Source organism: Ascidiella aspersa, chromosome 7 (assembly GCF_963924565.1).
Source record: "Ascidiella aspersa chromosome 7, kaAscAspe10.2, whole genome shotgun sequence".
Lineage (NCBI taxonomy): Eukaryota > Metazoa > Chordata > Ascidiacea > Phlebobranchia > Ascidiidae > Ascidiella > Ascidiella aspersa.
This window is the reverse complement of record NC_139453.1, coordinates 2,119,307-2,260,379: the sequence shown is the minus strand read 5'-3', so window position 1 is coordinate 2,260,379 and position 141,073 is coordinate 2,119,307. Positions and strand designations below refer to the sequence as shown.

At 35.4% G+C, this 141,073-nt stretch overlaps 6 protein-coding genes across 6 annotated transcripts; 1 reads left to right on the top strand and 5 right to left on the bottom strand.

The window, feature by feature from the left end:
- Nucleotides 1–22,908: 22,908 nt before the first annotated feature.
- On the bottom strand, nucleotides 22,909–40,309 carry LOC146137252 (fas-binding factor 1 homolog). Its single transcript, XM_083393795.1, has 24 exons — nucleotides 40,304–40,309; nucleotides 39,431–39,496; nucleotides 39,262–39,327; nucleotides 38,817–38,898; nucleotides 38,396–38,554; nucleotides 37,330–37,456; nucleotides 36,782–36,894; nucleotides 36,323–36,449; nucleotides 35,991–36,055; nucleotides 35,575–35,707; nucleotides 34,619–34,673; nucleotides 33,986–34,128; nucleotides 33,174–33,382; nucleotides 31,311–31,474; nucleotides 30,336–30,499; nucleotides 29,750–29,875; nucleotides 29,037–29,176; nucleotides 28,551–28,626; nucleotides 27,684–27,744; nucleotides 27,123–27,227; nucleotides 25,167–25,529; nucleotides 24,694–24,831; nucleotides 23,295–23,495; nucleotides 22,909–23,092 (listed from the first exon to the last, which is right to left on the bottom strand). The coding sequence occupies exons 1-24, from the start codon at nucleotides 40,307–40,309 to the stop codon at nucleotides 23,015–23,017; spliced, it is 2,967 nt and encodes a 988-aa protein (XP_083249921.1). The 3' UTR covers nucleotides 22,909–23,014.
- A 905-nt stretch (nucleotides 40,310–41,214) lies between these two features.
- Nucleotides 41,215–61,231, top strand: LOC146137251 (uncharacterized). The gene is made up of 31 exons (XM_083393794.1): nucleotides 41,215–41,341; nucleotides 41,914–42,032; nucleotides 42,122–42,199; nucleotides 42,314–42,364; nucleotides 42,544–42,618; nucleotides 43,635–43,731; nucleotides 44,278–44,449; nucleotides 44,970–45,112; nucleotides 46,063–46,184; nucleotides 46,695–46,852; nucleotides 47,264–47,453; nucleotides 47,841–47,921; nucleotides 48,196–48,335; nucleotides 48,823–48,975; nucleotides 49,682–50,019; nucleotides 50,480–50,958; nucleotides 51,376–51,669; nucleotides 52,268–52,436; nucleotides 53,181–53,277; nucleotides 53,808–53,897; nucleotides 54,716–54,901; nucleotides 55,817–56,012; nucleotides 56,512–56,655; nucleotides 57,460–57,603; nucleotides 58,106–58,178; nucleotides 58,303–58,434; nucleotides 58,896–58,960; nucleotides 58,997–59,118; nucleotides 59,618–59,760; nucleotides 60,226–60,332; nucleotides 61,079–61,231. The coding sequence occupies exons 1-31, from the start codon at nucleotides 41,215–41,217 to the stop codon at nucleotides 61,229–61,231; spliced, it is 4,638 nt and encodes a 1,545-aa protein (XP_083249920.1).
- Nucleotides 61,232–63,261: 2,030 nt separating this feature from the next.
- LOC146137250 (protein phosphatase 1A-like) lies at nucleotides 63,262–75,021 on the bottom strand. The gene is made up of 5 exons (XM_083393192.1): nucleotides 73,797–75,021; nucleotides 72,562–72,679; nucleotides 71,236–71,359; nucleotides 68,352–68,466; nucleotides 63,262–66,564 (listed from the first exon to the last, which is right to left on the bottom strand). Exons 1-5 carry the CDS (start codon nucleotides 74,637–74,639, stop codon nucleotides 66,544–66,546), a joined length of 1,221 nt encoding a protein of 406 aa, XP_083249318.1. The 5' UTR covers nucleotides 74,640–75,021; the 3' UTR covers nucleotides 63,262–66,543.
- Nucleotides 75,022–79,336: 4,315 nt separating this feature from the next.
- On the bottom strand, nucleotides 79,337–83,550 carry LOC146137249 (protein lin-7 homolog C-like). The gene is made up of 4 exons (XM_083393347.1): nucleotides 83,425–83,550; nucleotides 82,382–82,534; nucleotides 81,395–81,604; nucleotides 79,337–80,791 (listed from the first exon to the last, which is right to left on the bottom strand). Exons 1-4 carry the CDS (start codon nucleotides 83,497–83,499, stop codon nucleotides 80,627–80,629), a joined length of 603 nt encoding a protein of 200 aa, XP_083249473.1. The 5' UTR covers nucleotides 83,500–83,550; the 3' UTR covers nucleotides 79,337–80,626.
- Nucleotides 83,551–84,146: 596 nt separating this feature from the next.
- Nucleotides 84,147–133,378, bottom strand: LOC146137248 (activating signal cointegrator 1 complex subunit 3-like). Its single transcript, XM_083394289.1, has 45 exons — nucleotides 133,216–133,378; nucleotides 132,233–132,368; nucleotides 130,518–130,623; nucleotides 130,056–130,209; nucleotides 129,433–129,650; nucleotides 128,611–128,692; nucleotides 128,275–128,392; nucleotides 127,965–128,020; nucleotides 127,375–127,502; nucleotides 126,475–126,616; nucleotides 125,684–125,806; nucleotides 118,346–118,546; nucleotides 117,399–117,539; nucleotides 116,561–116,725; nucleotides 116,031–116,122; nucleotides 115,366–115,522; nucleotides 114,641–114,775; nucleotides 113,150–113,407; nucleotides 112,704–112,862; nucleotides 111,945–112,064; nucleotides 111,228–111,324; nucleotides 110,352–110,506; nucleotides 109,651–109,827; nucleotides 108,650–108,878; nucleotides 108,291–108,445; nucleotides 107,844–107,942; nucleotides 106,781–106,949; nucleotides 106,383–106,523; nucleotides 105,317–105,482; nucleotides 97,290–97,456; nucleotides 96,562–96,707; nucleotides 96,054–96,174; nucleotides 94,675–94,817; nucleotides 93,371–93,629; nucleotides 92,437–92,579; nucleotides 91,795–91,933; nucleotides 91,276–91,441; nucleotides 90,436–90,552; nucleotides 89,305–89,473; nucleotides 88,784–88,935; nucleotides 88,182–88,305; nucleotides 87,293–87,404; nucleotides 86,251–86,357; nucleotides 85,128–85,306; nucleotides 84,147–84,568 (listed from the first exon to the last, which is right to left on the bottom strand). The coding sequence occupies exons 1-45, from the start codon at nucleotides 133,309–133,311 to the stop codon at nucleotides 84,424–84,426; spliced, it is 6,564 nt and encodes a 2,187-aa protein (XP_083250415.1). The 5' UTR covers nucleotides 133,312–133,378; the 3' UTR covers nucleotides 84,147–84,423.
- A 2,030-nt stretch (nucleotides 133,379–135,408) lies between these two features.
- LOC146137247 (aflatoxin B1 aldehyde reductase member 2-like) lies at nucleotides 135,409–140,841 on the bottom strand. The gene is made up of 7 exons (XM_083393914.1): nucleotides 140,691–140,841; nucleotides 139,774–139,966; nucleotides 138,890–139,036; nucleotides 138,496–138,547; nucleotides 137,954–138,155; nucleotides 136,876–136,977; nucleotides 135,409–136,066 (listed from the first exon to the last, which is right to left on the bottom strand). Exons 1-7 carry the CDS (start codon nucleotides 140,771–140,773, stop codon nucleotides 135,877–135,879), a joined length of 969 nt encoding a protein of 322 aa, XP_083250040.1. The 5' UTR covers nucleotides 140,774–140,841; the 3' UTR covers nucleotides 135,409–135,876.
- Between the last annotated feature and the right edge of the window lie 232 nt (nucleotides 140,842–141,073).

The window sequence follows — 141,073 nt, the reverse complement described above, 5'->3', positions numbered from 1 at the left end:
GTAGGGGAATATATTTGGCAAAATTCAAATAACGTGGTCATTTTTTTTGACTATTTTTAGAATTGTTGACCAAGCCATTTAGCGTAAGCAACAGACCCTTTACATCGGAAGCGACAATTTATAGGCGACCCGAAAGGTTGAGGGGTTCGCTGACAGACACGTGGCACCACTTGACGCCGTCTGTCCCCCCTGCACCCCCTGGCCCCACCACCGTGTCACAACAAAAGCATTGTGACGCAACAGTTACAGACGCCACGGCTCCCAGGGGCTCCTGGATAATAGAGGGACGTGTTTACGCTCGATTCCTTTGTAAAGCGACGCGATTTTGGAGCGAGGCACGATTTGAGTTTGTGTGGGTCGCGTCGATTGATTTGAGCGTGATTTTTATTTCGCGCTTGATGGATGGCCCAGGGAGTGTGGGGGGGGGGGTGAATAATTTGTCGGAATGAAAACCTGATTTATTTTCACTCCGTGTGGAAAAAGCTGGTCTTTCCGGAGTTTAAAAATCAACAAAATATTCGAGAATGTTAGTTGTTGATGTTTTTTTTTTAAAGAATTTCAAACATCTAACGAATTCAGCCTTATACACACATGTGATGTTTTTGTTAATATTTTATAAGTAATTTCTTGTTCATTGCTGTACCCTAGCTGAATTTGAATTGTACAGGAACTAATGATACCACTAAGGAGAAATACGTATTTCCTTTAAAACAACCGACTGAACCTGCCGTTTATACCAGCTTTTAATCCTAAGTTTTACTTGTGAAACATGTGTGACTGTGTGTATTTATAATTAGGATTAGCAACTTTGTAATTGCAACAATAATTTGTAAAGGCCAAATTTATGAAGTTCATATTATTTAAATTCAAACTTATTTAAGCTATTTGTCTGTTGTTTTGTTTACTTACAAAATGTTTAGTGAAGAGCATTTGAGCGAAAGCTTTGCCGTTAAACATGCGCTTAGTATTTATTTATCGCGAAAAAAAGGTTGTGAAAGAGTGATTTAAAACGGATTCAGAGCTATTATGAGTAGGTCAAAAAAACTGAGTGAAAAAACAACTAAATATTCTAAACAAAGAAAGAATTTGACACAACAGCACATTATTGTTTAGTACACGTTTATAATTCGCATCTAACTAGCCACTTAGGAAAAATCAGATTTGAAAATTTTGAACATTTTTAAAACACACCTGTGTTATTAATACCCAAGTAAGTCACTGAATAAAGGCATCTTGAATTTGATTTTAAAACGTTTCCCAAACTATACTAAACAAGTTTTACCCACATCAATTCGTTGCCACCCTTTCACGCATGACAGTTCCCCAATTAGAGCAATTTCGCCCTTGCAACCCTTGCCAATGTTTACAGCTAATCCCCACAAAAATGTCACTGACGTTTCCGCTATTTTTGGCCCTTAACCAGTTTTGTGATGCACTGATACAGTGAAGTTATTAGGAGCGAAGTTTTTCGATTCCCCAATTAGTTTCTAGTGAGAAAAGCTGACAATAATTGAGTGATTTTTTAGTTTAAACCAGAATTTTGTCAAACTATTTACCTACTGCTTTTTTTATTTTTTTTAATGGCAAATCTATAACTGCAAATAGATGATTTTATAACACTTGATACGGAGTGTAAAGTGGAAAAAATGCATTTCAATTAATAATAATTGATGTAGGTGTAAAAGGTAAAGTTTTTTTTTTCTTTTTTTTCTGCACTTTTCTACTGTAGGTCCAAAAATTTTAACAATGCGTCGTTTACCTTAAAAAAATCAGAAAAATAACACTTTTTACCAAAGATACAATCGACAATCATTTGCAATTATGTTCACATGTAAACCTCAGTTTTCGCGAATTTTACATTACGTTTGCTATGTTCGCTACAGTATGCAGTCATAGGTCAACCAAGACAGTTACCAAAGCGCATGCACCTTATCTTTAACAAGTGTTTGTATGTGGACAAACTGACTGGAAATCAGTCGTACGTTACCCGTTCCTAAACCAGTTGGTTGGTCTGCTGCTGTCTGTTATGTTTTATTAATAGCTACGTAAAGCGTGCGCTGGGCAATTTCTTGGCTGTAACGAATTGCAGTCAAGAGCTAAACTCCCCTTTTTCTGGCCATTTTGGCGTCGTAGGCCCCGTGCCCTGTAATTGTTTGATGTATTAACCTGTCTATCATTTCTCACGGTCACCCGCGTATCAAGTTGCTTTCATATTACCGTCTGCTGCGACAGGCAGCCTATAAACAAGCAAACAGTTCAAAACCGAACTTTGTTTATGTCGTCACACGATCCATTATGATGTGACAGTCGCGTGGGCACGTCACAGTCCATTTTCGAATTAATACAATCGCAGTCGTTTGTTGCCGAAACAAAGCTGTTAATTGCACAACGACCCTTCAAAAATGCAGATTTGTTTGGCAAAATTAGGCGAAACAAATTGAGGCAAAATGGTTGTTGCTGTTTAACTTTTGAGAAATAATTATAAGGGTAATTTTAGCATCAAAAAGTTTTTTTCTTGAAAAAAACAGGTTTCAGCAAAAAAAGTAGTTTTTACGAAACAGCCAGGTTAAATTTTCTGTAAAAAATCAAAGGTAATTCAACTGGAAATTTAAGATGAGTTTTACATAAATGTTATTTTAGGATAAAAACAATCGTCTTGGAAGTGAATAACAAATCACGAATGACAAATAAAGTTTAATTTAAAACTATCAGTTGAATTTTTTTACGTTTTTCTTTCTACGTCCTTGCGTTAAAAATTCCCGGGAGTAAAAAAAAGAGGAATAGATGAAAATAACCGCAACGAGCCGGTTAAATAAGCCAGCAGCCGTCGCCATAATTGCTTCTTGAAATCGGAGCGCGTTTTCCCGCGGTCAAAACGACAGGCGTTAAGGGAGGCTAGTGCTGGTTCTGACCCAGCCATCAAGATAACGGAAAAACGTCGAAAAAATGTTCACTTCACAAGCCCAGAGCGTCTTGTGAGCCATGATGGGCACAGAAAGGTCTCCGGGATGTTTACGCTACGCTACACGCAGATAACATCGCACTATTACAATCGTTTGAAGAAAGTTGCGGCAAAATCAAAGTTTTCGCACCTCCTTGCGTTTGATATACACTTTGAAACTTGCGCCAGGGGGAATTTTTAAGTTTGAATTTGAACTTCTGTCCTGTTTAATAATTTATTATAAGCTTTTTAACTATGTACAAAAGACACAATAAAGCGTGCCGGTTTGTACTTTATTTTACGACATAAATGTTAATCAATTAAGCTAAAAAGTTGAACGTCGGGTTTAAAAATTGATTATACGTCTTACTGAAAACAATCAGGTATTGCGTTAACTTTCTCATTTTTTGGGGGGGAATAAATATTTTTCGGTGTGTAATTACTTGATTCCTATTTGAAGACAATGGTGAAAACATTTTAAAGTGTATTGCGGTGACAATGCATCGGAACGACATGCCCATATATATACTTTTCTTTGACGCCAAGATCTTTTTATCTTATTAAAATATATGTGACGTAAACAGTGTTGACGTCACACTTATAATTTCAGTCAAACAATTTAAGTGCTTGTTCTATAACACACCTGGTACTGTTTAATTTTTTTTAGCAATGTTGGAGCAATTCTTGAATCTAGTTGAATAATATTGAAAAATTATCTTCTATTTAATAATGTTCATTAGCCAAAAGATGCAAAACCTACCACATAGGATAGGTAAAAGGATCTAAAGCAACTTTTGTGAAACACAGAACAGTACAGTTACGCCAAAATCGGCATCTTCTCATGACACACTTCGGACAATAATTTCGATATTTATCCTGTCCGAAAAAACCTAATTGCTCTTGCAGGCTCAGGCCGGCAGTTTGGTTTCAGACTTTTGAGATGTTCAAATGCACAAAACTACAAGGCCTGGCGCCAGTGAATTGAGATAGAAGTCAGATAAACAATGCTCGATCTCAATGCTCTTGTGATTTGCCTTTCAAAGGCCAATTTCTTATCGCCTTTTTCCTAATGAAGTTGGATTCGTGTTAGAAGTTGCTGAAAAGTTATCTCAAAACTAGTTTGGGGGAATTAGCTTGTACGGATCGATAAACGTGCATATCATATTTTCAGATATGACACCGCAAATAGGACAGAGTTATGAATGAATTTTAACGCCAGAAAGGTCGTAAATCCACATCGAACGTTTAAATCAAGATGATGTCGATCTACCCGACCTTTTTGGTTTTTCAATTAATTTTAAGCTACGTTACAGATCCGTGCATAGCGTACCTAAGACAGGGATTTTCTCCAGTGTCCAAAGCGACCAACGTTTTTCGAATTCCAACGGGAAAAGTTCTTGTTAAAAGAGCTCCTGCGTTGGATTGTATAACGGTCGTTACGCCAGGCGTCCAAGCTATTAAATTTACTTGCCAGGCGTCTCTCATTAAATCTCGCTTCGTGACTCAACTTTTCGACAAGTTTTGCTCCCTCCACGCCTTACGTTGTCAGCTGTGCGCCCGCCACTCCGGACGTACGGCTGCGAATCGTGAAGAGGCGTCTTTTATGTCGCGGTTTTGTTCCGGAATAGGAATACGATTAGTAATGCGAAAAAATGAGTTGTGTAACAGAAAAAGAACGTAAAAGCGTTTGCATGCATACCAAGTCCGATAAAAATGAAAAATGTTATTGTATCACAGTATTTAGACAACACATTTTAGTATTTTTTAGAGTTTTATGCACAAAGGGTGAAAACGTAAGCACCAATGGGTTGCGTAACAGAAAAAGGCGCGAAAGAGTTTACATCCTTATTAAGTAAGAATAAACATACCAAAATATTAGTGTACCCTCATTTTACAATTCCCCAGAACCTAAAAACATAACATATAATAATTAAAGTTTAATTTGTGCAGAAAACGACTAAAAATTTACATCCCGATGGGTTGTGTAACACAAAAAGACGCGAAAGAGTTTGCATGCTTACTAAGTTAGAAAAAGCAACAAAATATTGGTGTATCCCAGTGTTTCAAAACTTTTAAACAACCTCATTTTACCTCAAAACTTGAAAAAAATAATATTTAAAAATCAAAGTTTAATGTGAGTAGAAAAAAGGTAAAAATGCACGTTCAAATGGGTTGTGTAACAGAAAAAAGCGTGAAAGAGTTTGCATCCTTGCTAAGTAAGAATAAACATACCAAAATATTAGTGTACCCTCACTTTACAATTCCCCAGACCTTAACAGCATAATATATAATAATTAAAGTTTAATTTGTGCAGAAAACGACTAAAAATTTACATCCCGATGGGTTGTGTAACACATAAAGACGCGAAAGAGTTTCCAAGCTTATTAAGTAAGAAAAAAACATACCAAAATATTGGTGTACCCTCATTTTACGATTCCTCCGAACTTGAAAACATGATACATAATAATTAAAGTTTAATGTGAGCAGAACACGGGCTAAAAATGTATTTCCGGATGCGTTGTGTAACAGAAAAAAGCGAAAAGAGTTTGCAAGCTCGCCAGTAGTCTGTGGAATTTACTCCCAAGCATTTGATGGAAGCCATGAATCCCGAAACCTTCTTCTCCGATTTTGAAGCTCCGAACCGCAGCAGACCATTTTAACAGTTGCCAATCTTGAGCGGGACGCTTATTTGTTTTTGCTTTTTCGCTTGCAACCGATCTTTTGATCAAGAGGTCGCATGTTTTGACGATTAGCAGATTGAAACTTGTAACCTTTGTAAATTCGGCCAGAAAGAACGGTTACACTTTTGACTTGGTAAAACATTTCGTTTACCAAGGGTCAGATTTTATGATAATTTAAGTGTGGCTAAATTGTTTTTAATTTTTGAAAAATAAAAATTATCTCACAAAGCACTGTTTTTGCTTTTTTCATTGTTATTGATTTTAAAATTTTACCTTTCTTTTTATTATTGTACAGAACTAAAACTAAACACTAAGTCATTTCTGTCATATATGTGTTTCAATGTTATTTCTACCTTATTTTTTCTTGTGATGTTTCCAGAATAACTTGAGAGTCACAATACATGAAATTATCTAAATATTTGATTTTTTGTTCGACAAAAAAATTCTGATTTAAATGGTTTATGTTTGCCTGCAAATAATATTATCATCCAAATGTTGATTGATTTAAAAATTACGATTACTAAGAGCTTGACAAAGTTCTGTTTTTTTTAAAAAGAGAACATTTTGCAGTTTCATTGGCTACAAAAAATTTATGTTATTTTTATGTGAACCGTAATTAAAGTTCACACATGGACGACCTTGCTTTAAATAAGTTGGGCTACAAATAATTTTCGAAAATATATATATATTTTTTTGTTCTTTTAGTTTTATATGCTCGTAACCATTATTTTCAACTTTTTTGTGTGTTATCGTTATATCAAAACAATAAAGGCACAATCTAAATTACTAGATTCATTTTTAACGAATACATATTTTTCACAAAATAATATTCAATGTTATCAGATTAAAGATAATCTGGCAACACCTTCGATTTATTACTTCCATCGGCCGTTACCTGGAAAACAAGTTAGAATCTGGAAGCTGACAATTGCGTCAAATCGTACAAGGCATCTTGAGTGAGCCCTAATTGTTGTGAGTTCGTCATAGGAACGTAACAGCTTTTGGCAAGATGTGTTACGAGTTACTCCCTAAAACTCCACGCTTTTCACGATAACGTACAACTTTTTCTTGGAAAGCGTTTGAAAAGAGTTGTGCGTGGTTTGGCTTTTTTTTCCAAAACAAATTTTCTGTTTTAAACTTTCAACAATTTGGTTCCACTATGTAAATTTAGCACAATATAAAAATCCACTGTTTTAAATAGAGTTGATTTTTTAACCCTTTTTTATTTTGAAACAATAAATCATTATCACTTTTAAACAGTGTTTAAACTTTTGATTGAATAATACGTTGATTAAATAGGAAACTACACATATTAACCCCTGAAATGATTTAGATTAAAATACTTTGTTGCTTTTACGTTTTCTTAATATGGTAAAGTTCGAGATTCTTGTTATTAAACGTCCAGACATTATGCGTGGTTCAAATCAGATATAAAGAACAAACCGGGTGATTCATCGCGCTTGTTACGTCACAGATCAAGACAAACGATGTCGAGCGTCGATAGCGGTCGGCGGATGAATATTTCGCAATATCGCTTTTATCGTGTCACAGAAGTGCAAATTATGCGACTAAATGCGGTTCTTTGAATGCTCTTAAAAATATCGAAAGAGCGGTTTTCAAAGCATTACATTTATCTTCAGCTTTTTTACAGTTCCGAATAAAACTGACATAAATTATTGATTTTTTTAGACTTTTAAATATTGTAGAAGACAACGTATTATACTTTCTCTCTAGAAAAGCTAGTGTAGAAATAGATTGCACTATTAAAAATTACAAACAATTTTAAATTTAAATAAAAAAAATAAATAAAATCGCTAAATCGATGATCTGAGTTAAATAAAAACAACATATTTATAATAAGATAAACTGTTTGCTTGAGTTGAAATAAAAACTATTTGTTACAATTTTTGTAAAGAAACTAACTGGTCGCGTGAATATTGTAATAAACTGTAAAAAAACTGTAATTAAACACAGCATTTGGTAAGGTTTGAAAGGCACTTTACCATGAGCAACATATCTTTTAGCCTGAAAAAGTATTTTTAGATTTTCTATCAAATTCATTCATTATAAAAAAAAAAAGAGTCGATTTTTGGACGTGACATTATAAGGATGTGTCAAAAGTTAAATGTCAAGCAGGGAAAGTGTCATTTTTTCCTCAAAACTGTCAGCTTTTTCAAACAAAGTGTCAAAATTATGGGATCCTCGGGTCAAGGTCACCCTGAGCATTCCAATTAACACGAACTTCAAAACGACCACATTTCGAAGAACTATGCAGAAAAGCTGAGAAAATCACGTTGAGAAGAACCACAAATCGGATGCAGTTTGCCGCCTGAGTAAGTGGGTCGTCAATTTGCGGGCAATTATTCGACACTGTAACAGCTGCTGTGTATTACGCTCGACGTCATCGCGCAAAAACTATGCGAGTGAGGATCAGGGTTGTACAGAGGTCGAAATTACACTTGGGAGCTAGTCGTATTTTTGCAGGTTTAATTTGTTGCCGAACATTTAAGATTCAAATTAATATGTGCACCTTTGCAAACTTTGAAAAAATATAGCATAAAGAATAACAACGACAGCGAAAGGACCTTATGGTCGTCGAGCTGCCCATCAAACCTTAAGGAACAATTTGAAATCTTAACCATTTTTCAAAATGCAAAGAGAAGGAATGTCAAAACCCATATATAGGTAGCATTTCGAACATTTCGAATATTTTTTTTCTTATTTTTAACATCAAGATGTTACCTACTTCTGTATGGGATGTGATGTTCCTGCCATGTACAACTAAAACCTCCATCAATTATCTTAAGATTTATGCGAATCGTTCAACATGCTACCTACTTTTGTATGGGCTTTGATATTCATTCTACGTCTAACTATAACCATGATGCAAAACGCAAAAAAATCATGCATTTCGACCACTGAGGTATTTCAAAAAACCGACAGCAAACTTGTTAAACGTGAGCTCCAGGGTAAATAAACGGGAGAGTCCAATTAGGGCAGTTAACCGATTCCTCGGGCGCTGTCAGCAGTTTGAACTTGCCAACTGTGACTTTAAATGTCGCCAAAGATAAGGTCGTGTCGCGTGCCGCGTCACTCCAACAGCACGCGACAATTTTCTCGACAAAATGTCGCGCTAAATGTGGCAATGGCTGGTAATTGACTTGTCCACTAAAAGGGCTCCAAAAACCGAAAAAGGCGTGACTCATAAAAAAATTTAATAGCAATTTTGGAATTTTAACGTCACTATTTTTCTCATATCTGTTGTGATAACTTTCCCGCCATTTGCAACAGTTTTTGTATTGCTCCGAATTGCGTGTTTTCTCAAAGCTGTGTTCGTCAATTTGCGGCAACATGAGACCACTTAAAAGCGTTGTATAATTTAAACTCGCCAACCAACTATAAATTGCGTTTAAATGTTTAAAAATGGGTCGCGCTGAAATTCCAAAGCCCAAGAAACAAATTTCTCATCAAATGATATGCGCCATCATAAAACCGTATAAAAACTTTGCAGTATTTATACCAACCGTAACCTGGAAATTGCGATTAAATGAAAAAAACTGCCGAAAAAATTCAAAAACCTACGAAATAAAAGACCAATTTTTAAACAATTGGCAACAATTATAAGATCAAATAGAAATGCCGCAAAATTTCAACTATCTCAATACAAAACTCGCAATCCAAAAAAATGAGGTCTTAAAGACAAAATTGCAAGCCGACAAAATAAAAAAATCCCCTTCAGAAACCACCGCTCGAGCGCTCTCTTTTATGACGTCACAAATCGGGCAGCAGCTTCGGAGGTACAAGGTATTATCAAGATTAGATTGAGCCGGGGAACATGTGTACCAAAACAAGCGGCACACTTTGCTGGGCTCGCTAAAACAACAATCTGCAGCGCCCGGGTCTAGCATTTGTTTGTATAGCGGCCGGCACCGCTTCCTAGAAAGCTTCAGTTCATCAACTTGCACCAAATGAACTTGCACAGATAAACTTGCTTCTATAAACTTGATGAACTTGTACAGATGAACTTGTACAGATGAACTTGTACAGATGAACTTGTACAGATGAACTTGTACAGATGAACTTGTACAGATGAACTTGTACAGATGAACTTGTACAGATGAACTTGTACAGATGAACTTGTACAGATGAACTTGTACAGATGAACTTGTACAGATGAACTTGTACAGATGAACTTGTACAGATGAACTTGTACAGATGAACTTGTACAGATGAACTTGTACGTATGAACTTACACAAATAAACTTGTACAGATGAAATGTACAGATGAACTTGTACAAATGAACTTGTACAGATGAACTTGCTTGTAAGCAACTTGCGATACTTTTCGAGACAGACAACATAGATAAATCTATTTTTCTAATTCAAAGAATCGGGCAAAATTCGACAATTCTAATTCTAGTTTAATTTGTGAATTGCTTGTGTGCTCTAATTCTAGTTCTAATCCAATTTGCATTTAACAAAAATACAACTTTGTCCAACGGCATTTTAATTTTTTGATCAGAACAAAATAATTAGGTATTACTTTTGGGTAGAAACAGATTGTAGGTGAGTTTTACGGCCTAAAAAAACCTATAGGCTCTGCTAAAACGTGTGAAAATTAGCAGCGGAATATTTGCTATTCACATTCTTATGAGAATAAATAGCAATTTAAACTAAATTAACCATAAAAAGTTTAATGTCATTTTAGTTCAAGGTTATATCCTGGTTTTCAAAAACTCGGTAATTTAATTTTAATTTAATTTTAAAAATCTAGAATAAATCTAGTTGTCCGAGTCTGCTTTGAGAAACTTTTAAACAGTTGGGAATTCAGTCTGTTTGTTGTTTGTCACCTTTACTTGCAAGTATTCTTTAGATAGATATTTCCAGTGTTTTTATTAAGGTGGTTTTGTTAAATAAAGTATGATAAAAAATATGTTTTTCTATTTAGAAATTTTTTTGGCTTTTCCCGTGCTGAAGAAGCGGTGTTTTAAAGAAATATAAAATTTCTCAGCTATGACCTTTGGACCTTGATATAACCGCAACTCAAACTGCCTTTCCTTACTTTTAACCATAAGGTGCCACATGTTTATAATAAACAAACGCAAATAGCATCTCTTTCCACTCTACAAACCCACGCCCCGGTTGAAAACAACTTCCAAGCATCGTGACGTCATTTGCGTGTTATTGCAGCAAAAGCGGAAACGACCACCTGGGGGCGCAAAGTTGATTTTATTCTATCTGGGGAGCGGATTTGTTTTCGTTCTATTCTCGGGGTTCGAGCCAGGGTTAAGACCTGCTGCTTGTTTTTGTGCTTAGGTGTGATATGGAGGTCACAAAAATAAGGAAGGGATGTTATAGGTCTTAGGTGTTTAGGCTAAGGTGGGTTTTCTTTACATAGCTATGAATATAGAATTTTCCTTGGTATGTGATGTTACAGCTTGTTGTCTTTCACGCGGAATGGAGCTAAAATTGGCAGCAATGGAAATCTTAAATTGCAAATTGATCACTTGAAAAAGTTTATGGAAAACTAATTCGACAACCATTTTGAATATTATCTTGTCGTGCTCTGGGTTGGAAATGCCTCTCCACTTTTAAAGGAATCGGGTGGACAGCTTATTTCCCGCCACATGTTTCGACACAAAAACCGTTTTAAAATTTAGTTAAATATCTAAGCGATGACTCGTAGTATTTTTTATTAAAACTTAGGGGTAAGTTTTAAAAAGTTTGGCACAAAAAATGCAAAAATGTGAAGCTTAAAAGTCTTAAAATGTTGGAAATACATTTTGCATTAAAACCAATTTTAGTTAAACAAGTAACGTAATATTGCCCCGAAACGTTATAGACACAATTAGTTAAAAAAATGAGTCGTAAGGTTTAAGTTGCTCATAGAATGATGAAACACACATAGTATATAAGCAACAAAGTATATTAATATACTTGGGTACACTACGCACGGATCTGTAATGTAGCTTAATAATAAATTTCAAAGCCAAAAAGGTCGAGTAGATCGACATCATCTTGATTAAGACGTTTCGATACGAACTTGTATCATCTTCAGTTAGTGTGACTTTTTGGCTTTGAAATTTATTATTAAGCTATATTAATTTAAGACAACTACAACCGATGATTCATAATATTTGCCAAAACATACTGTAGTTATACATCTTAAAACGTTGTTTCGCAATAAAAAGTTTAAAACATGTTTCGCAAGTATTAAAAGTCCTATAGATAGTATATTAAACCAATTTTAGAAAGACAGCTATAACCTATGATTCGTATCATTTACCCCTAAAGGTTGTTATACGTCGCAAGATGTTGTTTGGCAAAAATAGTTAAAATTATTATCAAAGTAACCGGTGATTCGTAATATTTACCCCAAAACGTACACGTCTCGGCACTAACTTAAAAAAAACGTAAAACTAGTCATAAAAAGGTCCCAAAAAAGTCGCCTGAAGAAACGGGTTCCAAATATAGGGCGTTTAAAACTCATATTGTGTCGCTTAAATCGTCTTTAATTCGGCACCTCGCTTCCAGCTATGGCAGCAGCAGTTAGCCATAGACGTGGGGAGATAGCATCTAAATGACCACTTGCCCCAGCCGTGTGTGTCGGGCTGTCGTCTCACAGTTATCAGCTATGACTCGTGCCCAGTATCAAGTTACTCAACCGCCCAAAGCAGTAAGAATGTGCTGGCGCGTTTCTTGTTCTTTACGTTTTTGCGTGCGTTTTCTGATGACAGCTGGGCGTTTTGGCGTATTGCTAAATACGGGCATGGTTTTATACAAGACTGGGTATCAAGAAAAAATACAAGTTCGAAAATTGCGATGTTCCATTTGCAGAGTTAAGGGACTTTATAATTTCAACAAAGACAAGAAATATAGATTTTTTGCCTAAATTCGCAAGACTAATGACCTAAGTGCCTTTCGTTTCGGTTTTCAGAGTATTTTTGCGTATTAATAAACTCTGGCATGGTTTTATACAAGACTGGGACACACAGCGACGTTCAACTTCGAATTCTTGCCAATTTTTTTTTATTTTGTGAAGTGCACGGAATATTTTACAATTTAAAAACTCAACATTTAAAAAAAGAACTTTTTGATACGAACCACAAGGTCCGTATGATCAAAAGGCGATTAAGGCACATAAAGAAAGACATTAAAAGTTTAAATTCCTGCCGCTTTGTGTGTTGAGATTTTTGTTCCATTTTTTAGTTTGATCAACAGACCCCTTTTAAAAAACGATGTTCCTTTTGCAAAGTGAAAACTTTTATCACACTACATTCGCAAAGCTAATGACATTTTACAGTTTTCAGAGTATTTTGGCGTATTACGAAATACGGGCATGGTTTTACTAGACTGAGATGCACAGTGATATTCAAGTTCTAATTATTGCCGCTTTGGATTTTTAGCCGACTTTTTCTTTAACCGTGAAGTGCATGAATTATTTTACCAATAAAAAAATCAATATTTGAGAAAGAACTTCTTGACACGAACGACACATAAGGGTTTCGAAGGTTAAGACCTAATTATTTATACATTTTTTCCTTTGCAAACACACATTTCAGTAAAAACTTAGACAAGATTTTTGTTGCAATTACTTCGCAACACAGATGTTATTGCCTAAACTTGTTCGTCACGTTTTTGCAATTTTAATTTTCAAACAGTTAAGAAGAGATGAGTCCTTTGCAATAAATATACCATTAACGCTTTTTGAATTCGAAGAAATTTGACAAATGATGGGCGATGTTGGTATGCAAAAAAGATAGTTAGTAAATGTGAAAACGATTCCAAAACACTACTTTAACTTAGATGTAATTTTGTGTGAAATCAATAAGTTTGGAGGCTGTACTGAAGTAGAAAATATTGTATCTGCGTTTCTCAGAAACTTTCAATTATTTTCATTACTGATTCAAGGCCTTAATTCCCCTCCCCCCATGTTTTGAAGGTTTCAAACATTTTCCTGTCAACTTCTCCCAAATCCAAGACGCCAACTTACAGCGAAAGATTGGCATCAATTCTCGTCCAATTTTCTGCTTCAAAATAATCCCTAATAAACCCTTTTTCGCCAAATTACAAATCGGCGCCGAAAAATATCGCCAGACGATTAAACCCCGTGTCGTATTATTACGTCACAACGGCCCCTGTCATCCGACAACAACGTTTGTCAATTAGTCAGCTTTTAAGTCACGTGCTGTCTCAGTGGTGGGACGATAAGCGGTCGGCCAATCAGCGCACGCTATTTTCGCGCCCGAAAGATGACAATCGGTTGAAGCGTCACAGGGAAATCACAAAGCTCATTATGGCGTCATAAAAGCTTTTAGGATGGCCCAAAGATCGAGCAAAGCAGATTTTTGACTTGTTTTTTGCCTTAGGGCTGCGAGGTACAGATAGCGCAAGCTAAGCGCCGAAATGTCCTTCATTAATAAATGCTTACAGATTTGAAACCTTATCGTTTCAAAGTTAAATCACTTCCAAAAGAGCACGGCTTTAAATGACACTTTAAATGCTATATATTACGATTAAATTAATGCAAAAACTTCGGAGCATATAATAGCTTGAAGTTGTAGTTAGACATAGAATGAATATCGAGCTCATTTTATGAAACGTATCAAATAATTCTTACAAGAAAATTTTGAAAATTAATTAGGATTTATTCGAAACGTTAGCAAAATGCATTCTCATTCTGTGTGGGCTTTTATATTTATTTCACGTCTCACAGCCTCCAGCTATTATAACTTGAGATTTATTCGAAATCAAAACATTAAAAAAATGCTACGTACTTCTGTATGGGCTTTGATATTTAATTGCAATACTATTTATACTAACGAACAATCTAATTAACTAAGAGGAAAGCGTCTGTCTGTTACTTCCATGTAATTGCCTTGAAGCTTAAATTAGGAAATACACGCTGCTTTTGTGATTTCAGATAAGATGACGTTCTTTAACGTTTAGAAAGTTAGGGGCTTTCCCCGCTTTAACTATGCAAAATGTATCAACTATCCTTAGAACTGAATACAGAAAACCAAAATTCGCCATCCTAAAGGCTATATATATTTACTTTGGGAAAGTTCGTGGAAAAGTAACTTGATTACCATCTCCAAGTTTTTTTCGTTGATCCTTTTGCTGCTTGTGTTTGTTATAAAAAAAAGTGTAAAATTGTTCTTTCGGCAAATATTTTTTTAACTTAGCAAGTTTAGATACTTTATAGAAAAAATCCTCTTTAGGGAATGGTATTGCAGCTCGGCGACAAAAGTAATTTGGCCCAAAAAAATTCAGCTTTGTCCAAAGCCTTACACGATCTGGAAAGGCGCGTTGTCGTGGGTGATATGTCAGTAAGCAACAGCAGCAGACAGGTTAAATTCAGCACACATCAAACATGAGGATTTCTACCCTAATAATAAATGACTTCGATCACCGAGTAAATGGGTTGTACTTTTAGAGAGCCGGGTCTAGTTCGGAATTCCCCTCGATTCGTTGCCATTACTTGTTTAAATTACCCTTCGATGAAATGAGTCAGATGCTGAACTTGTCAATCAAGAAATCATCAAATATTGAGAACGCATGAATTGTCACGTATCCTGGTGGGATCTACGGCCTTGAAAGTTTTTTTTTATTTCGGGATCGTTTAACTTGTACCAAGGATTCAAGAATATTTTCATATATAACATGCTTATACAACTGGGGTTGTCGAATGCTTCGTGTTTCAATTTTACACCAGAAGCCTATATTTCGCCATTATAGTTAAATTTATAAAACGTTTCATTAAAAAAGTCAAATAAACAATGAAGTAGTTAAATACCTTAAGACTTGCAAAACATTTTGTTTGAGACTATTGTTTTTTAAAATAACCTAAAAAAACGAAAAAACTTCTGACAAAAAACTAAAGGTCGCTAGGTTTGCTAAATTACACAAACTAGATTGCAGCCGATACAACCCTAGTATCGGACGAGTACCGATATTAACACGGGTATCGGACGAGTACCGATATTAACACGGGTATCGGACGAGTACCGATATTAACACGGGTATCGGACGATATTATCGATATTATCGGACATCCCTAGTTACAATCAAAACCATCGAATACTGCTGAGTAAAAAAACACGCCATTCTTACGTTTTTTGCCATAAATTACACAATTTTTTAGCAAGGCTGAAAAAATATTTGGTCTACATAACAAAAATTATGGCAAAATATTGCTTTAAATTTTTTAATATATTTGCTTTAAAATAAATATTGCTTGAAAAGCAATTAAAAAATTGCCGATTTTCAAAAAGATAAATTTAGTTAAACACATAAATGCAACAATTAGGGACGACAGGTCGTTAGTTCTCACGGGTTCATCATTAAACTTACTTTCTCCGCGCGGCGCGCGACAGTGTACCTTAATGTGACGTCATAATGGCTTAGCGGAGTATCTGTTTCGTATGAATGGGGGTCGAGTTACCCGGGGTGACATACGATCACCCTGTTAGACGGCGTCTTACCCCGAAATCGCGGATCTACTGTGAGAAAATTTAACGCACGATTCTCGACAATTTGAAAGTCTTTAGTAAAATGGGAACAAAATGCGGGTACAATAATGAAAATGTTTTTTACAATTCTTGTTGGAATTTTAAAGCCCATATAGAAGTAGATCACATTTTAAACGTTTCAAATATCTCTTTATTCATTTTCAAAATTAACATTTTCAAATAAAATGAACAAAGACATATTCGGAACGTTTAATATTATATCAACTACCACTGTATACGGGGTTTGAAATTGTAACTAAAACCGGTTTCGACTTGAGTCTTAAAAAATACTTTGGTCTTAGAAAAAAGTTTTTGACTTTAGTCTTAAAAAAATGTGTGTTTTTACATTTTTTTATCACCATACCCTTATGCAATGCTTGTATACAAATACCCCTTTTAACCGATTGAAATGGTTTGCTTTTGTCGCTTTAAACGCTTGGAACGCCCCTGCCTCCTGAATCGAGCCTTAAGGTTGGTTCACACTAGACGCGTCTGATATCAACGTGCAAGGTTTTTTGAAAAACGCTTTTGGTTTCTGAAAGTTGAAATATTTCAACTTTGACGCTTTCGGTTAGGAGCGAGGAAATTTGCCGTTAACGCTGGCAACGCGTTTGTGTGCGAACTGGACGACGCTAGCGTTTTGCGCCAGACTTTAACGCCAGAAGCAAAACGCGTCTAGTGTGAAGCAACCTTTAGGGCTGGAATTGCTGGCAGCAGCTCGCAAATAGGCTCCATACAATTTGGGCGGCTCTGTTGAGCAATTACCGTAACGCGAGACGATTTATCGGTCTGATTGCGAGCCGCACACCAGTTGCTCATGTTCACAATAAGCCAATAAAAAATGTACTTCTATAGCTAAACTATCGATGGAAAAGCTAAACTAACCGGTTATTTTTTGTAGAAGTTAAACCTTTTTTTTTAATTTAATGTGAATTATCCGTTTTAAAGCAATTATTTTTTTGCCTAATCAAGTGAGGTTGAAAATTGTTACGTGTTTTGGTGATTGGTTAGATCTAACCAGTGTTGTAATGACCCTTAAATCAAGGTTCTCTTTTTTACCACGGACCCCTAAAAATATTTTTTGTTAGGGAGAACCAGGTTCGGCATGAAGTTGTTTCAGAAGTGACTTCATAAATTGACGTCATACAACAAGTATCTAAGAAACCAGCTGTTTTGGCCAAAAAATGAAAAAATTGTTTAAAGCTTAAATACTTAAAATAAATGTTAAATGCAAACTATGAAAAAAATGCTAAAAGTTTAGAAACTTGGTTAGGGACAAGCGATTCGTCGGGCAACAAACTTTGCGAATGGCTTGTCAGTATTTCAAAGGGCCTAAAAAATCGGACAGGTAACGGACATTACTGTCAACGAGTCGAGCTGGCCACAAGTTCTAAACAAAGACAGCTGAATCAGTCAATTGAGTGTTAAAATTACTGAAACGAAAAAAAAACGGCATTTCCAGTGAAAAAAGCGGTATTTTTAATTTCTATTAACTTGGGCAAGGAAAAACCAAATCCAGATGATTTTCCGGCACTGATTTAATACAGTCGATGGTACTTGTTTAATTGTACAGCATCAGTAGAAGCAAGTTCCCAATGTATTTATCAATAGCTTTCCTGACATTCCCGTCCTTGTTGGATCCACTGGAATAAGGGGCAACCCAATCCCTAGCACCCCTCCCCCTGCTTACACCATTACCCCCTAAACCTTGTCCGCCCCGCCCTCGTCACAATGCGCCGTATGACGTCACAAAGCGCCCTGTGTGATGTAAAGACGCCGCGACAAAAGGCGTCGTTGTTTTCGGCAAACAGCCGAGTGGAAATTAAGTCGCATGCCGCTAATTCGTTTCAGCGGCAAATTGAGTTTGTGGCGGAAAATAAAACTTGACGAGGACCGACTCTGTAGCGCCGTTGCGCGGATAATAAATAATCGATTTTTAATTCAAGTGCGTACTTGCGAGCATGTGCCTGTGGATATGTTGGACTACATTATTATTATCGCCTTTTACTCGCGCTTGTGGTTTCACTTCTTGCATTTTAATTGTTTGCATTTCTACTTTGACCTGATGAAGCACGGTTGTGCGAAAGCTTGTCGAGAATTTAATACAATTTGTCTCTATATAGTGCCAACTAATTACTCTATTTAGAATTAGACAAATACGGTGATTTACGAAAATCATAAAAATAGTGGACAACGAACACCAAATCATAATCTTTTAATACACGAATTTAAAGTTCTAAGTTCCAAGTCATAACAGATAGAATAAAAATTTGAGATGTCTTCAGGATAAAACATTTACATTTTAGTTAAAACAATATGCACATTCGTTTTTGACTGATTATATAATTTAAAATCACTTTTCTACAAACTATTTAATGGATGTTTAGTTAATATTGTCAGCCGGTTTTAACAATGGATTTCCATCAATCTAAATCGAAAAAAAAAATTTTTTTTTAGTTAGGTATAGACCGCGATTCAGTAATACTGAAAATAAAAACAAATGAATTTCAGCGAAGTGGGCTATTTGAATCAAAAGTTCGAAAAAAACTCAGTCCGCTTTATGCTTTATCAAGTTACAAGTGAATGAGTGACATTTCTCAGAAAAGGAAATCGTTTTTGCGCGGTTTCCGAGGTCGTTCCGCTTCGCTGGCACGGCTTCACGCTTTATTGATCACGACAAACCTCGACTAAATGTTGACGTTCGGTCTGCTGCCATCCAGCGGTTAGGAATGCGTGGGAAACAAAAGAACGGAAAAGGCCTGGTAAACCCGGAAGCAAATATTGACCTTGTGTGAAATGATTATGAAAGGGCAAACCGTAACTTTCACTAATCCTTAAAAATCACAAGTCGAGTAATAAAGGCAGCGTTAAAACTTAAATTAATTTCTACTACGCAAGAATATAAATTTTAACCGCATATAGATTAAAAAAAACATGCCTAACAAAACTCCCAAAAGCTGCAAAGTAAATTGATTTGACCAGCACAAGTTGGAATTTTGTTACATGTTCTACGCTTTGATCCGTTAAGGTGATACTTATTTTAGAAAAGCATATTCAATAAATTTTGCGTAAAGTTTGGCTGCTGGCGAGAAAATTGGCCCAATAATCACCATTGCGTTTAAAAATAATCAGAATTTAAAGTGGCATTGATTTACAAAGGTAAGTGTGATTCAATTACCTTCTAAAACAGAAAAAATACGAGCTTTGTCAGCACGTAGCATAACTTGTATAACATCTGCTTAGAAGATTTACTCACAATTAGCATTTTTGGTTTACAAGTAATAAGAATTATAACTGGCATTAATTTATAAAGTTAAGTGTGATACTTAACTCGTAAATCAGAAAAACTACAGATTTTCACGCAGCGTAAATCATCTGCTGCTGAAAGAAAAATAATCCCTCCAATCACTTTTTCCATCAACGTCTTATTGGCGCCAGATGATTCCTTTCACCACAGATTTACAAAACGAGAAACTTTATGCGGCCCCAGGGCGCCGGCGATAAACACCCCGCCCCCCAAATCACCCCCTAACCCCCCGTGGGTCATCCGGCCCCCGATTAATATCAACCCGCCGTAACGCCGACGTCGTCGCTACTCCATTGACGCGCAATAAAAGCGATTGTCCTGTCATAAGCGTGCCAGACCGGAACCGGGACCACTCAGGCTCAATTGGCGCCACGCGACCCAATCTGGGGGTCCTTGGGGTGAAATGGGGCGTATCGGGCGCGGTTTGGGTCCTTAGGGGCGGAAAGGGGGTCAGGCGTGATGGTGACGACACAATGCTTGTTGACGTTAATATAAAGCGCTGGCAATCTGTCAACAAATGATAAATGGCCGACTGCATGGGATGTTGATATTATTCGGAGCTGTGCTTTGAATGAAACAGAAATAAACTCCTACAGCCTTTTTTATCTGTTTTACGAATAAAAGTGATGTTCGTTGGTTAACGGGCGTCAACTGCGGACCGCGGCATATTTCACAAAGAAATATAGTCAGTTATTTCAGTTATCCGGTCCATTTCGGTGACGACTTAATAATACATGACCATTTTATATTAAAACGACAACTGTTTATGATGTTTGTATCACGTTTTTGGTCACTTTAAGTAATTTTTTTAATTCGAACACCGCGTGCGTATTTCTTCAAGTTATTAACCTGCGATAAATTAGGCACAAATGTCTGTTTGCATCGGTAATAATCGTACGAATTCATTGCAAAACACTCTTTGACTCTGATAAACAGTCGTTGCGGTTATAGCCTAATAAGATGCGCAAAAATCTACACAGTTAATATGTAACGGCCACAGAGACCTTCTAAGTTTGGTTTTGGTCGGCGACTAGGAAAAGGTTGCCCACCCCTGGCTAAAAGAAGTGATATCACAAGCAGAAATTCGGTTTCGGCAAATTCTTTCACGAGTCAGGGAAGGATCCTGTCGCAAAAACCTAGAAACAAAATCTCAATGACGAAGCGAATCGCGGTTTACAAAGAAAGGTTCGATACAAGCTGAAACTTTTGTCACCCCCACAAAAAAACAGGGGGGGGGGGGGGCAAAGAGGGTTTAAAAGTATCGCAACACAAGAATCGACACAACACATCGCGGCAAGTCCGAACCTATCTCGCGCAATCGCGCCAGGGCATTGTTACGTAGATAATGGGCGTCCCGCGGTTGGGGTGCGCCCCACTAACGAACCGGCCCCCGATGAAAGAAAGGGGTCGCAATCTATTCGCGCCCCCTTGATTGTGTCGTAACAATAGGCAGCCGCGCTGCAGGTATTTTCATTAAGTATTCATCCGCGGGGCGCGCGATTTCGGCGGAAGAATCTAATATCGCGCGCGCGCGGAAGCGATAAACGTCTTTGTCGCGTCGCAATAATGCCTCGTTTATGTCGTAACAATGACCGAAAATATTGGGGCGCCTTCGACAAAGGGTCGCCCCCGAAATGTTGAGCGATTGTTTGTTTTCGTTGCGCGATCGCGACGCTACTGTGACGAGACAATGACAAGCGCGAGCCATTTCGTTCGGTTTGTGACGTCACGGACGGAATGGTGCTATTTTTATCGCGCGTCGATTGATTTTGGGCGCGCGAGTTAATTAAGACCGTGACCGGGGGGTTAGGGGTGATGTTGGGGGTTGTTTGGCGCCTTAGAGTCGGGATTCCACCGGTGGATTTTGTCATGGCGCGTGTTTGGGGATATTGGAGTTGATTTGGCGTCATCGGGTCCAGATAGGATGGATTTGGGGGTTGCGAGGAATGTGTGATTGGGGTAACATCGGTTCAGAAGGTATTTGGGTTCTGGGGTGCTCCAAATAATGTTGGGTTTAAGTTAATGTTGGATGGGGAATCAGGGGTTATATGGTTCTTCGGGGTTCAGGGGGCATTGGGAAAGTGGGTTAATATTATTTGGGGTGTTTAGGTCGGTTGGGGTTAGGTGAGATGTTGGGGGGTTAAGGGTGATGTTGGGGGTTATTTGGCGCCTTGGGGTCGGAATTAGGGGATTGTAGGGATTCCGCTGGTGGAATTAGGTTTATGAGCGTGTTTAGGGATATTTAGGGGTGATACGGCGTCTTGGAGTCCAGATAGGATGGATTTGGGGGTTGCAAGGAATGCGTGATTGGGGGTAACATCGGTTTAAAAGTAATTTGGTGGCCTTTGGGTTCTGGGGTGCGCTTTGAAGAATGTGGGGTTAAAGTTAAGGTTGGGTCGAGAGTCATGTGGCTTCCTGGGGTTCAGAGGGTATTAGGAATGTGGGTTAATGTGGTTTGGGGTGATTAGGTTGAGGGGGGGGGGGTATTTGGGGTGAAATTGCGCTCTGAAGCGTTGGTGTATCCTGTATTGTATAATTTGATCTTCGTGTTAATGTAGGTTTGCCAAACGACTGGATTTTTTCGAACATTTTCAGGAATTTTCTTAAGAGAACTTTTCCCTTTTTAGACCAGAGGAAGACCGTTTTAGACCAGAGGAAAAGACAAACAAAATGAGTTTGGAGCATAATGGATGAAGTTGTAGTGAGAATATCAAACCCATACAAAAGTAGAAATCATTTTGAACGATTCGAAAAAATCTAAAGATAATAGATTCAGGCTGTAGCATTTTGAACAACGTGTTGAAAATGAATGAAAAGATACTCGAAACGTTTGATACTCTTACTAAAAAGAGTTTTAACCAATGGTCCTGGAATTAAGGTCGTGGCTTGAAATTCCAGCACAGGTTTTCTTCTAGATTTGTCTTGCTTGAGTAAAATTCTTGGTTGGGCAATTAATCTTAGTTTTCCTTTTCAAAGCAGTGAAAATAATGATGCGTGTTCTGATATCGTTGGTTAGTGCTGTGCCTGGCTTAACCTTACTTACATATGTTTGTAGTGTCATTGACTTAAGTCATTACAACACTTCGTATGTATAGTGTTATGCTTACCAGTTGTTTGTTTGGCTTGTGTGGCTTTACAAACTCGGCATATGACAGCACAAGTAAAAATGAATACTCAAAATACGCCTTGGTATACAAAAAGAAAGCACTGGTTTAGATCAATTTTCAAAAAAATTAGATTGACATTATTTTGGTTTGTGCTCACTATGGACACCTAGTGGGCATCTCCATTTTTGTTATTGCTGTGACGCAAAAAAAACACGCTGGAGTTTTCTCAAAAATATATACGTAATTTTTGGTAGGTAGAAGCTTGCAATGTAGCGTTAAAACAATATAGATTTTAAAAATAGCGTTTTGATTATAATTAACACTGCAAATTAGTGTTTTTTTTAACAGTAATATAGGGTAAAATAAATTTAAACAAAAATAAAGGATGTAGAATTCAGTAATTATTCGATGAAGTAGCTAAAATCTATTCACAGTGTTAGTTTGCAAATAAGAACTTTGTTCTCATTTTAGGTTGTAACGCCGTGATAACTTGTCTTCTTCAAAGTTTCCAAAAAGATTTCCTGATTCTCCAAATAATCACGATCCTGTTTGAATAAAAACATTGCTTAAAAATGTAAAAAAATAAATCATATTACGTTACATGAACTAGTTCAGTAAACTGATACAACCTATGTATCACACAAACTGTAAAGAAAACGTTACACCGCACTTACTATCCTCAGACTGCAAGTTTAAATCAAAACACCAATTACTACGTCACACACGCTCCTATTACGTCACAGTCACCTTTTCGGCCGAGTGCTCCCAGAGCACTGAGCTAGCCGAGTGGGGAACTACCGGACCGAGGTCGGATCTGTGCAGCTTGACCGGAGTGACGTCATAGCCTGGGTGCTGACGTGTGAGTGACGTTATAGGTGACGTATTGGCGGGCCGGGAAGGGAGCTGGCGATGGGAGTCTAACCGTTCTTCTGCTATCGCTTTGCGTTCCTGAAGAAAAGACGAAAACTCGATTTATGAAAAGACGCAATAAAACAATTCAGCATGTTTTTTCCGTTAGATTCATGTTGATGCTAGTAAAGTTATATTTGCATACAAAGCTTATGAATATTTAACCAACGTTACCAAAGCTAGCCAAACAAAAGATCTCCTTTCAAAACTGGACAACGAAAAAAAGAAATACGAAAATTTGTGATATAAAGTATGACACGACGTACTAAACTGGTTGTTTCACACAAAAAAGTATTGCAAACACTACCGGGGTAAAAATAGCTCCTAAAATACATCTCATTTGTATTTTAGGAGCTGTCTTATTTTTTATTGCTCCTAAAAATACTACACGTTTAACTAATTGTTTTTAAAGAAACAAATTCCTAATGTTATACTCGCGTTAAAGATTCTTGTGAATAATTTACTGCAGATGTAGCTCATCAAGTAAAAAGTTTACAATATTTTCAGAGCGTTTTCGAGAAACAACCATAGAAGAATAGCCTGCTGCATCATGTTCGTACATACAACCCCAACGGGATTTCTCAAAAGTCTGAAAGTGTACACCGAAAGCCATCGCAAACTCACCGAATCTGTTGATCTATGATGCAAGCAGAAAAAAGCAGCTTCGAAGGGCTAGATCTCAGTTATTAACACACATATGTGTGAATGTTTCATTGAACAAATGATATGGTACTGTGGATCCCCTTCTATGAGGTTGCTTGTACTAACAGATTGAGCAAGCATTGGCGTATGGCTGTTTCTCGACTCGTTCCCTTCTGATCCTGCTTAGCTCAGTTGGTAGAGCGACGGTCCCGGCTTGACCGGAGGTCGTGAGTTCGAACCTCACTGCAGGCTAGTTGTTTTTCTAGTCTGCCCTGCTTGCATCAGAGATCTACAGATTCGGTGAGTCTGCGATGGCTTTCGGTGTACTAATTATACGTAAGCCGTCGTTGGTCAAAAAGCAGCTTCGAAGGGCTAGATCACAGTTATTAACACACACATGTGTGAATGTTTCATTGAAGTCTGAGAGTGTTAACGTATTTTATTAAAACCTTAAAAGACAAAAACGGCCGAAGATAAAAAACTAACTTGTTAAGAAAAATGTGAATGATTCGAGGCACTGATTCAACATAACAGTTCTAATCAGACTCACTCTTGAACTCTTATTCAATTTTTAATAAAGGACAAATGCACTCACTTCGGCCAGTAGCTGGCGCTGTCGAGCCAGTTCTTCGGATTGCACGTGAATCTCATTCAAGCGTGACCGGTGCCCGTGCTCGACGCGCTTGGCTTCCTGCAACGCTTGACTGCTTTCGGCCATCTGGGCCGCGTGTTTCTGAAAAAGGGAACGAAAAGGTGTAAATAAAAATAAAATAAGGTCCGACTGAGAGTGGAACTTTTAAATACGGTGGATGGCAACAAACACTGACAAGTTTAAAAATCCGATAATATCGAATGGGAGTCGATATCTCTAAGTTTACAAAGCACGATACTGTTAAATATTTTATATATTTTTTTAGGTTTTATATTTACATAGTAAATGCTGGGAAAGAATATATTTTTTAGCGGATGGGAAATGGCCTGGTGGCTACCCCCTGGATCCGACCCATGGTCACTCTACAATATTGCGTTTGAAGTAATTAGCATCTTAGATGAGTTTTCCGCATGTACCTCCTGCAAACCCCGGACTTCTTTCTCCATCCTCGCCAACTCTTCCCTCTTCTCTTCCACTCCTCTCTCCTGTTCCTTAAGAGCGGCGCTCCTCCGATCAAAGTCCAGCTTCTCGCCGGAAACTCTCGCCTCAGTTCCGGCTAACCGCTCGCTACGAACCGCGATGGCAGCTCGCTCTCTTGCCAGTTCCTCTGCGGCGTTTCGGGCCTCCATTTCCCGCCGATCGCACTTCTCCGCTTCCGATGTTCTTCGTTCTTCCAGCGACCTCGCTGCGATTCTCACTTCCTCTTCTTTCCGCGCCAAGCGATCCCGTTCGTCGCGCGCCTCGCGCTGGAAGGTTTGCTGCAGCTCGAGCGCTTCCACCTGTGACGTCACAATATAAGTTAAGTAGGGTTTTCCGATAATATCGGATTAGAGAGGATTCTTGATGCCAAGCAGTAACGCTACTTGTCCGATAATAATGCGGTATCGCTACTTGTCCGATAATAATGCGGTATCGCTACTTGTCCGATAATAATGCGGTATCGCTACTTGTCCGATAATAATGCGGTATCGCTACTTGTCCGATAATAATGCGGTATCGCTACTTGTCCGATAATAATGCGGTATCGCTACTTGTCCGATAATAATGCGGTATCGCTACTTGTCCGATAATAATGCGGTATCGCTAATTGTCCGATAATAATGCGGTATCGCTACTTGTCCGATAATAATGCGGTATCGCTACTTGTCCGATAATAATGCGGTATCGCTACTTGTCCGATAATAATGCGGTATCGCTACTTGTCCGATAATAATGCGGTATCGCTACTTGTCCGATAATAATGCGGTATCGCTACTTGTCCGATAATAATGCGGTATCGCTACTTGTCCGATAATAATGCGGTATCGCTACTTGTCCGATAATAATGCGGTATCGCTACTTGTCCGATAATAATGCGGTATCGCTAATTGTCCGATAATAATGCGGTATCGCTACTTGTCCGATAATAATGCGGTATCGCTAATTGTCCGATAATAATGCGGTATCGCTACTTGTCCGATAATAATGCGGTATCGCTACTTGTCCGATAAGGTGGCATAGGTGCCGATCAAAAACCAATTAATTTGTGCATTTCAGCAATGTTTATAGATTTAACGCAGTGATTTTTCCGTTAAAGGTAAATTTACCAAACAATAGAAAATTAACAAGTCGAATTAACTAAACTTTTTAACGCTAAAGCATTTTTGTTTCTAGAAATAACTCCTTTTAACGTTTTTGCCTGATTGACAATCGTAATGACGTAATTTGGTGTCGGAGGTAAATTTATGAAACAGTATTTGGTTTATAACTAAATTGCTTAACGCCATCAATATTTGGCCAAACAACTTGGAAAAGCTTGCCCTTTGAACGTTTTAATTTCATTTATTGTGCTTATTCGAGCAGAGTAATGACGTCACAAACTATCGGGTATCGGTATTTGAATAAAATGTTGAGCAACCGAGATCCACAAAAGTAGGTAGAGCCATTGGTTTACGAATTAGGTTTTGTGAAGAAGTTTCAAGTTTCAAGTTTATGTTTCAAAATCATAAACTGATGAATATTATCACCTGAACGAATTTTTAATCGATTTGAACCTTAGGAGTAATTAATGTACAGTGTTTAAATTGTTTGAACGTTTTGAAAATATCAATGAAAAAAGTCGTTACACAATGCTGCCCACTGTTGTGTAAAATTTTATATTTCTTCTGCGTTGATTTCTGATGAAATTGTTGTTTGCAGTTTTAAAAAAAACATGGTTCTCTAAGTGTAAGAAATTTGAGTTCAGCAATTATTTTGGTTGTAAGTATCCATGACGTATACTGCCTAAACTTTAAAATATGTGGTTTTGGTGACAATTTATTGTAGTTACAGTAAATAAGTCAAACTTCGCACCGTACAGATAAATATTTCAAAAGAAAAAATCTACAACCAACCATCGCCTTTCTTGCTTGCTCCCTCTCTGCTGACACCTGCTGGATCATTTGACGCTTTTCGGTTTCGAGGGACGATTGTGCCGCAAGGAGGCGTGCTTGCTCACTCTTTGTAAAAAAATATTGATTAATGGAAATATTTCAACTCAAAACTTTTGCTATATATTACATTTTGGTGTTTTTTGTTTTTTTTTTGCTAAAAAAATGTTGAAATAAATGGCTAGAAAGCGATTCTTTGTATTGCAGTATTCCAAGCACAAGTTACATTATTGTATTGAAGTTACTAGTAGTGGCATATTGCTCTAATTTTGTTGGGTTAGCTCGTTTGCTAAAGGCATGAAAAACGCCGATACAAATACATGAGTATTTCTGTTTATGTTGCAGTTGTGCGGTGAATTTGGCAATCTTCAAATTAAAAGCAATAAGCGTGTGTCTTAGTCTCACCCTATAGTTAGTGAGTTCGAACCTCGCCACAAGCTAGTTTTATGAACAGGATACAGCAGACAACGATGTTATGAAACAACGTTGCCTTAAATGCGACTATTAGCAAGGTAAAGAACAAACCTGCATTTGAAAATGCTGCTCCTCAAATCTTCTGTTCATTTCGATAATGGTGCCCTCCAATCTAAACATACGCTTTGTGTTTAACCAAAGCATACAACCGAATATGTATGTATAATATATACATTGTATATTGTATACTGTATAGATCAGGGGCTCTCAACCGCCAGTCCGCATCAACTTTCCTGGCGGTCCGCAAATATATTAAAATTTGATATCTCAATTGCAAACATCAAGATGTTGATGGCTTATCCATCAAATTTAGAACTTCGCCAGATCCGTAATTTGCAGCATTGTGACGTAACATGGATGTCATTGTACGTCACAATGCTGCAAGTGTTTTGGCCAACTGTTTCAATGTAGACTACAACTCGTTTAAGTCAAGCTTTAAGACCAGTTGTATGTAAAAGCTAAGAAGACTTTTAGTTGCATAATGTTGTCGTAATTACATTTTGGGTTGATTTTGATTTTTGAAAGTCTACCGGTCCGTATGCTAAAAAGGTTAAGAACCACTGGTATAGATACTACTGAAAATACCGCAAATTGTAAATATTAAAGGTGAAATGGCATGTGGTTGAAGTAGGTGAATAAGTTATTTGACACCCCTGTGATTGGATTGCTGGATATCAAGCCTATTTTAGTTACGCCATATTTTAGTTAGGTAAGGGGTTAAATACAGCCTATAGAGTTGGCGCCGGAATCGGGAATGGACGAAAATGGACTTTTGTCTTTTGACCGGAGTCGGACGCTGAACGTAAAAAAAAAAGATTTTACATACAATGGACAACATAAGTCAAGTTGGGCCTGGGCATACCGGAAGCCCGGCAGAATCGACTTAAAACGACCATAAATTAGAATTAAACAACTTACTTTGAAGCAGTTTGCTGTAACGTGCTGTGGAATTGATTGTTCTCCCGCTGTGAGCTTTGCATTTGTGACGTCAAAGCTAAAAAAGAATGGCTTTGTTACGTCAAAATTATATTTTACAAAGTTGTTTTAAAACACATGAGACATGGGTTACTTTACCATTTTTAACTGGTTGTGTGAAAGAACAACAACCATAAAAGTGTTTTTACTGTACAAAGAAAATTAATTCACATCAATTTTATTCTTAAAATCGGGGATTTGAGAACTGTTTAAATGGGATTTAATATAAAGTTTCAATCGAAAATGATCTATTTTATAGTTATGCAGCCACCGTAAAATAAAATAAAAAAGACAATTTTCATTGGACCAAAGCAATCAAAGTTCCGACAACTTTAAACTTAAATTGGCAGAACGGCAGTTAAGTACAGATACACTACAAAATGTGAAAATCTGAAAAAAACTTTACTGAAACAGCGATAAACAACTTACTTGCGTGTATTCTGTTGTTGGCCGCCATCATACTCTCCGATTGATGAGTCAGCACTTGGAATGCCGAGTCATACTTTGCGGCGAGTTCTTGCAACAACTGGGTGGCGCTGTTTGCCTTGTCAAGCGTGTCGCTCACGTTTCTATGGCAACAAACGCAAGCAATTAGTAATTTAGAAATGCAATGGTGTTATATTGTATTGTCGTATAAGGTAACAGATCTTCCGACTACATTTCATTGTGTAGCTTTGGTGGATTTTTGTGGCATGAGTTACAGTATGACATCATCAAATGAATATGTACGTCATATTGTTACGGACTAAAATATGTTTTTATTCGCGTGGACCAGGCCAGGGCCGGCATGGAATTTTTTAGAGTCGACGTCATAAAACAAGGCAACCTGCTGTTTTCGGACCACAAAATACTAAACTAAAATAAAGTTTAGATACATTCATTAAGAAGGTGCCAAAGCGTTTTTTTTTCAACTATTTTCGTTTAAAAAAATTTAACCTTGCAAATAATACACGAATATTTAAAATGGGCTTTAACATAACCCACTAAAACTAGTTCACGGACCCCAGGTTTAAAAATGCCCTTGCTAACGCAAGTCGGTATATTAACCTATCTAACAAACTTATACCTAGCCTTACTTAACGACAGTATGGTGAGTACATTGATTAACTCAACTAAAATTATGTACAATTTATTGTTCCAACCTTGTAATAACAGACGACGATTTAATGGTTTCAATTTCTTGTTGGTGCGTTCGTCTCATCCGATCAAGTTGCTGCTCGTAATCCAACCTCGTTTCTTCCAAAGCTTCCAAGTGAAACTGACGTAATCTGTATTCAACAGATGTGACGTAATGAATTACCAAAATACACGGCTTGTGATAAAAAAACATACGACGTATTGGCCACAAAATTTATGACGTCACGTCATAGAAAAATTCTGACGTCATCTGATAGAACAGTATGTCGTATTTTAAATATTGGAAAAATACGACGTCATGCAAAACAGCAAATATGACGTACAACGTAATCTTAAACAAAATCTCCGACAAAATCTATAAATGTATAGAAAATTAAAATGCAATCTAACAAACATGATTACGTAATTTAAAGAACGAAAATGACGTAATTCTAAACATAATATAAGGTATTCGAAAAAAAGATATTCTTAAAAAAAACATATTAAAAAAAGGTGACCCTTTTAAAATAAGAAAAGTAAAATTGTAATAAGTACTGAAAGAGCTTATTTTTTTAAATAATTATCGGTTGCCATGGTAACATGTCCTCCCACCTCTTTATTTCCTCCTGCTCTACGATCTCCCTCCCTGCTTCCTCTCTTGCGTGATCCCTGGCCTGATCCCTAAGAGCATCCAGTCGAGCAGAGTAGGACTCACGGACGCTTGACATCTCACGATCTGAGCGGATCACAACCTCACTCAAGGAGCGCTGTAGAAGCTGGAGGAAAAAAAAAGAGGAAAAATATTTGAGAAAACGAAGAAATATTATGAAAGAGTAAACTGGGGGAAAAGAAAAAAAAGTTAGGCAGCTCTGTGATTTTATAGTAGGTATGTTAAAGCCCACACAGAAATAGGTATCATTTTAAATGTTTTGAATACATGTTTACTTATTCTAAACATGGTAATAAAGTACTGATCAGTGACTTCAGTTTCACATTTGTTTGGACCGAAAACAGTTTTCCCTGAATAATGTTTTGCTGTATTACAAGTTTTAAAGCATTTTGGAAAAGTTGGACGTAACATTTCGAAACGTTCAAAAGGTACATACTTCTGCATGGGCTTTGATTTTCATTCTACGTCTAACTACAACTTCCAGCCATTATCTTAAGATTAATTCGAAACGTTCGCAAAATGCTATCTACTTATTTATGGGCTTTGAGCTTTTGATATTCTTATAACGTCTAAGTACAACCTCTAGTCATTATCTTAAGATTAGTAGTTTGATACCAAGCGGGCAACGAAAGTCACAAAAAGTATGCGGATTAAAGATTTTAAAACGGGAAAGGGGTAAAACACGCTACGAAAATGTAATAAATATCTATTTAATCGATTTGTTAAACTGGGCTTCATTTACTGTTAGAAACCAAGAGAGGTTCACCGTCAACGGATGGACATGGCGATAGAGCATTTGGATAACACCCGGTATATGGCCAGCACTGACCAAGTCATGCACAACAGGGAAGGACTGATTAACCAGATGAATTAAAAATCCACAGTTTATCTAAAAAACAATCAACCAACCAACTAACCTGCACCCTCCCGTCGTACGTTTGTTGAACAAGTTCCACATCTGCTTGAAATCCAAGCTGTGTCTCGTGCAACAGCGCCCTCATGTGTTCGATCTGGACCTCGAGGGCCTGTGTCCGGGCGTCTGGGGCCACACCCGGGGTCTGGGGGGCCACGGCACTGGGTACTGGGGTAAAAGGAGATGTCAGTGGATTACTACCAAAAGGTCTGTTATACAAAACCCTAAGCATTTGTTCTTGTATAATGTATATATATAAATTTATTGTTGCTGCCAGGTCATTTCCCTGATGAACATTTTCTGTATAGGTCATCAAAACGAAAAAATATTGCGGGAAAAACTATTTTACAATTGATTTGTTATTAATATTTAATTGTAGAAAGGCAAAAAATATACCATGCTTAGATACAATTATTTTGTTTATAAAAGCTCTGAAATGTTTAATACTGGTTTTAATATGCCTAATACCTTTGAAAAGTTTAGAACATTTTTTTCTGGGGAGCGAATTATGATTAGGAGGCAGAGTTGTAATGACTTAAGTCAAGTCCTTTGGGCAAAATCACTTGACTTAGCTTAAGTATTTTGGACCATTGATTTTTTTAACATTTTTAATAGTTTAACATTCAATTCATTGACAAGGACTAGACTTGGAAATGACTTGCTCCAATTATAACTCGACTGGGACTTCCTAGTATTAAGTTCTTTTACAAATTACATGACTGAGACTTAACTTCTAAGAGGTATGTTTTAGGAACACTTGCATTTCCATTAAGAAAAGGCCAAAATATACCATGCTTCGCTAGATACAATTCTTTTGTTTATAAAGTTCTGATATCATTACTACTGGTTTTATTACACAGAGTGCTGTTGTAAAGTCTATTACAGATGGTTTTGCTAAACTGAGTTGTAATATCAGTTTAAATAGCCTTGATCAATAAAATATCAATACAGGGATGTCGAATTCTTATATGAATATAAAGGAAAACATTATTTTGATACCGATACTTGACATAGTAATGACAAATAACGTCATTACTATGCTCAAATAAGCCAAATATATTAAATTAGAACGTTTCAAACTGTTTTTAAAGGTTATTTGGCCACAGATTTCTTTATTGTCAAGAAGTTTAGTTAACTCAAGTTGCTAACTTACTATTTTTTGATAAGTTTGCCTTTTATGCAGACGAGTACCGATACCACATCTTTATCGGACGAGTACCGATACCACATCTTTATCGGATGAGTACCGATACCACATCTTTATCGGATGAGTACCGATACCACATCTTTATCGGACGAGTACCGATACCACATCTTTATCGGACGAGTACCGATACCACATCTTTATCGGACGAGTACCGATACCACATCTTTATCGGATGAGTACCGATACCACATCTTTATCGGACGAGTACCGATACCACATCTTTATCGGATGAGTAGCGATACCACATCTTTATCGGACGAGTAGCGATACCACATCTTTATCGGACGAGTAGCGATACCACATCTTTATCGGACGAGTAGCGATACCACATCTTTATCGGACGAGTAGCGATACCACATCTTTATCGGACGAGTAGCGATACCACATCTTTATCGGACGAGTACCGATACCACATCTTTATCGGATGAGTACCGATACCACATCTTTATCGGACGAGTACCGATACCACATCTTTATCGGACGAGTACCGATACCACATCTTTATCGGACGAGTACCGATACCACATCTTTATCGGACGAGTACCGATACCACATCTTTATCGGACGAGTACCGATACTTCCATTGGTATCAGGTATCAGCCCCGATATTATATTATCGGACATCCCTCAGTGTAAAACTAGAAATCAAAGCTTATTTACATTCGATTGTTCTCAAACTCTTCACTGGTTGTCTGACGAATGACGGAGCCGGTGACATCACGACTGATGACGTAATAACAGGGGTGGCGGGGTTGCTGTCGACGTTGGCGGGGCGTCGCTTGGCAACACGGGGAGGCGCCTGATTGCTGGATGGTGCTATGACGTCATGAAAGACGTCAGGAGTGCTTGTGACGTCATTCAGAGGTGGTCTGAAAAATGACGTGAGTTTTACAATTATTAAACAGACTAGGAAATATTTAGTCCCTGGAAACTGACCAGTATTTCAACGAATAATTGTTGTATAGAAATTTAAATTAAAAAAATCTACTAGTTGAGAAATTTGACAACCAAACGAATTTTTCCATATCATCTTATAAAAAAAACTTTTTATTGAAAATTAGTACGTTTTTTTAAAGACCTGAAATTGGATTGCTTCACTATAATTCAAAAAAAGAAAACAGCATAAGTGCCATGGTAAACACAATTAAAATACTTTTTTTAATGATTTTTTAAAGACACTCTCAAAACACTTATCTCATGCTGGACATAAAATAAATTTCAAAGACTTTGGAAAAAAACGGGTTTTTAAACACTTACACAAATCATTACAATAACTTAACTAAGATTTTGTGGCGACTCTGTTATTTAAGTCAAGGAATCTCCTATAAAAATACAGAAGTTACTTTAAAATAAGATACAAACAACATTTGCATACGAGATAAATCTCTTCACTTATTGTAATATCACTTAACATAGTTGGCAGCCAAGGAACTAAATCTATGTGATACCATGAGGAATGATATAGGACGCACCTTTTATTGATCTGGGATGGCACCGTAGCTATAGGGGATGAGGGGGTAGCAAGGGGTGAAGAAGGGGCGACTAGGGGCGATGAACGCACCCTGGGGGGTTTCCCGAGGGGGTCTTCGTATGACGCAACAGAACTGTCGTCATCCTTTGGAAAAAATAAAAAAAATATTATAACTGGAACAATGCAAATTTGGTGAATTTTTATAGTAAAACATGGGTTATAACTACAAACTACTAAATCGCATTATTTAAAAGGACAGGTAACTAAGAGTTAAACATGTTTAGACTTTTCAACTAAAATTATAGGTTATTAAAGATCTTTATATTGGTTCATTCCACGTGTTACGAATATAATACGAAAACGGTATACTCATTAACTGGGAAAAAAATGAAAAAAATTTTATTGCTAAAAAGTAAAAATTATTTTACACTCTAGAATTTAACGATTTTTTGAAAAAAATACTTATTTTATTACTTACACTTTGCATGGAACAACCACTTGGTATCTAGTATAGTGTTTTGGTATATTAAACAAATTTGAAACAAATATCTGTTGAAAAGCCCACTAGGACGCCAATGATTAAACCCAAACCAACCATTATTAGACAGATATTGCATCATATACTTTAGCATACCTTGGTAACATCTCTTCTTGTTCTTCTAGCTGAAGGTGCACTTATTGGGCGGTAACTACGAGAAATAATTAAATTAGGGATGCGATGTTGCAAACTACAATATAAACACGGCTGGTTACATAAAATGTGGGCTGTAGCTAACAGGGCTGCGGAGTCGTAGGGACTCGGTTTGTTGACGTAGAACTTTTTTTTTGTTTTCTTTCGGTTTATATAAATTAGTGTATTACATTACCTTTAAAGAATCAACTTTTTAGCGTCCACTTATTCTTCTTTGTGTACGTTTTTATAAAACCCGCCGAGACAGTAATTAACACTGCGTGTTTAACACTTTATACAATCAAGTTTCTTGTCGGCGGACGTAAGATTATCAGAGACCGACCATATTTCGAAACCGAAAAGACTAGCAAATTGTAATTGTGAAGATAGAATAGCATATGGTGGGTTATTTTAGTATCACGCATTGTGGGTGGGTGAGGTATATGACACATGAAGAGTCGGACTCGGGACTCGGGGTTATTTTAACCGATTCTGCAGCCCTGTTAACTACACACGGACTTGGGAGTGCATACACATGTGTATAACAGTAAGTGTTGCTTGATAAAAAGATTGATTTACGATTGATAAAAATGCTTCGAAGATATACACTTGCTTGTTAGATTTAAATTAATATTAAAGCAAATTTATTCAGTTGGGATTATTCATTAATCATTGTCCTAATAATTAATAGCACTTCAAATTAGACAGATATTGGGACAATTAAATTAAGTAAACGATTATCCTAAGGTATTAAACAAAATAATGGTTTCCCTGAAAAAAAAAACATAAAAAAATTCAACCCATTTATTAAGTGACAAAATTAGGAACAAATAACTAATGAAATTACAACCGATTAATACGCTTGGGTGCTATTGTGTTTAATTAAATAATTAAGTGTTTTTTATGATAGAATAAATGACCTCTTTCCATCGGAGAGGACAGAGTCAAGGTCAACTTCATCTCCGAGTCCGAGAAAGTCCATCGATTTACTCCTTTCACCACTTGGTGGGGCTGATGAGGGGACGATAGATGGAACAGAAGATGGTTTGGTGTCTGGAAAAGAATCAGAAAATGTTAAACTACTAAATAATTAAAAAATGGCTGTAAACAAATTAAAAACAGTAAGATATTCAACTTCAAAATACAGATGACTCATTTATTTAAAGATTTCAACTCTATTTTAGGCTTTATTATAACTATTTATTAGTTAAAAAAGTGATAGCTGTAACAAAAATTTTACCTTTCAAGTACTCTCAATTTAGTAATTGAATGGCTTAACCGTATTATATTAAATATTAAAACAACACGTTAAACTTCATGCATGTTGTTTTGTTACCTTCAGATTTTGCAGGTTTTGAATCAAGATCCGTGAGAAAATCAAAAAAGCGGTCTTGGTCCTTCCTAAACACAATTATCTGCTTTAAAAAAAAACTCTTTCACAATGTTTGGACAGAATTTAACTATATTGCCAATTCTAAGCATACTTTTTTGAAAATTGTTTTCTATGTAGTTAGTGACTTCGTTTACAGTAAAATCAAAAATACTTTTCTAAAAACAGAAAAACAAGTAAAATCAAAAACAATACGAAAACAAACTGACATGTTTACGGAGTTTCATAGTTTTAAAAAGTTAGGTTCGCCTTACAAAGAAAAAAAATTTAAATCATACTTGACAGGTTCTGGAGCACTTCGGCCCCTTCGTCCACTTGGGGTCGTGACCCCTGAAGGCTGGTAACCCCCAAACGACACATCTTTACTTTCCGGGGTCTTGGGGGTCGCTTTGGCTTGGAACGAGTCTGATTGGACAAAAACAAATTTTAAACAAAATTGAATTGAATTTCCAACATCCAAGCATTTCAGAAAAATATTTTCATAAAACTTTTTTTGGTAAATTTATCTAAAAAAATCTGAGTGATATATCTTAAAAAAGGGTTTTTTAAAACAAAATTGAAATAATTTTAATTAAAATAAATTTGCAGTGTATACAGCATTTTATAAAAAATTTACTATAAAAACTAAAAAAACATCGCTTATTATAAATATTTCCAATTTTTTAGCAGGAAAGTAGCAAATTGTCTTAAAAAATGTTGTTTTAAGATTGAATTGACAGACAATATTGAAACCTAACCCTTGATAAAGTTTCCATCTTTGTCAAATAGTGTTTTTCTGGCAGGAGCGGCTTGTTTTGGAGCTGGTTTGGTTGAAAGAAGATTGTCCAAACGAAAGCTGGTGTCCTTGTCACTGCAAATAATTTTAAAAAACAAAAATTAAAAACAAAGAATTTTACAGCTAGCTTTAGAAATTAAAGGTATTTCAAAAGTTTTTAATCTCTTAAAATTTAGCGATTTTTAAATTTTTGATATTTTAGGACTAGGTTAGGTTATGTCTTTATCGACCTAGCACATTTGGCAAAACTTTTCAATTAAATCCAAAAAGAAAAAAACACATTTAAACTATATTGAATATTTGACAACTAAATGGGTGCCCTTCTTGCAGGAAAATCTTTAACATCGTACCAATAAAAATTTCGTACCAATAAAAATTTTGACATATATATATATATATATAAATATAAGTGTGAAGATATACATAAAAATAAAGATATATTTTAAAGAAAATTTTTAGCAGCAATGTCCGATGGCTTACAAGGTGTCCAACTTTCTTTTATTTACTCACCTATCTTTAGGAGTGTTTTTGTTGGTTAAATTATCAGCTTCATCATTATCATCAAGACCGAGGGCGTCAAACAAATTATTGTCATCATCAGCAAACAAAGAATCCTCTGGATCTGGTTTAATTGCAACTGAAAAGTATTAAAATAGTTTGTCATATACAGGGCTACTGGCGGACCCAGGCATTTGAGAAGGGCTAAAGATTTTAAATACAGATTTACCAATGCCAGCCTGTAGTTTGATTAAACAGCATGGCTCAATTCAGGGAACCATCATTTGTTTCTTATGAAAATATAGCTGAGGGTGTATAACGTTCTGTAGGAACAGTCCCCATGATTATGATAAAATAAAAAGCCTTGGCATCATTAACTCTGTTTTAGGCAAAATGTTACAAAAAATGCTATTTTGGGGGAGTAAGGTTGAAAAACAGATTTTTAAACAAAATTATAAAATAATGAATTTTGTAACCCTTTAAGAAAAATTTTAGAATACTTTTACAGTAGGCTTCTTTAAGTGACAGCCAAGTTAATGGCATAAAGCAAAATGGAACAGGAAGCTTCTGCATTTTAACTGTATTTCAACAAACCAACAACAAACTACCCTTAATAGTTAGTCATTATAGATGCTAAAGACTTGTAACTAACAATGCTAGCTCCTACCACTACAATGCAGTAACACCAGACAGACCATGTCAAGGCATTGCTCAGTGACCTTGGACAGCAGTAATAGAGTGCTTACATAACTGAATTAGGTTTAAAACACTGACACTGAAAATGCACCGGGTTAACACGAAAGTTCACTAAACTTTGAGTATTTCTTCAGAATTAGAATGTGTATTTCGATAACTGTGGATATTTATTGCAAACTTTATAGGAATATTGCTTTCCTTAATTCATTTGTGTTTATTGCATTGTTATAAAAAATACCTATTTTCCAGTTTATATTGTAATTTGTTTTTTTAAACTAGCAACAATTATGAATCATTGGAAGGTTGCATGTTAACATTAAAATGTGTACTAAGATAACTTTGTGGTTTGGTTCTTACACTGGTGTTTAGCTAGTTTTATTACCTGCTTTTGGCTTATCAACTGGAGTTTGCCTTTTAATCTGCTTTTTTGGTGACACTTCTTGCTTTTTCTTTGCAACCGGTTCTTTCAATAGATCATCATCATCTAATACTAAATCCTTAAGTGGGTCATCAAGGTCAAAATCAAGGTCATCTTCTTTGTCTGGAAACATTTAAAAAAAAAGTTACTAAATATTATATAAATGTAAAAAATTGCAATAATTTTTTTAATTTTACCACATTTGAAAGTTTTATAGAATACTTCCAAAACTATACAAATGTTATTAGTTTTTTACAGATCATCAATTTATAAGCCATTTTTATAATGTATTTTGTCCTTTATCATTTGCTTTGGAATAATATTATCTTTTTAATTGTTACAAGTTTAATGCATGCAAGTAACATCACAGTGTAATAAAGTTAACCTTCTTTTATTTCAATGTCTTTGTGGAAGCTCACTTTCTTCCTATCGCCAAACGAAGATTTGTTTGTAGTTTCTGGTTTGTTCTGAAAATGCATTTCAGTCAAATAATGTGTTTCTCGATGAAACTTAACAGCCGGTATGGTACAAAAACTACCATAAGTCTATACAGATATAACATTAAACCTTTGAAAACCATACTAATTAACACCCATTCACCCGACTAGTGAGTGCCTAAATCAAAAACAAGTTGTTGTTATCAGTTTTGACCTACTAGGATCACTTGTTGATTTGCAACAAATTGTATTAAATGCCAAACCGGTAAGCTAAATTGCTTCCCTAAATCATTACAATGCATGTTTACATAGTAACAAAATCACACTAAACAAGTGCATCAAACAAAGTAAAAGTCCTATCAAACAATTTAAAGAAATAAAAACAAGTTTTACCTTTTTAGTTTCATCAGGTTTTGGCTTTGCGCCTCCGAACAGCCCTGCGTCCAGCTCATCTAAATCCTGTCAATGGTTGAGACTTTTATTTATTGCTAACACTCAAACTGTTATAAAAAGTTAGACAATTCTTAATTTAATGAAAAAAATAAATAAAAATAAAAAATACCTTCATGGAATCCAACAGTGCTTGTGGATCTGCATCTGAGAAATCAGAAGAACTACTGTCGACAACCTAAAACAGGTATTAAAAAAAGTATTTTCTGTTTAATTCCATAAAATGCACACTTAGTAATAACCTACTATGGAAAGTGGAAAGTAAGGCAAGTGTACCAGCGATTGTTTTGACCTTAGTAAGCACAAGGTCACTCCTAATTTTTTCCCAAGATCTTGTCAAGATCTGCCCAAGTTTCCCGAAGGGGTAATAACTAAGGCGATTATTATTTAACATTGCAAAAAACATAAAAATTTTGTCAAAATATATACACTAATCAATTTCATGCAATACACACTTGGCTGTCCTAACAAATCCAACTATAGGAAAAAATTGGGCGCTCGTCTAGAATCCTACCACAACGAACATTATTTGGGTTAGGGTGCCGGTTAGCGTTTGGGTTTGGGTGAGTCCAGTAATAGTGTTAAACAATATTACTTGACCTACCCACACCCAAACACTAACCGACACCTTAACCCACATATTATACATTGCTTAATAATCATTTCAACGTTGTGGTAGGATTCTAGACCAGCGCCAAAAATTGAGCTGTTTTTATCAGCTTTAACCTTGAACTGAAATCTTATAAACCAGGGTTTTTTAAACTATGCGTGAACCATATTAATATTAAACAATATAATACTTGACCAACCCACACCCAAACGATAACTCGCATCCTAACCCAAATATTGTGCGTTGATCTATTAATTGTGGTAGGATTAAAGACCAGCGCCTATTTTTTTATCATTTTTTAAAAGTATCAACAGTTATAGTTAATACGAGCGTTGGCCTGATCGTGTTAAACAAATAATATAAACTGTAACTTACCGACATTTTGCACGGCTTTTAACAGCTTAAAACGTTGCAGCGATCGAACAAAAACGCAGAAGTTTTGGTGAAAAACTTTGAAATACAAACTTACCGGCAAAATTTTATTATGGTTTCTGACACGGGTCATTGAACACACCCTCACAACTGATAGATTTGGTTGTTTTTTTAACTATTTTTTAACAAAATTAACAACAATTTAATTTTGACTAACAATAGTTTGCATCTTAATTCATCTTATTTTCTTCTCGGATACACAAATCAACTTTAAAGACTTTTTTGGGAGTAGTAATGGTGTACCATATTCACAGTTTTCAACTTACCGTTGTCGACATATTTTACACCTTGGAACATTTTTTATAAACTTCCAGGTAAAGTAAAATTAGGTTAGAAAATCAACAAACAACTATAGAAATATTAAATATGGTATTGTAGTATTTACTCCTTACATAGACTCTTGCCCCTTAATTAAATCTAACCGTCTATCCAACATTTCTGGGTCATTGCGTTATTTTACGGGCCACTAATTCCTCTTAGGTTTGTAACGCGGGAGCAATTTTATCAACACAATAACTATAACAAAATGGAAATTTGCTTATTAATTTACGTATATTCAGACTAAATGCACAATTTGTAGCAGATAGAAATGATTCATTGAATGCCCTTGGCTCATTTAGTTAACCTTGTTAATATTTTATTCACCCAGTAACTATTTTGAACACAAAATGTTTATTTATGTTTTTAACTGAAAAGTTTAGGGATACTGTTCTAATAAAACTCTAATATTTAACTGTGACACTATTGTTTATGATTTATGAATAATAAAATTTGTTTTTTGTGTTTCTCTTTTTGCATTGTTGAACAATGTTTTGCTAATTTGTACGAACTAAAGGAGTTTATAATAATCTAAAATGAGTGACAAGGAGGAAAATGTGGATAATTCACATGATCAGGAAGCATCTTGTTCTTACAAAAACACCAACAGCCCGCTAAAATTAAACAATGACTCCTCGTCAGAAAGCAGCTCAACATCTAAAGGTGGATTTAAATTATAAAAGTACCAAAAAAATATATTTTTAATGTACAGCTCAATGGTCATGGAATCAAACAAACCTTTTTTTGTCAATACTTACAATTAACCTAAAGTAACAAAAATGAAACTGTTCTGTTTGTTTTTTTGGCAAATTTACCCTTTACTGTAAATTAATTTAAACTCGATCTGTCAAAAAATAAATTTGAATGATTAGAGCTGCAATCAATAATAGAAGAATAGTCTGTGATTGAAATATGACCACATATATTATTATATAAACTATGGCTATCAGGCATAAAAGTAATTAAAAACAGCTCCTCTGGTAATTGTAATTGTTGGCCTATTTAAGTCTTGTTTCTTTTGGGATGAACTACATAAAATGCTCATTAGTCATTGTATATTAAGTATATATCTTAATACCTATTATATAGTACACCAAAAGCCATATGTAAGCCGTAATCCTTAGTCAAAAAGCAGCTTCAGAAGGGCTAGATCTCAGTTGATAACACACTCTGTGTGCATGTTTCATTGAATATATATTATATATTAAGGTATATTAAAGAAGATTTTTCTTTAGACGGATCAGCCGATGAAAGCAGTGAAGGTGAAGAAAATGAAGTTAATATCGACAACAAAATTCAATCCAAACTCAAACAATGTGGACTTAATAGGAGAAATGTGAAGACCATTATCCATGTAATGAGTTTTTAATACGAAACAAGATTTGTTGTTTACTTTTTGCTTTTTGTTTCAATTCACTCTTGTGACAACATTTTTATGTCTAGGAACTTTTAAATGATGAAAATGTTTTAAGCATTCTGAAAGCAAATATAGGAGGAACAACACCGAGTATAAATCTCCCAGTAAGTATTTTGGTTTTATTTTCCTAAAATGTTTTTTTTTGTTTTATTTCGGCTTTCACACTACAATTTTAATATGTAATTTAGATTTGAAACATTTCCCTTTCTATTTGACAGGAACCAAAAATCTTGAGATCAAAAAAGAAGAAAACACTAGACGATAAATCGGTTTGTATAAGATTTATGAATAAGTTTATCTAATTGGCCATAATGTTTGAATAGTAAATTCACAATTTGATTAATTATCTATAAACAGAAGCTTATTTCAAAGTACACACAAAACAATTTTGTTTTTACTCAATTTTAATCTACGTTAAAAAGTTACTTTTTTCCAAATATTTATCTAGGAACCAAGGTTTACTGAGCTTGAACTTCCTGAAGAAGAAGACGACGAAGATGAAGAATACAATCCCGCAAACGAGGTAGTAGCCACTAGGGGGCATTAGATAAATTTATTTGAATATTTTGATCTTCAAGATACAGAATTTTGCTAAAGCACTACAATTAGTGTCTGCAAATTTTTGAATAAAGGTTTTAAATAAAAGGTTAAACGCAATTCTTATCATTCTTAATTTCTCGTCATTTAGAGCAGGGATGTCCAACCTTTTAGCAGAATGGGCCGCATTGCCACTTAAAAAAATTTCGATGCGCCGCAAATCTCATTAAATAAAAGGGGTGGCATCATAAGTTACGCCATATTGTGACATCATAAATCAACTTTACTTATAAACACCCGCTCTTCCAGATAGAACATGTGTGCAAATACCCAAGAATTAACCCGGGAAAGCGAAGTTCTAATCGCGCGAAACCCGAAAAATTGAGTTTACATGCTGTATCATAACATGGTACGACACCATTTATTTCCTTAAAAGGGCCGCAAAAACACACATTAAAAAAAACACACATCTTGCTTAACAATGATGCGTGCTCAAGTGTTCGATCGAAATTGAAATGCGACATTAGACTCGATTATAGTCTCAGAAAACATCTTAAATTAGGTCTATATCAAATACTGCGCATTTAACACATTTTAATAACAATTGTTTTAAATAAAGTCGCAGGTTGGACATCCCTGATTAAGAGATTTACTTACAACTTCATAAAATTCAGACTGACAAGAATTGTGTTCAGATATATTTCATTTACATTAACTAACCAAAACATCTTTATCAAGAAAATGTATTTACTTTTTGGCTTTGAAATTTATAATAAAGGTAGATTACAGATCCGTACATACTGTACCCAAGTTATTACAGCCGCATAAATTTTATGGTCAGCGGACATTTTTTTAACTGCATAAACATCTCCCCTGCTTAAAATCCAAATTTCCAATCTGGGTAATACATGATGATTTTTCACTCTAAGATAGAGTTATGTTTATTAAGAGCAACTTAATTTTTGAGAAATCTTTTTTTAACTTGTGTTATTTTGTTGTCAGTCTGCGATGGACTTTGAAGATGCTTCGACCCAGGACACAGTGCGATCCACAACTGACCTTGAACTTGACACATCAATAGAAGGGACAGATCAGAAAAGTAACTTTAACCATATTTTATGAACTTATCAATCGTTTACTGTACTGTACCATAATAATGGTTATTTAGAGAATTATGATTAGAGGTTGTAGTAAGAATATCACTGCCCATACATACAGCAATCTTTCAAAATTCATATTCATTTTTTCCATGTTGAAAATGAATAAGAAGATATTTGAAATGTTCAAAATGCTGCCTGCTTCTGTATGGGCTTTGATATTCTTACTACATAATAATGATTCTCATATTGACAAAAAAACAGGTAGACAGTAAGTATATATGCCAGATAGTAAAAACTAACCATTATCAGTCCAATCAAGTATTTAACCTACATCGAGGAGTAATTCTTCATGTTGTTTAGTTAGTTGTATCTCCCAAAGCTTTCCAGGGTATAAAAGTTTTACAATTTTTTTGTCATTTGGTACTTTTGTCCAGTTGCAGTGTTTTTAAATACGGTGTTTAATATTTTTTGCAGATGTTTATTTTGTTAAAAAAATGAAATTTGTAATTTCTAAAATATCCTTTGTTTACTTTTACATTTTTTAGGTGATGAAGCCATAGATACTGTTACCACGACAACCACTGTCAATGAAGATACTCCAAGTACGAGTTCATTCATACGCGACTTAAACCAGATCGACCGAGAAATACAAGCGATTGACAAGAATGCAACAAATTGTGCGCTTACTGAAGATGAAATTATCGCACAAAGAACAAGGTGGTTAGATTGTGGCTTTGGAGAAAAGTTTAAAAAACAAAATAAAAAATAAAAAGTTTTTTTGTTGAATTTTGATAAAATGTAGCTTGGAAATTAATGTCAAAGCCAAAAAGGTCGAGTAAATCTACATCATAAAATAAGTTTTAATATGCACTTGTATCACACCCTGTTCATAATCTGAAAGTGCTTTTTAATGAGCTACAAATAATTGAAAACTTAAAAATTATTAGACTTTTATTCAACCTTATGTTGAAAGGTCTTTATCAAAATAATGTTGATTTACTTAACCTATGTTGCTTTGACATCCATTTTCAAGCAGCATTATAGATCCATGTGTAGTGTACATAAATTAATAATGTATGACTAGTAGATGAGATATGTTCTCCGTTTTCATATAAGAGGATTTTATCTGCAAATTTAGTTAAAAAGCGATTTGGATGGAAAGTCTTTTTTCATGAAGATCTCATATCTGAGAGATTTTGCAATGTGTCATTTTTAATTTTTTTATATTTGCACACAGATCCAAGCACTCGTTACTCGACATTGCGATGGCCGAGATAGAAACAGCATTTCAGCCACCAGATGTCACTGAAGATATGTACCACCCCTCTGGCGACACCGACTGGCACAAGTGGCTCGCCGAACTTACAATGGATGATAATAGTGAGTAATATCATTAATAAAAATTATTTAAATTTATATGTTGGATTTAATTGTACACAGGGCTGTCATTTTATCTTTATTTCTAAGATTTGGCTTTATTTTGTATTGTACTAAATTTGAAATGGTTGCGCCCTATGATAATCACAGTTGTTACAAATTTCCTTTTTTGGGTAGTAGAACAATAGATCTGAAAAATATTAAAATTAAAAAAAACTTAAAAATTCTGTAGTGTTAACAAAATAAAAAAAATATACTTTCAACATCAAGGATCAAAATACATTAAAATAGTTTTTGTCTAAAACCAGGTATCGGATTAAAAATAAGTATAGGACAGGGATGTTTCATATCTTACTTATATCAACCCTTGTATGCTTTAGTCCAGCGTGGTCCAACCGCAGGCCCGTGGGCCAAATTTTGCCCGCGAGTCCAGCTTTTTGGGCCCGCGAACTGATAGTCAGCTTTGGTTCAATCTGGCAATATCACTTCAATTTTTGTTCTTTTAATTTTTTAATGTTGAAATTATTTCATAACTACCGTAACTGAACAAAGGTATACATTCCATTAAGTTAGTATATATGCCATAGGCTATATATAGTTTGCCAGCAATAAGCCTAAGAATCGCAATTTAAAAACATTGGCCCGCAAGATAAAATAAACCTTGTTTCTGGCCCGCGATGAAAAGAAGTTGGACCACCTTGCTTTAGTCCATATCACAAACGTAATACATTGCTATGGGGCCTTCTGTTTTAATAAAAGTGTGAGTCCAGATTTGAACAACTAGATAATTCTAGTTTTCAAATTCAATTACACGAATTACAGCAAAATGCAGCTTATTCTAATTCTAATCTAATTCGGATATTACCAAAAATTCTTCTTAATGTGGACACTGCTATGGGATTTTGTGTTTTTTCTAACGTTTGACTCACGGCTTGCTCTTTGCTGTCCCCTAGTGCTCCCTGAACTCCCGAAGGAAGACGAAGAAGACGATCCGGAGAAAGATCCCGATTACAACTTTATTGAGTCCGAGTCGGAAGATATCGTCGAAAAAGAAGATTTCCAGGACGACAGAGGGGTCAGAAACTATTATGTTGAAAATGAATAAAGCCATAATATTCAATAAAATCATCATTTCATTTTTTTTATTGAATATTATTGTTTTATTATTATAAAAGCCATAATAAGTGGACTTGATTTTTACACTGATGATGGTATGAGTTATTGCTGAAACGTCTGTAAATTGCGAAATGTCGCTTTTATCAAATATTATTGCTTTCATATTTTTATTGTGTGTTGTGTTCCATAGTTTTGCCTGTTTTCAATGTTCTGAAAAAAATTGAAGTAATTTTTTGGACTGATAAAGTATTTGTGTTCATCGTTTAATATTGCATTTTCCATTAGCTGCAAAAGTCTTAAAAAGTAACACAGTCCCAACTTGTTGTATGATTTTTGATAAATGTAGCATAATTTTCTCCATTTTTAATGTAAAACTAACTTTCCAAGAGCAATTATAAAAAATACACTATTGGCTAATAGTTCCAGTCACTTTTGCACCAATACATTAAAATGCAACTTTTGATTTCAGACTCGTGTATCAAAGAAGGAATTACAGGAGCTTCTAGATTTGCTGAACGTCCCTGACGACTTTTTAACCTACCAGGGGGAGCCCATCACCCCAACTCCCCCTCCAGCGATACAAACCCTGGATACAACAAGCTCAGTCAAGCATGTCACATTCAGCAAGTGGGTATTCCCCTCTGGAAGTTATTTTCGGTCAATCTAGACATGTTTTGTGAAGGCTCTTTTTATTTTTTATTTATCGAGGAATTGGTTTCACTAAAATATCATTCTAAGTAAAAAGACAATTTAACAAATATAAGACTTTTGCTGTTTTAAAAAAAGGGTTTTACTAACAATCTCCTAACTTTGTCTATATAAAGCATACAGTCTAGATATTTTCAATTTCACCACAACTTTCGAATATTGTGCCCATGAAATACAATATTCCTAATTGTTGTTATCATAAGTTTTTACTTTGCATAATCAATGCCTCATGTCCAAATGAAACCTGAGCTATGTATTTTCACCTTAACCTCAAAGTGTTGCATTTTCTTTACAAAACCAATACTTACATGGATAATGGATTATGCCCAGACCCAAATCCACCCCTAAAGTCGCCTCCCCAGCCAAACCAGCCACAGTGAGAGAACAACTTGCGATCTTGAAGGAACAGAAGGATTACGTTCCCATGCAAGCTTCCTCGGCACCTGTTGCACCCGAAGCATTCGTTCTCACCAAGAAACAACGTGAAACACTGGACTTGCAAATGAGGCAGCACATTCAGGTGTTTAAGATTGGTGTATATTGTGTACTATCAGCTAACCATCTGTTATTTAGCCTTGAACATAAATGCAAAATAAACGTTGGAATTTGTTGATCTAGGAGGAAGATTTTTTGTTATAAATTTATTTCAAGAAATGAATTTAAACCAGGAGACAGCTGACTCGATAAACCATACGGTCTTTCGCTGCCCCTGGAAACGTTAAATATTGCAAAACGTTTTGAATTAGGGGATTGCTTTCAATGTTCAACGAAAAATTGTATTTTATTGCTTTTCTGGATTTGCATGAATTGTTCGGAGCAGAAATCAATTTGGGCAACAAATCTAATCACATGGAATAAACTAGACCTAGGCATTATGTGAATATAATGTTTTATTTTAATTTTACAGCTTCTTTGTCAAGTCAACTTGCTCTGCAGAAATTCCAAGAAGTTGTCGACTAATGTTCATGACAGCCACGCCCTTCTCAAGGTCAGTCAAGGTCGCTTTTGTTTCCCCTTTTCCATATAATTTTAGTGACTCAAGGATATGACAAGCACCTTTTTGATTTAAATATTTTTTCAAAAACAATTGTGTTTCAATTTTAACATGCAGCTGCGATTTTTTACATTGCTAAAATTAAAAAAAACTTTTACTGATATTTGCCATTTTTTTAAATAAAATAAAATTAAGGGTAAGCATAGCTATTATAAAAAATGCCAAAACTACATTTAATGAAAATTATATTTTCCTTTAACAACTTTAGGAGATAGACCAGTTGGCCGAGTACAACAAAACTTCGATGAAGGTCAACAAATCAACATTTGAAGTGAACAACATTAAGGAAGCGCTGACCATCGCAAAACTAAACATCAAAGATAGCGAACCTGTAACGAGACTCACAAAGTAGGCAAACTTTTCAAACTATTGCTACCAGGCATGGTAATATAAATCAAAAACAGCTCCTCTGGTAATTTTAATTCTATACCAACGTTTCGCCAACCTCTGCAAGTCTCCTTCGTCAGGGTGAATGACACTGAACGCTCGTACAATAAATTGAAAGCACAAAAGAAAAAAAGCAGACATAAACGCGAGCAACGAAACGATAAGAAAATATTTAGCAAGTGATCTATATTTGTCTTTTTTAGCTCACAACAGTTTTTGTTGCATTTTCTTCCTTTAACGATCATCAAGTTGTAAAATGACGGCCCGCGATCTTCAATCCTTACATTTGTCCGACTCTTAATGAAAAAAATCGGTGACCTCCGGTTTAGTTGCTGAAAAAATCTCCAACACTATATTTCGGTCTAGACCAGTGGTCACCAGACTATGGCCCAGGGACTAGACCCGGCCGCCAGTTACATTTCTCCGGTCACCTTCGTTTTTTACCCAGGCATGAACGTGAGAAGGGTCTCCACCCGATTTCCCGTTGTGTAGCGATGCTGATGGCCACCAGTGGTGTTTTCCAGTTCGCGTCCCTTCTACCAACTGCTGGTGCTGCAACTACTTCTGGTGTGAGGGTCACTTTCACGCAACATGAGGATAAGTAAGTGGCGGCCTTTATGCGTTAAACTGCAAGAATATTTAGGAAAATTCAGACCGTAAGTGTTTAAGGTTATAGTTGATTATCAAAGCCCATAAATAAGTAGATAGCATTTTGAACATTTCGAATAAATCTTAAGATAATGGCTGGAGGTTGTAGTTAGACGTAGAATGAAAATCAAAGCCCATGCAGAAGTATGTGGTATTTTGTGAACATTTCGAATAAACCTAAGATAATGTATGAAGGACTGAAGGTTATTGTTAGACGTAGAATAAATTGAAAGCCCATAATGCCTACAGAACTAGGCAGCGCATTTTGAACGTTTCAAAGATCTCATAGACTCAGGGAAATTTAAATCGGGATGTCATAACAGAATATAATTTACCAGAGCATATTTATTTCCGTTCCAATTTACCGTTAAAACCAACTAGAGATCCAGCAAAAAGTGATGCACACTTTTAAATAAATTCAGGCAAATTTAAATCGGGTGGTCAAAATATAATAGAATATTTCTTTCCATTCTCTTCATAATATAATGTTATTTACCATTCTTTTCAGAATATCATATTAGTTTCGCTCTATTTGACATTAAAACCCATGAAAAGCCAGAAAAAAGTAATGCTCAGCGTTCAATAAAATGTTAGACCCAAATAAATTAAACTTGACACGTCGAACACAGAATATAATATTAGCTTCCATTCCTTTCCAGTATTCTGGTCCTCGGTTTGTCTCAGATGGAGAAGCACTTCGTCCCTTGGTACATCCTGGTTCACCAATACATGATGCCCACAAAGAAACCGGAACAAATCAGATGCCGGGCCCTAAACGCCAACAATGGTCATTACGGCGCCGGGAACCCGATCAGGCGGTTCCGGCGTACCGGCCAGCTGCCCCGAGTACCCCCTGTTTTATCCCCCAGTGTGGGTGAAGGGACGGGGTTGGCGAATTTTCTTCAATTTTGCGACGAAAAAGTTCCAGATTGGCTGATTGCGCTGCAGCAGGAAGGCAATTCACTGGTGCATCAAAATATGAGCGGTGGGAATACAAGTAGGTTTCTTTTTTCTTTTTTTTTAATTTTTTTTTCTGCTTTTTTTTCTCATTTAAAAAAACAATTTTGGCGGTCTCGTAGAAAAGTTTTTATTTTTTATTTTTAGTCAAAACGAAAAAATTGAAAAATAACACAATAGTTTTAAGCAGAAAACTAACGCAAGAGATTCGTTGACGTCCTTTGTTAAAATGCAGTGTTTCTCAGTTATTTTTCGCGGCACCCCAGATACTCAGCGTAAAGTATAACAACAAAGTTTTGGCGACCCAATTCTCTTCACTGAACTTTTGTAAGGGAACAAAACTTGAGACATTAACACAACTATAAGTTAACTGGAATTGAGATGAGTCGTGTATTTGTTTTATCAAGTTTCTTCTTATTCAGTGGAGTTTCCTTTTTTCCAGAAAAAAAAATAGATAATTTTGAGCGGTATCATATAAATATTTTGTTTTTATGTTTTAGCCAAGCCGAAAAAAGTTCACATCCAGAGCACCGCAGTCACAAGTGCATCAAACATCCCGAGCGTCGCAGTCGCAAACACAGTTCATATCCCGAGCACTGCAGTAACAACTACTGTTCCCATCCAAAGCACTACAGTCCCGAACACTGTTTATTTCCAAAGCGGTACAGTCCAAAATGCGTTTCAAATCCGGAGCACTGCAGTCCAAAATGCGATTCAAATCCCAAGCACCATAGTCACAAACCTTGCCCCAGGGAGCATTGTCCTCCCCACGATAGTAACCGCCCCTAAACCTGCCCCCAGGACCCAATTTACCCCCATTCGTCTCCCCCCGGTCCCCCACGGAAGCTCGGTCCAAAATTCTAGCAAGAAATTGATCGAAAGCATTAAGAAGAGTTTTTCGCCGAAGAAAAATAAAAAAGTGAGTCCGACTAAAAAGCTCTTTCACAAGAAAAGAGGAAGAAAGCCGAAGATGAAAGATGTGAGTTTTATCGACAATACTTGTTTTTTGCTCCTTTCTCTAAGCGTTTTCTATTGAAACTTTTTTTTATAACCTTTATTTTACAATTTTGTTTTACAATTTGCCATCAACGCTCTAGCCTACATTTTGGGCAGTATTATTTTTTTGTAATTTACTTTACCAGAAAGCCTAACTTTTCCCAAACTTGTACCAATAATATATTTCTTGGTTAGAGCGACTAAATCAGCATAGAGTTTAAAACGTTTTACCCAAGGTTTTCCCAAAATGTAAGAATTAATGTGAGCTTATATAAAAAAAAAAAAGTTAAATGAACACACAACATTTAATAAAAAAAAACAGGAAGCATAAAATTCATCAACTAGCATTAATAAAAAATGGCGTCAAGTGAATAAATCCTCCTTTGTCTTGCATTTCTAGTTACCTGAACGCAAGCAATCCACAAAAAGCGATAACATCTTGTCGAACAAACCAACCCAACCCTTCACAACAAACCAACCTACATCCACACCAACATCACATACCACCTCTGTGACGCAACAACACAACATCTGTGACGTTACAACCGATCCCACCGCTGCTGAGAAGACGGCTGTGGTGGCTGAAGGGGATTTCCCCAATGGGGTGGCTGTCAATGACGTTTTGGGGAATTCTCCTGATGAGGCTATGGAAGTGACAAAAGAGAATGATGTTGAAGAAATTGTCGCAGACGAGGTAAGTAATTAATATCGTCACGTTCATAACTAAATTGCCTAAGTCATTTTTTACTGATTTTCAAAGTTTTTGATTCAGTCACTCCTTGTTACCATCCCCATCCACAGAAAAAGTGCTTAGGTCATTTTTTGGTCATTTCCCACTCGCTTGTACAAAAAAATGACTTCTGCACTTTTTCAATGGACGGAGATGGCAACAAGGAGTGACTTAGGCAAAAATTCTGAAGATCATAAAAAAATGACTTAGGCAATTGGGTTATGAGCGTGACTATATATAAAATCTTTCCAAAGAATGTTTAGCAAGAAAGAACATATTAACTTGGATGGCCGAATGGGCTAAATTGCATCCCCTTAAAAATGACACTATTCTCAAAAAAAGGACTTAACGAGACGAAGTAACAAAGAAGAATAACACCTTTAAAAAAATACAACTTACGAAATATCAACAAATTACCAAACAAATCCAACTTTGGCATAAGTGGTCAACTGAATCAGTTCTTAGAATAAAAACAGTGCAAACCAAATGCACCAAATTAACTAAAAAATAACAAGTAAAAAATACTAGCAAATTAAAAAAAACGTTTATTCTTCCCACACAGATGCCGGACCTCAATGACGTCATCCATGACGCTGATGACGATCAGATGACGGAAGAGGACGACTTGGACGAGATGGGTGACACCGAGGATGACGAAGCCCCACCTTCACCCAAGGATGGCACCCAGAGTGGAGGGGATTCCCCACAGAGAAACCCCGGCAATGGAAAAGGTGAGTGAAGTAATCTGGGGCACTTAGAATTTGTTTTTTGGATTCTTTGAATTTACATTCGATTTTTTTTATTGTGTGTTTCAAGTTGAATTAGTTTAAAAACATATGTGGGTTAGATTGAAAGATAATGGGAATCTTTGTCTATTTTTGGTTACTCTAGGGTACTTGAAATGTGTTTTTTGTTTTGTTTTAAGGATGCTTTGAATTTACATTTCACTTGAGAATTAAAAAATAAATATTCAATTTAAATATTCAAAAACGCCAAGCTCAAAACCCTATGCCTGAACCTGTGCCAAACACTCCCATACTAGACCCGAGATTGTTGCGATTACACAGATTGTTTAAAGTTACAAAAGATATCATGTTTCGGTTTATATTCACAACGCACCAGAAAGTGCTTCTATTTCTGATTAATGTATAGTTTTTTAAGGTTTTAAAAGAATGATGGTAAAGATGCCAACACAGAATTGTGTTTTAAAGCTTATTTGGAGAAATGTTTTTTTGATTCTTTGAATTTAAATTCGATTTGGGACAGATTGTGTTCCAAGTTGAATGTGTTTTAAAAATATGTTTCGTTTTCGGGTTTTATTAGAAATAATCATCAGAAAGTATTCTCTATTTTTTTTGGTTAATACATATTTTTTTAAGATTTAAAAAAGTGATATAAAGCATTTTAAGGCAGAGTTCTGTTTCAAAAACTTTTTGTTTAGCAAACTTGAAACTTCAATGTTTTTTTGTGTAAAGATGCTCGAAGTGACGAGGACACTTTATCGGATGAAGAACAAACGGGGAACAATGAAGACCAGAAGTCCACCAAGAACACCAAGAAGTCACGGGTCAGGTAAATAGGCAGTCAAAAACTTTCCATCAAGCACAGTTTGACTTTGACATATAATAAAACAGAATTATAGAGAAATTTTTTTTTTGTGCGAAATATTGAAGCATAATGGTTTGAGGTTTTCGTTAGACGTAAAATCAATTTTAAATCCAACACAAAAGTAGGTAGCATTTTTTTGGCCAAGAGTTACTGAATAAAGATTTATTTTAAACGTACAAAAAATGTTACCTACTTGTGTATGGTATTTTAAGTTTCTACAACATTGCGCAGCGTCAAATTAGAAGTTTTTTTGGATTTAAAAGTAGTAAATTTTTATGTTTAAAATATTAGTTAACGACAGTCGAACACTGTAGTCTGATGCAGTATTCAAGTCTTGAAAAAATATCACTTTTTTTAACCTAATTGATTTTTAGTGGAAGGCCCAAACACCAAACACCATTCACCCAATCTTCTCAATAATTTGTGTTATTATTTAAAAATATCCAATACAATCGCCATTGTTCGCTTTCGGTGATTCCCCGAATCTTGCACAGATGGAAGAACAACAAAGGGGAAGACCCGGTTGCCTGGCGACAAACAAAAAGCGGGAGGATATCAAAGAAGCTCGGCGGAAGACTACACAGGTCGGTGAGGGGAAACCCCGAACACTTTATGTGACGTCACAAACCGTATAGTTAAAACGCATTTTTTGAACTGTAAGCAACCGTCCTTTGTGTTTGTTCAAGGATGCAAGTGTCAGATTGGTTTTTAAAAGTCAAGTCAATCTTGTGACGTCAGTTTTTTCTCGAATTCAAATTTGTGACGTCGTTTTGCAAAATGACGTCAGCTCGTTGAATAGCGTAGCTCGTCCTTACATATTAAAAAAGTAATTTAAAAAAATGAATTCACGTACAATATGTTCATGTTTTGTAATGTTAATATGTTTTTGTACTTTTTTGTTCGTTAAAATGTGTAATATAATCATCCCAACAACCCTAAAAAATTAGTAAATTGAAAAACATATGTAAACCCACAACATGGTTTTATTTTCATGATCAGCAATAAATATAGATATCATTTTGCATATAATTCCCCAGTCAAAAATCTAAGAACTATAGACGTTTTTCCAGAACTGAAGATTGTTTTTAACCCATTTTATATGAACGGCATTTTATATGTATCTTAGTGGCAAAACCTAATAAACACCTGTTGACCATTTGGTATATTTAAGCGTGGTCTTGATTAGGAAAAAATATCTTAATAATTTTGTATGCAATCCACTCGTCAAATTTTATGTTATGAGAATTTTGGTTGTATTTTAGGTTTTCTAGTTGTTAGAATTTGTAGTAAATTTTTAGGGAGTAAATGGAAATGACATATTATATGGTTATTTAAAGGAAGAAGAGGTAAAAATAAAGATTAAAACATTTTTATTAATATTTTTTTATGTTTTTTTTTTCAGAATCCACCCAGGCCTGGCCGGCAAGAAGACTGGCGGGGGGAAGTCCCGAGCGCAGGAGGATCAACTGAGCCTGAACTTACGGAGGAGCGCTGAAGATGTTCGACTCCTGGAGGAAGACACGATCGTCCAGCTGGATCCAAGCCGGGTGGAGAAGGAAATGCTGTTTGCTCAAGGATACCTCAAGAAGTAAGTCATTATCAAAGCCCATACGGACGTAGGCATCATTTTGATCAATTCGTATAAATCTTTGTTTATTTTCAACATAGGTGATGGTCTAATGTTAAAAATAAATAAAGGTATATTCGAAACGTTCAAAATGATAGCTACTTCTGTATCGATATTTATACTAGGTCTTATTACAACCTTCAACCATTGTGCTACAAAGTAAACTTCATGGTTGTGATGATTTTTGTTAAATTTTTTTTTTTTGTGAAAACTGGATTTTTTTTTTAAGGTAAGTACATTTTTACCTTAACAAGTAAACTCCTTATCAAAGTCCGTACAATAGAAACGTTCAAAATGCCACCTACTTCTGTATGAGCTTTAATATTCTTAATACATCTAACTACAACCTCCAACCATTATGCCCCAAAGTAAACTCCTTATCTGTGATCGTGTTGTTATTTTTTTTACTTTTGTGTAAAACTGAATTTTGAATTTGTCGAAATAAGGTCGTATTTGAGGGGAAAATTAAATCCTTTTTTAAATACAGAAATGAAATATATATTCTTCTTCCTTTAAAATGAAAGGCCCTGAACACAGAAAAAGCGAAATTTAGTTTACCTTTATTGTTAAAATCCAGAGACTGAAACGATAGCAAAAGAAAAAATAAAAGAGTCCATAAACAAAATAAAAATATTCTTTCGTTCCTTTAAGTCAAGACGCGGAAATTGCTACTGATAGGAATATATATTTATCCTATCTCAAAGATGAAAGAGTCTCGTGTTTTCACAGTGCATAATTCTAGTCGTAACATTGCAGCTATGTTGCTACTAAGATGAATAAAATTTAGTTTACCTTTATCTTATTCAGATCAAGATCTGAAATTGAACATAACAGCTTTGTTGCTCTAAATGTTATTTCATCTTCTTCTTTCTCCAGGATGGAAGAGTCCCTCAAGGATCGTCCTGAGCTCCTGATGCAAGTGCTGGACATCCTCTGCCAGTTCGACTCCGACACCAGTCAATCTCCCTCCTCACTATTTATCCAACTCTCCAACATCCTCAAGGAACATCCGGAGCTGCTCCGAGGATTCGCTCCCTTTCTTCTCCCGGAGCAAGCTCACTCCTGCGGCCTGGTGAGTCCATCTAATGCCGAGTCTTTTTGAGAAATATTTGCTCAGATTTTAACCTAACGCTGGGTCGCCACAAAGTCTTTGAATGTCCTTTAATTAAATCCTGTCTAAAAAAGTGTTTGGAAAAGCCTTTGTTTTTCTAACATTTTTTGAATGGTCATGAAATTAATTTTATGTCAAGCTTAAGTTATTTTTTTAATGCAGTTGTAAAATCAAGTTTTAAACTTATTATTGTTTTCATGTTCGTCCGTCACGTGGTAATAAAAGTACAACTTTAATTAATTTTATGGGTCAAAATTTATTAATTTTAAGGTAAAAAACAATCACCCTAATAATAAGATACGAAAAGATGTTCTAGGACTTTGAAAAAATTGTTGCCAAGCATAAGCAGGAATATAGATTGATCTGTATTTCATCCATGAAACATTTGTTCTAACAACAATAACAGTTTAATCATACGCCTATTTTCAACATCCCTCTTTACTATATTCATCCGCCACAGCTACAGGAGCAGCAGGTTTACGCACGCGCTCGCAAGTTCCTCCGCCAGCTTGAGATCCGTTTCCATGACAACCCTCAGCACCTGAACAAGATCCTATCAGCTTTCCACGCGGTCGCTGAGGGATCTATCTTCACAGAACAAGAGGTTTGTAAAGAAAAGTTGGTAACATGTATTGTTCGCCAATTATTCCACCCACTGTGTATTGTTTGTTCTTCCATTGTTCGTAATAAGAAGATTAAAACTGGAGTTTATTGGACTTTGAATGTTTTTATATAGTGTTTGAAATGTTTTCTAACTGCGATATTCACCGAGCAAGAGGTTTGATATTTGAGAGAAAGTTTGCCCTTTTAACAATTGTTCCGCAGCAAGATCAGTGTTGTTGTGATTTAAGTTAATAACTCGTCAATAAACTTTGCGTACATCGCTCAACCTGTGTATGGGTAACGCCCATAATCATTAATCAACTTGACTTGAGTATTTTGGATAAACTGGTTGTGTTAACTTAAGGTAATTTTGAGAAACTAATCGACTTAGCTTAAGTATTTTAGGCAAATGACTTGATTTGAATTTAGGTTTTGAAAAGTTACTTGACTTCTAAACAAATGTTAACTTATACCCAGCTTCTAATATTTTGTATTTAACTTGATATTTGTTTAACATCTTTCCATGCACTTAATCGGAGATCAAGTTTGTATCCAGCCGAACTTGGACTTCTAAAACTACAATTAAACCCTGTTCACTTATCGCATTGTCTTTGCCCCAAATAAAATTCGGCAACTAAATAGTGACATGCCTATTGTTCCAACCATTGTTCATCAGTCGTTCTTCCATTGTTCATTAATTGTTCTCCTTTTGTATATCAATTGTTTTTCCATTGTTCATTAATTGCTCCACCCATTGTTCATCAACTGTTCTACCATTGTCCATCAATTGTTCCCTCTGTTTCAGCTGAAGAGGAGCATCCTGTCACTCCTCAAGTCCGATCCTTACCTCCAAGAAGAATTTCTCATGTTCTTTGATGATGAGCGCCCTCCAGAGAGCAGGCTGCATGGAGACTACGAGCTTGTCACGTGGAACGATGACCTTGCCAAGGTGAGGATGTTCATTGTTCAAGGTCAAATATTGACCTAAAACAATTGTGTACCCTCATATGACCAAAGCCTAAAAGAAACATTGTTTCCACGTTCCAATAAAACAAAGTGCATTGTGTACGTAATAATGGTTGGAAAGAGGAAATATAAATACTCAGGCCAACAAACAAATTTGTTGCATTGTGTCAACATAATGAAACTTATTTTCATTATGGGCTATAATCACACAGTAGTATAGAATTGTGTGTACTTTTGTAGAGTTTTTTTATATTTAATCTACGTCAAAAGGTTTATGCTTTTAATTCTCATGAAGTAAAGTTGTAAACTAAAGAAATCTTCTAACAGCGCAAAAATAAACTTTTATAATAATTTTATTGTTTGTCTATTTGAACAAATCACTTCCGTAGGAATTTTTTAATATTCAACGTTTCACAAAGAAAAGCGTTCTGATCTGTTGCCAATAAAACCATATTTTGTTATATCTGATTAATGTTGTTTTTCAGGAAGTTTCAACTCCGTACGAATACGTCTACATCCCATCAGCGGAAGGAAGTGATCAGATCGGAGTAGAGGAGGGTAATTATCGTGCTACCAATTAATTTTTGCGATCATTTCAACTTCTTTAATCTGAAAATCAATTTTATCTTCAAATGCAATTTTTAACTTCTTTTCTTTACTTAACGCTTTCCAACTTTCTTAGGTCACAGTGATGTCACAAAATCTCCGGGCGCAAGTCATCTACGTCACAATAAGCGCAGTGACGTCACAAGGTTCGGAGGGGTGAAGGAAGTGGTGGAGGTTGGCAACGATGCGCCAGAGGAGAACAATGGAGGTGCGGTGACGTAACAGTGCCTAATTGTGACGCACGCCAAGTGGTTGTATCGGTACTCGTACGATACTAGGCTGGTATCGGCGCATATCTGTATGAATTTAGGACTTTCATACCGAGGCAAACCAACTAAGGCGACATTTTCTTTCAAAAATATTTTAAACAGCTTTAAAGTTTACTAATTTTGTGCAACATTTTTCGGCCGTAAATCTTTCAATTTGTCGACTATTCGGTGACACCGATAGCACTATCGGACCCCATGGGTACCGGGTTTTATTTTCGAAATATTATGTGGAAGCTAAAACAAAATAAGATTTTTGTATTATACTTTTCAGTAATAATTCGCAACTTCAGCAAGGCTGTTTTCGACAAATGTGATAAATTTGCACTTGACATTAAATTACTAATAAAGAAGAGGAAAAATTAGCTAACAACATGATTTAAACAACTTTTTTCCACCATAGATTGGGAAGAAAATCCTAAGAGCGATGAAGACACAGATGAAGAGGAAGAAGAAGTTGATGATGTGGTTTGCAACATCCGGAGTGATTCGATCCCTGAGGAGGAGGAACCTGCATCCCTTTGTCTTCCAACCGACATCGGAGTAATATCGGAAGACGCGCTATCCTGCTCCCCATTCAAACGTCACAATTCCCTCTCAACATCAAACAGTCATCCGCCTGACAGGTCGATTTGTTTGTTTGTTTGTTTGTTTGTTTGTTTGTTACGTCATACTCGTGCATTGTGATTTTGAAATTTGAATCACGCTTTCTAGATTACTGATCATTTCACTGAATCAGTGTTAACATTATTACGGTTGTTTTGTTTGTTTGTCTTTTTTTAGTGTTACGTCATCATTTTACATTGTCTATTTAAATTTAAAAGCACGCTTTCTTGGTTGCTATAATTATTCCATTAACCCCGAGTTAATATTATTTTTTGGTCAAAATGCAAAAGATTTACCCAATGTTAATATTTAGGTATTTCATAACATAGCTAATATTATGAGTCACACGTTCTAATTTTACCCACTATCTTAGATTTTAATGATATTTATAAATGTATCGCTTTTAAAGATTTTGATATGTTTTTTTGTTTAAATGTAATCTTCAGTCGAACATTGAAATTGTTTTAAACGAAATTTTAAAATATGAACTTTAATTTTTAATATATTTTTTCTTTGCAGACCAATGACCCCGATTCACTCGACCGACAGCTTAGGGGCTTTCCCCCTGCCCGACCATGGGGTCCAGGGAACCCAGTCGTCATCGCTTGGGTCGGATCTACCAACGACCCCAACAGGGTCACCCAAGGATAAATCATCAACAGGTATTGCGCCAAAGTTTACTGTGTTTTATTATATTATTATTCCTAAAAAAGTTTAAATATTAACTCAGATATTTAATAATAAATAATCGAAACCGCCATGGAGCACGTAAATACTGTAATGTTTTGTATTTTTGTGATTCTAGTATTTTAGTACGTATCTTGATACAAATAATAATTTACGATTAATCATTAGAGTAAAATAAATTGAGTTATATTTTCCTACATCATGTGGAGTTCCAGTTTGTTTATTATAATATTTCAGTAAAGCAGTTAATATGTCAGTGGGGATGTCGCAATCAACCAATTAATTAATTTTGGGGGTGCTGTAAGACAAGAAATGATGGGAACCCTGTCATAAAGTGCACTTTCAACTTCAAATAAGTTCAATTTCTATTTATATATTAATCTGGTTTACATTTGTCCCATAAAAAATATATTTCCATTTCTCTAATCGTTTTGTTTTAGCGGATGTCAAAATATCCGAGGCGCCAGCGTCATGGACGAGAGAATGCGATGCCCTGCTGTTGAGTGTTTGCAAGGATATGGGACCGGGAAAGAAGGCATTTGCAAAAGTAAGATCTCCGCAAAAGCGAAATGTGCTCAGGATTTGAGTAAACTGCTTGCTGATGACTATAGTGTATATTAAAGTCATTTTACCTAAGAATTGTAGCCTATTGTTCAAAATATCGCAGTAAAAGTTAAAATTGTTAAACTGCACATTTCTCTTATATCACAACAGAATTAACGTTAAAATATCCTAGACAGTAACTGATTCTGTTGACATTACTAGTTTTATCTTAAACTTAAGTAACCCCAATTGAAACTAGGTTAAGTTTGAACTAAGGTAACCCCGATTTAAAAACAAAAAGTTTGAACCGAAAAAAAAAACCTGAAACCTGAAACCTGTGTGTTCTGAACTAAAGTACAGTGTTGTAACGACTGAAGTCAATGACTTGATTTAAGTCACTGTTTCACTGTTTTCCAATACCTTGACTTGACTTAAGTCTTTCGGACAAATGACTTTGGTTAAAATAAAGGTATTTTTTATTTAAATTTATTTTAATTATCTTCATTTTTCTATATTAAACTATTTTCTTGCTATATGTTGCGAATTATTGCTCACAATCCAACGAGTTTACAATTTTAGTCGCTTAACGCTTAATTTCTATGACAAGAATTTGAATTGATATTAACACGCTCTAATTATGACTTGACTTGTGATTTATTGACAAATGACTTAACTAAGACTTGATTAATATCAAAATGACTTGTTTAAACACTGCAGAACCCAGTTTTTAAATCTCTGTTCATTCCACAGGCTTCGGAACTGCTAAAGCGTTCAGTGGACGAAACTAGCTGCAGGTTCGCTCACTTAATGAGTCTCCTGGCTGGCGAGGGCGACCTTACTGACGATACAGATACCACCAGCCTAAACAGCGACACGGACGGCCAACAATCCGATGCCGATTGACCGCAAGGTGGAGCTATTGGGTGGCCAGGTCAAAAAATACCGCTTAGGGTGGCAGTGGTGGTTTTGTTTCGGCGTTTGGATGCAAGAGAATAAAGTTGTTGCACATAATAAGCAATATCCTTCATATTATGAAAAAACTACAGGAATAAACCTTTCCAACCCAACCCAAATAAATGAACTAATATTAAAAAACTTTTCGTATTGACATGAATACAAACTTTCCAGTAAACGTTTTTTCTTTCCTTACGTTAAAAACATATTTAGTTATTTTTTACTTTTTTTGCTGCGATGGTATAGCTATCGTTTCTCTATATATAATTTGAAAACAAATCATTCCGTAATGTTTATATGTCGTACATAGTAACCAGTTTATTACGTAACATTTCGTATTTTTGATGCCTTTATGTTGTCACTGTGTAATTTTACAATTGCTTTCGTCACCGTTTTATTGTCAGGAGAATAAAGAGTTTCAAAGTACTCGTGACGTGACTTTAGGCCTTAGTTAGAGTAAGGAATCTGAGAAATATATTTTTATGAAATTACACTTGTGTATCCTTAAGTTGTGGGCTAGCAGGCTTTCATTCAGCAATTTTGTTTGGGGCCATCAAATTTTAGTGGCGTCACACAGTTACGTTATAGGTGACGTTAGAAAGTTACATCTTAACGTCGCGTCATAAAGAAGTAACCTCAATTATTATTTTTTTTGCTGGAAAGGTGTTACTTTTAATGCAAAAACTACGTTACAAAGATGTTATCGAAAAAACGCCATTGCGTAGTTTAAGTTGCCAAAACATTCATTTTCGAGGAAGCGATGAGACGCACAAAACTTTTGGGCCAAACCATTCGCGAAATAGGATCTTGGGCATACTGATAAAAACATAATACACATCCATCGCCGTTAGTTAAAATAGGCAAAAATATCCAGTTTGGGGGACATGGCCACGTACCCCTGGACCGACTCATGTTAGCCAGTTTTTTAACTTTTTCGAAGGCGACCCATATTTGGCTTTGAACGTATGACGACCGAAGCAACTATAAGCAGGGTTGCCATTTCTAAGATTTGCGCTTATTTTGGAATGTGCTTATTTCTAAGAAACGTGCTTAATTATTTTAGAGTTGTGTGCTTAGTTTGTGTTATTTTAGTTTGTAAAAGTGTTCTTTATCAATTTCTTTCACTTTGAGGGAGGAGTGAGAAACTTCGTTTATTTATTTTTACCAAGTTCTTTGACCCAGATTACAAAACAATGCATTATATTACACAATAACAATTGATTGTGATTTTTTTTCTAAAGTAGGTACTATTTAGCGGTTAGCCGATATTGTGACCGCGAAATCAACCTACAGAGGCTGTGTGTAAGGTTTTACCAATTTCGTCCAAATTAACTGCAGTTTTCTTCTTTCGCACATACAAAAATAGATGTTTTCAAGTTTCTATTTTATTTTATTACGTTAGTCCTGAAAGCTAGGAGTCCACCCCCGAAATCCTGGATTTACCCTGGTCATTGGTAGCGTGCTTATTTTTTAGTCTGAGCAGATGGTAACCCTGACTATAAGTATGTAAAATTTTCAGCAAATTTAGTCAACTTCTTCCCAAATAGTGTAAAATGGTTTGATGGCGTTTCACCCCACTGATTAAGTTTCGCGATCAACTAATTTGACTTCTATTTGGCATCATACATGATTTATCTAAGAAAGTGACTTGATTGCTCAAAAAAATGCTATAATTCAAAGCTAATAAATGCGTATGACACAATTAGTTTATATTGGGATGCCTTAAAACTTTACTAAACAAAGTTCCTTGATGAATTTTATTAATCCTTTTTTTGGTAGATTTCATTCGTCCCATAAACTACTGCTTTTTAGTCAGGGCGCTAAATTTGCTTTGAAATAAGGTCGTTTAAGATCCTGCCATTAACATCGCTTTTAAAGGTTTATTTATGTTGGCTTTTGGTCTTTGCAATTAGTTCAACAACGCCTTTTCACGAGACGCGGAAACTAACGATGAAACAATATTTTTTAAACTGCTAAAACAAATCATTGGCTAAAGTCACCAGGCTATGCTCAACATTCGTTTGTTTGGTAGTTTTAATAATTTTCTTATAAATGTTGCCCAAAATAAACCATTGCGTAACTAATTTGCCTCGTGTTGTCTTTCATGTTGTTCGTGTTGTCTTTCATGTTTGTTTTATAAATATGCGCAGCCTAAAGATAACTATCCAAAAACAGATGATAAATTCTCAAAACCTACTTTTGCATAATACTTGCTTTCTTTATGATAAATGGTCTCCTTGTTGGGTCTATTCTTATAAGTACAGCGTGCTAATTTTGTAATTACTAAAAATGGTTTATGTCCTGGCGGAAGAAAATGATCCATACAGGGGGACCAATGATTTTAACTAAAAATAAATAAAAACCTATCACTTGACATGGTTTTCAACGTTTCAGTGAAAAGATTGGGCTAACGAGGCTAAAATTCTACAGGGTTAGCCATTTTAAACCAAAATAACTAAAATAAATTAGTAAATCTCGGAAACGGGACTGCTACGGGCAACTTGGTGGAGACCGGTTGTTGATTTTGGGGCGACTTTTAAACGGTTTTAAAAAAAAAACGTCAAAGCAAATCGTAAATCACGCACGACGTCAAAAACCGCCGCTTCACAAACACGTCAGAATTACTAAATATGGAAACCATCGTTATTCACGCGAGTCATCAAAATATAGAACATCTACACAACAAGCACTCTATTACGTAGTATACACGTCACGTCAGAGCAGTGACGTCATCGATATATATATAGAAATTGGAATTATCAAATGCGTGACGTCATACACACTTTATGCACAAGAATCGCCGCTTTTTGAGCAAAGTTTGCACTTTTGAGTGTGACGTCATAATACTTTTGTAGTTACGTCACATGGCCGACATCTGGGGGGTAAACGGTGATGAGTTTGGGGGGTATCGACAAACGGTCCATGTTTGCTGACAATAACAGTGGAGTAATGCTGCGTTTGGATCAAATCATTACTGTGTTGCTGTACAGTCGGGAAAGCCCCCAATTTGCAACACGTTTTTTTTGCTGTGGGGAGCAGATGTTGCAACATTTTCACAGTCGTTTCGTACAAGTTTGAAAATATAAAGAGCGATCAAAGTGGGGTTATGGGGGACAAAAACATACAAAAAAGTGGCCGAGATGTGAATTTTGAAATAACGCTCAATATGACAACACCAAAGTAGATTAAAAGTTGATGTTTCAAGGGTGAATTAAGGGGATGGAAAATCTAAACGTGGATTCTATGGACAGGTGAATTAATTAAAACATTACAGTTAAGAGACATGAATAGGTTTATTTAAAAAAACGTATTCTATAAAATGGAACTATTTTAAGAAATAATTACATGGGGTATAAATTTCACTGCTGCATGCTGGAAGAAAATTTGGCTAAATGTTTCACTTTAAACAAAAGCATTTGAATATGTTTTGTACAGTTTGAAATGGTTCAGATGCTAATATATTTGTAACGAATTTTTCGTACGAGAAAGTGAAATTGTGTGATAATTTTCTAAGTTAAAAAACACAATTTCACAATGCACTTTTTAGGTATTTAGTATAGCTTTAATATTTAGCTGGAACTAGGGTGAAATTGTTGTCAAAAAACGGGGCGAAATTAGGGCAAAACAAAATAAACACAACATATTAACATCCCAATGTGGTAAAGTGCTGTTTAGTGAGTTGTTTAAATGTGGTTCTGCCAAACACTTTACGGCACACTTAAGGAACTTTAATGGGTTGGGTATTTTAGTGCTTTTAGATTTTGGGGTAAAATTTCATCAACTCAATCGAGACGGCATTTTAAACAACATAAAAATACTTAGGTGCGGGAAAACTGGGCTACAAAGAGGAAGGTTTTGCAACCACTGGTTTAGAAAAGTGCTTTTTGTCGAAAAGATATTAAGATTACTTGTCAACAGCGCATTTTGTAGGCTGTAATATATAGGAGTTGTTGTATGCTGATTGACAACAAGTCTTTGATTCACAAATATCATAAAATAGGCTTAATAAGCGACGTTCAAAGTAAGTTGTTTTGATAATGCTCAGGTTTTTTAACTAACAGGGTCCAGACTTTTTAGAGTTTAAGATAAGTCTTGTGCTTAACAAGGAAAGTTGGCTTAAATAACCAAAAAATACAAACTAACGTAAAAAATATGAAAGATCATATAAGAGTGGACAATACTGTGAAAACGTTTCAATAAATCACTATTAACATCAATATGAACAAGGGTTAATGACAACAAAAAACTATTTTAAACGTTCACACAATATTTTCTACTTTTAAATGTTGTTCCACATTTTTTCTGTGCTTTACGTAAAAAACAATATGCTCCATGTCAAACTTGCTCACCAAAATGAACATATGCAAGACAATTAAAGAGAAATTATGCCGGATTTTTAAAGCGCATAAAAAGACTTAATTCCGTACCTGGAATTATTCGCACCAGAAATTACAAGGAAATGATTGGACAGTTGGCGACACATTTAATTAGTCAAACCTCAAAATATGTAAAAATGCATTTATATGTTTACGTGGCATAAAAAAGTGGGGTATAGAGGGATTGATGGTAATAAATATACATCCAAAAGGAAAATAATTATTGCCTAGATTAGTATTTATAAAGTAGGGAAATAATTGTTTGAAGTTGCCATTAAGAATTATACTGTTAACATCTGAAGGCAATTTTACTTTAATTGCCGTTAAATGCAAAAAATATGATATACTTTTGCAAGTGCATGGAGTAATTAGAGAAGTTCGAAAAAATATGCGCTGGTCTAGAATTCTACCACATTTTCGTCCGAGGGTTTATATTGCTAACATTATTTGGGTTAGGGTGCAAGTTTGGGTTTGGGTGGGTCCAGTAATATTATTATTATCATATTTATTTATTTCTTGCTTATTTCAATTTTGACAACTCGTTCTTTACTATAAAAAAATGGTGGGATTCTAGACCAAAGCCAAAAAAGTGGTAGGATTCCAGATAAGCTCACAAAAAAACAAGTTGTCAGATTCTAGACCAGCGCGAATAATTCCAAATGTTTGCAAACTGTGCTGTTTTGTGCTACGAACCAGTCGCTGACGACTGTTAAATCAGCTGTAGACGGCAAACTCGTTTCCTAGTGTTTCAAAAATCAAACAAATTACACACTGGGGAACAAAAGAAATAATAAATGAAGAGATCAGAAAATGCATGAAAAAGCAAACTTTCCCTATGGTTAGGGGGACTTGGGCTACTGCAGACCGATGTGAAAAAATTCCGTTTCACATTCCAGCTGATTCCGGCTGAAAATAAAGCATAAAACCTTGAGCATTGTAATTTTATAAAGATTGACTTATTTCGGGAACGATAACGATATCCGATACCCATTTTTTTTACATTTTTGCCAACAGATGCCCGACTTTTTTATAGCCTGAAATATGGTCAAAACGTTTATTAGTTGAAAATATAACCCCAAATAACATTTCAGTTATCTACCTATATGTAATAAAATCTTATTTTGCATTATGCTAAACAAATAAAGAACATCAAAGCCCATACAGAAGTAGGTATCATTTTGAACGTTTCGAATAACTCTTTATTCATTTTCAACATAGAGAGAAGTCACTGATGGTAAGTGTATATATAGTGCTAAGACAGACATCAGAAAGAAGGAAACGTGGATAGATACATAATCTAAACCGGGTGTGCGGCGATTAGAAGGTAGGTCGCCGATAGCAGATAAGGCCGTTCAAAATGATACCTACTTCTGTATGGGCTTTGATATTCTTATTACGTCTTACTACAACCTCCAACCATTATGCTCCTAAAAATAAAGAACGATTAACTGATTTCGAACAGTTCTACATTTTTTGACTTTTTTTCAAACAATACATATATTGATTTTGTTAATTATTTCAAAATAAAAACCCAAATAACAAATTTCAGCTATCTTCCTATATTTATTAAAATCTTATTTTGCATCTTAACCTGGTATGATGCTGAACAAATAAAGGAAAATTTATTTGTTTTTTAGGAAGAACTATATCTTTAAATATCGGCCAAAATTTAATGATACCGATATATATTAGTAAAAACGAAATATTGGCCAATATTGTCGCTAAAATGATATATCGGCTTATTTCTAGTTGAATTCAGGGTATAATAAAATTGGCCACAGCAAGGATTTCTTCTTACAGCATAAGAATAAATATAAAACATTTAAACCCTAAAATATTTTAATGTCGAACTCAGAACATTATAAAATGGAGGCAAAATAGGGATTTTCATTTACAGCTGAAAAAAATTAACCTTTTAAAAGCCTTCAGAAGTCTTAAATCAGAGCACTAGAAAATTGAAACAGTTATTAAAAATGATCCTATATGGTGTAGTTCCAAAGTGTGTTAACAAACACACAGGTACAGATATATAACCAGCCTGTTATACAATTAATTAGTTTTTTTTTTATGGTGTTGTTAAATTGAGCTGTAACTAGTATAATTCGAAAGTTGAATATTTTTTTTTGAAGTCCAGTAAGCTTCAGTTTCAACATAACTTTTGTATTCCAGTACTTTGTAATACTGGTCCTAGAAATACTTATATTTTTCACCAATCTCCAAAATGAAAGCTATGAAAGTGTTGTTTAGCACAGGGGTTCTTAAACTTTTTTTACTGCAGACCCCTAAAATTTTTTTTTGCTTTGCATTGACCCCGGTAGACAGGAGATGCTCCAAAATGACGTCACAAAACAAATAGACTCATGACTCTGTTATTTCGGACCGAAAAATGTGAAAGTTAAATGGAGTCTAACTATACATTCATTCCAAAACCGTTTAAGTTTAAATTTAAGTGTTTTCTTTTAAAAATTAATTACTTTAAGTATACACTAGGTTTTTAACTAGGCCTTCATGGACCCCCTAAAACTAGTTCACCCCCAGTTTAAGAACCCCTGGTTTAGCTAATTACCTCCACAGGAATCTTGGTTCTATCTTGTTTTACCCATACTGTATTTCAGCTAGAGGAGTTTAAAATATTTATATATTTTTACCAACACCCGAACATAAAAGTATGAAGTGTTGTTCAGCACAATTACCTCCATAGGAACACTGTTCTGTTCTATCTTGGTATTGGTGGTGATTTCAGAATCAGTGGAAGCAATTGCCTCGTCAGGATAAATTTCTTTGTAGGCTTTTTCAAGGAAAGTGCGTCTAAAAAGAATGGTGTAAAGTTAACTTGAAAGATGGACAGTTGCAACATATAGAACTTTGTACCATAATAATACTCAAAAAAGGTCCTCTGGTAATTGTAATTGTTAACCAAAGTTTCTTATTGTAGCCAATGACTGAAAGTCTTAAGATTGGGGAATAAAAAAATGATGACTTTCTGCTAAAACAACTTTAACACTTGGGCATTTGGCAATAAATAAAATTTTAAGAAAATCATTTGAAAAATTTCTATAATAGGATTTTTACTGAGGATTAAATAAATTTAAAATATTTGTTTTGGCTGTAATAAATTACTATATGGTATTCAAAACCATAGACTTAAAAATCCATTGGTATTACTACTTGTAAGGAGTGGAGAATAATGTTCAAGGTCAACACGAAACGATGCAGATAACAGGAAAGTCATACAATGTGGCTGGAGGCTGTGACAGGAATTGCCCGAGTGATTCATTCAAAGTAGCCTATTTTGTCACCTTAGTCGCTTTGGGGGATTTTTCAAATATAATTTAAAACAATAAACTGAAACAACCACAAATAGTAAGAAAATTTAATAAAGTTTTCATTAGAAATACTACACTTATTGTAAAATTTTGGACAAACCCAGTTTAGCAATACAGGTTATACACAATATTTTGAAGTTTGTAAATTTTGAACTATATTTGACCAATGTCCATGTAGTTTGAACCAAAAGTATGTTTAACCCATGTCTTGGTATTTCATACACAGAGTATGACTTAAGCTTAAACCATTATCTTGCTACATCAAAAGGTCAGTGATGTGTAACTGCGTAGAAAATTAATGATTAACAGCAATCGCGCACTACACCTAGCTGGGAAACTTTAAAACTTCCGTCTTGATAGTCGATTGTGTAAAAATGGCAGTGACTGTTCAAAGGTTGAAACTATTTAACTTTACAGGCAGTACACATTATATTGGTCTTTGTGTTGATTTTGTCTTACCAATTAAACTTTAACACAACCCTTGTTATAAGAAGTGATTACACTGTTAAATTTGGTTAAAAATGTATATATATAACTTGTTTAATTTTTTCAACTGCATATTTATTAAAAATAATAAATCAAAAAACCATTTGGGCACACTATGCTTGGGTTTGTAATGTAGCTTGATAACAAAATTGCAAAGCCAAAAAGGTCAAGATATCAACATCATCTTGATTAAAAAGTTTAAATACAAACTTGTATCATTGTCACTTAATAAAAATTCATTTATTTATTAATAAACACACTTAAAGATGAGATCAATGCTAGAATATTTAAGAACAGATAAGTGACCGAATGTTATTTTTCAATAAAAACTTCATAAAACCCTATCTTTAAATAGGTAACAGATATATATTTGATCTAATATTTTAGAGTATTTTATGCATAGTATGATAACTCATAAATATTGAGTTGTTTTTTTGACCACAATACTAAAGCAAAATATTTTCTTAAGGTTGTCCCAGTCTATAATTATATTAAATAGAATCAATAGTTGGTCCACCCAGTTAAACTACAACTTTTTAAAGTTTATGAAAAACTGAGATAAGCCATTCGTAGGTGACAGAGCATTATTAGATCAAAATCCTATCAATGACGTACTGTGGGATTATTTCATTTATGACTCACCCACTAGGCCAAATATAATAATATGACATCATCTAGTTTCAACATCATACTATAGAGCCCATTGCTGATAGACAATATTTCAATAAGACAATACATATGAGCATTGACAAAACAATATTATAACCAGCTGAAGATACACAACTTTTTAATGCAATTAATATTAAATTGAGCTTAACTTTTTTTTTAACAAAAAAAAAGATTTCCGAAACGTTGGTCAACAATTACAATTACCAGAGGAGCCGCTTTTGATAATATTATGCCTGGTAGCAACAGATTATGTATTATTTTGATATGTCACTTTGTTGCTAAATGTCCAAAAGTAACAACCTACCAATGTGATGCTCTTGGCATGCTACAAGCATTTGCTGAAGGACTAGACTAGAGGCAAAATGTTATCGCTAATTGCTTTTTATCATGTTGTTGCTCACGTTTTTTTTGCACAATTGTAGTTTGTGTGTTTTTCATATATTGTATGAGCGTTCAGTGTCATTCACCCTGAAGAAGGTGATTTGTAGTATAGGTTGCAGAAACGTTGGTAAATAATTACAATTACCAGAGGAGCTGTTTGTCATTAATATTATGCCTGGTAGCAACAGTTTATGTATTATTTTATATGTCACTCTGTTGTGTATTGTCCAAATATAACAATCATATAAATAACTACTTCACATGGCTTCAGTTCTTATTAACCTATGTTACTCACTAGCATACATTTTTTATGGTATGTGTAGGAGTATCAGGTAATGGCATTTTCGGAAATCATAGCTCCTGATATACCCCTAATCAATTTAACATATCATGCCTTTTGAATAAAAAAAATATATTGGCCTGCAATTATTTAGGCCTGGTAGCAACATTTTATGTACTATTTTATAAGTCACTTTGTTGCGTATTATCTAAAAACTAAAAATAAGTTCTTTCCGATATACAAAACGCAAAGTAAAATGACACAAAAAGAAAGAAAAGGGGACTTTGCGTCTTGTTAGCCATGTGTCTCATTCCCTGATGAAGGCTTTCTGAATAGATAGCCGAAACGTTAGATAAACATAATATAAAATAACTTTTTTTAGTACACTATGCCTGGAAGCAGCAGCATATGTATTGTCTTAATATAACAACCTACTTTGCGTAAATTCCGCCACCAGGGGGCAGCCCGGTTATCTTCTCTTCCTGGCTGAGGAGGCTTTGAAATACATGTGAAAAATCCATACCTTCCGCTCTTGTCAGCTTCGATTCACTGCATATCTCTACACAGGGGATTAGAGCAGTTAATTACGATTGGAACAAAATCAATAGCTTGATTGCTTTTGCTCTTCAACACAGGAGCTGTGGTGCAATAACATTTCCTGTTATCGACATTTACATTTTCATTTGTTTACAGTGCTTGTATACATATATGTTGAAATTAGTGTGTCTTGTGTATGTAGGGAAAGATCATTAGCCATGCTACACGGCAATTTGGTATTTATTTTTATGCCTTTTACACACATATATATATTTACTTATTTTAAAACTAGGATTATCTTGTATAGATAAGTTAATAAAACATACATTTTCACTAAACATTTTACTTTGCAAATCATGTTAAAACCTGGTACTAGATTTTTTAAACACAGCTTTATAACTAAGGTTCAGCAAAGCAGATCCATGGCTTGATTTGTACAAACTACAAATCACTTTTTAATTTAAAATATGTTCTATATATTTTTGAAGCAAACATAAAACAAAACAGATGTGTTTGCAAAAGACAACACAATGTATGGATCAATTTCATCACAAAATATAATAAGAGCTAAAAACAGAATAAAAAATCAGCTTAGGACTCAAGTTTTCACAAAGTGTTAAGCGAGGGTGTAAAATTTTTTTACTGCTTTTGAAGGATTATGCACAAATTCCAAGCAGTGCATAGCAATCATGAGGGAAATGAGGTTCCTGTTGTAAAAGTGTGGCCCAGGGAAAAGTTATATAAGCGATGACTCTTTAAGGCTTTAAGATGTTTATTGCATTCTCACACTTGACATTTTGTAATAATTCCAATTGTAACACTTAAACCATCCCAATTTTGGGGGCGCACTTAAATGGGGAAAAAATGAAATTTAATGCATTCTCACACTTGACATTTTATAATATTACGAATTACAAAGTACAATTCTCCAATATAAACCTCCACAGCAAAAAGAAACAGAAAAAAAAATAGTTTTAAATTCTGGCATTATCCTTGATTATGCTTTGTAAGTGATAGAAATAGACAAGACTGCTGTTTTTTCAAGCAATTTTTGGGGAAGCATCCGCAAAATAGTGTAAGTCATTTAATTTTTTCAACGTTGTTTGGTTTCAAACATCTGGGAATTTGTACACTGGATAAATTTAGCAACTCACTGGCGCCATGCAATAGCGATGTTAAACATATAAAGGTAAAGAAAATCTTCACATAACTACTGATCTTTACCCTTAATCATGCTTTGCAACTGCTGCTCAAGCTTCTCTTCTTTTTCTTTTGCTTGCTCGGATGGTTTCGGGATGGAAGGAAGGCTGAGTAGGACGAGCGTCATGTTGTCTCTGCTGCCCTGCAGTGGAAAATTTAATGCTTTCAGACCGCTGTGGCTGGCAGGTTTTAAAAGCTAGACATAAGGGTTTATTATTTTTAATTGGAATGAAGTTAAATAAAGTTTAATATTAAGTTTGTCTTAAAAATTTGTTTACTAGAGCTATAAGATGTTTTAATGTTTAGTGTTAAGTTACACAACATTAAAAACAGAGTTACTGAATGCATATGTTTAACAAAGTTGCCAAACAGTTTTAGGAAAATAATATTTATGAAAAACTTTTCAAACGAAAGCCTATCAAGAATCGAAAAATTGATCGTTTAACTTACTTTTAAAATATTTTCAAAACTGAACAGTATACATGCCATGGTCAACAAAACAATAAAAACAAGTTAAAAGGTATTTTTATTCACCGCACACTACTTATATTGTGTAATGGCTAGCTGCCAAAAAACAATTACATGTGTTTCAAGTTGGGTAATGACTTGCTGAATAATGTCAATTAAATTCTACTTAAGCTGGCTGAAATAAACTAAACCATGCTTTGTCATAATGACAATGCATAAAATTGCAACACAGTATTATACCAATCCTTGTTTTACAAGCATTTTTTTTTAACTTTGCTTTTTGGAAAAAACAAACAGCCTCAAACATTATCATTATTTTTTTAAATTATTAATTTAAATAAAAATATGAAACAAACAGTTACCCTGGCATATACAGGTAATTCTAAAAGGTTAGCAAAATTAATCAATAGTGATTCAATGCATACTTGTATAGGTTGTTTTTTTGTAAGCCAAGTAATGCCTGCGGAATGTTTTACTCATAACAGGCCAAGTTGTTTTACCGTGTGTAGTTCCAGGCCACCAAACCTTTTTGTTTTAGTTTTAATATATAAAATCATCAAGCAGAATTTTTGAGGTGCATTCTAATAAAGGTTTAAAATCATATTTGTTGTACTGTAAAAATTATTTTACCAATTCTGTTAGAAAGTTTTGCACGTTAACAGAAATTTGAAACAATAATCCGGCCATAAAATAATAAAAAACTAAAAAACACTGAAAAAAAATTAAAGTTGTAAATCTAATTTTAATACAACACATGAACCCAACAATATAGGTTTGGCAGTTTTGCTAACCTTATTTAAACTCATATCCACAACATCGTTGCAAATAGCGGTGAGATCGCTTGTGAGGTTGAGTCTGGATAGAACGTACGCGGCGAGATCTTCGTTCGATGAAACATCGAAGATTCCGTCGCAGGCGAGGAGCAAAAACTCATCTTCTTTCGGACTCCGTTCAATCGCAGTGATGTCCGGTTCCGGCGACACCAACTGTTCGGTTGGCCCCTTGTCTTCCACATTCTTGTATTCATAATCTCCGAGTGCTCTGGACACAGCAAGCGAGCCATTCACCCGTTGTATCATCACGCTGCCACCAGCCTTCTGTATTCTATCCCGTTCCATTGGATTGTTTGGCTTGTGGTCGGCGGTGGCAAACTGCACTTTGCCGTTGCGACACAGGAGAGCACGGGAGTCGCCACAGTTAATAAAGTAGTACCGCGTGGGAGAAATAAGAACACAAACTGAAGTGGAACCGCTGCGGTCGAAACCGTTTCGCGAGTCGGAAATGGTGCGCATCTGTTTATCCAGATCTAAAAATGATTGTTTGATGGCGCTCTCGATGTTCGCTTCGTTTTCCCCTTGCCCTTTGTCAGCGATGAGCTTTTTAATAGTCTCGTGGGCCAGGATAACGTCTAACAGGTGTACAGACGAGTACTCTGCAATTTTTGAGCCGGCGTGACCGTCAAAAACAGCAAAGAATGACCAATCTGGCAGGCCTGGAAGCTCAAGCTTTGCTGTGTGGCTGTCTTCCATATCAACACGCCAGCCCTGCATACTGCTCACCGAATACTCCAGGTGATTTCCCTTACCCTCCTCATTACTCTTTTCTACCTTGGGTTTGTCGAGAAAGGCCCCCATTAGTGATGCTGTGGTTGTTAATGGCGAATCGTCGAGTAAAAACTAGTTTTGTACAAAAATAGCATCCATACAAACTTCCATGTACAACAAAAAAACAACCTGAATAAATAATAGATAGATAGATTTAAATTTATTTTGGAACAACGGTAAATACATGGAAAAGAAAAAAATAATTATAGAATAAGGAAGCGTCCGTGGTTCCCAGGGGGCGGCGAAAGACTGTTAATAAACAACTTGTTGGAAAGGATTCATTAAAGTGTTTGCCAAACACACTTTATCTTGTATTTTTATGGCTCAATAACCTTGAAACTAAAACTTCTGTTGCTAAAAACAAACACAATAATCAATCTCAAGAAGTTCTTAGTTAATAGACAGACAATATTTTATTATTCTAAACGTTTTTCAAATTTATGACACATTATGCACCACAAGTCTCCCACTTAAAAATAAACAAACAAAAAACTAGATTTTCTTATTCACTAATTTCAAGTGAAAACATAAATGAGTTCTAACTCAACAAGTTAAGTAAAAGTGAAATGATTAGAAAACTAAGAATGACTTTTATATTTGTTTGGAGATCAGGATTCACCACAATTTTCTTATGTTTTGTAGGTAAATTTATATACGAAGTGATACTTCATAGCTTTTGCCAGGTTGAATAGATAAAGTTAGAAAAAGTGGTACAACTGACGAAAACTTTATTCGCTACTAAGGTTTTAGTAATATTTAATTGACAGCCATGTAAAACGCAGAAACTTTATTACACTGCTAAATTAATTTTTTAAGCCAAATAAATATCTTCCGGACGTAATACCAAGTTTTCAATTTGCAGAAAATTATATATGAAAATATGCATGTTTAAAGCAATTCCCATTAACTACCTTCGATATTATCTGTACACAATGGCATATAATTTTTCAGTATTCCCAAAACACATCACAAGTTTTAGATTGGGACAGGTAGTAGCTCTAAGAGGTATTTTAAAACTTTAAAATGTAACCTTCTTTACTCAATTGGTAAATGTGTAACCCAATAGCTTGCAGTATAATTCAAACATTAAAAAGTTCAAAGAATCTTAGGCATGCACATGACACCTGAAGCACTATTTCTATATTAACATCCCCCAATGACTTAAATCTTATAAATCTTTCGCAGCATATGTAGAAAATCTTCAAACTCTGCAAAAGGTCCACAAACTAATGGACACTTATGTCCCAAAAACAGTATTGTTTAGATTAAAAGTTTAACAACCTTAAAACTTTTTTGACTGTCATGGTGGTTGCTTTACACACGTGATAATTACCAAAGAAAAAATGTATCATCCTTCAGTTATGCGATAGCAGGTATGACCTAAATAACTTTCAACAAGCACTGGCAACAAATCGTGCTCGTATTGCGCCACTGTAAGGTTTAAAAAATCATTTTTTTAGCATTTTGTCGTGTCGTTACAAATCATTAACCGGGCAGAAATAAGAAAAATGCAGTTAGGAAAAAAAGAGGAACTACTCGATTGTTTTGAAACGCACGTACATGAAACCAATCAAGGGACACTCTGTGTCCTTAAATAACCCCTAATTAATCTAAATTTGTTGATGTAAGTGTAAAAATGACGCGATTTTTCATCATTCAAGCCTAACTTTTCAACACAAACATTGAAATTGACGTCATGCTTCAATAAATCAAACCTGACAATATAATCAATTGCGCATGCGTAGTAGAAAGTGTCCCGGATGAGGAACGAACCGAGTGACGTAATTGTTATTGCGTTTTTGTTGTGCAAAGTGTTGACAGACATGTAACGCAACATAACCCAGCAAAACATATTTAAAAATCCAACTGCCACTAAAAATCCAGCTGGAAACGGCCGCGTATGCTTTTATGACGACAGAATGAACGTTTATCGTGAGGCGAAATGTAATTACGTCATTCAGCAAACTGAAGGTTTACAGACAAGGATAAATCAAGATTGGCAGCAGTTTAAGGGTTTTCGCGGTAAAACATTTCCCTAATCTTGCGTCATATCACGAATTACCGACACGATTACTTGATAGATTTGAGGTTATATTTATCAGCTATGTAAATGTTTCTTACAAATATGCTTATTTTGAAACGAAATCGAGCATTTGTGAATGACTTGCGTATTTGCTGTTATTACTCTGCCATCAGAAAAAACTCACCTTTTGTGATTTATGCACAGCGTTTAACACTCAAAGGTACATTTTATTTTTATTTATGTTAAATTTCTTGTACGTTTTACCAAATCGTTAAATTTCTGTCAAACAATTTTAATTGCCTTTAAAAAGCAACAAAAAAGGATAAAAGTCATCACATTTTGTGAATAAAACACAAATTTACAACGAAGCTTTACAACTATTACAGAAGTGCAAGAAAATAACTTTTGAAAACAGAAAATAACTTATAGGCAAAAACGCATACAACATTAGAAAGCTATTTACCAACAGTTGCGTAATTTTGTGTTTAATGGTACCTTGTTTGACCTATAGCTGTAATTGCAAAGACAGCGGAAAACGTTCAACCTATTTTTTATATGTTTTAATAAACCAAAAACTTTTCGTTTCGTTTTCGAACATTGCGGTTTTCGAACAATCACCTATGGGGAACTCCCCACGAATTATTCATTTGCAAATGTGGTTTCGCCACACGAAAAATAATTTCACAGTCATGGTAACGCTTGCAGAAAACAGTCAAGAAAAACTCTTTACAATTCAGTGTTTGCCATAACAGTGCATATAAAAAAAAAATCTATTAAACAGGCAACAACTTTCAAATTAGACCCACGTCCTTTATACACTTGTAAAATTAGACGAACACACTTCAGCAGTTATCGAAGCAATTTTAAATGTTTTTTAGGTTTCCTAAGGTCGCCATTTGGTTTAGACATCTCGTTATAACGTAACTTTGTGACGTTATCGCTGAAAATTTGCATGCGGTCCAATAAGAAAAGTAGTCTACTTTGGCCCATGACTTGGAGCTAGTTACCTCAGAATGTGTTTCTAATTAAACATTTTTGTTTTAGTTGTCATGGCTTATTTTAGGGGTAAGTTAGCAGTGTCCTGAATTAATTATAAACGTTACGAATTTTAGGCCAAGTACAACAGGAGCATTCAATAACCAACCGAATCAGTCGAACAATTAAGGATTTTCATGCAGGTAGTCCAGGTGAGAAAAAGCAGTCCCGCTTTGGCCGACGCCATGAGTTCGGACCTCGCCACAGGCTAGGTTTTTTGTTCAGGCCTTACTTGCTTGCTGTAAATTGCGTTTTGGAAATATTTCAGTCGAGCTATTGCTCAAAATCGGACGAGTATACCATTTTTAATAGTTTAACGTTTTATTTTTATGTCAATGACTTGAATTGAAGTTAACCTGCTCTAATAATGACTTGAATTGAAGTTGACCTGCTCTTATAATGACTTAAATTGAATTTGAACTGCTCTAATAATGACTTGAATTGAAGTTGACCTGCTCTTATAATGACTTAAATTGAATTTGAACTGCTCTAATAATGACTTGAATTGAAGTTGACCTGCTCTTATAATGACTTAAATTGAATTTGAACTGCTCTAATAATGACTTGACTTGACTTGACACTGGAAATCCTGGCTAAAAAATGAAGAAAAAATTGTGTCGTAGGCTTCTTTCACTTCAGGGATGACTTGCACTAATGTATTTACCCAGTGACAAAATATATTTAAGTTGGAACACAATTCTCTGTCTAATTGTATGTAGACTTTGCAACTTTCTATTATTTTAGAAACTAGGCTACTATATACGAGGTTTCGAAAGCGTATGTAACTGATGGAAAGACCGGAACTTAAAACTGCATAGAAGTTTTACCAAATACTTCATTGGTAAAGTCACTATCAAACTAACAACAAAATAGCCTTTTTCAGATTTGAACATTATCTAGAAGTCTTTCTTCACTCTCTTAACCTTAGTGCCATGTTTGAAACGCTCACTCGCACTTTATTTTCAAGTTGAACAAACAATATTCTCGTCTCTAGTTTACTCTACATCACTTCACTTTGTCTACCTTCTGGGGTTTCCCCGGGTAGCATTGTTACGTCAGGGTATTTGTTTAGTTTCAAAAGCTATTAGGTTTCGTCACCCGATTGCGCAATACAGCTTTCAACAATGGATTAAATCTAGCGATTTGAAAAGGGAGGATCGATTTCATAGCACGGACATTACAACATGACATAACTCATATTAAGTATCGTTTCTTATGGAGAACATTTAAGAAACACGAAGTTATGGCTAGTGACTGGACTGATTTTATTGATGGATGTACGATGCAAATTGTTGGAAACTAATAGTATCATAAAAACTCTCTATAAGGATTTGCTTCTGCTAAGCTTTATGTTATACCTCTTTCCTTATTTTGCTTAAATCAAGGCGTGTGATTAATATTTTCGTGTCTCCAAAAAAATACTCTTTGTTTTTCAGCTTACCTTTTGTAATTTTTTGCAGCTCTGTCTTGTTGTTCATTTTTTTTATCTATTCATTCATTTTTCTTCTCGGTATACTGTCTATCGTATTTTAAAGGGTGGCTGACATGGTGACCTTGAGGTCTTTCGTCACCCTGCACGTTACTTCCTTGTTTTCTTAGTCAACGTATTTAAAAGATCATATGGGAATTTGCTCATAAACCTTCAATAAGTGCTAAACGTGAATAATATCGACAAACGTTTGGTTTTATTTGTTCGTAACTCACACATATAAGTATTTACAAGATATGTTTATAATAAGCTTATACCAGGAATGTCCGATAATTGACATTTTATTCCGATACCGATATGTTGGTAAAAAGTATGCCAAATGACGTCATTATTATGCTCAAACAAGCAAAATAGATGAAGTTGAAACATTTTAACATAACTTTTATAGGTTTTTGCGCCAAAATCTCAAGTTGTCAACCAACTATAATTTATTAAATTTACGTTTAAAGACAAAAATTTGTGCGTTTAAACGCAATTTATGATTGGAATTCCTTGAACAAATTGGTATCGGCACCGATAACACCCTAGTATCGGACGAGTACCGATATTAACACTTGGTATCGGGTATCGGCTGCGATCTGAAATCATCAGACATCCCTTGCCAACACAAACATCAAGGAAAAACAAAACTACAGATATTGTTTTTAGTGCAAAAGGATTGCAACTAGTTTTTCACAATTTGTAGAAAATTAAATTTAGCACCAATACAATTTTAAACATAGATATAATAATTTGGAGGAATATTAAACTGAGATGTTTAGACCAAGTGCATAAATGATACACACCAACAAAGGAAAAAAACACAAGATTGAAAATTGTACCCATACTATTATAAATGTATTAGGTCAATTATATAGCTTTACAAACCAAATATTTTATGAGTTAATTAACAAAACATTCTAAATCGTTCTGTGTTAACACAATCTACGTAAATATGATTGATCAGGTAAAATTAAAATCCACTGTATTTTATGATTATATCTCCAAACATAGCAGCTTTTAAATGTTTTGGGAAATTCTACCAATTTTGAATTGGGTTGAAGATATAACATTTTAGGTAGAAGTTTTTGTCAAAACTAGAGTGAGTAGTAGTTTCATAAAGCTGTCTTCCACAATTGAAGTATATTTTGAAATTTGACTTTTTTCAGATTATTTGATTAAAACTAACAACACCTGTATTTTATTATCTTTTTAAAATGCTACTGAATGGTCCATAACATGGGACCAGGTTTGAATCATAGTGTTTGGGCAACCACAGAAATAAAAGAATTGTATGCAAAAATAAAATTAAATGTCTAATTTGCCTGCCAATCATAGAAGCTGATAGTAAGTCATGGAAAAATATTAGAAAAAAGTTTGCTAATTTACCAAAATTAAGTTGACATTTTTTGCCTGTTGTAAAACTAGATAAACAGATCATTCAGGTACCGTAGTAAGTAAAGTCGTAAAAACACGCACAACGGTTTAATTTCAACCGGAGCTGTGTTGCTGCTGTCGCCGTGACAACCGCATCCTCTCAAACCGGCTCTCCATGTCCTCAAGAACCTTGGGAGTGTATCGCACAACAAGCTTAACACTTCCTTCCGCTGCCTTTAAAAGATCGACAGCTTTCTCGTGGAATTCTCCCTCGACTGACTGTAAAAAGACAGAAGGAAATTAATGGAAACATGCTACAAACAAACAAAAAACTAGTCGATTAAAAATGAAAAATACAGTGGTTAATGGTGACATACTCAAATTTTTTTTAAATATTAACTAACCGTTTGAACATCAGAAACAACAATGTTTAGATTAAGCAGTTATTTGAGAATAGTAAAGTTTAACTTATTTTTCGTGCATATTTAGCCAAACATTATAACAAAATATAACCATGTATAAAAATAGTGCAATCGATGTAGCAAATATATATTCAAAGCTACAAATATTTTTCCGAAGAATTTTTTTATTAAAATCGGGAGAGTGGTTTTAAATTTGCCTAAACCTAATGGAGAGTTTAAGTTTTATGCTAATGTTGTTTATAGTAAGTCAACCAATACAATATCTGCAAAACAATTTATTTGACCAGCATCTTGTTAAAACTAAATTCACACAAAACTGACATAAGATGCAAAAAAAGAACAACAAAAGGTTAAACAATTTATAAGTTATTTAACTACAGTATTCTTTGTTTTAAATAAAGTTGTTTACATCTTTTTAAACCGTCATAGTCTTTAAATGAACCAATATAAACATTCTTACCACTCCGTTAACTGATAAAAGTTGATCTCCTCTCTTAAGTCCTCCGTTTCTATCGGCAACACCTCCGGGGATTATTCGTGAAATATAAATGGGTGAGTTTTGCTCCTTGCCCCCCATAACATTGAACCCCAGCCCCTCCTCGGTCTTGGGAAGCTCAATAACCCGGGGGTGAGCGTGACCTTCGCTTGCTGCAAATGCAGCGACTGTGGCCTGCACAAATTTTGTTGATTTAATATGTGAGTGAAAACTAGTGAGCCCTATCAGATACTTAAGTCCGTGATAGTAGCCTGCAAGGTTGTCGATAATATTTTATTTTGGAGCAGAATAATTGTCTGTTCCATTAATAAAAAAATTGAGTTCTTTATCACAGTGCTTATTAACCCGTGGAATGGTACGCACATCATCATGGCACAATGTGCAGATGTACAAAATTGTGACAAATGTTGTGGGGATGAAAATGGTGCATGTTATTATTTTTCAATATGTGTACAATACAGTAATCAAGTACGTTAGTGCACTCACTTATGTTACAGGTACAGTAATATAGTCTCTCAGTGGTTCATTACAGCTTAAGACATTAATTCCGCAACAATTGGTTAAGGCTCACGGTTTTAATACACAAACCCTTTCATCGTTATTTCATAAAGAGGAAAAACTAAAGATTGCGAAGAAATAAAAAAGTGCGAATGGTTCTTTTAAAGGTTGAAAAGCACCGCTTTATCACAATTCTATGGTATTGGGCAGGGGCGTTAAATCACAAACAGGGTGTTAAATAATAAAAAGAGTTTATTTAAAATATATTAAGGCAAAAAGTTCAAAACTATGATTCCCAATATTTAAACCCAAGAAAATGGTTTAGAAATGGGATAAAAACTGCTTAGTCACCAGTTTATAAAGCAGGACAATTAATTCTGGATACCACATGTTTGAGAAAAATAAATTCTGTCCTGAAGTGATGTGATATTTTCACAAATAAAACCAACCAACCTTTGCAGTTGCATTTGCTGCAATTTCAGGGCTTCCTGTGATGTCGACAGTTTCGTAAACATGTTCGTAAACTTCCCGCACAGAATGCAGAAAATCACTTTTCAGTACGGCCTGAAGTTGCTCAAGTTTCTGGGTAGGGACTTGACCGCTTGACTAAACATTTTAATGATTAGTTTACATGGGAATAGCTTATATTAGGGCTTTCCCAACTTTTAGGTTGTTTAACCCCTTTCAGTTTAACAGTGTTGTCATGACTTGACTTTACTTAAGTGCACTTAATCACTGTTTTCCTGTGACTTGACTCAAAATAAGTATTTTGGACAAAGACTTAACTTAAGCCATTTTTTTGTGAAATAACTTAGATCAAAATTAGGTGATTTTAATCAATACATTTTTTCAATTGGGTTATTCATTTCAATATTTGCATGCAAAACAATTTGCTTGCTACATGATGCTTTTTGTTAGTTTTAGTTGAGATACTGCTCATTCATGGAAGTTTGCCAATTCTAATAGTTTACTATTTTACTTTTCAGTCAAAGACTTAAGGAAGTTGACTTTACTGGGACTTGACTTTGACACTTTTAAATATGGTCTTTTTACGTTTAACTGCAACTCAGTTGGGAATTTTGGGGTTGGTCTAGAATTATTAAATTAACGCACAATATAGGGTTTGGGTTAGGGTGGGTCAAGCATTGTTATTAAATAATAATATTCAACCAAACGCTAACTCACATCCTAACTCAAATATTGTGTGTTGTGGGTAGGATTCTAGACCAGCGTCGAATTTTGTATTAGTTTAGTTATTTTCTTTAAAATGGCTGCCTATAAAACTTCCGTTTAACGGCCTCAAGGCTCGCAAACATTGAAAAGTTTGGCGAAATGTTTTATGACAAAACAAGGTAAAAATGTATTGCATTAATACGTGCACGTATTTACGTTAAAAGAAGTGCAAAAAATGCCAATCCAACATCATTCAGTGTTAAAACGCCACGATAAATCACCTCATAACTTGCATAATTCTTATAAAACTAATAATATTTTACCTTCAAAATGTCGATAAGTTCACAGGCTCTGGTCAAATCCCGTTCCAGAGTTAATGGTTCTGATGTTAACGCCATATTTGTTAAAAGTAAAAAACTTTATTTTCCAAACCCTAACTTCTTTTTAATTGATAATAAATAATTAAATCGGATGAGCGACATTTGCAATGCTTGAGTGACTTTACGGTCGCCTTAATAAATTATTTAATTTTAGGGGTCCGGTGTATAGTAAGGTTGAATTTATTTGAAGTTTCACATTCTAAGATAACCTGCCCTTCATAATTTATTTAACTTTGTGGAAAAACGAAAGAAATCGCTTGGCTTGGTTATCAAGGCCACTTTGCTCCAAATCACAGAAAGATGTATCGTTGGTGAGCTAAGTTACAAAATGTGTTGTGTGTTTTGATAATGAATTGCAATACAAAAAGGTCGAGTAGATCGACCTCATCTTGATAAAGACGTTTCGATACGAGCCTGTATCATCTTAAGCTCGTATCGAAACGTCCTAATCAAGATGATGTCGATCTACTCGACCTTTTTGGCTTTGCAATTCATTATCAAGCTACATTACAGATCCGTACACAGTGTACCCTTGTATGTTATACGTTTGTTTTTATTGAATTGCCATTGTGATTTCTTCAAATTACACTACAAGGCAGCTTCAAACATTCAGTTTATTTTAATTTATCGAAATTTCTTCGGCCAAGATCATTTTAACTGCAAGAAGCACGACTTTTATGTTTTAAATTAATGAATTACCTAATCAGCAAGAAATAAAGTAATACGACGATATTGCAATCACTAAACAAGCAGTAAAGCGAAACTTTTCACAAATAAAGAATATGAATGAATAAATAATTAAGTCACCCGTTTTTTACACAATACCCGCAGCGCAAATTCCAAACCAAAACAAACAACAAAACGGAAAGTTCCTAAAATCTGGAAACAAAATGGAGCTTTAGATGACGTCATTTTGTCATTTTCGATGACGCAACAATTTGGTCACGTTTTGGGTTTCTGGTTAACGGTGGAAACCTCCTGGTTCAATTGTGACGCAATATCCGAAGGTATGACGTCGAGTCTGACGTCATAAAGCTGGTCGAGGCCGAGGTAAGAATCGGAGACAAGCCAAAGTGTCAGAGCGGTTCTAAGATAAAGCAAGTAATTGTTACGTCATCAAGAGAAACTGTTACGTAATTAAGTGGTCGTCAAACTAATGTGGGATTAGTTCTTTCTTGGTAACAAGTTAATAAAAAGTCGTTAAAAAATATTAAAATATTCCGCCCATTTAGGAAAATTTTTGTGGAGCATGAACGTTCTTCGATGTTTTAAACATAAATCTAGAATTTTTTAATTTTCAACAACATTTTTAACGCCTAGAAAAAAACGAATACGCAAACAAAACGTTTTAAAACACACAAAAAGCTTTTGCAAGCAGTTTTTAAAGTATAAATATGTTTATAAATTGTAAATGCTTTTTTTATTCTATATACCTTCGTTTCACAATAACCAAGTTAATAAAATTTGACATAAAGTTTTAAATCCTATCCCGCCCTTTTACGAAAAAGTTTGGCGACCCCTGATATAATGCATGGACGTACTTCTATGTTTCAAACACAATTATAGATTTTCAAAATTTAAACAACATTTTACGCCTAGAAAAGCCGAATACGCAAACAAAAAGTTTTGAAAACAAAAATTCCCACCTTCCAACTTCTTTTGGGGTTGTGAAGGCTATCGATTCGGTTGACTGGTTTCTTAGGGTGCTGATTCGCTTGAGTGCGTTAAGTTCCCGGTGTTCCCGATCGGCCAGGACCAGGAACCACCCCTCCAGTTTGGGCTTGGGGAAGCGGGGACACAAAGATTTGCCATCTTTGGGGGTGTTCTGTTGTTAACAAGGAGAACTTGATCAGACTTGACATGTGTTCTTAAACTTTTGACACCTTAGTTTTAGCAGGTTCGACGTTCTTGGGCAGCGGAACTTGAAATGAGTCATTCGGAGCTTTCATATTATCGTCAAGTTTAAGTGAATTATTGTTAAAACTGCTCATCTTTAAAACATAAAGGATTGGTATCACCTTCGCCAAAATAAAACCAAACCATATGGGCTTAAAGTAAGATCAAGTTACTTTCCCTTTTTTCTTCTAACAAAAACTTTCTCTCGGTCCCCAAACCAACTTTTCTCTTGCTTAAAATAAACAAGTACCCTTCTGTAAGAGGTGGTTATGAGTATAAAAAGCTATAGTTGGGCTATTTGAAATAGGACAATTTATGTAAGAATTAAGTCCAAACAGCAAATTCTTAAGATTATTTACAATATTTTAACGCTGAAGTTTTACAATTAGCTGCACATTTCCCGCTCGATAGCCGACCCTCTCTAGCGCCCCTTGTAACCGCCTTGGTTTCCTTGTAACTTGTGACGCAGTAGTGGAACTCTTAACTCATTCTTTGTCGTTACCCCGATCTGCTTTCTTATTTTCGCCAAAAATTTACTCGTTTTTTCGTTCGCGTGAACCAGGGTCGGCGTTCGACTTTTTAAATTATTGACTGTGTTTCAATTAGGCCTTCATGGACCCCTGAAATTATTCCACGCACCCCCAAGGGGTTCAAGGACCCAAAGTTAATAACCTTTGAACTAGGATAACCAGAATGTCTTTAGCTATTTTTTAAATTATATTATAATTGCAATTAGTACTGCGTTGCCTTAATATTCATACTAGAAAACTAGAATGTTTTAGTTGTTCAAGGCTGGGTTCTTTGGAAGAGAAGTTTCGAGTAAAAATCGTCAGTAATTGTAAAAGATTTCACCTTGCTAACGTATTTATTCACCTTGGCGTTGACCACCTTGGAAGTTCGACGTCGCAAGTTGACGACGAGGAAATATTCCTGGTCCGCGTGAACTTTGACCCAGCTGCTGACGTCACGCAGAGAACGTTCTGGAAGGAATGGAAAATATGTTGGACGCTAGAACAGCAAACACGCTTCCGTGCTTCTCACACACTGAGTTTTAGTACCAAGCAAGCAAATTGTAGGTTGTCACAAGATAATAAAATAAACAGGGTTGACTTAAAGTGTACAGCTTTTCAAAAACTTAAAATTATTCCTCCAGCCGTGTTTTAAATGTAATTCGAGAACAAAGGAGTATAAATGTCATGGTCAGCACGAAAAAATAGTGGAAAAAAAATGGAAAATATATTGGATGCTAGAACAGTAACCGTGCTTCACACTTGCTGAGTTTAGTGAAAGCTCAAAGCAAGCAAGTTTTCTGTTGTCACAAGATATAAAAAACTAAACAGGGTACACTTGTCTAAAAAAAATAAGTCTATAAGTGTATAGCTTTTTAGAAACTTAAAATTATGTCACTGTTTTGAATATAATTAGAAAACAAGACGGTAAAAATGGCAGTCAACACAAGAAAATAGTGCAAAAATTATTTTACAACAATATTTTTCAAACTTATAACTGAAGCTGCACATAAAACAAAATTTAAGACTGAAACAAATTCGAAAAAACAGGATTTTTTTTAAAGACGTTTCAATACGTAAATCATTTCAAAGACAATCAAAGTTCTTTAAAGATTCAGATACAACCCTGTATAGTTAAAAAACGCTCAGACACTTATTTTAGGAAATGGATATTATATCATATCATAAAAAAACTGAATTCGTCATCCACAAATTATAAAGTTTCAAAAACTACACGAACTGCTTTAACCATATCTACGAGTTTACTAAGCTTAAATTTTTGCATTTTAAAGTAAAATTAAAAAGTCACATTTTATGAACCCAGAAAATGTGCTTTCTATGACATTATATTATGTTAGCCATTTCTTGCTCCCCAATTGGGCAAAATAAGTTAAAACAAATCTCACCAAAGCTTCTCGGAACGGGTACTTTCCCCTGTGCGTTGGTGTCATCCGACCACCATCCCCTGATGCTCAAGGTCACCTCGACCTCTGGCAGCCCTGCGATGTGCGCACAGATCTACAGAGCACAAACATGAAACAGTTACTACCGCCTGTGACGTAGGTTATTCTTCGACACAAGAGGCGGACAAGAGCGTGAGTTTGACCTTGACTAATAAAAGCAAGGTCACAAGCCACGTGGGGAGATAAGTGTTTTTTGTCATGCGGTTACGAGAGGGATAAATATGAAGCTTTGTTGAAAGCTGTATTTTGTATTTTATTGTATTATACCGAGAATCTAATGGCGGATAAATTGTGTCCACATAAACAAATCAAATTGTGACAAGTACAAACATGTTGTAAAATATCTCATTTATGTCAATTGAGTCTATTAAAAAATACATACTACCAAAATCTAGCATTATTAGGTCTGAATATGATGTCATAATTCTAATCTATACCTTTTAGAACTTTGTTAATAGTAGATCTTATTTTACAACACAAAATATAACATGAAACACGGACCAGTGGAACTATTTTTTTTATAAATAGCATACCTGGTAGCAACAGTTTATATATGAAACACGAACTTTAAAAAAAGTTCTAAATCAATTTTGTTTAAAAACCTTATCTCTATAAAAATACAACTATTGGAGTATTAACGTAATGGCCTTTTACTAGTGATGTCCGGTACTTGGCATTTTGTCCGACGCTAAATATTTCCACCAAAACATTTTTTTAGGAAGAAAACACAGAAGAACATTCATGATTGACATTAATATCGGACGAATACCGATACTAGCAGGACCTGGTATCGTGTATCGGCCCCGATGCGATATTATCGGACAAAGTTCACCTTGTCCACTTCCCTTGCGTTGAATCTTTTGCCGAGAACTCTCCTCACGGTTTGTGGTTGTTTGTGGTAAAACTTCATCAATTCTGGCAGCAAACGGACGGGACTTCCCCCGAGGCGAAACTCACTGAAAATAAATCTCGCTGGGTTAAAAGAACATTCGGTACAACGAAAAAACTCACTTCATTCCGTTTTTAGGCGACGTTTTGCCCAATTTGTGTTTTTAAGTGTTGTATAAAGTTTTTATTGATATTAGGAAAGCCCCATCCGTTTTTTTGTGCGCATGTTAGGATACGTAAATATGAAAGCTGCCTTAGGATTCGTAATTTTCTATGGTGCGTTCAGGCCTTATTACGATAAATTTAGAAATTTTTCGGTTGGGTTTAGGTGTTATTCAGAAGATTTAGATCTTATTCTGTCGTTAAATTCATGCGTTTTTGGCTTTAAAATGCCATAGATCCTAATACTATGGCATTACAGATTATTTTGCTTTAGATATTCTTACTTTGTAGGTCTTAATGCATGTTTCATATGACACACATAAGCTGTCAAGCATAAAGAACTTTCAACCCAGCAATCAACAACAACCAAACCCAAAACCTCACCTAAAAATCTCCAGATCAACTTTCTCGACATGAGGCAGCGTCAGGAAGTGACTCTCGTGGAACCAGCTTGCCTGTGACGTCATCTGGATGACGTGCATGCAACGCAATGACGTCACAATCCAACCGCGGTCGGCGCTCGCGTCAACAAAAGCCTGGAAATGAGGTGAGATTTTGAAATTTACTTTTAACGAAACTACTAAACTTAAACCTTGATATATTTTATTTATTTTCTAATTACTAGAATAGAATGTAAAGCATGATAATCTAAGGCAGTTTACATTTTTGTTTGTCTGTAAACCGTTTGTGTTATTTCTGTAAACCCGTATTTTTTGGATAGAACAAATTCTAACGAAATTTTATGTAAGTTTGGGAAATTCATGAACATACGGAACTTTGATGTAAGCTCATCCCCATGTAATTATTAGATCAATCATAATCCTGACGAAAGTTTGTGGCATTTCTTCAACAAATTTAATATTATTTCGCTACATTTTGAACAAAATCCACTTGTATTTTCTCACCTGCAAGACTCTCATCGCTTGATCGAGTACCGACTTCAAATCTGTGACGTAATCAGTAGAGGGGAGGGGGGTCCGGCACAAGTGGGCGTACAGGAGCAGCAGCGCTTTGGTGTGCGGCGAATCGAAGGTGAAAGAATCGACCTTGGCCGGCAGCGTGGCGGCAAGGTCACTGGGAAATCACAAGGTCACACGTGGTCAGAATGGCAGAATGTTGTAAGTAGAGATACAATGGAATGTACGATATTTGGTATTTTATTTCGATACAGATACTTGATGCTTTAAGTAAGGACTTCGAGATTGATTTTTTTAGGGGAAAGGCTTAAGGAAATCAATCGAACGAATAAAGATTAAGGTACACCGTACAGGTAAGGCAAGCCTAGATTTGGTTCGAAACTTTTGACCTCATCCATGCCATTCTTAAAACAATATACTTGGTATACAATGGAGTGCCCGATTGTTGGTTTTTATTCCGACTCCGATACACGATACTATGAGGAAGGACTGTAAAAATGTTCTTTCGGAAAACTATCGCCGAAGCAGTTAATCAAATAAAATTTAGAGTACAAGCAAGACAAGGCTAGAACAATCTATTCAGCGGTGATATTCGAACTTACGACGTCGGAATACTTTTAATGTTATACTGGGTGTCTTCGGAAAGGCTGTTAGCAATTTTTTTCTAGCTTTCCTTGCTTGCAGCACTACCCTGTTAAGTTAGACCGATTCGGTAGTATAGTCTTTACGAAAGCCCCCGGTAATTATTGTTGGCGTAAGAATATACACAATGTGGATTTCTTGGCTAGGGAATTTATCATTCCAGAACAAACTATTTCCTTAGGTTCAAATCGCTAATCGCTAATTGTGAATTGTATGGATTAACTAGTAAAGCAATGATCGCGTAAATTCCAACAACTGTGAGTACTAATCTCACCCAAGGTGTTAATTAAAAATCATAATTTAAATGGTCGCGTATTCCTACAGGCGCCAGTTCGAATCTCACTTAAGCACAGGTTTTATAAAGACGCGATTCAATGATATTTTACTACGCGATTAGACTTATACGAAGTGTAATAATATCTACTAAAGGAATTCGATCGGACAAAAGGGCATATTAATGACGTAACAATGACTTACCTGTTGACGGCGTCCTCATTGTGACGTACCGGAAGCTCGTGATATTCTTGTGAATCGGAAAGAAGTTGAAGAATTCCTTCCACGGTAGCGTCAGGAATCATGTTTTCGTGAAGCATTCTGACGTAACAAGTCAACTGTTACGTCACATACGAAACATTTCAAACGACAACATTTGCTGTGAAAACCAAGCTAAGGAATATTCTGTTTTGCAGTTGAAAGGCATCCTCACATATTCCTACTCTTACCAGCTTCAAAACAAGGGTATTAACAACTTTATTTAAGGAATCATCCTTTGTTTGAAGTTAACAATAAAACTCAAAGTTTACAAACCCGAAACTAGGATCAGAAATATTTAAAACAAAAATGCGCAATATTGACTATAACTAAAAATCAGCCTGTTTTGTTGTTTTAGGATTACTATATATATACCATAAACATCATTAATATCTTAATTGGAGTAAATGACTTGCATATACAAGTACATTTCTTGTTAACTGGGATTCATTTGTCTAATTTTAATTCGACAAGGCAGCAGTTTTTCCACATTTCCACTCACCTTATTGATGTATCACAATGTATACAACAGAATAGAATATTAAATTTTTAACAGGTAAAGCTACGTAAGTATCCAAGTTGTAAATTTGTAACCATACAACCATAGCACCACTGTCTGATGCATCCTGTTAGTACAAGCAACTTCATTTAAAGAGGATATATAATTATATAGTGTTAAACATATCAATTTGAAACGGTGTATGCATGAGTATATTTTGTTAATTGTTATTAACTAGGCAAGGCCTAATTAAATTATTAGCGGCTGTTTTCCTCATTTCTCCTGACCTTATTGTAAGATGGCTGAGGTAATAGAAAGATGCGATCCTTCCCCCGTTGGTCGCCTCCAGAAGATCTTCTTCCTCCGACTCCAACATCACGCATCCCGATCTTCGCAGATCCTGGATCGAATTCTCAAGGAGCTTGGAGAGAAACACGTTCACAGAGTCGTTTTCTGCGGAATTGACAAAGTAGAGAAAGCTTCTGTAACGAAGGAAATATATGGCAAGGCTTTCACCTTAAATTGGATTTTAAAAAGTGTTGTGTTTACAGAATAGTGTTCTGGAAGCAAATTACAAAAATGAGCAAAAAAATTCAACAAAAAGTATTTCTTTGACCATATAAGTTGGTTAGGCAACATCTTATGAATAGTAATCTGAAAACAACCTAAAAATTTTAAGAAAGGCGTTTGCAAGATATGACCATTATGTAAATGGATGCGAAAGCAAACACTTATTCGCTTTTAAATATGTTTCTGTACTTGGTTTCTATTAAAAAAGAATATAAGCAAAAAGCTTTAAATGTTACCCGTGTCCTGCAGCTCGTAGTAGGTTGGGTTCATGAGCAGTCTTCTGAAGAAATATGTCCACGTCATGTAATCCATTGCTTCCTGCCTGTTCACGATTGTACCAGCTACAATTTCTGCGTTCAAATGATCTTGCAACACCTGCAAAAAAATAAAACCAATGGTTACCAAGTAATTTTAGCGTGTCTCTGATTAAATTAACTTATATCCAACATAAATAACAAACAACTAAGACAAGTTTAAAACATTAATTGCAAGAGTGCATTCAGTAACATTTTCAAATAGTGAATAAGCAAAAACATTTTTTTTTGTTTTGCTTCTCAGTCACATTAACTGAAGATGATACAAGCTTGTATCGAAACGTCTTAATAATCAAGATGATGTTAATTTACTCGACCTTTTAGGTTTGGAATTTATTATCAAACAACATTTCGGAAATAACAAAAAAACCTTTAACTCATTTGCGCCGAAAAGGTGTTATTTACCGAGGGCATTTTTTTAGATGTTTATTAATTCTTTTAGAAAACTTTTTTTAAGTAGTTTCTAAGCCTAAAAAAAACCAACGCAAACCAAAATGGAAATTCATAAAATATAAGTTCCAGAATATGCGATACAACACGTCACAATTTATTTTATCCACGCACCTCTAGTAAGCTTGATTCGACGGGAAAAGGCTCGTAGAGGAACTTCTTGTAGAATTGTTTCTTGACGTCATGAACCAGGATCACTGCCACCGCTTTGTCGTCATATTGGGGACGCCCCGCCCTACCCATCATCTGAAGAACGTCTGTGGAAAAATAAAATTGCTTGAATATTACGAGTCCATTTATAAACGCTTGATGTGTATAGGTTGGTCTTAGGTTAAGGTTGTATTTAGGGATGTGCGATAATATCGGATCGGAGCCGATTCCCAAAGTGGTGGTATCGGTACTTGTCCGATATTAGGTTAGTATCGGTGCCGATTCTATACCAAATGAAATAGTTTTAGCAATGGTTTGGGATCTAGCTAAGAGTTTCTGAAAAGTACAACTTAAACAAGTAAAAACAACAATAAAAAACATATTTACTGAAACTGACTTAAAACACTGTTTATTCATAAAACATAAAACACTAAAAAATGCTAATCCTTTGTCTGACCTGTGATGGGAAAGTCGCAATATCGCTGAAGAACAGTTCTTTTAAAGCTCGTCAATATTTAATACAAATTGTCGTGAAAGATTATCACTTGATTTACAGAAGTCTAACCCATTGTCTAACCAAGGGGTTCTTACACAGGGGTCCATGTACCCCTTGGGTTCCCTTAACTTGTTTTAGAGAGGGTCCATAAAGGCATACTTCAAACATAGTGTATATTTAAGAAGTAACCATTTTTCTAAAGAAAACAGTTTGATTAAAAATTAAACGGTTTTGCAATGACTGTATTTAGACTCCATTTTACTTTCATGTTTTCGGTCGAAATCAGCAGCATTATAAAGTCTAATTGTACTGTTACGTCAATTTATGACGTCATTTTTTTATTTTTCATGCCTACCGTGGTCCACGCGAAGCACAAAATAGTTTAACAACCCCTGGTCTGACCTGTGATGGGAAAGTCGCAATATCGCTGATGTTTCCCGTCAAAGTATTCTGTTCCCTTGACGATTACAAGATGAGCTGGGAGGTTGACTCCCCAGGCGAGAGTGGATGTTGCGATGAGAGTCTGGATCTTCTGATCCCCGAAGAGTTTCTCCACCAAAGCGCGATCTCTCTCCACCAATCCTGCGTGGTGGAGTCCGATCCCGAAGGCAAGAGTAAGTCGGAGGTTGGGATCTTGGACTAGTTGACACAACTCCTCAATCTGAAAAATGTTGAGGATTGTTTTTTGTTGCAGTTTACTTGATTTTACAGGTTTCAGTCAGGTTTGGGATTTGCACTAATTGCCACAACTCGAAGGACCAATATTATAAAATTTAATTGCTTCCAAACTTAAAGTATTAAGCGTTTTAAGGTTATGATCTTTAACTAATCGACACAACTCCTCGATCTGAAACATGTTGAGGATTGTTTTTTGTTGCAGTTTACTTGATTTTACAGGTTTCAGTCAGGTTTGGGATTTGCACTAATTGCCACAACTCGAAGGACCAATATTATAAAATTTAATTGCTTCCAAACTTAAAGTATTAAGCGTTTTAAGGTTATGATCTTTAACTAATCGACATAATTCCTCGATCTAAAACATTAGACGATGTTTTGGTTACACTTACTTGCGTAAATTTACTTACTTTACAATTTTTTCTGTTCTAAGGGTTTGGATTTCGATTAACTCCTCGTTTTTTGGAAGATAAGGACAGGTATTGTAATTTCAATTGCATTTTAAGGTATTTAGTGTTTTAAGGTTGATATCTTGAACTAATTGACACAACTTATCGACCAGAAAATTATTGGTGATTGTGTTTGCGTGCAGTCCGTATATTTACTTGCTTTACAAATGTTGTAAGGTTATGATTTTGGAATAACTGGCACAACTCCTTGATCTGAAACATTTAAGGATTGTTGTTAGGGATTTGTTTGTTAATTTTATATTCGTACATTTGCTTTCTTTATATTTTTTATGTTTCTAGTGTTGGGATTTCGACACAGTTCCTCGGTCTGCATGTGGGTAAAGGTAAAGCACCGATGTTGTGATATTTATAAACGAACATGCAATTAAAGTCTTTGTGGTATTATATTTGATTTCGTTACTAACGCCAACTTTACAGTAGAGTGAAACCTATATTAGCCGCCTTTCTCAACTTATTGTTTATCAAACATCTCCAGCAATACTCAAAACATAATATGAACACCAATTGTGACATTCTCTTAACAAAGAGTTAAAAATAAACAAGTTAAATATCTATTGTTACCTCATACTCCTCCATGTGAAGCCATTGTTTGGGGTCACCTTCGGCCGCTAGGTGCGCCATCAAGTCAAGTGCGGTCATGCGTGTCTGTCGTCGTGACGACACAAATATAAGGACGGGTTTGGCGGGAGAATGCGTGCGTATGGCTGGTTGAAAAGAACAAAAAAGAAACGTTAGGAACAAGTTTGTGTGATGTGGGTTGCGATGGTGGCTTCAGTTGAAACTTGTCTTGCTTTAATGATTCATTCCAATTAAGAAAATTAGCAGAACTGATGATGCGTTTTGCGTAACTATATAATATTCTGCCTTTGTTGAATAAAGTTGTTTTGGATCTCTTTTACACCCTTTGTGGTTTTGTTCGGATCTTACGATATGGAAGAAAGGTCAACAACTAGAAATGTGGGAACACGCTTAGATCCCGATATTAACATATTAATAATATTATTATTACTTCATCAATTATCTTTCTTTACTTTGTACTTGATAAACCGCCTTTATGACATTTGTTTCTCGACCAGGGGTTTCGTAATACAATGGTTCCTGAACTGTGTTGTGAACCCAAGGTAATTTGTTCTTTAAGAGGGTTATTTCGCCAATGATATGCAACGCTTTAGTTTTGAAGTTTTCAGATCACGAACTTTTCGATAGCGATATGAAAATGCTGTTGTGTGGTGCCCAGCTTTAAATTCAACAATTTTAGTCGAAGACAGGGGCGAACCAAAACAGTGTTTTATTTTTTCCTACAGTATTTCCACTACGTAAATGCATAAAAATGATAGGAACGTGAATTACTGTTTTCTAGTTTGTCTTAACCCATTTTGATAAATTCGTTTTATCCCAAAGGCGTTGTACGTCTTATGTCCCATCGCCGAAAATAAAATTTTGGGCAACTTGAACGATATAAAGGCGCTTTTCCCCTTCGCACGGAACGATACCATTTTCGTAATGTAGCTTTTGTATTGAAAATAAAACCCCTCCAACCTAAAACTTCAACAAAATCATCAAATTGTGTGGTGTAAAGGTTACGTTTTATAACGTCACGTAAAGATGTAACCTTGAGACGTAAAGTTTTGACGTCACGATGTGACGTAAATTGTGACGTTATCTCTAAAAAATATTCATTGCCCAAATATTCATTGGTTATTTGCTGTTAGTAAAAATTGAACTTTTTTTTCCATTATCTGAGTATAAGCTGGCAAACTTCAAACAGTATTACTATTGGTTTTAAACTAAGTAAAAACAATTAAAACAGCAGCAAAATATACTTGGGTTTAGCAACAAGCAAAAATATTGGCGGTAATAAAAAGGTGGACAATTTACTATGCTGTAATGTTTTACAACCCAGAACTAATTAAAAACAAATGAATAGTCCAAGAAAGTACCTTGAAAGCAGGGTTTGTTCATGGCAGCCATGCGTGGACAATAATGCCTCCCTGCAAACCCCTCGATGTGCACCTCCATGGGAACTGGACGTACTGATGGACGGAAGTTGAACAAACCCATCTGTGACGTAACAAGAACATAGTGATTTAACAAACCTGTTAGAAGCACGTTACAATTCGGAAATTCCAGAAAAAGTATAAAAAGTATAACTTGAATATTTAATTTTTTGCACATCTAAATAAATCCAATACAATGTGTGTTATCTCCGGGGTTTATAAAAGGGAAAATTTTGTTGCAATAGCTTTTACACCCAAAGAATGGTGCACAAGACCAATTTAAAGTAAAAAATAAGTACATCGCGATGCTTTAATCTTTATTCAAGTTATCTCTTTTAATTTGGGTTTGTTACAAAAAGTTTTATTTTAAGAACGTCCTGTAACTACTTCAATAACACAAAGGACCACCTTTTTCGTTTGACTATAAAAAACTAACACTTTTTTTTATTACCTGTTTGATTCCGAGCCAATCCGCGAGGTCACGTGCGTTTGCGAGGGCAGTAGAGAGCCCCACAATCCTCACTGCTTTCTCGGTTTGTGACGAAATAAAGTTGGTTCGGGAAACAATCACTTCCAGAACTGGGCCTCTGTCTTGCCCTAAAAATAAAAAAGGCATATTTCTCGCCCTGGCCTAGATGTAAGTTAAACGGTAAAATTATTAAGGTTATGTCATCGAATTTTACCAAATGTGATTTTCTGAAAGATAAAAAATTAAAACCAACAATTACGTTAAAACATGACGGCTGGACAACAGACTCATGAAACAAATGAATTTTAATAGCTCAATTGAAATCATTCTTAAAACAGAATATTACGATTGCTTCACCAGACTCATCAAACAGATTAATTTGCGTTTTGCGAATGAATATCAAATCCCATAATTTGCATTTTGAGAACATTTCGACTAATTTATTCCTTTTCATTCTGTATGGGCTTAGATATTCTTTCTACATCTAAACGCAACTTAAACCATTATGTTAGAAAATTTTGAAACGGTAACAAAATGATACCTATACTTCTGTATGGGCTGTGATATTCATTCTACGTGTGTGATATTTCATTCTAACAATATCCTTCACCTACTACGCTACAATTCGTTTTGTGATTTTTTTGAAACAAAAACACTCAAAAAATAAACACTAGAAGTTGAAACACAACCACTAGTGGCGCCCCACTCACCGAGCAGATGAATCTCGTCGATGATGAGCAGCGCCACCTTGCGGACGTATCCCCTGGTGTGCCAACTTCGCGACACCCCGTCCCACTTTTCGGGGGTGGTTATGATGACGTCAGCTCTTGCAACGGCCCTCATATCAGGGGCGATGTCACCCGTAAGTTCGACCAATCTGGTGGTGAAAAAATTAAAGTAAAACTAAACTTTCTTAAACGTTTCAAAGCAAAATGTTTTTATGGGTAAAACGTTAACTATTTATATTTTTTGGAGCATAATGCTTGGAGGTTGTAGTTAGACGTAGAATGAATATCAAAGCTCATACAGAAGTAGGTGGCATTTGAACGTTTGGAATCCTAACTTAAATGAATAAAGAGTTATTCGAAACGTTCAAAATGATAACTACTTCAGATGGCAAAACAGTATAGACTTTCTTGTCTCAATCAAAATCAGTCACTATAGGTTCTAGTTTATAAAAGAGAAATATATTTCGCCAATCACGGCATCATCAGTCTCTACTTCAGATGGGCTTTGATATTCTTATTACGTTTATTATATAACTTTGACGTTTTGAAATAAGTTCAATGTGTTTTTAGAATCATTTCTACATAGAATTTTTCTCATCAATTTTGTTTTTTAACAAATATTTATTTACTAATTATACATCCTATTTAAAATAGATTTCGTCATATTTCACCTACCTATTGATTCACATGATAATTTAAAACTCAAAATATAAACTTATTTACAAGACTGTTTTGAAGCCTTGAATCGAATATTATTAATGTATTTTTAACTCCCAAATTGCCAGTATTTTTAACCCTCAAATTACCAGTATTTTTAACTCCCAAATTACCAGTATTTTTAACTCCCAAATTACCAGTATTTTTTTACTCCCAAATTACCGGTATTTTTTAACTCCCAAATTACCAGTATTTTTAACTCCCAAATTACCAGTATTTTTAACTCCCAAATTACCAGTATTTTTAACTCCCAAATTGCCAGTATTTTTAACTCCCAAATTACCAGTATTTTTAACTCCCAAATTACCAGTATTTTTAACTCCCAAATTACCAGTATTTTTAACTCCCAAATTACCAGTATTTTTAACTCCCAAATTACCAGTATTTTTAACTCCCAAATTACCAGTATTTTTAACTCCCAAATTACCAGTATTTTTAACTCCCAAATTACCAGTATTTTTAACTCCCAAATTACCAGTATTTTTAACTCCCAAATTACCAGTATTTTTAACTCCCAAATTGCCAGTATTTTTTACTCCCAAATTGCCAGTATTTTTAACCCTCAAATTACCAGTATTTTTAACTCCCAAATTACCAGTATTTTTAACTCCCAAATTACCGGTATTTTTAACTCCCAAATTACCAGTATTTTTAACTCCCAAATTACCAGTATTTTTAACTCCCAAATTACCAGTATTTTTAACTCCCAAATTACCAGTATTTTTTTACTCCCAAATTACCGGTATTTTTTAACTCCCAAATTACCAGTATTTTTAACTCCCAAATTACCAGTATTTTTAACTCCCAAATTACCAGTATTTTTAACTCCCAAATTGCCAGTATTTTTAACTCCCAAATTACCAGTATTTTTAACTCCCAAATTACCAGTATTTTTAACTCCCAAATTACCAGTATTTTTAACTCCCAAATTACCAGTATTTTTAACTCCCAAATTACCAGTATTTTTAACTCCCAAATTACCAGTATTTTTAACTCCCAAATTACCAGTATTTTTAACTCCCAAATTACCAGTATTTTTAACTCCCAAATTACCAGTATTTTTAACTCCCAAATTACCAGTATTTTTAACTCCCAAATTACCAGTATTTTTAACTCCCAAATTACCAGTATTTTTAACTCCCAAATTACCAGTATTTTTTTACTCCCAAATTACCGGTATTTTTTAACTCCCAAATTACCAGTATTTTTAACTCCCAAATTACCAGTATTTTTAACTCCCAAATTACCAGTATTTTTAACTCCCAAATTGCCAGTATTTTTAACTCCCAAATTACCAGTATTTTTAACTCCCAAATTACCAGTATTTTTAACTCCCAAATTACCAGTATTTTTAACTCCCAAATTACCAGTATTTTTAACTCCCAAATTACCAGTATTTTTAACTCCCAAATTACCAGTATTTTTTAACCCTCAAATTACCAGTATTTTTTAACCCTCAAATTACCAGTATTTTTAACTCCCAAATTACCAGTATTTTTAACTCCCAAATTACCAGTATTTTTAACTCCCAAATTACCAGTATTTTTAACTCCCAAATTACCAGTATTTTTAACTCCCAAATTACCAGTATTTTTAACTCCCAAATTACCAGTATTTTTTTACTCCCAAATTACCAGTATTTTTTAACTCCCAAATTACCAGTATTTTTAACTCCCAAATTACCAGTATTTTTAACTCCCAAATTACCAGTATTTTTAACTCCCAAATTACCAGTATTTTTAACTCCCAAATTACCAGTATTTTTAACTCCCAAATTACCAGTATTTTTTACTCCCAAATTACCAGTATTTTTAACTCCCAAATTGCCAGTATTTTTTAACTCCCAAATTGCCAGTATTTTTTAACCCTCAAATTACCAGTATTTTTAACTCCCAAATTACCAGTATTTTTAACTCCCAAATTACCAGTATTTTTAACTCCCAAATTACCAGTATTTTTTACTCCCAAATTACCAGTATTTTTAACTCCCAAATTACCAGTATTTTTTAACCCTCAAATTACCAGTATTTTTAACTCCCAAATTACCAGTATTTTTAACTCCCAAATTACCAGTATTTTTAACTCCCAAATTACCAGTATTTTTAACTCCCAAATTGCCAGTATTTTTAACTCCCAAATTACCAGTATTTTTAACTCCCAAATTACCAGTATTTTTAACTCCCAAATTACCAGTATTTTTAACTCCCAAATTACCAGTATTTTTAACTCCCAAATTACCAGTATTTTTAACTCCCAAATTACCAGTATTTTTTAACCCTCAAATTACCAGTATTTTTAACTCCCAAATTACCAGTATTTTTAACTCCCAAATTACCAGTATTTTTAACTCCCAAATTACCAGTATTTTTTTACTCCCAAATTACCGGTATTTTTTAACTCCCAAATTACCAGTATTTTTAACTCCCAAATTACCAGTATTTTTAACTCCCAAATTACCAGTATTTTTAACTCCCAAATTGCCAGTATTTTTAACTCCCAAATTACCAGTATTTTTAACTCCCAAATTACCAGTATTTTTAACTCCCAAATTACCAGTATTTTTAACTCCCAAATTACCAGTATTTTTAACTCCCAAATTACCAGTATTTTTAACTCCCAAATTACCAGTATTTTTAACTCCCAAATTACCAGTATTTTTAACTCCCAAATTACCAGTATTTTTAACTCCCAAATTACCAGTATTTTTAACTCCCAAATTACCAGTATTTTTAACTCCCAAATTACCAGTATTTTTAACTCCCAAATTACCAGTATTTTTAACTCCCAAATTACCAGTATTTTTTTACTCCCAAATTACCGGTATTTTTTAACTCCCAAATTACCAGTATTTTTAACTCCCAAATTACCAGTATTTTTAACTCCCAAATTACCAGTATTTTTAACTCCCAAATTACCAGTATTTTTAACTCCCAAATTGCCAGTATTTTTAACTCCCAAATTACCAGTATTTTTAACTCCCAAATTACCAGTATTTTTAACTCCCAAATTACCAGTATTTTTAACTCCCAAATTACCAGTATTTTTAACTCCCAAATTACCAGTATTTTTAACTCCCAAATTACCAGTATTTTTTAACCCTCAAATTACCAGTATTTTTTAACCCTCAAATTACCAGTATTTTTAACTCCCAAATTACCAGTATTTTTAACTCCCAAATTACCAGTATTTTTAACTCCCAAATTACCAGTATTTTTAACTCCCAAATTACCAGTATTTTTAACTCCCAAATTACCAGTATTTTTAACTCCCAAATTACCAGTATTTTTTTACTCCCAAATTACCAGTATTTTTTAACTCCCAAATTACCAGTATTTTTAACTCCCAAATTACCAGTATTTTTAACTCCCAAATTACCAGTATTTTTAACTCCCAAATTACCAGTATTTTTAACTCCCAAATTACCAGTATTTTTAACTCCCAAATTACCAGTATTTTTTACTCCCAAATTACCAGTATTTTTAACTCCCAAATTGCCAGTATTTTTTAACTCCCAAATTGCCAGTATTTTTTAACCCTCAAATTACCAGTATTTTTAACTCCCAAATTACCAGTATTTTTAACTCCCAAATTACCAGTATTTTTAACTCCCAAATTACCAGTATTTTTTACTCCCAAATTACCAGTATTTTTAACTCCCAAATTACCAGTATTTTTTAACCCTCAAATTACCAGTATTTTTAACTCCCAAATTACCAGTATTTTTAACTCCCAAATTACCAGTATTTTTAACTCCCAAATTACCAGTATTTTTAACTCCCAAATTGCCAGTATTTTTAACTCCCAAATTACCAGTATTTTTAACTCCCAAATTACCAGTATTTTTAACTCCCAAATTACCAGTATTTTTAACTCCCAAATTACCAGTATTTTTAACTCCCAAATTACCAGTATTTTTAACTCCCAAATTACCAGTATTTTTTAACCCTCAAATTACCAGTATTTTTTAACCCTCAAATTACCAGTATTTTTAACTCCCAAATTACCAGTATTTTTAACTCCCAAATTACCAGTATTTTTAACTCCCAAATTACCAGTATTTTTAACTCCCAAATTACCAGTATTTTTAACTCCCAAATTACCAGTATTTTTAACTCCCAAATTACCAGTATTTTTAACTCCCAAATTACCAGTATTTTTAACTCCCAAATTACCAGTATTTTTAACTCCCAAATTACCAGTATTTTTAACTCCCAAATTACCAGTATTTTTTTACTCCCAAATTACCGGTATTTTTTAACTCCCAAATTACCAGTATTTTTAACTCCCAAATTACCAGTATTTTTAACTCCCAAATTACCAGTATTTTTAACTCCCAAATTGCCAGTATTTTTAACTCCCAAATTACCAGTATTTTTAACTCCCAAATTACCAGTATTTTTAACTCCCAAATTACCAGTATTTTTAACTCCCAAATTACCAGTATTTTTAACTCCCAAATTACCAGTATTTTTAACTCCCAAATTACCAGTATTTTTTAACCCTCAAATTACCAGTATTTTTTAACCCTCAAATTACCAGTATTTTTAACTCCCAAATTACCAGTATTTTTAACTCCCAAATTACCAGTATTTTTAACTCCCAAATTACCAGTATTTTTAACTCCCAAATTACCAGTATTTTTAACTCCCAAATTACCAGTATTTTTAACTCCCAAATTACCAGTATTTTTTTACTCCCAAATTACCAGTATTTTTTAACTCCCAAATTACCAGTATTTTTAACTCCCAAATTACCAGTATTTTTAACTCCCAAATTACCAGTATTTTTAACTCCCAAATTACCAGTATTTTTAACTCCCAAATTACCAGTATTTTTAACTCCCAAATTACCAGTATTTTTTACTCCCAAATTACCAGTATTTTTAACTCCCAAATTGCCAGTATTTTTTAACTCCCAAATTGCCAGTATTTTTTAACCCTCAAATTACCAGTATTTTTAACTCCCAAATTACCAGTATTTTTAACTCCCAAATTACCAGTATTTTTAACTCCCAAATTACCAGTATTTTTTACTCCCAAATTACCAGTATTTTTAACTCCCAAATTACCAGTATTTTTTAACCCTCAAATTACCAGTATTTTTAACTCCCAAATTACCAGTATTTTTAACTCCCAAATTACCAGTATTTTTAACTCCCAAATTACCAGTATTTTTAACTCCCAAATTGCCAGTATTTTTAACTCCCAAATTACCAGTATTTTTAACTCCCAAATTACCAGTATTTTTAACTCCCAAATTACCAGTATTTTTAACTCCCAAATTACCAGTATTTTTAACTCCCAAATTACCAGTATTTTTAACTCCCAAATTACCAGTATTTTTTAACCCTCAAATTACCAGTATTTTTTAACCCTCAAATTACCAGTATTTTTAACTCCCAAATTACCAGTATTTTTAACTCCCAAATTACCAGTATTTTTAACTCCCAAATTACCAGTATTTTTAACTCCCAAATTACCAGTATTTTTAACTCCCAAATTACCAGTATTTTTTAACCCTCAAATTACCAGTATTTTTTAACCCTCAAATTACCAGTATTTTTAACTCCCAAATTACCAGTATTTTTAACTCCCAAATTACCAGTATTTTTAACTCCCAAATTACCAGTATTTTTTACTCCCAAATTACCAGTATTTTTAACTCCCAAATTGCCAGTATTTTTTAACTCCCAAATTGCCAGTATTTTTTAACCCTCAAATTACCAGTATTTTTAACTCCCAAATTACCAGTATTTTTAACTCCCAAATTACCAGTATTTTTAACTCCCAAATTACCAGTATTTTTTACTCCCAAATTACCAGTATTTTTAACTCCCAAATTACCAGTATTTTTTAACCCTCAAATTACCAGTATTTTTAACTCCCAAATTACCAGTATTTTTAACTCCCAAATTACCAGTATTTTTAACTCCCAAATTACCAGTATTTTTAACTCCCAAATTGCCAGTATTTTTAACTCCCAAATTACCAGTATTTTTAACTCCCAAATTACCAGTATTTTTAACTCCCAAATTACCAGTATTTTTAACTCCCAAATTACCAGTATTTTTAACTCCCAAATTACCAGTATTTTTTAACCCTCAAATTACCAGTATTTTTAACTCCCAAATTACCAGTATTTTTAACTCCCAAATTACCAGTATTTTTAACTCCCAAATTACCAGTATTTTTAACTCCCAAATTACCAGTATTTTTAACTCCCAAATTGCCAGTATTTTTTAACTCCCAAATTACCAGTATTTTTTTACTCCCAAATTACCAGTATTTTTAACTCCCAAATTGCCAGTATTTTTTAACTCCCAAATTGCCAGTATTTTTTAACCCTCAAATTACCAGTATTTTTAACTCCCAAATTACCAGTATTTTTAACTCCCAAATTACCAGTATTTTTAACTCCCAAATTGCCAGTATTTTTAACTCCCAAATTACCAGTATTTTTAACTCCCAAATTGCCAGTATTTTTTAACTCCCAAATTACCAGTATTTTTTTACTCCCAAATTACCAGTATTTTTAACTCCCAAATTACCAGTATTTTTAACTCCCAAATTGCCAGTATTTTTTAACTCCCAAATTGCCAGTATTTTTAACCCTCAAATTACCAGTATTTTTTAACTCCCAAATTACCAGTATTTTTAACTCCCAAATTACCAGTATTTTTAACTCCCAAATTGCCAGTATTTTTTAACTCCCAAATTGCCAGTATTTTTAACCCTCAAATTACCAGTATTTTTTAACTCCCAAATTACCAGTATTTTTAACTCCCAAATTACCAGTATTTTTAACTCCCAAATTGCCAGTATTTTTTAACTCCCAAATTACCAGTATTTTTTAACTCTCAAATTACCAGTATTTTTAACCCTCAAATTACCAGTATTTTTTAACTCCCAAATTACCAGTATTTTTAACTCCCAAATTACCAGTATTTTTTAACTCTCAAATTACCAGTATTTTTAACCCTCAAATTACCAGTATTTTTAACTCCCAAATTACCAGTATTTTTAACTCCCAAATTACCAGTATTTTTTAACTCTCAAATTACCAGTATTTTTAACCCTCAAATTACCAGTATTTTTAACTCCCAAATTACCAGTATTTTTAACTCCCAAATTACCAGTATTTTTTAACTCCCAAATTACCAGTATTTTTAACTCCCAAATTACCAGTATTTTTTAACTCCTAAATTGCCAGTATTTTTTAACCCTCAAATTACCAAACAAAAATTAAACGAAAAAAAATCCAGTAAAATTTAACCAAGGAACTGATCAACGCACTTGATTCCGAGTTTAGGCGCGAGCCTTTTGCTCCAGTCCTTCATGCGCTCTCTAACTAGCGCCTTTAGCGGCGCCACGTACACCGCTTTGCTGCCGGCTTGGTGGCGCAGCATGTGGAAGATTGCGAGTTCAGCGGCGACGGTTTTACCCGAACCAGTTGGGGCTCCTGTGAAGAACATTAAAGAGCATTCCATCACAATAAATTTAACAAAACATGATTTAATGAGTGTGGTAACCAAATTTGGCCTTAGAGAATAATTAATTTCAACGGCAAACTGTTTTACCAGAACTTGTTGGGGCTCCTGTGACGTATTAAAAGAATAAAGTCGCTATTATATCGTTTTAGTGGATTGGAATCAAGGGTTTATAATTTTGGTACATGTGAAGAGCGATTTCACTATTGATATATTGCCTGGTGCTGGTGCAATTTCTATTTTTAAATATCTTGTTTTGATAAGTACTGCACTCAAAAGTCTAATTTACAGGTTGATAGGTTGTAGTAGCGCTAGAAAGTTACTGTTAAAAGTTTAGTCTAAAAAAAATTAATAGATTCAACACTTTTACCGCCGTATTTAATTAAGTATTTATTTTTTTTAGACCAAGCTAGGCCAATGTTAGCACACAAACTATATTTTTAAATACAAATGCAAACATTTTTATAAAATCACTTTATCTTAAAAAGCTCCACTAGTCATCAAAAACGGTCATGTCGGAATATAAAACGTTAAACCAAAGCTACAAAAACACTTTTTATCCCCCAAAATATAAAAAAATAACAAAGAACGTGAACCGAAAGATTAGTACATTACATGTTTTGTAAAAAAAGTGTCAGATGTTATCAGTATTTCACCCCAGTGTTGTAATGACAAGTCAATGATATGACTTAAGTGCACTTAAATCACTTTTTTTTAAATGAATTGACTTGACTTAAGTCTTTTGGGCAAAATAAGCAATAGAACGACAAAGTTTACAAACATATTTTACAAATGACTTGACTTGGACTTGTTTTACCGACCCCCTCCCGCCCTTAAATCACAATTTACACCCAAAAAAAGCGTGAACTTACCGATTAATGCGTTGCTGGTGTTGTGGTAGAGACAGTGGAATATCTGGGTCTGGATCGGGTTAAAGTGGGTGAAGTTGTAAACTGACTGGAATCCTGGGTCGTCCAGTGCTGTTATTGGGAGAGGCTCCAAGTCAAGAAGTTCTGCGTACATAAAGCAACAAGTGAAACAGAAAAAAAAGAAGAAGCATAACACAAAAACAAAATACAGAAAAACGTGTTTTGATAAACAGTAACAAAAATCAACACGACAATCAGATAAAAAACAAACAAACAAACAAGCAGGCAGACAGACAAAGAGACACACAGGCAGAGCGTTGGACAACAAAACAGACAAACAGAAAATCAGACAAAAAAAATCAAGCAAGTAGACAGAAAAACAAACAAACTTAGAGACTGACCAGTATGAGGAGGGTGTCGATCAGGAAGTATTAGGTGTTGGAACGAAATCGGGCAAATAGCGCTTGACCCGAACCACTTGTCAGACTCAACATGAACGTAATACTGGCTCGGGTGAGGCTCAACCAGGGGAATCGTGAACGTGATCACGTGAGGCTCCTCACGAACCACCTGGACAATGCAGCATTGTGACGTCACTTTTATATTGTTGTGTAAATGTTTACGTTTGAAAACAGTATTGCCTGCTGGGGGGAATTGTGCTTATGTGGCCGACATTTATGTGTTAATTAACTTAAAGAAAAAAAAATATCTTTAAAATAAAAGGCACGTTGTGCTTATTTTTTAAAACGAATTATTTGTTGGTGTTCCTATATTCGGAGAGCGTGGAGTTGAATTGAGGATTTTTTCTTTGATTATTAAGCATAAAAATAATAAATAAGCTTAGTTACAAATATCAGTTAAATTTTTTTCCCCAACGTTTTTTTAACTAAGTTGTTCTACACTTTAGAGCAAAATGGTTTAGGAGTACCATTATGTAAGCGTTTCGAAAAACACTTTATTCAGCCAACAACTTGTTGTAAAGTATTTAATATGAAGTTGTAGAGTGTTATCGCTATCAAGTTGTACTATAAATAGCGCAGGCTTTAATAAAGTCAGTTAAAATCGCGACGCTATTTGTTTATCTTGCCATCACATATGTTGTTTTGAACTGAAGCATCTTAAAGGTTGTGTTGACCAATATAGGAAAATACTGTTTTTCACTATAATAACCGAGGTTTTTGTAAATTGCAAGTTGGAATATATTTTTCAACTTGCAATTTAATTTGATGTGTTGTTTCTACACTAAGTTGTTTTAGCAAAAATGGTTTATATGAGGTTATAGTGTGTTATCGCTGTTAAGCTGTACTTACTATCACTAGCACAGGCTTTAATAATATCAGTTAAAATCAGTTTCAGGTAAGACGTTTTCTCCAAATAAGTTTTTTTAATTCAGCCCTCAGGTTGTTGATAGTGCTAGCATATCAACTACAAAGGCAGCTGTTTATATATTGGTTGAAAACTCACGTTTTTCTTTGATATGTGAACATACTCGCTGTGATACATGAAGTCACTTTCAGGATCCTCAACCCACATCCAGAATGGCTCACTCATCTTGCCGTGAACCTGATCATGTGAATATCGTGATACAGTAAGTAAAACTCACACAACGAAATAGAACTGGATGTGAACAACATGATATGTTTTAAATGGAATTCAAACCACTATCAATATGATGCTTGTATATAAAAGTTTATGGTAAAACACGAAATTTACAAACTGCAATCAAAAAAGCATTACAAACTGCTCACGATCAAAAATAGTAAACTATTTTACATCCGAATTGAATACCCCCAAATTGTCACAAAAGTATAACAAATAGACACGATTTTACATATATCCAAACCCTTCACGAGAATATCACATGACAAACCACTCACGAAATGCCCACGGCGCGAAAGCTCACGAACTGACCTGATTGTTCCACTTGAATTGCGGCGTGATGCTGAGTTTTATCCTGAGCACGGATCTCGTGATTGGCTGGATCGAAGTTTCCAGAAGAAGGAATGGAATTTCCTTCACACATCTCGCCACCTTCTCACCGATGGCTGGATGACGTAACATATGACCTTGGGAGAAATATATGACCTTGGATTATTTTAAGCGATGGCTGGATGACGTAACATATGACCTTGGATTATTTCAAGCGATGGCTGGATAACGTAACATATGACCTTGAAATTAATTTTACTGCCAAACTACATCGTCATCAAAATTGCCAAAAGACTTTGGTCAAAATACCGAATGAATATATAACCTTCAGCTTAGCATACCAATCTCCTTGGGCAGCAATTCCCTGAGCTGTTCCAGCTTAATCTTTCGCTCTTCTATTTTACGATAAACCTCCCTGTTCAGTCGCTGACCGAACTGACGTAGCGGTGTATTGTGAGGCCACAATCGACGATCAACGCACTTGCAGAGCTTAAGCAGTCGGTCAGACAAGCGGGTCTTCCCCTGTTTTAATACGATCTCGAAGACAGCTCGCACAATGCGGGCTGCGTTCTGTGGGTGGAAAAAAAATAAAAATTTAAACCTGTTTTAAGTTGAATTTGTACACAGTAAAAAGACCTGGAATAAAAGGGAGCGTAAATCTCCAATTTTAGGCAATTTTGTTGGTGAGAAAAAAAGAATTAAAACCTGTTTTAGTCGAATTCGCCCACAGTATAAAATATCGGGAAAAATAAATGTAAAACTCTTATTTTAGGCGATTTTGTGTTTTTTTTGGGAAGAAAGTGGGATTGGTTGAAATATAAGTCGATGAAGAAATGTCGAAGGCCATAGAGAACATTTGATTTTAAAACGATCTTGACTAAATGTCTAGTTAGTCAATGTTTAATGATGTTTTTCTCCTACGCCTAAAAAAAACTTTAAACCATTGATCTTCCAAAAAATAGAAGTATTTCCTTAAAACATATATATTCGTTAAAGCTTTTAGAACTGAGTTTTGTAAACAAATATTTTTAGGATTTTAACGAAGCTTTTTACCTAAGTTCTAAACAAAATCTGTTTAAAACGGCTTTTTAGACACTGTCTTTCACCTGACGCTCTTTGATAGGCTTTAAAACTATTTTTAAAGGCTATGTAACACAGGTACACAAAATATTTAAACAAAGGTATTCAACAAAATTATTTTCCAGAAAAAAAAGTGCTTTTAACATTATACGTTTTTTTTTCCGAATTATCTTTTTAGAAAGGCTTTTAAAACATTTTTTTTAAGATTGTAAACAGACTTAACAATGTTTTTACAGGTAATTAACCAAATTTTTTTCCAGACCTGTGCGATGTACATGAGGTCAGAGGTGAGCGAGAAGCTGTTGACTTGACCGGATGAGATGTAGGTTTGTAGGAGAATGTTAGCTTTCCCCTCCGTGTCTTCAGCTCCACTCTTGATCTGAACTTGACAGAATTCGTCCAACAAATCATCGAGCTCCTTCAATTCCTCCTCGCGCACCTGAGCATTGTGACGTATCAATGGGGTTTGTGCCGTATTAGTGGTCACTGTGACGTTGAGTGCATCACTTACAAAATTGAGTGGAAAAGCAACAGGGCAGCGTTCCACATGAATTAAAACCGACCTTTTAGTTACACCATCTTTGAATTGTGAGGTTACAATTGGTTTGTGACGTTTAAAGAACTTCGCTATCTCGAAGATTTTTTTCCTTTTTGTTGGATTTGATTTCAAATTAGAACTTTTTTAGTTTTTCACAGTAAATTAAAAATAAAAATAAAATTTTAGGTCTTCAAAATAGTTTTAGGTAAAAACTATTTAGTTTTGCAAGCTCAAAACAATTAAACTTGTATTCCAGTTTGGGTAAAATTAAAATCAGAACTACAGGAAATATAAACTTGTTATTTTGTCAGAAGTTTTTAAATTTTTTATTTTTCTCCAAACAATATTTAGAACAAATTGCAGTGCTTCCCTTGCATTTGCCAAAAAACGCCGTTAAACAACGTAATACTTTTAATAAACTTTACCTTAATTTGTTCGAACTCGCTCGACTTTGAGATCATAGCGAGGATTAGTGTGATGTCCATGCTCGAAGAAATCATCTCGTTGAACGTTTCTATCGACTTGTGCTTGATGTAGAAGTGGGAAGCTGTTCGACCCAGGTCGGTGGGGTGGAAGTAACCTGCATTGGGATTAAAGGTAAAGTTTAAACGAGGTCATCAAAAAACAGATAAGTTGATACAGGGAATGCAGTTGACCAAATAACGCCTTTATCATTTAGGCAACGACATTCGATGGTAACTGCCCTTTGTGTTTTGTTTTTTTACTTCTGTAGCCTAAATTTAAATTTTTTCACATAGTTTTTTTTTTAAGTCAGAAACGTTGTAAAGGAGAAAAAAGTCAGTTAAATTACGTAACCGTAAGGATTAAAGACGTCCTTAAAGCCACTGTACCTCCTGTGTCAACTTTTTTTGTTTGGTTAGTTAAAAAATGTTGACAAACGAGGGTTCGTAATGAGTTTAATAGAAAACCCAATTTTCGAAGGTCTTTTAAACGTTTAACAGAAGAAAATTGACGGGTTTCAATCGAGCAACACAAAGCTCTCAACCTGTTTCTATCAATAAACGATGCACACATATGTGTATTAACAACTGTGATCTAACCCTTCTGACGTAGTTTTTCGAGCTTACGTATCCTATTACACCGAAAGCTACCGTAGACTCACCGGATCTGTCGATCAATGATGCAAGCAGGGCAGGGTAGAAAACAACTAGCCTCCAGGTATGACGGAGGTCGTGAGTTCAAATCTCACCACAGGCTATCTTGTTTTTCTAGCCCGCCTTGCTTGCATCATTGATCAACAGATTTTTTCACAATTAATATTGCCAAAAAGAAGATTTTACCTGTTCTTCTGTCGAATCTGACCATCTTAGCCTTGTCCAAACTTGTACCAGCAGAAGTGATGAGATCACGCTGCCATTTGTCCAATGATGGGTCGTCCTGAACAAATAAGTGGCGACATGATTTACACACCAAGCCTATCAACCTCCCAGTTTTGTTTAAGTGTAAATCAGGAGGCCATCCAACTTTATAAGCGGACGAATAACAGTTAGGATTGACGATCGCTGGCCGTAGTTTGGTGAACCTCGTTCAAGTGCGTGAATTTGATGTACACAATTTTTAGAAAAACACATAACTAAGAGTATTTTTTGTAATAATTTTTTAATTTAATTTTTCTTCTTTAAAAATGAATGCGGCCCATTATTGTTTACTGCAGGGGATCTCAAACTGGGGATCAGGGACACTCTTCGGGTACGTGGACCAATTTTAGGGGATTTTTTTAAGAGTTTAATTGAAAAAACGCTTTGGCGACTTCTTCTTAAATATTTTCAAAACTTTTTTCAGTTTCACATTTTTTGACTCACTATAACAGGTTTATAAAGTCTACTTGTTTTATGACGTCAGATTTATAAAGTCATCTCTAAAAAATCCACGCCAAACATGGCCAACCAAATATACATTTTCGGGACCCGCGATTAAAAAGTTATTAAGACCACTGGTTAAAAGAAATAAAAAGGGGTAAGAGTTGAAAGACCACCTCACGCCACTATTGGACTCACCGCCATCAGCTTGGGCGAAATGCCGTAGACGTGAGGGTTCTTTTTCATCCTTGTGAAAAGGTAAGTGTAGGTGAGCCATCGGACCCCATCCTCAACGTTAGTTACCGTTCCAAGTGTGATCTGCAACAAAACGCAGTGAATATTACTTAATATATTTTTAAGTTTTATTTTTTTTAGTTATTAAAACCATATCTACCATCGCCGAACATTTTTTTTAAAACAATGTTTAAAAAGTGCGCACTTGACAGTTTAGATCAGCGGTTCCAAAACTTTTCTAAAAACTTTTCCTGGTGGACCCGTTTTTACTATTTTTATGTAGTTTTAAACATTTGAAAAACATTCATGATATTTAATAAAAATTCATAACATTTAATAAAAGCGTACCGTTTTTTCATAGAACTTGACTAAATAGACGTATTTGACTGGTGAAATACCACAATATGTAAATACAACTGCTTTTATTAAAACTTTTCCAGCTTGAGAAAAATTAAATTGAGAAAAAGTATAGGTTGTGTGCCCAAGATCAGTGTTATGGGTAGAAAGGTACAGTTTATAAAAACTAATAAATTGAAGTATTTTTACTAGCTCCTGTTATTTTTTGTTTTTTTTTAATTCTAAAAATCGTGAAATAATGGTCTCACAACAGTGTAAATCTTACAAAAACATCAATGTAACGAAATTTTTGGAGATTAACAAAACATCTAAAACAAAGTCTGCTCTGTGACAAACCAAGGATAACAATGGAGTGTATTGTTTTACCTCAGCGTTGAGATTGTCGATCATACAATCGACGAACTGGCTTTCGATCGGGTTCTGTCGCGTCATCAACGATAAATATCGCGCAAGTTTATCGTGCGAAGTGATTATCGTCCCTTCGCCGGTGGTATCGAATTGGGGGCGTCCCGCACGACCAAATATCTATCAAAGAATAGAAAAAGTTTTAAACAGTGGATAAAGGATATATTACTGTTACAATGGTACAAAAAAACAAACACACACTCACACACACGCGCAAACACCGACACACACACACAAAAAAAAACACAGGGACAAAAAACACACAGACACACAGTATACCGAGAAATAACACACACAAAAAAATAACCGACAAATCTACAAAAACATCTTACACCTAACACACACACAAACAAACACACAAGAAAACACAAACACACATACATTCACACAAACAAAAACACACAAACCTGCATAACATCCAATATCCCGAGGTCAACAAACGACCCTTGCTTAGCGTTGTACACTTGGGTCCCCTTGATGACCACAGCATGAGCAGGAAGGTTGACTCCCCAGGCGAGGGTTGCTGTGCAGCAGAGGACCCGGATTAACCCCTGGGAGAAGAGCTTCTCCACCAGGGATCGATCACTTCGCAACATCCCGGCGTGGTGGACTCCAAGTCCGCACGAGAAAAGCTCGCGAAGCTCCCGATTCCTGGATCTTTGCATCTGGATGTTGGGAGGAGAAGTTTGTAATTTGGAAGTAGTTAAAGTGTTATTATCATGTGCAAATATAGATTTTAAAAGCTATACAGTTCAGTCTTTTTTATCTGGATTACCAACCTAGCTCCGTGAAGTAGACACCCATTACATGTTGAAAGCGAAGATAATATTTTTCTAAAGCTTTCTACAGTATAACTAGTAACTACTATTATTACTTGGTCTTTGAACTACCTTCTCAGGCGCCTGTGATCTGGGCAGCTGCTTATGCGAAACAAGCCTACATTTTATATCGATTCCCCGCGTTTCTTTTCATATCGATTTCTGCCGTTTTTTGTTTTTCTTTTATAAATTGTAAAGATTCTTTATCTTTCCTGCAACTGATGGTGCAAAGAACAAGACTTGAGAGTTAGTAGGCATGTTTTAAACCTTATCATCGCTTCATCTGGAGAGAATATAAGTTTAGGGAGCCCGCAAAAAGACCTATTTCAAATCTCACTATAGGATGTGAAATCTCATTCTGATGGCCGTTTAGGCTTTGTTTTATTCAGATTTGCCGAACGCTCATTGCACTTTGTTTTAAAACTACATGTGTCTTAGAAGTTTTATATTGTCTCAGCATGGTTCTGACCAACGTGCCAAATGTGGTCCTGAGTACCTGTCGAACTATATTTTTTGTCAGCTTTAAATAATATGTAAACGCAATTTTTTTTTTGTGTGACAAAAACTTTGCCGACCTTTCCTATTCCTAAAAAAAAACATTTGCAAAGCAAAGGTTTCAAACTTAAGTTGGCGATCGGCCAAACAACTTAGTTGCAATTTAACTGGATTTGCTATTAGCTTTTGAAATACTGCAAGGCGTAAGTAATTGATAAAGTTAAATAAATAATACTTTTCTGCATCTGGAGGTTGGAAGGAGAGAAGTTAGGATAAAATTAGTGTTAATATCATAATTATGCAAATGGTTTAAACTTTCAAGGACTAAAACATGTAACTTTTGACATGTTTAAACCCTATTATCGCTTCATCAGGAAAATAACGTAAAAAAACAGTTTTAAAGTATTGTTTTCAACCTGGTTAGAAACACAAAGACCCCAAATAAAAATAAAACCATTTATACTGTATAAAATTTTCTTAAAATTTTTTTTGTTTTTTTTAAACATTTATTATTAAAAACAACGTAAAACTAGGAAAATTACAAAGCTTAAATTGTTGTTCATAAATTAGGCACTCTATCCCCACCTGGTGTTCAGCTTGTGAGTATCCTTCCATTGCTTGGCAGGAAAACTTGTGAGTCTCTGAGAACTTGCGTGCGATTTCTATGAGCGCCTGCGCCGTCCGCACGGTGGCGCTACGCGCGTGGACAAACACCAACACCTGGTGACAGCAAAGAGCCAAAGTTGTGAGAACATTAGAATTGTTTAAGCAGATAGGAATGTAGGGATAGTTTTTAAAGGTGGCCTGCCGTGGAGGCAAACAAAAATTAGAGGTCCGTGGTAAAAAAGTTTTAAGAACCCCTGTAGGGCAAATTGTGCCGATAAATTCGTAATCAAATATAAATTAGCCAACTTTCAGTAAGCATGTTTTATTTTTTTGTTAAAAATTGCAGCAACTAAAACGTTTAAATTTTGAAAATTCAGGCCGAAATCATAAAATGCATTTCTTTTATAATATTTTCAATGGAAAATCCAAAGGTTTATATAATTCATCCTGGCAATATGTCTGATTTATTTAGAAAACTATATTTTAATCACTACTTTTTATTAAAAAAACATTACAATCAATCAATGAATAAACAATATTAAAATGTACCTAATAATTCCAATAATTGATTAAAATTTTAACTAAAAAAGCCCATTTAGGGTTAATTGATCAAAGCAAGTTTTACAACCACCGGTAAAGGCCCAGCATCGTTCTTGCTAACGTTACTTTGTTCTAATTAATGACGTAACAATGTTAATCGCGACCTGGTCGTCGTTGTCCAGGTTCTCGGTGACCACTTCGTAGCAAGTCTCGTCCATGTCGAGTCTTTGTTGCATCACAGAACGCGCCTTAACCCCTACGAATGTTTGCTGGAGCGGAACGGGCCGGAATCGACCGTCGAAGAAAAACAAACCTTTGTGGCTGGAAATGTAATAAGCATTATATATGCTTGTATTTCTTAAGTACAAGTGTGTAATGCAAAGTATAGGTGTTGGATCAATTTCTAAACAACTACATAAACATAGCGTGTATTTCTTTTGTAAGTTTAGTTCGTAGAGCGACGATCTCAGTATGGCCGAGGTCTTGAGTTCGAACCTCGCTACAGACTAGTTTTACAGACAGCAGGCAACTATGATAGTTTTTTAGTGCACTTAGGTTACTCTTTTCAAATGACTTAATTGGACCTAAACATTTCGGGTTTTAATTAAGTTTTTTTGATACCATTTTAATAAACTATGGTTTTGCTATATGCCAATGACTTCAAGTTGATTGCTATATTAAACACTCAACTTGGGGAGTTTTTGGCTTTGAGAGTAAATTGACTTGTTATTTTTTGACTTGGATCTTAGTTATTTTTGAAATGACATGTTTAAAATTTTTTTAATAACATTTTTAAAACGGCCTAACCACCGCAATAAGCTCGACTCACGGGTTAACTCTAAGAAATCGAGCGACGTCGATGTAGTTTGGGAGAGTAGCAGAAAGTCCAACAATACGAATCATCGTTTGCTGCGTTTCAACCTAAAACAGAGTGGTAGTAATTAGGAGAGAGTGGTCATTATTCTTTAAAACGCTTAACAAATAACTTTGCATTCGCAATTTATACCACGCTCGAATCTTGTGACGTAACTTTGTCTACAATTGTACAGTAAAATAAGTCGGTAATTGGTATTTCACTCCGATAACGATACAGAATGACGTAATTACTATGTAAAAAAAGTTGTTAAGCTCAAAAAATATTTTAGTGCAGTAAAACTTACAGTTTTTAATTGTTAACAGACTTTTTTGGGCTAAATATGCCTTTGAAACAAAAAAACGCTGGGCTATATCGCAAAGCAAGACTGACATGCACAAATTCATTTTACAGCGAATCAATATCGCCTTAGTACCAAAACTATTACTTAGTATCGGGTATCGGCTCCAATCCGATACTGTCGAACACTCCCTAGCAACGGTCACCTGTCTTAGCGTCCTAGCAACCAGTGTTTCCAGCACCGGACCCCGTTCATCGTGGAGAAGATGGACTTCGTCAATGATTAGGAGTCGAACCATCCTAGCAAGCGAAACGTCGCCTGTCGACTTGCGAGTGACAACATCCCACTTTTCGGGGGTTGTGATCAACATCTGGAACATAAGGATTTAATTTTTCTAATTGTTTTTCAACTTTTTCATTGTATAACTTTTTTTAGTAATATTCTTCAATTTTATTTTTATTCGTTTACTTCTTTACCGGTTTATTTTAATATTTTTCTATTACAATTTTCAACATCTGCAACACAAGGATTTTTTTTGATTTTTTTCATTACCTTTTGTCTATTTTGTTTTATTAGTTCATTTTTAGTTATTTTTATTCAAGTGTTTTTTAACGATTTTTCAATTTTTTATTTTAGTAAGTTTATTTATTTACTGTTTTATTCTTTTTAGGAAAATCTTTTTTTATTCGGTTTCGTGAGGGCAATACTTGATTTATTCTGAAGTGGCCTAGTTGTTAGAAACGCTTATTTTTGATAACAATACTAAAGCTAACAAATTCTAGGCTTTTAAAATGCTAAAATCTTTTAAGTCGTTAGCGTGTTTTAAAAACCCGAAATAATCGCAGTATATATAGTCTTTTTTAATAAAACAAGCCATATGTTGCATATATATCTTACTTGTGTGCTCGCTATTTCAGCAAACTCTAGTCTTTCAAAAACCGAAAATCGTTTAGTTCGTTTGCTGAGCGCATTTAAAAACCAAAAATTTTCGCAATACATATATTTATTTTAATAGAACAAACCATATGGTGAACATAACTTACTTGTGTGCTCGCGATTTCAGCTTTAGTGAGCTGCATATCTCCTGTAAGCTCGCGTACAGCGACACCTAGTGGGGCCAGACGGCGCCCGAAGTTTGAGGTCATCTCGGCGGCCAGGGCCTTCATCGGGGCCACGTAAACTATCTGCAAGGAAGTAAGTCTGGGGTATTGTAAGATGTTATAATACTCCGATATTCAATGTGTGTTTTGCGGCTATGTTGCAATAGAGCTGGAATTTTCTTTTTTTTAGTGACCGGCGCGTTTTGTACAAACTTGTTCAAAGTATCATATTATACAAACTGTATACCATAAGAACTTGTGTTTAGTAGTTGTTATCATATTCTCTGCGTTTATCAGGGGCGATTTCAGGATTTTCTTTGGGGTATAAGAATATTTGTTGAGAGTTGACGTTACAAAGTTACGTCATAACGTGACGTCACAGAGTTATGTGAAAACGTAACGTCAGTAACGTCTATAAACAAATTAATGAAAATGTCACGTGTTTCACTTCAATAAAAATTTGGACAAAAAATTTCAATAAATGAACTTTTACAAAAAGTGGATAGTTTTTTAACAACTGTTTTTTCAAATAGTTGTTATAACTCGAATAGTTGTTATAACAATTATTTTAAGGTTTTAACATAAAAATTGGACAAGACAAATGGCAGGACGCAACCTACTTCTGTATAGGCTTCAACCTTTATGGCGTCAATATTGCGCAATATTTTATACAAATTCTAAACTATGCAGCCCATTTATGTACGGACTTTTGCTATGAAATCCACCAATACTTTTAAGCTTTATTCTAGTATATACAGTATACACTATTGCTACTAGGCATAATATAAATTAAACAGCTCTTAGGGTAATTATATTTGTTGTTCAACATTTCGGCGGCCTATAAAAGTCGCCTTCTGAAGAAATATTACTCTAGTAGTTTCAAGCATGACCTTAAACTTGTCCTTCTGTATGACCCCTGACACGACGTTCTGCATGATTTCCCTGACGACGGTAAGCATGGCAACGTTGGTCTTTCCTGCGCCTGTCGGTGCGCAGATCAGCAGGTTCTCGTTTGTCTTGTAAGCTGTCTCAAAGACGCGAGATTGGACAACGTTGAGACGCTTTGTACCAGAAAAGGCAAGCTGGGCTATCTGTGGATAAAATGATACTTGTTGATACTTTGCGATGCGCTGCGGTACGGTACGCTACGGTTGGTTGTGGTTCGTTGCGGTTCGTTGCGGTACTCTACAGTTGGTTTCGGTACGCTACAGTTGGTTTCGGTACGCTACAGTTGGTTTCGGTACGTTCCGGTGCGTTGCGGTACGTTGCGGTACGTTACGGTTTGTTGCGGCGCGTACTTCGTGGGTTCGTTGCGGTACCTTACAGTTCATTGCGGTACGCTACAGTTCGTTGCGGTACGTTACGTTTCGTTGCGGTACGCACAGTTTGTTGTGGTACGTTGCGTTTCGTGGCGGTACGCTACAGTTTGTTGCGGTACGCTATAGTTCGTTGCGGTACCTTGCGGTTCGTTGCAGTACGCTGCAGTTCGTTGCGGTACGTCACGTTTCCTTACGTTTCGTTGTGGTACCTACAGTTCGTTGCGGTACGCTAAGTTCGTTGCGGTACGTTTCGTTTCGTTGCGGTACGCCACAGTTCGTAGCGGTACCCTACAGTTCGTTGTTGCGTTTCGTTGCGGTACGCACAGTTTGTTGTGGTACGTTGCGTTTCGTGGCGGTACGCCAGTTTGTTGCGGTACGCTATAGTTCGTTGCGGTACCTTGCGGTTCGTTGCAGTACGCTACAGTTCGTTGCGGTACGTCACGTTTCCTTAAGGTTCGTTGTGGTACCTTGCGTTGGTTGCGGTACGCTACAGTTCGTTGTAGAACGTTGCGGTTCGTTGCGATACGCTTCAGTTCGTTACGGTACCTTACGATTCGTTGCAGTACGCTACAGTTCGTTGCGTTTCATGGCGGTACGCTACAGTTCATTGCGGTACGCTACAGTTCGTTGTGGAACGTTGCGGTTAGGGATGTTCAAAGTAGAATCCCAGGGTATTCTAGAATACTAGGTTTCGAATCTAGAATAACGAATTCAGAATAGCGAATCCTAGTATATTTTTATTAAATTATTTTAATTATTTAACCTCGATTTTGTTTGGGGAAGAGATTAATTTTAATCTACCCTACAGGGACAACAATCACAGCAATAAATCGCCCAAACAATTTGCTAACATGTGTACATTATAATAAAAAAAAATTAACAACTGTCATTTGAAGCAGTTATGTAAACTGTAATATATCAACTGTCCAGGTTGTTGCCAAAACTTATAATTTTGCCAATAGTAAGTACAGTGCAACACTGCACACAGAAGTCTTAAGCAATTCGGTCCTTTATTTTTAAGAATTGTTGGGTCTTAAGGCTTATTTTTTTACTAACGTGATCTGTTATGCAATCAAATAATGTACTGCAAAGATTACAAAGTTACTATTGACTTAACGAATTCTTGACAATTACACTGCGCATAACTGCATAACCTCGCTGAATATTGGCCTGAAGTTGACCTTAAGTAACCCTATAGCGCATTTTGTGGACGGCCAGCATGTTTTACAACGTAATGTTACTTTTACAACTTAACGCATTTAGGGAAATTGCGACTCCACACCAGACATTACACGTTGATCGCTCGCCCAATAACGCTTGATTGACACTTAATTATTAGACGAACGTTATCGCGAGACGCGGTATTTGGTCGCGAGAAAAAACGCTGACACTGCACTACCAGGTTACATTTAAAGCAATCACTGTTAATTGGTTGCCGCAGCAACAGGCCAACTTACCACACACGTTTGTGCAATTAGGCGCAACAATTGCCCCTACAACATTAAATTATATCGGTTCCAATTACCCGAAATAAACGGCAGAATTGGATTCGAATCCCATCTGGATTCGAATCCAAGGATTCGATATTCTACTTTGAACATCCCTAGTTGCGGTTCGTTGCGGTACGCCACAGTTTGTTGCGGTACGCTACAGTTCGTTGCGGTACGCTACAGTTGGTTTCGGTACGTTCCGTGCGTTGCGGTACATTGCGTTTCGTTGCGGTACGTTACAGTTTGTTGCGGCGCGTACTTTGTGGGTTGTTGCTACAGTTCGTTGCGGTACGTTGCGTTTCGGTACGCCACAGTTTGTTGGGGGTACGTTGCATTTCGTTAAGGTTCGTTTTAGCACGCTAGAATTCGTTGCGGTACCCTACAGTTCGTTGTGGTTCGTTGTTGCGTTCACGTTGCGTTTCATTGCGGTACGCCACAGTTTGTTGGGGTATGTTGCTTTCGTTAAGGTTCGTTTTGGCACGCTAGAGTTCGTTGCGGTACCCTACAGTTCGTTGTGGTTCGTTGTTGCGTTTCGTTGCGGTACGCCACAGTTTGTTGCGGTACGCTACAGTTCGTTGCGGTACGCTATAGTTCGTTGCGGTACGTTGTGGTACGTAGCGTTGGTTGCGGTACGCTGCGGTTAGTTGCGGTACGCTATAGTTCGTTGCGGTACGCTATAGTTCGTTGCGGTACGCCACAGTTCGTTGCGGTTCGCAGCGGTACGCTACAGTTCGTTGTGGAACGTTGCGGTTCGTTGCGGTACGCTACAGTTCGTTGCGGTACGCTAGAGTAGATTGTGGCACGCTACAGTTCGTTGCGGTACGCTACGGTTCGTTGCGGTACGTTTCGTTTCGGTACGCCACAGTTTGTTGGGGGTACGTTGCGTTTCGTTAAGGTTAGTTTTGCCACGCTAAAGTTCGTTGCGGTACGCCACAGTTTGTTGGGGTATGTTGCGTTTCCTTGCGGTACGCCACAGTTTGTTGGGGTATGTTGCGTTTCGTTGCGGTATGCCACAGTTTGTTGGGGTACGTTGCGTTTCGTTGCGGTACGCTAAAGTTCGTTGCGGTACGCTACAATTTGTTGTGGCACGTTACGTTTCGTTGCGGTACGCCACAGTTTGTTGGGGTATGTTGCGTTTCCTTGCGGTACGCCACAGTTTGTTGGGGTATGTTGCGTTTCGTTGCGGTATGCCACAGTTTGTTGGGGTACGTTGCGTTTCGTTGCGGTACGCTACAGTTCGTTGCGGTATGCTACAGTTCGTTGGGGTACGCTAAAGTTTGTTGGGGTATGTTGCGTTTCGTTGCGGTACGCCTCAGTTTGTTGGGGTATGTTGCGTTTCCTTGCGGTATGCCACAGTTTGTTGGGGTCTGTTGCGTTTCGTTGCGGTATGCCACAGTTTGTTGGGGTACGTTGCGTTTCGTTGCGGTACGCTATAGTTCGTTGCGGTATGCTACAGTTCGTTGGGGTACGCTACAGTTTGTTGGGGTATGTTGCGTTTCGTTGCGGTACGCTACAGTATGTTGGGGTATGTTGCGTTTCGTTATGCCACAGTTTGTTGGGGTACGTTGCGTTTCGTTGCGATACGCTACAGTTCGTTGCGGTACGCTTCAGTTCGTTGCGGAATGCCACAGTTTGTTGGGGTATGTTGCGTTTCGTTGCGGCACGCTTCAGTTCGTTGCGGAATGCCACAGTTTGTTGGGGTATGTTGCGGTTCGTTGCGGTACGCTATAGTTCGTTGCGGTACGCTACGGTTCGTTGCGGTACGTTTCGTTTCGGTACGCCACAGTTTGTTGGGGGTACGTTGCGTTTCGTTAAGGTTAGTTTTGCCACGCTAAAGTTCGTTGCGGTACGCCCCAGTTTGTTGGGGTATGTTGCGTTTCCTTGCGGTACGCCACAGTTTGTTGGGGTATGTTGTTGTATGTTGCGTTTCGTTAAGGTTCGTTTTGGTACGCTACAGTTCGTTGTAGCACGTTGCGTTTCGTTGCGGTACGCCACAGTTTGTTGAGGTATGTTGCGTTTCGTTAAGGTTGGTTTTGGTACGCTACAGTTCGTTGTAGCACGTTGCGTTTCGTTGCGGTACGCCACAGTTTGTTGGGGTACGTTGCGTTTCGTTGCGGTACGCTACAGTTCGTTGCGGTACGCTACAGTTTGTTGGGGTATGTTGCGTTTCGTTGCGGTACGCCACAGTTTGTTGGGGTATGTTGCCTTTCGTTGCGGTATGCCACAGTTTGTTGGGGTATGTTGCGTTTCGTTAAGGTTCGTTTTGGTACGCTACAGTTCGTTGTAGCACGTTGCGTTTCGTTGCGGTACGCCACAGTTTGTTGGGGTACGCTACAGTTTGTTGGGGTATGTGGTACTCTACAGTTCGTTGCGTTTCCTTGCGGTACGCCACAGTTTGTTGGGGTATGTTGCGGTTTCTTGCGGTACGCCACAGTTTGTTGGGGTATGTTGCGTTTCGTTGCGGTATGCCACAGTTTGTTGGGGTCTGTTGCGTTTCGTTAAGGTTAGTTTTGCCACGCTACAGTTCGTTGCGGTACGCTTCAGTTTGTTGTGGCACGTTACGTTTCGTTGCGGTACAACACAGTTTGTTGGGGTATGTTGCGTTTTCTTGCGGTACGCCACAGTTTGTTGGGGTATGTTGCGTTTCGTTGCGGTATGCCACAGTTTGTTGGGGTCTGTTGCGTTTCGTTGCGGTATGCCACAGTTTGTTGGGGTCTGTTGCGTTTCGTTAAGGTTCGTTTTGGTACGCTACAGTTCGTTGTAGCACGTTGCTTTTCGTTGCGGTATGTCACAGTTTGTTGGGGTACGTTGCGTTTCGTTGCGATACGCTACAGTTCGTTGCGGTACGCTACAGTTTGTTGGGGTATGTTGCGTTTCGTTGCGGTATGCCACAGTTTGTTGGGGTATGTTGCGTTTCGTTAAGGTTTGTTTTGGTACGCTACAGTTCGTTGTAGCACGTTGCGTTTCGTTGCGGTACGCCACAGTTTGTTGGGGTACGTTGCGTTTCGTTGCGGTATGCTGCGTTTCGTTGCGGTAAGCCAGAGTTTGTGGCGGTACGTTGCGTTTCGTTGCGGTATGTTTGTTGGATATGTTGTTTTCTGGTACGTTACAGTTCGTTGTAGCACGTTGCGTTTCGTTGCGGTACGCCACAGTTTGTTGGGGTACGTTGCGTTTCGTTGCGGTACGCTACAGTTCGTTGCGGTACGCTACAGTTTGTTGGGGTATGTTGCGTTTCGTTGCGGTATGCCACAGTTTGTTGGGGTATGTTGCGTTTCGTTAAGGTTCGTTTTGGTACGCCACAGTTTGTTGTAGCACGTTGCGTTTCGTTGCGGTACGCCACAGTTTGTTGGGGTACGCTACAGTTTGTTGGGGTATGTGGTACTCTACAGTTCGTTGCGTTTCCTTGCGGTACGCCACAGTTTGTTGGGGTATGTAGCGGTTTCTTGCGGTACGCCACAGTTTGTTGGGGTATGTTGCGTTTCGTTGCGGTATGCCACAGTTTGTTGGGGTCTGTTGCGTTTCGTTAAGGTTCGTTTTGGTACGCTACAGTTCGTTGTAGCACGTTGCTTTTCGTTGCGGTATGTCACAGTTTGTTGGGGTACGTTGCGTTTCGTTGGGGTACGTTGCGTTTCGTTGGGGTACGTTGCGTTTCGTTGGGGTACGTTGCGTTTCGTTGCGATACGCTACAGTTCGTTGCGGTACGCTACAGTTTGTTGGGGTATGTTGCGTTTCGTTGCGGTATGCCACAGTTTGTTGGGGTATGTTGCGTTTCGTTAAGGTTTGTTTTGGTACGCTACAGTTCGTTGTAGCACGTTGCGTTTCGTTGCGGTACGCCACAGTTTGTTGGGGTACGTTGCGGTATACCACAGTTTGTTGGGGTATGTTGCGTTTCGTTGCGGTACGCTACAGTTCGTTGCGGTTCGTTGTGGTACGGTACAGTTCGTTGCGGTACGCTACGGTTCGTTGCGGTACGGTACAGTTCGTTGCGGTACGCTACGGTTCGTTGCGGTACGCTACGGTTCGTTGCGGTACGCTCCGGTTCGTTGTGGCACGTTGCGTTTCATTGCGGTACGACACAGTTTGTTGGGGCATGTTGCGTTTCGTTGCGGTACGCCACAGTTTGTTGGGGTACGTTGCGGTATACCACAGTTTGTTGGGGTATGTTGCGTTTCGTTGCGGTACGCTACAGTTCGTTGCGGTTCGTTGTGGTACGGTACAGTTCGTTGCGGTACGCTACGGTTCGTTGCGGTACGGTACAGTTCGTTGCGGTACGCTACGGTTCGTTGCGGTACGCTACGGTTCGTTGCGGTACGCTCCGGTTCGTTGTGGCACGTTGCGTTTCATTGCGGTACGACACAGTTTGTTGGGGCATGTTGCGTTTCGTTGCGGTACGCCACAGTTTGTTGGGGTATGTTGCGTTTCGTTAAGGTTCGTTTTGGTACGTTACAGTTCGTTGTAGCACGTTGCGTTTCGTTGCGGTACGCCACAGTTTGTTGGGGTACGTTCCGGTATACCACAGTTTGTTGGGGTATGTTGCGTTTCGTTGCGGTACGCTACAGTTCGTTGCGGTTCGTTGTGGTACGGTACAGTTCGTTGCGGTACGCTACGGTTCGTTGCGGTACGCTACGGTTCGTTGCGGTACGCTACGGTTCGTTGCGGTACGCTACGGTTCGTTGCGGTACGCTGCAGTTCGTTGCGGTACGATGCAGTTCGTTGCGGTACGCTACGGTTCGTTGCGGTACGCTACGGTTCGTTGCGGTACGCTACGGTTCGTTGCGGTACGCTACGGTTCGTTGCGGTACGCTACAGTTCGTTGCGGTACGCTACGGTTCGTTGCGGTACGCTACGGTTCGTTGTGGAACGTTGCGGTTCGTTGCGGCACAAAAATGCTGATTCGGGTGTCATAAGGAAAACAGCTTGTTAATCACTGATTTAGGTAGTGCAATACCACTTGCATCGTTCAGATACGTTACGCAAGTCATTTGTAATAAGGTGCATTAGACGCGTAAATTAACGCAAGTGCGTTGTACGTCTTAACTACAGTATATCACGCTTACAATGCGTTGCACAACTACGTTTCAATACGTAGCATTACGTAAGTACGCTTTATTACGTTGCGTTACTAACGTACGGTATAATACGGTATGGTGTGCAACACAAATGTAACCAAATTATAGGTTTGTTCCGCACTGGAACAAAACGCAATTGCACTCTTAAGCACAAATTAAAATACGACTCCCCATACAAACAAGTGAGTTAAAAAAATATATTTTACGTCTAGATCTCTGATGGAAATAAGAGGCTTGGTTTAAATAAGTATATACGACCGCTGAGCGGCATGTTCCAAGCACAGTAAAATACATTATTATCCGTCCTGTTAAAAATAAGTGCGCTACTCCGAATAAGCATGTTTTTTTACCTCGTCTAGATCTCTGATAGGGATAAGAGGCCATGGTTCTCCCAGGAAACCTTTGTTAGCCGGGATTCGAACTTGTTCATACATCTTGTTGTTCTCCATTGTACAACCGGCTGGCAACGCCAACTTGGAATTAAAATTATTTGTTTTTAATTTTAGACTTGGATCTCTAAGAAAATAAAAATGTTTAACGTAAGATAAACTTGCACCTATAATTTGTGTTATATGCTGCCAAGAATTGTATCAAATGTAAAATTATTCGTCGAAAAAAGATTTTTTATAAAATGTGCGTATCGACACCCATTCAGACAGTCTTCATAAGGGCAACGAACTTGCTAATTAGCGAAAAAATATATAGTGAAGTCAAACATTTAAAAGCTTAACAGAACACGAGGCGAAATACATCGCGGTGTATTGTTATCGTTTTTTTCTTTTTTTGCCTCGTAATGGTGTTTTATGTTGTGTTTCTCAGAATTTTTTAACAACAGCAAGCCAAATTTGTGACAGTATTTCTTGTCGATAAAGGCTTTGCAATGAAAACATTAACTTATGTTACTATACATCCGTATTAATAATCCTAAAATTATCCAATAGGCTGTTTTAATATCCCTTTTAAACAGCAGCATAAAAACAGCGGTGGCACAGGCATTTACATATTTTGACCAAAAATTACTAGCACCAAAGAATAGTATAGTTTCTACGGAAATTTTCAAAGACAACATTTTTTAACAAAAAACGTTTATTTAATGATAAATTTTTGAAAAAAAGTCTAAAATGTTCCAGCAAATTCTCACCCGTTTTCCACCGACAAACGAAGCTGCCTTCTGTGCTTCTGCTTGTCCATCGTACACGTGAGGAAAGCGCTCCTGAGAGGAAAAAGTAGGAGCAGTGGAGGAGAAGAGAGGAGCGGAGGCGGCGAGTGAGAGGGAGGCGTTCCTGGCAGAAAACATTTGAATCATAAAAAAAGTTAAAACTGTGACATCACAAGGATTTCACATATGTCGAACATTGCCACATTAATGGATATATATTATTGACAAATTTTATTTTAAGTTAATCTTTTTGTTAAGCTTGTTAACTGAGAAAATTTGAATGATAAAAATAATAAGGCTATGACATCACAAGGGCTTTATAAATATCAAACATATTTGGCACATTAATGGATAAATATAAATCACAATTAAGTCTGTTAACTAAAAAGTGTTTCTGGGCGGGGAAACATTTGAATGATAACAACAAGTTAAAAGCCACTGTGACATCACAAGGGCTTCAATGATGTCAAACAACCACATTTATGGATTTAATTGTCAATTTTATTTATAGCGATACTATTTATGAAAAGTTTTTAACTGTATTTTTTGTGCAAAAACATAAAACAACTAACAGCATGAAAATTAGGTCTAAATTTAATACATAAAGAAAATAGAGGATTTTATTACTTCAAATTTTTCTATACTCTTCACAAATAACAAAACGTTATTTTCAGCATTAAAAATCAATATTAACCTATAATAGCGCAAAGCAAAAAATCAAAATTTCTTTACAATAAAATAATCCGCCTCACGTTGGTTGCTACGTTTTATACTTAAGTTAACCTTCAACTAAACAAACCTCTGTAACTATTAAAAACGAGTAAAAATACTCTCATTATTCTTAGTTGAAAATCAATTGAGTTTTTTTTATATCAGACAAACCTCTGTTCTCTGAGGAATGCCGGATCAAATTCATCTCCATTCTCTTCTTGTTTCACATTCTGCGCATATTTCATCATCGCTTTTCTTTCTTTACGAATCACTTTCGCCAACTGCTTTTCTTCTTCAGTCTGGTCAAAATTCAAAGTTTTTTTCAGTTTATTGAAATTAAGCAGTTAAATTATAACCAACAAACTTTTGGACATGGTTGTTTTTGAACAAAATTAGGTAAAAAGTAAGTAATAAAAGATTTTAAAAAGATAAATATTGTGCAATGCAATTCATATTACCCATAAAAAATTATCCTTTTATTGCACAAAATTTAAAATTTAGACATCTATTCCAAGCAAATAGCACTAACATTACTGGCCTGAATAAATGTATCGTTAATTTTTAGCTTCAGTTTAAAAAATACCTAAAGCTAAAAAGTTTTTTAATCCCCTGATTTTTTTTAAATAAAATCAATAAAAAAATAGCTTATTTTAAGTGAAATTATGAACAATAGCTTCATATTTAGGTGAATCAATTAAAAATAGATTTAATTTAAAGTCAAACTAATAAAATAGCTTTTATTACAATTTTAAAAAATGTACCTGGACAATAACTTGGCATCCATAACTTGGCTTGGTCTCCCTTGGCTGGTAGGATGCTAAAAAATAAGTTAAATTACAAACTATTTCAACAGACAGATATTAATATATATATTTAAGTACTTCTTAAAACGTCTGCTTATACCTATGTGTATGCATCTTTCAATATCTGCTTATATTAGAATAATTGTTATTATTGTTGCATTTGCTTTAATTTATCTCAAAAAAACATTTAAAAAAATACCTAATAAGCGTTGACACTAAAGTAGGGTGGTTAATTGCTTAAACCCTTAAAATATGTTTTTACAGAAACCTTTATTTTGTGAGAATCCGCGAGGTTTCGATTCCTTGGTGTCTTGCAAGAGAGAACCTCTACTGCTCAGGATTTCAGCGATTAAGTCGAAATGTTCAAATCCGAGAAGCTCACAAAGCTAAAAAGTAACTTTTCAATTACTGAATTAGTAAAAAGTGTAATTTAAAGAGTGTTAAACATTCAAAAATCAAAAAATGTGCATCAGATTTTAAGGTATATACAGATTGCCAAGAAAGTTACACAAAAAAAATATATTAATCTGTGCTTGGCTATGTTTTATTGAGTACTAAGGTATCAATAACTATGTTTAAAAACAAAATTACCAAAATATATTACCTCATTTTGAATTTCTGCATCATTTTTGTTCGATTTTAAAATGGTCAATGTTGGTTCAGTCAATTGGTCTGATTTAAAATGGCTAAAAAAAACAATGCCAATTTACATTTAGCAGTGAAAACTGCCCAAATACTGTTCAGTCATGTATATGAACTATTTTCAACACAGAAAGGCAGTTTTCTATGTACAACTCGAATATTTTTAATATATACCATATTTTATGACTTGATATTAACAAAGAATTTGTGTTTAGTTAAATAACAACTAGTAGGTTTTGACACTTTACAGGCTTATTGCCATGTTGTCTAGTAATGTATAATCATAATGAAAAGCATTTTTTTAAACTGTTAAAGTTTGTATAGTGGAATTTTTCTAAAAGACCTCCTCAAAATGCATTGGTACATTATTACAATTCATATTAAATGTCAGACATACATACTGAGCCATGAAATCCACATGTGTATATATATACTGTTATCAGCCTTGCTAAATTAGCACTGACCAAAGATTACAACATACTAATAATAAAACAACAGGTGCCTTCAGCTATTACCAAGATCAGTTTTTCAAAAAAAAAAAAATTGGAAGTAGGCCATGGAATCAACATTGGCAAATACAGTGATCAGCCTTGCTGAAGTAGTATTAAACAATGATTACAGAATTCTTATAAAAATAAAGCGGTTGCCTTTAGAAAGGCTATTACCGAAAACAGTTGGCCCAATCAGGATTCTATTTTACTTTTATAAAATAGTTTGCATTGTATAATTTTTTTAAACAATTCCTTAAAATCATTCTTGCCAGTCAACTTACACACATACACACCTCATAATTTCACGTTTCAGCCAGAGTAAGCCAGTTTGTTTTCCAAAACTTGCTGGGGCAACTTCAGCCACGGATGTGCTTGGGGGGACAGAGTTTGAGAACTGGTCGTGGTTGCTCTTGAACTTGTTGATAATCGTTGAACCCAAGTCCAACGTTTCTTCTTCAGGATCGGAAATATCAAGAGACTCCGCTTCTATTAAAGGAAGATCCAGAGAAAGCTAGAAATATAAAAATTATTAAGATGTTTGTTCTGAAGGATTTTGTTTCTTTGCTTTTGATTTTTTTATTAATATCACAATGCTGGCCTTTCTAATTAAAAACATTAACAATCACTTTACCTTATAAAAACAATTCAGGTTTTGGTACCAAACAAAAACAGGGATATATACTGTAAATACAATCTTATCTATGGTTTAACTAAATTATATATTTTTTTATAAATTTTAATGTTTAAAACTGAAAAAAATTGTTAAAATCTATTACTGAAAATGTTATCAATATTTTTTTAGGGCTAATATTTAAATTTTTCAACAATTAAAAGATTTCAAAATGTATTTTTGGATCTAAACACTTCTCAAAAACCATCCAAATTAAATATTTAAGTAAAAAAAATGCATAAATACTTTTAACGATTCTCCAAACTGGGAAGCATTTTCTGAAGATGTTAGCAACGCGGCAATATCCTCACTTGCTTCTGGTTTAACAAACGACAATATGGCAAGAATATTTTTATGAATTTGCGACACTTTGCCCATGTCAATCGTACCCAACGAAGATCTACAAAAAAAATAATGAAAAAAAATTAATGTTTTGATAAGAACTTAGATAAGTTTAAAGTATTTCTAAGTCAATATACTAGTTTTCACACACCATATTTAGTTGTACTTTGGCTATAGTCACAAATAGTAAAGAAAGAATTTTTAATATGCAATTTGGGAGATATACAAACAGCTATCTGGGTTTATTTTAGTTTTCCCATTTGTCTGTTAGTTTTAGTTGCCATGGTAAAACTTAGGAAAAGGTCAATACATAGGTTTCTTTTCCTCAGTAACTTATAGAATGTTAGTGAAAATAGCTTTCAATACTTTATTTGCTTCTGGATTTGTGACGTCATCTCTTCGATGTCGTACAACTTCAAAAAGAGGAAAGTAGCAGCGCTGTGTTTGGTGTTCGAGTCCGCATCATCGCCGACTAAAATAGAATATTTTTATCTGTTACTTGCTCACATTACTTTATTTTTGTAGAAAATTGATTAAAACTGGTGCTCTGGGATCTCTAAAAATGCATGTCTCAGAAAAGTTTACAAAAAATGAAATTCTGTTTAAAAAAATATGAAGTGTTCTTGTTGCTTGCTATTACAACAGGGCAAGATTATAGTAAAACTCTATCTGCATTTTTTATGGAGGGTTCAAGTTTGTATAATGTCGGCTTCTATTATTGAAGACTATATTCGCAAGTGAATACAACAAAACCTTTAACAACCTACTATGTTATTTTGCAGTAATTTTCATTGGTGTGTTTTAAGTAATACCTTAGTGAGCATTTTTGCATAAACCTATTAATGACACACAGTAGACTACATAAAGCTAAGAAATTGAACAGAGTTTATTTAAGTTTAATTAAAACATATTTAAGCCATAACACAAAAATAAAACATTTTTGTTTTTTAGATCTATTATCTTTGATTAACACATGTAATAGGATTCAAAAAGCACAAAGTATGGGAATATTTAAAGGGTTTTAATGGTCCTGGTTAATGAGATAATATAATGGCAAAAGGCATTTAAAAACAAAATAATAAATAAATGCATTCAATTCACAGACATATATAGTGTGTTGAAATCTATGCATATTGATTTTTGCCATTAAGCGGAATATATGAGAGTCAAGCTTGCTTAAAAACTAATGTTGCCAAATTATGAATATAAACTGTAGAGCAGGAGTTCTTAACCTTTGGCAACCTGTCGAACCCCTATGTTATTCTGCAAGTTTTCGTCGAGCCCCAAATTTTAGCTCAGTATTTGTTTCTTTCTTCTAGCAGCTGAAACTGGGCATATTCAAATTATAAACTTGCATTCATATAAGTCAAATTGGCCAAACTTTCAATTTATAACGTTACATGACACAGGTTCCTCTGGCAATATATATTATTTTCTACCAACGTTTCGGCTTACTATCCGGCAAGCCTTCGTCAGGGACTGACTGTGACAGTCAGGGACTGACTGACGAAGGCTTGCCGGATAGTAAGCCGAAACGTTGGTAGAAAATAATATATATTGCCAGAGGAACCTGTTTTAAATATACTATGCCTGGTAGCAACAGCATATTTATTAGTTACACGACACCTTGGCGCATAAAAGAGTTTCGAAATTAGCTTGAAATAACAGCATTTATGCTTCCAAAGACGTTCTCGCCGAACCCTTGAAACAGCTTCCATGTCGAACCCCAAGGGTTCAATCGACCCCAGGTTAAGAACCACTGGTGTAGAGAAACACTTGGATAACTCTTTGCTCCAGAGGCGTAGCTAAGGGGGCAGTGGGGTACATATGTCCCAGGGGCGCCAAAATGAGGCTGCTATTTCTTTAAATACAATGTTCTTATAAAATTTAAATTGTTTTTGTTTTTTTCGCGTAAAGCAAAATATTATGTTAATGTAATAGAAAATGTGATTAAACATGGAGGAGGGGCGCCAATTTTTATAGTTTGTCCCCGGGAAAATATTCTGGCTATGTCTCTGCTCTGCTAAAAAATATTCCAACAAAATTAACATTTGTTTAAATAGATTCAACAGAGCACTTACCAACTGATGAAGTGGTTTGCATAAAAGCTCGGATGGTTTGTTTCAGTTTATGAAGTGATTGTCGGTTAATGATATTTTCCCACAGTATTACTTGAAGTTCGGGCCATGTTGGATAAAGACCCTCGTGGACATTGTCCTGTAAAAAGATAATCCAGTCAACATTTCATGACACATTTTGTCCACTTTTCAAGCGGGTAGTGTAACATTTTCAGGTGTGCATTCCATCTACTATATATCATACCTGGTTTTAAATTCTTACCGCAACTTAACAAATTACAAAAGTTAAGTGTGCAATGTACTTCGACTGCATTACAAACTATTTAGCTGCCAAAGATTGGCGCCAAACATTTCTTTGAATGTAATCCTAACCCAAAATTGGACGGTATACATGGCAATAAAGGACTATTTCTCATTAAAAATTTAGTAGGTAAATATTTTACGCCAAGTGGCATCACTGACGAGGTTTTGGGCAAGAATTCCACATCAAATATTTTTGGTGTGAATGTACTGGAATGCAAAATTATGCATTTTAAATTGTAGGTGTGGTCCTGCCACGAATGATATTGCCAAGCGTTTCAAAATTTACCAATGTTTAAAAAAACTATAAAAGGTAGTTCATTTTTATTGTTAGGGCCAGGTCGAAAAGTTTTGACTATTTGATTACTCAAAGTTGCCCTAACTTTAAGTCACACAATTTTAAGCTGCCTTTAAACAATGATCCAGGGAAATAATTAAAGTTTCCGATCTGGCATAGGGTGCAGTTGTAAAGAAACAAAAACTACAATGAATTATTTTAATTGATCATTACCAGCAAAATGTTCTGTCAAAAATAAATAAAACACATGTCAATAAAACTGTTTCAACTTTTGCAGAAAAGCTTGGGCAAAATAACTAAATTATAGTAAGTTTTACCAATGCATACATAATTTAAACTGTTGACTGCTTTAAAACATAGACTTTTTCAAGGTGAATACTGTGCTTACCTGGTTTATAAGAGGTTCATAATGCTGAGAAATTCCGCCAAATTCTTGCAAGGCTGTGGTTAGTCTTGGCGCTTCGCGTTTGAAAAAAACAGCCATACCTTCAAACTGACCCCAGTTTAATATTTGCTGAATTTTAACTTACTCTTGCCTATAAATAGTTGTGAAAAAGTATACCGGTTTTATTTTGTTAAATTTGTTTCTTTTCGTGGCGTAAGTAAAGGGACTTTTGTGGGAAATCCCCTTTTGCCACATGAGTGTTTAATTTCATTACGCAAATTAAAAAAACTGTATTATTATCATTATCAACGTATATTTAATTGTTCATATATATTTTAAGAATTATGCCAAAAATTGTTATTTTATGATCAGAAATATTTGATAATATCGGATCGGGAGCAATGCCAAGTGGTAGTGTAGACTGTAGGGCATTTATTTGTTATACGCAAACTAAACTCACATCCAAGTGTTACATGCCAACTAGCTTTTTTCGCTATTATCTCTCTGCGGTCAGCATTTGGATTTGGTGTAGGCCTTCTTAAGCCCGTAATCTGCCTAAAAACGAACCTTTTTAGCTATCGACTTTGGCTGTTAACTGCGTTGATATTTGCAAGTGGCATCTGCTATATCAGACCTGGGCAACATACGGCCCGCGGGCCGGATCCGGCTTATTTTCAATAAAATACATAGGCTAAGCGAAAACCAGGGCAAGTTTGACAAATCTTGTCAAGACCCCCCAAATTCGATTTTAGCCTGTTCTAAATGCTAAAACGGAAATTCTTTTCGCGCTTCGCGCGAATCTCTTCTGTGTTGCTTGTGTGTTCCACGCGATTTTTTGGCAACTCCACAGACAAATGGCGTCCTCTGCTCAGTAATTTAAAAGGTAAAACCTAAAAGATATAAGATTAAAGTTAACAAGGCTTATAAATAGTTAAGATAAATGTTAAAAAGTAGGCCTAGTTAGGGATAGGCCTACATTCATTTTAATTAGGCTATATATGCGAAGAAAACGTCTTGTTAAGCAAAACACCTGTTGTACTGGCTTCGAACAAATATGCGAACACCGATTTCTACGAACTTATCAGATTCTGCAAATCAAAAAATAAGTTTCCTGGTCGTTCAAAGGGAGGTCGGGTGAAGGTTCGTTCTAATGGCTTTAAACTTGGTAAAAATAATCTGGGTGTAATCAAGCAATATTTAATAGACAATTAAAACGTAGCTTGATAATAAACTGCATAGCCAAAGCGGTCGAGTAGATCGACATCATCTTGATTAAGACGTTTCGATACGAACTTGTATCATCTTCAGTTAAACATTAGTCAGACTACGGCCTACAAAATATAAAGCTCGTATCGAAACGTCTTAATCAAGATGATGTCGATCTACTCGACATTTTTAACTTTGCAATTTATTATCAAGCTGCATTACAGATCCGTGCATAGTGTACCCAAGTTAAAACGTTGTTTAACAATTTTATAACATAACAATTCTATTTCAATCGATATTTATTAATGCTTTTGTTTTTATTATTCACGTGTAACTAGTTTAATTGAGAGAATTAAATCATAAAATATTAAATGTTATACTAACGCTTAAGTATTTAGGTGGCCGCAAAAACACAAAAAACATCGTTTTATTTCTTTAAGCAAGGCGAAGTACCCAAGATTATTTTGTTGGTGGCACCGCGCAAGGAAAATTGCAACAGAGTAATCTAGCAGTAACACTTCTAGCGGTAAAAGAGTGCATTTTATTCCGGCTAAATATAACGTACCTCCAAAAAGTAATGTGCAAGTTGAACGGGTAAAGAGGAGCATAAACAGACAACTGCATATAGAGTAAGCAAACGCAATGGTTTTTTGAACAGCTGGATACGATAATGGCAAGAAAATAAAAAGGTAAACATTGAAGAGTTAAAACATTCAGGTTACAACATAAGGTAATAAAAGCGCTGTTTTACTTGAAAAAAAAGCGCTGAATAGACGCTGTTTGTTTGTTAGGATTAATTTTTTGCTTACAACGTCGTTGATGTTTTTTGTTCGTTTTTCATTATCACCTCGTGTGTGGGAATAAAAAAATTATGGCGTGTATTAAGTAAATGTTAAATTACAAAAACTACAGTAATAAAGATAACTAGTAAATAATTCAATAATTTGTTTGGAGCTGGAAAAACGAAAAAAACTAACTTTGTAAAAGATAAAAAGTCTAAAAAGATCACAATTGAAGCGGAAAATCTAGGTGCAATTTGCATAATAGGTATAAGGTGCAAATAATTTTTAAACACAAAAATGTCATCAAAGCCCATGCAGAAGTAGGTAGCATTTTATGAACGTTTTAAATTAATCGTAACATAATAGATAGAATTAAAGCCAATTGTAACATTTTTGTGAATGTTTTAAATCTTTTTTTTTCATTTTGAACAAAATCGAAGCCATGCAGAAACAAGCAGAAATTTTGAACGTATCAAGCAACTCTTCTTCTAGTTTCAATATATGACGTCACAACCTCAAGGCGTTACACTCCTGAAGAGATATGAACGGTTTTACATAAACCTACCACTAAAATCAAATAAGTTTGTAACTGCAAATAAAACAGGTAATATTAATCACTAAAATAGGTACACGCCTTTTTAAAGTAGGTACACAACTATATGAGCAGGAGCAAAAACTATCGCATATATTTTGGGCAAGATTTTTGACCTAAAGCCCAGCCTTGGTCAAATGCTTCAACCACTTGGTCACTAAGTTTTCCTGCGTTTAGAGCGGCCATGTTTTGTTTGATTTGGTTGGGCGATGAAACGCCAAGGAGCAAGCCATCGCCTTTTTGCGAATCCAACTGGGAATGGAAACAAAGCCACCTGTTGAGAAAAAAATACAAAAAATTATGAAATACGGTTAAGCTGTTAAAGAAGAATTTTCTGTTTTCTAAATAGCAACGCCTGTTGAACCCAATTCTTCAGTCAAAAAACTAAAAACAACCATGTTGTCCGATTCCTAATTTTGTCTATTGTTAAGAATAGAATGAAAGTCCGATAAATTGTGCTTGGGCTGTAAAAAAATGTATTTTTTTCCAAGAAAAAAAATTAGCTAAAAAATTCTAATTAAATGAGTGATAAGCACAACGCACAAGGGTTCATTTTCTTGAAAACTAAAAATATAAATGTTATTCGTTTACTAATTTTATTCATAATTTCCAAAGACACAGTGGAAAAAAAATTCTATGTAAATCATACTTAACAATGATAATAATAACTACATAAAATTTGACAAACTAATTGTTTATAAACACAATATCTTATCCCACTTACAAGTGAATGACTTTAAATTAAAGTAAATATTGTTAAGGCCCTTCTAGTAAATCAATGATTTTATATTCATGAAAAAAAATTACTGAAGATGACTTTTTGGCAAAATATATTTGTCTTTACATCCGATAAAAAGCTGACTTGATTCTGTAAAAAAGTCAATCACTTGACTTAAATGGACTTAAATCACTGTTAAGACTCAGCTTATGTGACTTGACTTGGCTTGGCTCAAGTCATTTGGAAAAATGATTGACTGGAACCGAAGTCATTTTCAAAATGACTTGTTTACAACACTGACAAGGAATTCTAAAGTGTTTACACAAAATACGTTACAGAACTTTTAGTTCATATGTTTCAATCACCTTAAAGCTGCCTCTGAAAGTGAAACAACATTTTTTCCATAAGATTCTGTTAGAGCGTCTTGGATCTTCTCTATTGCAATGAAATTGCTCTTTCTCCAGTAACTAAACAAAAAATATTGGTAAAGATTAAGTTATTGTACATATCAGTTTAAAACAGGGCTGTAAAGCCGAACTCAAAGGAGTTGGTTTATTTTGGCTAAAGTTGGTATTAGGACTGGATGGAACAGGTTTCTACCAGAGTCTTAAGTACGACTTGTACAGTAGCAAATTTAGAGAAGTCCGTACACTGTAAATTGTAAGCGTGAAACATGAATTAAATTTTGGAGCATAATGGCTGAAGATTGCAGTTAGACATAGAATGAATAAACAAGGCAATACAGATGTTTAAAACTTCAAAATACACTAGCTTCTTCTGTGTGGGCTTTCATATTCATTCTAGTATAAATTTGATTTGTAATTAATAAAAAAGTCGAGTAAGGTGAATGCAAAAAAAATATGACGGCCAGCAATATTAAACCTATTTGGAGTAGGTCAACTGTTTGTTAAACAATTTTTTTAAGAAACAACCATTGAAATTTAGCAGTGTAAGGAGTAAAATAATCTGCTAGTCACAATTAAGTTAACGACATATGCTTGGGTGAACCAGGCGTGTTTTTGAGTCACATTTTCTATTGTTTCCAAATGGAAAAATAAATGGGGTCGCGTAGGTTTTTAAAAACTGACTCGCTACAATAAAAGGTTTTAAAGCAGCGGTTCTTAAACTTTTTTACCACGCCCCCTTAATTTTTTTGCTTTGTGTGGACCACTATAGGCGAGAAATTTTAAAAATGACGTCTTAGATTGACGTCACAATACAAATAGATTTCAGAAATCTGCCAATTTCGGTCCAAAGTATGTGAAACTGGAATGGTCTTTACATTCAGTACAAAACCGTTTAAATTTTAATTGAAGTTATTTTAAAAATTGATTACTTCTTTAATATACACTAATATTTCCATTAGGCCTTTATGGACTCCCCCAAGGGGTCCATGGACCCCAGTTTAAAAACCCCTGTTCCAAAGTGACAGAAAAAACTTACCGCTTAGCGTTAATTAGTCGGTAGCTTAGCTCAGAGAAAAACTTGCCATCTTTTTCTCCCTGAGTTTCGATATCATCAAAATTGTATTTTCCACTGAGTAGACCGTAACACAAAATGTTGTAAGCGTAGAATTTTATGCCAAAGTACTTCAAACAGGGGATCAGTTCGGTTTCAACCATTCGCGTCAAGCAATTGTACATTCCTGGAAATCAGAACAATATAACAACTTGCAAAAGTAATATTAAAAAGACAAAATAGAAGAAATTTAATCTGAAATTGGTGTGTATTAAATCTATACACTTCAACAGACTAACTGAATAAGTCAATCAATCATGCAACAAGTTAGACTGATTTGATTAGTCTACCAAGGCTTACAGTGTAGTAATGATACAGATGCTGTTAGCAATGATTAAAATGGGGCTTCAGAAGGGTTAGATCACAGTTGTTGTACAGTGTACACATATATGTGTGTATATTTTTATTAAATGAATGTTAAAAAACGTGATGATGCCTTAAAATGAACACATTCAATTAAAATTTACCTTGATAAACAGTTGGAGTAATCCATGAATTTGCCTTACATAATGTGCAAATCTAAAAAGTAGTTTTTTTTAATTTACTTGTTTAAAAAAATGCAACCTATAACATATAGACCAGCTATTTTTAAACAAATAAGCCTGTTCTATTTATTTTGAAAAAACAAAAACAATTCAATTTATCTATTTAAACTACTGAAGATTTTTTTATAAAATAAATAGGCAAAAGATTTAAAATATAAATCAGAAACAGAATAAACTGAATTGACAAGAATTATGATTGTTGAGCCACACAATCACCTAAACTCAATTTATTTATCTAATTATATATGATATTAAATACTACAAATACAAAGAAAAAAAGAAAAAACAAATTACAGAATTAAAATGTATGATTTACCTCTGCAACCTGCCATGCTGCGTAATTACAAAGTCCAAACTCTATTATTTTTCCCTCTCGGTAAAGTTGGTCAACTGCTCGCAAAGATTCAGTCACTGGGTGGCGACAATCGGGAGCATGGAGATAGAAAGTGTGAACCGATGATACCTGCAAAAACAAACACAAAAACAAGCTTAGATTTTATTAATCCTTAAGTTGAATTTGTTGACGTTCTGAGAACCTTCTGCAAGGACTTAATGTGCACTTGATATAAATGCAGGACTGCCTTATAGTCTTAGTTTTAAAGAGTTGTCTTTATTTACATTGACTACATCAGTGGTTTTCAACCAGGGTTCGGCGGACCTAAGGGTTCCGCAATTTCCAAATTGTTTAGCTAATTGAGGTGTGTTTATTACACTGGGGTTCCTCGAGTCAGTGGAATTATTGCACTGGGGTTCCCCGAGCCAGTGAAATGTTTCCATAGGGTTCCACTCCAGCAAAAAGTTTGAAAAGCACTGGACTACATAATATACAAAAAAATAATATTGTTATTTCTAAGAAACATAACTTTAGCCTTAATTTGGCGGACATTTAATAGCAACAGGTAAAAATGCTAAGCCATTTAATAATTGTTCCTAATTTCAAAAAATTGTTCACAGTATTAAATACTGATAATCTTATTTTTCCATTTTTCTTATTTCGGTGGTAGGTAACTCTCTATGTATGCTAAGGCATCCAACTTTTCAGTCTGCAACCCTTTAAACTTATTCAAGTTTTTACTGTAAGAAACAGGACAGTTTTTATGTTTTAAAGCATCAGCCCCCTTTAAATCTCTGTAGGAAAACCTAAAAAAACACAAAACTTCATAGAAACAAAAAAATAATATAGATATTTAATATTTTAACCTGTAGATTTTTTAGACTGGTATTAAATTGTTTGAGGACACCATTGTAGGACAAGTCCTCGCCTTCCCAAGGAGATGCTTTGGTGGAAAGAAGAACATTCTCTTGTTTTGAATCTTTGATCAGACCCAGGCACTTCTCAGAATCGTCGTGCAAACGAGAAGTGTCGACAACCACTGTGCTTTCAGGGCTATACCTAATTTTAACATTTTTGAATTAAAACATAATAATTACACAGTACTGTTGTTTTTAAAATTAAAAAATTAACCATAAAGAACCTGATTTTAGGGTTGAATATTTGTTTTTAAAACATTTGGGTTTGGATTTTTCCAACTATGGTCCCATTAGCAATAATGCATGAATGTATTGCCCAAGGGTGCTGAGAGATATTTTAAGTTGCTAATTTATTCTTTATTGGTAAGCTTCCTTATGCAATGGTCTGTGTACCTCTAAAAACATTTCCCTGTATGGAGCACAGCTGATGTGTGTATTTTCTATTGTGTGACATTTTAATCCACTTGGTGAAAAAACTAGTAAGGGTGCCGTAAACTATTTAACTTTCTTTTATGGTACCATAGGCAAAAATACAATGGACAACACTGTCTTAGAACTATGAAAAAATAAAGTTGAAAATCAGTTTGATGTTTGTTCAGCCGCGGCCATAGCCACTCAACTAATGTAAAATCGCAGTAAAATACTATTAGCTTCTTAAAGTCACACTAATCTTCCCGCCGCACTAATGGTTTTCAGTTTGTACTTTATTTTCAGCCGCACAAATTTTAGTAGAAATTTGATTAGATCAGCGCAATCAGGTAAAGTGTTAGTTAAACAAGAAAAAGTACTATTTTTTTCTTACCAGACACTACAGCGAACTGAAATCCACATGCAGCTTTTCGCTTATAAAATAAGTCATGCTTTACTTGATAAAGGTTTCCAGAACTTCTTGTGCCAGCTTCAAATTCAGCCGTCCACCGAACTCTTGAGTGCCAAGAATTGCCTTCATTCTATTAAATGCCTTTTATCAACAGCTTCCAACTCAAACTAACATCAGTCACCAAAATACCGTCAGGATTGATTCTGCAAGAATATTTCTTTAATCAAGCTGAGCAACAATTGTTATTTTTAATTACTTGTAGCTGAGTTGCAATTATTATTTTGGGCGCTGGTCTAGAAATTCTTATCCCATTAGCTAAAATTAAATTGTCGAGAAGTAAATATGGGAAAAAATATATAATAATAATCATAGGAATTTCCCGGGGCTATTTTCCCGGCTAACAAAGTAATTTAAACGATTTCCAAAATA

Coding starts and splice junctions, on each gene's coding strand:
- LOC146137252 (XM_083393795.1), bottom strand. Junction 31,475..33,173: donor GAGTTTGAGAACAATCGAAT/GTAAATAAGCTT, acceptor CTTTTACCCCAG/TACCCAGTGCCGTGGCCCCC. Junction 27,228..27,683: donor AGCAGCATTTTCAAATGCAG/GTTTGTTCTTTA, acceptor TTTTTTACAAAG/AGTGAGCAAGCACGCCTCCT.
- LOC146137248 (XM_083394289.1), bottom strand. CDS start 133,311: ATGGCTGTTTTTTTCAAACGCGAAGCGCCAAGACTAACCACAGCCTTG. Junction 126,617..127,374: donor GCATTCCTCAGAGAACAGAG/GTTTGTCTGATA, acceptor GTTTTCTGCCAG/GAACGCCTCCCTCTCACTCG. Junction 91,934..92,436: donor TCGAATCAAGCTTACTAGAG/GTGCGTGGATAA, acceptor ATTTTTTTGCAG/GTGTTGCAAGATCATTTGAA.
- LOC146137247 (XM_083393914.1), bottom strand. CDS start 140,773: ATGAAGGCAATTCTTGGCACTCAAGAGTTCGGTGGACGGCTGAATTTG. Junction 139,037..139,773: donor CCAGTCTAAAAAATCTACAG/GTTAAAATATTA, acceptor TTGTTTTTGCAG/GTATCATCGGTTCACACTTT. Junction 138,548..138,889: donor CAGCATGGCAGGTTGCAGAG/GTAAATCATACA, acceptor ACTACTTTTTAG/ATTTGCACATTATGTAAGGC.
- LOC146137249 (XM_083393347.1), bottom strand. CDS start 83,499: ATGGCGTTAACATCAGAACCATTAACTCTGGAACGGGATTTGACCAGA. Junction 82,535..83,424: donor AACTTATCGACATTTTGAAG/GTAAAATATTAT, acceptor TAAAATGTTTAG/TCAAGCGGTCAAGTCCCTAC. Junction 81,605..82,381: donor CAGCAAATGCAACTGCAAAG/GTTGGTTGGTTT, acceptor AAATTTGTGCAG/GCCACAGTCGCTGCATTTGC.
- LOC146137251 (XM_083393794.1), top strand. CDS start 41,215: ATGAGTGACAAGGAGGAAAATGTGGATAATTCACATGATCAGGAAGCA. Junction 56,656..57,459: donor CTATCTTCACAGAACAAGAG/GTTTGTAAAGAA, acceptor CCTCTGTTTCAG/CTGAAGAGGAGCATCCTGTC. Junction 58,179..58,302: donor TCAGATCGGAGTAGAGGAGG/GTAATTATCGTG, acceptor CAACTTTCTTAG/GTCACAGTGATGTCACAAAA.
- LOC146137250 (XM_083393192.1), bottom strand. CDS start 74,639: ATGGGGGCCTTTCTCGACAAACCCAAGGTAGAAAAGAGTAATGAGGAG. Junction 72,680..73,796: donor TGGATATGAGTTTAAATAAG/GTTAGCAAAACT, acceptor TTTCCACTGCAG/GGCAGCAGAGACAACATGAC. Junction 68,467..71,235: donor GGTGGCGGAATTTACGCAAA/GTAGGTTGTTAT, acceptor CATTCTTTTTAG/ACGCACTTTCCTTGAAAAAG.